At 32.1% G+C, this 144,179-nt stretch overlaps 8 protein-coding genes and 1 long non-coding RNA gene across 9 annotated transcripts; 6 read left to right on the top strand and 3 right to left on the bottom strand.

Moving 5' to 3' along the window:
- Window positions 1–9,870: 9,870 nt before the first annotated feature.
- LOC149479823 (carbonyl reductase [NADPH] 1-like) lies at window positions 9,871–10,873 on the top strand. Its single transcript, XM_089707477.1, has one exon. The coding sequence runs from the start codon at window positions 9,936–9,938 to the stop codon at window positions 10,818–10,820; it is 885 nt and encodes a 294-aa protein (XP_089563603.1). The 5' UTR covers window positions 9,871–9,935; the 3' UTR covers window positions 10,821–10,873.
- Window positions 10,874–11,608: 735 nt separating this feature from the next.
- LOC149479822 (carbonyl reductase [NADPH] 1-like) lies at window positions 11,609–12,696 on the top strand. The gene has a single exon (XM_089707475.1). The coding sequence runs from the start codon at window positions 11,616–11,618 to the stop codon at window positions 12,522–12,524; it is 909 nt and encodes a 302-aa protein (XP_089563601.1). The 5' UTR covers window positions 11,609–11,615; the 3' UTR covers window positions 12,525–12,696.
- A 2,076-nt stretch (window positions 12,697–14,772) lies between these two features.
- Window positions 14,773–15,773, top strand: LOC149479821 (carbonyl reductase [NADPH] 1-like). The gene has a single exon (XM_089707546.1). The coding sequence runs from the start codon at window positions 14,773–14,775 to the stop codon at window positions 15,670–15,672; it is 900 nt and encodes a 299-aa protein (XP_089563672.1). The 3' UTR covers window positions 15,673–15,773.
- A 9,831-nt stretch (window positions 15,774–25,604) lies between these two features.
- LOC149479820 (carbonyl reductase [NADPH] 1-like) lies at window positions 25,605–26,601 on the bottom strand. The gene has a single exon (XM_089707095.1). It carries the CDS (start codon window positions 26,588–26,590, stop codon window positions 25,712–25,714), a length of 879 nt encoding a protein of 292 aa, XP_089563221.1. The 5' UTR covers window positions 26,591–26,601; the 3' UTR covers window positions 25,605–25,711.
- A 13,499-nt stretch (window positions 26,602–40,100) lies between these two features.
- Window positions 40,101–47,232, bottom strand: LOC149479819 (solute carrier family 22 member 21-like). The gene is made up of 6 exons (XM_089707378.1): window positions 46,854–47,232; window positions 44,146–44,350; window positions 42,778–43,033; window positions 41,942–42,562; window positions 41,202–41,383; window positions 40,101–40,256 (listed from the first exon to the last, which is right to left on the bottom strand). The coding sequence occupies exons 1-6, from the start codon at window positions 47,012–47,014 to the stop codon at window positions 40,116–40,118; spliced, it is 1,566 nt and encodes a 521-aa protein (XP_089563504.1). The 5' UTR covers window positions 47,015–47,232; the 3' UTR covers window positions 40,101–40,115.
- Window positions 47,233–58,659: 11,427 nt separating this feature from the next.
- Window positions 58,660–65,413, bottom strand: LOC149479818 (organic cation transporter protein-like). Its single transcript, XM_089707369.1, has 6 exons — window positions 64,926–65,413; window positions 61,914–62,112; window positions 60,980–61,235; window positions 59,970–60,605; window positions 59,495–59,676; window positions 58,660–58,991 (listed from the first exon to the last, which is right to left on the bottom strand). Exons 1-6 carry the CDS (start codon window positions 65,087–65,089, stop codon window positions 58,830–58,832), a joined length of 1,599 nt encoding a protein of 532 aa, XP_089563495.1. The 5' UTR covers window positions 65,090–65,413; the 3' UTR covers window positions 58,660–58,829.
- Window positions 65,414–73,770: 8,357 nt separating this feature from the next.
- LOC149479817 (uncharacterized) lies at window positions 73,771–74,636 on the top strand. The gene is made up of 2 exons (XR_016317154.1): window positions 73,771–74,117; window positions 74,385–74,636. It is a non-coding gene; the product is annotated as an uncharacterized LOC149479817 (long non-coding RNA).
- Window positions 74,637–75,591: 955 nt separating this feature from the next.
- On the top strand, window positions 75,592–97,668 carry LOC149479816 (organic cation transporter protein-like). Its single transcript, XM_089707406.1, has 6 exons — window positions 75,592–75,984; window positions 87,799–88,000; window positions 93,391–93,646; window positions 93,729–94,379; window positions 96,428–96,609; window positions 97,052–97,668. The coding sequence occupies exons 1-6, from the start codon at window positions 75,830–75,832 to the stop codon at window positions 97,214–97,216; spliced, it is 1,611 nt and encodes a 536-aa protein (XP_089563532.1). The 5' UTR covers window positions 75,592–75,829; the 3' UTR covers window positions 97,217–97,668.
- Window positions 97,669–106,227: 8,559 nt separating this feature from the next.
- Window positions 106,228–143,896, top strand: LOC149479815 (organic cation transporter protein-like). The gene is made up of 7 exons (XM_089707407.1): window positions 106,228–106,412; window positions 121,116–121,284; window positions 123,847–124,063; window positions 124,963–125,218; window positions 125,545–126,162; window positions 141,587–141,765; window positions 142,176–143,896. Exons 2-7 carry the CDS (start codon window positions 121,124–121,126, stop codon window positions 142,350–142,352), a joined length of 1,608 nt encoding a protein of 535 aa, XP_089563533.1. The 5' UTR covers window positions 106,228–106,412; window positions 121,116–121,123; the 3' UTR covers window positions 142,353–143,896.
- Window positions 143,897–144,179: the final 283 nt, after the last annotated feature.

Raw genomic sequence — 144,179 nt, 5'->3', positions numbered from 1 at the left:
TCAGCCGTTCACCCGTCATGCCGTGAACAAGAGATATGGAATATTTTTTTTTTGGAAAAGAACAAAATAATATTGTCATTAAACCCGTAGACATATTATTATGGAGTTTAAAACGTCGTGCTTTCCTGCTATTCCCTAGTGAGATGGTCTTTTCATTCAGTCCCCTTACAGACGAGACAGAAATCTGAGGACAAGGAAAAAACAATTAATATTAATGAATGAATTACACCAGAAATTGTAGTACCCGAAAATGTAATATTTACCGATGCTTTGAATTTTGTACTATATAAACGATTTTTATTTAAGTTTTTCATCCGGTCTATCTCTATTTGTACCAAATTCCTATTAGATATAATATGTATGTATTCAAAATTTCATTTAGATTCGAAAAATTGCAAAAAGAATGAAGATGAGTGTGTCGAATGCGCGCGGAATCGCGAACACTCGCGCTAGCGCGTAGCACAACGTAGCACGTTGATTATCCAAAGGAGTATCTTTATCTCAAATAATATAAGATTATCTTCAGTTTAAGAGATTAACACAAATCAACAAACTTCAGCTCAGATATTTATATAGATGTGGATTAACATTTAAATAATCCAGCTTTCGCATTAATAGTGTAGATCTGAGATTCAAACACTAAATATTTTAAAGGATATACGGCGATGGCGCAGTTTCGTTGCGTATTCAGTTTTACGCCTCTAAGTGCACGTTCGTATCATATGTAAGGCAGGAAGATATTAAGGTGTGGGGTACAGTGGGTTCTATTTATTTATTTATCATATGATTGTTTGAAGACTCACTACTACCCGAAAAAGATTAAACTTTACAATCGTCTTAACCCGGATTGGAATCTGGTAGTGACCAATAGAGTATAGAAGAACACAGAAGAATCATTAATCGGCACATATTATTACTACACAAGAATTATATTTTGCCTCGAGATCAGTTCAGAAAAAAATATACTTTCCATGCAATGCTGTATTTTTTTTGTACCATAACTTATACCCAGCTCGTTATTTTTTGATTCATGCTTCATCAATCATTTTTTAATATTTACATAGATTATTGCTATTGTATTCGGGTATATTATTATAAATAATAAAAGCATAAGAGCATATAAAGCTCATTGCACCCCCATCCTTAGCAACGTGAGTGTGGTCGCGACTGGGCGTTAAGCACAATGTGCGGATTTAAAATTCCATTTCCGCGTACGTGATCGCGTCAGTTTCGATCCGGATCCGCGGATCCCGGGACCCTGTTTATATTATACACTAGCTGTGATCCGCGGTTTTACCCGCGTGGCTACACTCCTGTTGGTCGTAGCGTGATAATATAATATAGCCTATAGCCTTCCTCGATAAATGGCCTACCTAACACCGAAATAATTTTTCAAATCGGACTAGTACCTACTTCCTGAGATTAGCGCGTTCAAACAAAGAAACTCTTCAGGTTTATAATATTATAGTATAGATAGGTACTATGCGGGATCCTGCGAGGCGCCGCGTTATTTGGCATCATTTTAAGCGTTCATTCCATTATTTGGCGGAAAGAACACGTGATTGTAGAATGAAATAAATGGCGGGTTTAGGTATACTTGTGTTAAGAAAAGTGTGTCTTTTTTATGTATTTAGTCTTTTTATGTGTATGTATTCAGTATTTTAGGTTATGTAGCTATGTATTATATGTAAAAAACATTAATATTGCACGTTCTTAATGAGCGCATTGATCAGTAGAAACGATTTTCCAAACCGCTTTCCATTCGAAACTATAAATTAAATGTTAAAAACGAAATAGTAAGACAATAGGAGCGGTTCATTCCGGTCAATGCACATTTCCTTGCCCCAGCCGATATAATGAGTTGACCGCCGGCCAAACCGCCAAGATGCCTTCGCCTTTTAATGAATTTAACAAAATACTGCAAGAGATACTATAAGTATTTCTTACTATAAATTCAATTTTGTCGTACACAATGTTGAGAATAGATTTTTTGTTAAAATTCATTTTTTTAACTGTTCGCGTGTTTGTGTACCTATTTTAAAGACATACAATATGTAAATACTATGTAATATGTAGTTGTAGACATACATGTAACTATGTAATATGTAGTTCTTTTGCTTTACCAAATAATTCTTTTGTTCATGTTTTGTACTTGCTTCTGACCACACACACATATTACTCAATTAAAATTTTTTTATAAAAATAATATCTCCTCATCGCTTCTCCGAAGATACAAGGAAACATTTCCAAGCAATAAAAAAAACATTAGTTTAAAAACATCTTTTCGAACTAGACTAAAAAAATAATACAAATTATGAAAAAGATTACTAAGTATTGATTATTGGAAACCATCGTTATAGTTTTATATTTTGTTTAACTATCGCTACAGAGAATACAATTCATTATAAGTGCAGAGAAATGATAATTATTGTTTAATTAAAAGTTCAAGAACAGTTGTAATAAATTTATCAGGTTGCAAAGAAAGAAATAGCTTTTGTATCTTTTGTATAAAGATCTCTTCACTATAATGGAGCTAAGACTAATTAATTTTTAATATTTAACACAAGAAATAAAGTCTATCATAGTTTGTTATTTGTTATTGTTACTTTGTTGTTGTTATTTGTTATTATTTGTTATTGTTATGTTATTGTTACATACTAAGCATAAGGGTGCTTTTCCACCAATAATGTGCGAGGATGTGTAACGAAGAATATTGCGTTTGTTATTTATTTAGGTAAATAACCTAAAACTTATTATTTAAATTTTAACAACAATAATGTGTACATCGCCTTTTAATCCTTTAAAGAACACAATAAAAATACCCACGCTAGAACCCAGAGAAAAATGGTGGTAATAAGCAATTTTATTCCGTGCTCATCTTGAAAATCTTTCAACGTATAAAACAATGAATTCCCATTGTAATTCTGCGCAAGTTATAATTCCGCAGCATTAAAATATAATTTAATATTCCCGCGGTCGTTACAGTCACTTGGAAATTAGCATAGTTGAATGTTTGATTAGCCTTTCCCAGTAAAACACAGTTCTGACCTATTAAGTGTTCGTTAATTGCGAATTAATGCATACTACTAGTGTCATTTGCGCGCGAAATCTCATAAATTGCGCGAAGGGAGTTGCCATTTGCAAATGGCCGCTTCAGTTTCGGTTTTTCGCGGTTGATTAAAGTTGGGAGAAGTTTGGAGTTATTGTAATCTGAATGAAGATTAGGGTATTCTTCTATTCGTAACTATAACTTGTAGCTGTATATGCAGATAGATTTTGAATTTTCTACAATCAACTACGAATACATTTAGTGTACCTATATAAAAGGTAAATAATCCAGCCGAGAACTTAACCCCTCAAAACTCAAGAAGTTCTTAAACGTTGAATTATTTTTACCCTCCAAAGCCCCTCACAACCTCGCCATAAACTTTTACCGTACATAGCAATTGTTTCGAACGAGGTCTGAAACTGCTTTGATTTACAAATATTATATGGTACATGGCACCATAACATCATAACACGGCTGTGGCAAGGGGCCAAAGGTTGTCGACAGCTGGCGGACTCACATTTATTTATTATTAATAGAGACCACGCAATATTATATTCATGTACCTATGCAAATACTAGCCAAAGGTTTATAGCCCATGATTTTACATGTAATTAATAGTCCTACGCAATACGTTGAAAACGTGAATATCAATATGTGAATATTTAAGTAGAATGGTATGTAATTTGCTTTTGTACTAAGTATATATTGTATTATGAAACTGTAAGGTAAGGGATCGATTATTTACATTAGATATATTGAAACTATAAAGAGGTTAGAGGTGTATTAATAATATATTGGTAATATTAAAACGTTCGTAATTAATTTCAAAACTTTAGAAGGGTGTTAATTGGAAAAATGAAAGTGCTTGCTTTGTTTTTGTTCAGGCAATAGGTATGCATAAGAAATACAATTTAACTCGTCCTAATACTCAAATAACATAGTTAAAGAAATTCACATAAGCATAATTAAGTTATTAAAGTATAAGATTTTTTTAACTTCATACATAGGTAGGTATTTATTATTGAAGAAAAATTGGTTGTCTGTAAAGTCGGTTTACTGACGATAGTTGAACGTGACAACGTCCGATTGTGCTTCTTTGTCGCTGGTTCCGCGCTCTCGCTTGCACTTCAAGCCTTACATGGAACGCCTCAGAGCGAGGTAACACCGCATGAGTCATTTTTTTTCATGCGTGCAGCCGGCTCTATCGAATTATAAGATGTTGTCACGTCAAAAAGGCTTTAAACATCTTCTTATTTCTATCTAGATGTTACCACAGACTAGTAAATAATAACTAAGCTGTTACGAAGCATATTTATCATCATGTAATTTTTATATCTACCTACTTAACGATAATTATTACTGGGGACCATTTTTTCGCTATTTAGTCGCGAAATTGACGGGGGCTTGAGGACTTTATGTAAGGCGGTGTGCAGAATGATAGAATGCTATTTTAAATTAATCGAAGTTCAATATTTACTGAATAAATTCGTCCAATAAAAAGCTTAGTTTAAGGCGCATGATGTATAAAATACGTTACGTTCTGTATGATCTGTTACATGGCAGGAATATTGATTATTAAAGTTCTATGTAAATGAATTTAATTAATTTAATTGTATTTATTCGTTAACAAATACCCTTATAAATATGACATTTATTTTTGTACAAATTTAAAAAAAAAACTTGGTTTAAAGCAGTTTAATTCTGTTATCTATAATCTGATTTTCTCGATTTTAATGAATAACAAAGTACATCAACTTGAATATAAGACGTAAAAAACGGGTCTATGTGAAACCGCCCTAAAGGCTGTTTTAAACTTCAAATGCAGGATACCATAGCAACTCTTTTACACTATCACATAATTGACGAGGGGCAGAGAAAGCTTAATATTTGCTCTATAGTTCGGGTAGTTTTATAAATTTTTTACTTCTTTAAAAAATATTTTAAAGAACAGAAAAAAATTCTGTTTGTGTGCCTGTTACCTTAGCAATCGAATTTCTTTCTCTCTTTCAGTTTTAAGACGCATTCCTATATACTTTGTATACAGACTTTATTATTGCCTTTTGTGCTTTAAAACTCACAAGAAACACTTCATAATTTAGCTACTACTTAAGTACTTATAAAATAGAACCCTTCACTAAACTACAAGGAAAATAAGATTTTCTCTACCAAGAAATAGTTAATAAGTTTTAAATCATTAGCATTTCTCGGAAACTTATTACCGGGCAATTTCCTTCAAATTGAAATTAAATTAGTTGTCTTTATTTTGTTTTGTGTATTCTAGAGTTAAATAGTCTTAAGTCATCAGTTAATTGGTCAGGTCTAAGCTCTGGAGGGAAGCCAAAACGGCGCTCGTAATAGTAAAATAAATTATACATTTATTTATGGTTCTTGCTTCCGAAAAACTATTGCTAGCCAAATTAGTATTATTGTCAGCAAAGTGGTAATAAATTGAATGTTTACGCATGTTATAGCTAACATTATAACGATATAAAGTATAATTTATATATTTTATGTAATTTCATATTTAAGCTGTTAACGTATTTGTATTATCTGTTTATTTTTATTATAAGTCCAATGAAATAATTATGCTCTAATTATAAATATTATATTTAAACCTGTTTGACCAATAATCCTACCTTCAAACGCTTACAGGAATTAAAAAAAGACAATATAGGCACACAAGGCTTGTCAGACAAATACAAAATGCATCACCGTAGACACTAGGGAATGCAATCCCGATCCCGCGGGATCCCGATCTCGCGAGATCTCGTGTAATTTTTCGGGATCAATCCCGACGCATCATATGACGAGATCCCGTTCGAGATTGACGGGATTGGGCGGCAGTGGTCAGCGACGCAACACACAACCACTCGGGACGCCAAGGGATACCAAGCAAGTATCTTATAAGAAAAAAAATAAAAATATAATCACACGATTATATCGTAAAGAATATTGAGCCTATTACAGCATTAAGGAATATATGGAAGATAAAAACCCATGGAGGGTTGTCGCGTAAAAACCACAGGACAGTTCTTTGGCATATTATGATAATATACAGTTACATATTTTGTAAAATTAAATTGTAATACTGAAATGATTTAAAAGAGCAACTATGGAGTTTCTTGCCGGTTCTTCTCCATAGATACTGCTTTCCGAATCGGTTATCGGTGGTAAATGTTAAAAATATGTATTGACGTTTCAAAAGTGCTTCTCGAAGAAGTCTAATTGAATAAATAAATGTTTGAGTTTAAGTTTGAAAAGAACCAAAACAAGCAGATATTAATACGGCAGTAGGTACTAATCGAAGATGACTTGCCTCTTTCAATGATTGCAGAAGATTTGAATTTACGTGCTGCACAAACTAATAAATCGCTTTAAGAGGAATTAGAAGAAACTCTGCGAGCTTCTAAAAGTCCTTTTGCACGTATATCCACGTCCACGAGCTTAGACAAATTAGAATCTACCATTAAAAAAGAAATGGATTTGTTTGAGTGTGGAGGAACAAGGGGGCAATTTTTGCAGTTTTCATATAATTGCTTCGCCACGCTGTTACCAACCAGCGTTGAGTCGGAGAGGGCATTCTCAGCAGCGGGGTACATTGCAACGGACATTAGATGCCGTTTAGCAGATGAAACTATTAATACCCGTTGTTTTTTAAGGAGTCATTTTCAAAATCACTCTTTTTCCTAATTCCCTTGAAATAAGCTTATTGTTTTGATTACAAGTATCCTACTTTTAAGAAATAGCTCTGTATAATTTGGCGCATGCTGTGTTAACCTCTAATTATTTGTTACTTTATCACAAGAAATATATTATGTTATGTAATATTTATATTCAAGAATCATTGTAAACAAATGTTGGTTGACCAAATAAATAAAATAAAATAAAATTACCTAATTTACCTACGTTAATTTCCTTACAACCTGATTATTATTTAGTTGGTAAGATTAAAGAATAAAGGTTTTTATTTTCTTTCGAGTAGTAGGTATGTTATTTTAGTTAACCTCACTATCACAAACAAGCAGTTACTAGCTTTTTCAGTCATCTGAATTCAACATTTTTTAAATTAGACGGGATCCCGAAAATTCCGGGATCCCGCGGGATTGATATTTCTAATCCCGCGGGATCTCGAATTTGCAATCTCGAGTCGGGATTGCATTCCCTAGTAGACACATTATCTTACAAAATCACTCCATCATTTCATCAATAACAAAATAATCAATACTTAATCACCAGGAGATACGAGTACGAATGGACCAGCGTTTAATCTCAACACACGGCCGATTTTATCGCTGACAGCAATTATTAATAGCCAAGGCTTTGCCGGATTAACTCTGCTACATAGTGGCTTAAGACCCATCTCACCTATACAAGCCTTTTTAATTACTCGAGCAAGGATTTACAGCTAGATTACAAAACAAATTTATATCTACTTTCCCAACGAATTGTTAGAAGGCATTGCCGGAAGGCATCGCGTGATTCGAAATAGCAGCCAATGTTATATTTTAAGCCTTATTTTTTAATTGGTAGGATTTAATTTCGATTGCGGGCAGGATAGACGTTACGTTGTTCAATTTGCCCTTATCGCGATGTTTACAAACGTTACGAGATTATCAAACGCTTTGATGAATAATTGTTGCCTTGACGTCGCTTTCACATTTTGCTTTTTAATTGTTGGATATTAAATGCTAAGTGGCGATTGGTCAACTTTAAACGCATTTAATTATTATGAAAGGGGCGAAAATTTTAACGTGAAGTATTAATCTATCTGTTCGTTTTTTAGTTTTCTTCGTGGTTTAAAAAAAACCTGTCATGCTTTTCAATTTTCAATTATTTACTTATATGTGAAATATATTAAGAAGTCATTAATAAAAAACTTAAAGAGACGCCAGAAATATTCTTACAGTTGCAAATTTATAAGAACATAATTTGCTTGAAGTCCACAGAAGTACTAACTGAATCTCGTTGACCCACAACTAAAGGTCTTGTGAGTTAAAAATAGCATAAAATATTAACTTTGTCCTTCACCTGTATATTTTCTTAATGTATCCTTTGAAATTTATAAGGAATCTTTAGCTTTTATATCGACGTAGATTGTTTTCGTAATCCTTAGACAGGTCTTTATAATGTTAAATTATTTGATAGGAACTTCTAGTTATAAATCACTTCTTTTCTCGACTGTCAGACGTAATTTCCGATGGGCGACCTGGTTGGCCAAAGTAAAATAAAATAACCACCTACCTTACCGCGCGGTTTCACCCGTGAAAAACCCAGCATAGGTTGGTTTTGTAGAGTGGCTTTTCACAAATGGAAAGCTCATCATTTGTACTACTTATTAACAAAGTCACTGATAGCCTTTTTAAAATATATTGATATTTATATAATTTAACATATACCTACCTGCGATACCATTCTACACAATTGCACTATTTATCCATATAATGACGACGCGACGGTTTTAATGTAGGTACATAATATGATCCCTTTTCGGAAAATAAGCATCAATAAATTTTAAAATAGACTCATATAAAAAGAGATTATAGAAAATATTATATTATTCGTAACTCTGTCCTGACGTAAGATATGAAGTTAGCGCATTGCACAGATAATAAATATTAGAGATTATTTTTCCGACCCAAATATCGACCAATATTAGAATTGCACCATTCGACGTCACGTGGTACAACCTACATAGTATTATACTGATAATTTTTTGAAAATTTTCTCTGGTCGTTGACGTCAAACTGACAGGTTGAATTCAATTGTGAAATTATTGGCCGAGATTTGGGACGTAAAAATAATCCCCCGAATACCACACGAGCTTCAAAATTATTTAGACATTCAATGATAATAATTAACAAATAAATAAAGATATTTCTAGTATCTGAATACCACAATACTCAATTGCAAATCCAACAATAATGGAATACAAAAGAGCGTGTGCACCGAGCACACGCGTCAGAAGTGAAACTTCTTTAAGATACAAATGTACCAAAATCGTCGCCTTACTCCATGAAACAAAGAGGTTTCACTTCAAAAACTTTTAAAATGAAAATATAATTAATGTACCAGATAGAATAGATAGATAGAGATAGGAATAAAAGCGAAAACAAAATAAAGGTGCAGAAGATCATGTACTTAAATTAGATGTAACAAATGTAATCTGTATCCTCTGTCGGAAATTTTTAAATAAATAAACAAAGTCTCTCCTATAATACATACGACGTTACGGTTTAAACCTAAAAAAAAATAAAGCACTTAAAATCGGTCTCTACATTTTATTACTCTGTGTCCATTCAACACGCCCGATTAAACTTTGCTCCAGCTGATGCGATTTGTTATTTAAATAACCTTAGATGTAGATCTCAACATTTTATATTTTTAACCACCTGTGACAAAAATAGCGTGGATTTTAAACGATTCGTGTTAGAATGCGAGAATTAAATAAATATTGTGCCAGTGTTTTTAGTTTGAGAATTATGAAAAATTGTAGTCAGGTATTTTATATTTTCGTTCAATATTCCTCTAATAACAATCCGTAAAGTAGATGGTCTATGAGAGACTGAAAATTTAATGCAAATGAGAACTTGTGCCCCAATATATCAATGCAATGTCTTTACTTTTTAATCATTTTAGGAACCAGGCAGCTAAACCACAACAATTAATAATTACTTAAAATATCCTTCTGATTTACTTTACCATACCTAACAGACATGTTCAAAAAAATGTGCAGTTACATTTGTGTTGTATGTATAACATTTGATAACAGTAAAATAAATTACGTTAATAATATTGATTCACGAGCTCTGATATGCTTCTTATCATCTCCGGCTTACGAACATTACTATTTTATTGTCAATCTAATATTGAATGTGCTGCAGTTAACATGGCTGATAAAATTGCTATAATAACTGGGTCTAACAAAGGTGTAGGTTTCGGTACTGTTAAAGAATTGTGCAAAAGAGGTGTTGGTGTTGTTTACTTAACTTCAAGAGATGTGAATCGTGGGAAAGAAGCTATTGAACTTTTAGAAAAAGAAGACCTACATCCCAAATTTCACCAACTCGACGTAAGTAATGAAGATAGTGTTAAAACTTTTGCTGAATATATTAAGAAAGAGCATAATGGAGTAGATATTCTGATTAATAACGCTGGCCTCCTAGATCCTGATTTTTACAAAATTAACTATGAAGATGCAAAACGAGTTATTGATACCAATTACAATGGAGTTTTATTAATGCAAAAGTACTTCTTTCCAATTATGAAGGAGAATGGACGAGTCATAAATGTATCCAGCGCTTGGGGCCATATAACGAACATTAGAAATTCACATTGGATTCAACGCCTTACTAAAGAAAATGTAAGCCTAGAAGATATAGATGCATTTATTAACTGGTTTCTAGATTCTGTAAAGAATGGAACTGTGAAAGAAGAGGATTTCGTTTCTAAGACAGTTGTTGCATATAGAGTATCAAAAGTGGCACTGGCTGCTCTAACTAGAATTCAACAAAAAGAAGTTGGGAAGAATATTTCAATCAATACACTTCACCCTGGTTTTGTTCGTACGAATATGACCAAAGGAGCAGGTGATATGTCCGCAGAAGATGCTGGTATCATCCCTGCATATCTGGCTCTTGATATTGATCAGTCTGTTAAAGGCAAGTATATTTGGTTTGACAAAACTGAAAAGGACTGGACGGATACTAGTCTTAACTTAATAAAACCATTTCAACACTTCGAAAAGTGCATTGAAGATGCGGCCAAAAAATGATAATTTTAAGAATCTTCAATATTTTTGAGGTTTTAGACAATGCTTGTTGAAATACCAAATTAATAAGCTATAACATTTAATAGTTATGTTTATTTCGTAAAATTCGTTTTGTACTTCTATTTTTCTTAAAAATAAGTATTTTTTTTGGAACTATATTGTTTGTATTAAGTATTATTTATACACCAGTCAAGAAAGTATATGACATGATAATATGTGTTTTATTTGCCCTCTTTATTAGTTTCATAAATCCTACATTAAACTTCGCGTATTGAACTTTAATGTCAACAAGATGTAACAGGAAAATATCTAGAGAAATCGCTGTGCTAAAATTTCATAACATAAGTATTTTAGACAATATGAAACGTTATCGAGATTACCTTTTTTTATTGAGTGTGCATTGAAAAATACACAATTATGATGTAACGCAGTATAAACATTACGGATAAGATAGTACTGATAGTGCTCTGTTGAAATACAAAACCACTAAAATCAAATTTCTTAAAATTTAGTTCTTTCCAATAAGAATTTCAAGTAATAGAATATGATTTAAGATCATAAATATTAATGTTAATCTAGTTATCGAGATCCTCCATTGTTTTAGAGAACGTCAGTTAACATTTTATTTATTTAAGTCGTGGTCAATAGTCATATTTGCCTAATGAACAACTGCAATGATAACAGCTAAATATACAGTAAACATTGCGCATAGGGGATTTTGATATTATTCTTATCATCTGTTGATTATAAGAACATAACGTTTTAGGGCAATTTAAAATGGAAAGCCGTGCAGTAAACATGTCTGATAAAATTGCTGTAGTAACTGGCTCTAACAAAGGTGTCGGTTTCGGCATTGTCAAAGAATTATGCAAAAGAGGAGTTGGTGTTGTTTATTTAACATCGAGAGATATCAATCGGGGTAAGGAAGCTATAGAGATTTTAGAAAAAGAAAACCTGCATCCCAAATTTCATCAACTTGACGTAAGTAATGAAGACACTGTTAAAAGCTTTGCTGAATATATCAAGAAAGAACATAATGGACTAGATATTCTGATTAATAACGCGGGTTTAACTGCATCTGACTTTCATAAAACTACCTATGAAGACGCAAAAAGAGTTATAGATACAAATTATTGTGGAGTTCTATTAATGCAAAAATATTTCTTTCCAATTATGAACGAAAATGGACGAATTATAAATATATCTAGCGTCTGGGGCCATATAACGAATATAAAAAATACGTATTGGATTCAACAACTAACTAAAGAAAATGTAAGTGTTGATGACGTCAATGCGTTTGTAACATGGTTCCTGGATTCCGTAAAAAATGGCACAGTGAAAGAAGAGGATTTCGTTTGTCACACTCTTCTTGCATATAGAGTGTCAAAGGTAGCTGTGTGTGCTCTTACTAGGATACAACAAAAAGTAGTTGGGAAGAATATTTCTGTGAATTCAATGCATCCTGGTTTTGTGCGTACTAAAATGACTAAAGGAGCTGGGGATATGTCAATAGACGATGCTAGTATTATACCTGTATATTTAGCTCTTGATGCCGATCAGTCTGTGAAGGGTAAGTATATTTGGTTTGATGGAACTGAAGTGGACTGGGCAGATACTAACCTTGACATAATTTATCCGTTTGAAGTCTTCGAAAAGTATTATGTTGATGCAGCTAAAAATAATAATAATAATTTTCGGGATCATTAACGTTCCTCTTTTAGAATCTTGTCAATGAGTGAGTAAAATACCAAAACAATACGTATAATTATTAATTTTATGAGTTAAGTTTATAAAGTTATCGTAATTCAGTATTTAAAAGCCTGTTATAATTTACATTTCGCCTTTCGATAATGGTAGTAGGTAGAAGGAAACGAAAGTACCTGAAATAAGTAATTAGTATTAATATCTAATAAAAATAGTTGTACATGTTACATGTGTTTTATTTACCTATACATTTTTTTAATTTCATAAGCCTCATAAAATGGTAGCGACTGGATGGTGATATTTTTGTGGTGATATATTATAAAGAGTGATGTTGTAGTCTACAACTGCGTTAAAACATTCACACAACTCTAAAAAAAAAATTGGTTGTCTGTAAAGTCGGTTTACTGGCAATAGTTGAACGTGACAACGATTGTGCTTCTTTGTCGCTCATTCCGCGCTCTCGCTTGCACTTCAAGCCTTACATAGAACGCCTCAGAGCGAGGTAACGCCGCATGAGTCATGTTTTTTCGTGTGTGCAGCCGGCTCTATCGAATTATAAGACGTTGTCACGTCAAACTTCCTTTTAAATTAAATTAAATTAAATTAAATTTATTTATTTTTCTCATCACAAATGCACAATCAACACATACATTGTTAATCTATATATCTTAACACTAACAACCTTTCACTTGCGGGTAAAGTCAGAGGCAGCAGTTAGTAATTAATAATATCAAATTCATAAGGAAATAATATATAATGTTATATTTGAGAGTTATAAATATCTAATACATTAAAAATACGTACTTTTTAATGTTTTCTTTATGACATACCTACTTGTAACTCTTGGTATATATACCAGGTATATCAAAATAATTAAGCGTTGTTATCGAGATTACATGTTTTTGTGCAGTGTGCAATGTAATCATCATAATTATTGTAATAATTTTTAATTACACTGAAGATAAAGCGTACCTATCTCTACCAAAACATTGTAATTTTATTAAGAGTTCGTAAAAAATAATAACCAAAAATGTAATGCATTACTTCTTAAGGTTAGCATTAAGAAGGCAAATCAGTAATTATTCATAGGTAGAGAAAATATCAAGTATCATAAAGATGCTACTTTATTATGATACTTGATATTTTCTACATTAGCTATGGTTTGTTTGTATAGTTTGTCATATTGAAAAAATAAAAAGAATAAAGAAAGTTTATTACGATTAGAACTTTCACAATTAAATGCTGGTATAGAAATTCTTCCTTCTTGTGAAGAGGAACAAGAAGTTTTATATTCATATGAAAAGAAAAATCTCTACGAATTTGAAACCTACTTTGGGTATTTGGGAACATCGGTTATAAAAATATAATACAATTAACCGCTCATATGCTTGAGAAAAAAAAAATGACCCCTTACTTAGCTACGCGCAACCACAGTTGCAAAAACACGATCGAGAATCTTGTTTCGCGCAACTGTGGTTGCAAAGCGACTTTCTTATTTCAATTGATTATAAACTCTATTTCATACTCTCAGAGTCTAATTTTTACGTATTTAAACCAAAGACAACTAATTGATTCGTCTATTTCTACCCAGTACTACCAACCTTTCAAACAGAATTTTGGGAATATCTTAGTTTGTATCTTACGTGTCTTACAAGGAAGTGTTAAAATATGCCGTAATTGTTGTATTTTATTGATTTCTACTCGTGTTTACTTACCAGATTATTCTCTAACATGTGTTTTATTGTTATAAAGTAATATTTTAGTGACCGTTGTAATAAATATGTAATAAAGACGACTTTAAAAGTTAGTAGACTTTAGACGATTTCATAACTTTTTAAGGTATACGGTAATCATATATTGTAAAAATAACACAGTTTTGTATAGTATTATTACAATAGCAATCGATTACAGTCAATATATTTGAAGTACTCCTCTCGCGGAAGTCATAAATTAAGTTTTAATAGCGGTGCGTCGAATGCGCGGCGCACGTTCCAGAGCACTAGCAAAGTAGGCTACCTTTATTTTTTTTGCAAGCTATTTAGCGTATTTTATTTTTGCAACTGTGGTTGCGCAAAGCATATGAGCGGTTAAGAAAAACACACATTGATAAAAATTGCGTAAATAAACTTCGTTAATACGATTGTGATGTAAATGAGTGGATTTTGATACGCGTCTTATCATCTGTTGCTAATAAAAACTGCAACGTTTTGCGTCAATTAATTAATTATATATAGAAAGCCGCGCAGTTAACATGGCTGAGAAAATTGCTATAGTAACTGGTTCCAACAAAGGTATCGGCTTTGGAATTGTTAAAGAATTGTGCAAAAGAGGAGTTGGGGTTGTTTACTTAACATCAAGAGATGTGAACCGCGGCCAAGAGGCTGTGAAAGTTTTGGAAAAGGAAAATCTACATCCCAAATATCATCAACTGGACGTAAGTAATGAAGAAAGTGTGAAAGCATTCGCTGAATACATCAAGAAGGAGCATAATGGACTAGATATTCTGATTAACAACGCCGGCCTACTTGATCCTGACTATCTCAGACCAAACTATGAAGATGCAAAAAGAGTTATAGATACCAATTATTTTGGAGTTTTGTTAATGCAAAAGTATTTCTTTCCAATTATGAATGAAAACGGGCGAGTTATAAATGTGTCTAGTGACTGGGGCCATATAACGAACATACAAAATTCTTATTGGATACAACGACTTACTAATGAAAACATAAGCCTTGAAGACGTCAATGCCTTTGTCACATGGTTCCTGGATTCCATCAAGAATGGAACAGTAAAGGAAGAGGATTTCGTATCATACTCAGTTCTGGCATACAGAGTGTCGAAGGTTGCGCTATGTGCTCTAACTCGAGTCCAGCAAAAACAAGTAGGGAAAAATATATCAGTAAATTCCCTTTACCCAGGATTCGTTCGTACAAATATGACTAAAGGGGCTGGTGATATGACAGTAGATGAATCTGGTATTACTCCCGCATATTTAGCTCTCGATATTGATCAGTCAGTAAAAGGCAAGTACTTCTGGTTCGATAAAACTGAAGTTGACTGGGCAGACACTAGCCTTGACATACTTGACGCATTTGAAGACTTCGAAACACGCGTTGAGGATGCTGTGAAAAGCAGTGTTGAATATCAATAATGTCGATTTGAATTTTGACATGACTGGTTTGATACTAATTTAAGATGTTTGTTATTAAAAGCAGATTACAATCGGACCTCGATCGGACTTTTTCTCGAATGATAATACCTAAGTATCAAAAGTGAATGATTATTTATGTAAATAAAGAAATAAATCTCATAGGATGTGTATTTTATTATCATACGTGGTATATTATTTTCTAAACCATTAAATTTCATGTAAATACTTATGTCAAATAAGTCTAATATGCACCTAATTGTGAAGTATGTGAATATTTGCATCTCGTACTTGGAAAAACGTTTTAAGTGAAAAAAATCAAGATACTATATAGGTATTACATATAATCCAGCTTGTAGACTGAAACTAAAGTCATGTTTTGATACTATGCTGTATGTTATAAAAATAAATGTACTATTTATTCTGGATTCACAATTGAATCATAAAACAGATGGTGTCTTTTATCTTTTAGATTAAAATTATGTCTTATCTCACAGACACGAAATGTTTATGATCTTTGCGATAGAGATTAACAACACTGAAAAATATTATTGTTCCTAATTTTTTTACAACCTACGTTATATAGAGGATTTCTTAAGAAATGTATGACACATTGACGAAGAAAATCCTGACTCCACACTCCACAGGACGAAATTAAGAATGAAATTATTTTTAGACCGAGAAAAAGTCACACAGAAAAGTCTATTCAAAGCGGGCATTGCAACAAAATGTAAAAGCCGGTAGAACGGTCGAATTAATATAAGTTAAATCACATTTTTTCGCTGAATAAACGTTTCTACAGCACAATAAATGTTCAGAGGCAAACGAAATTGGCTGTCCTGTAAGCGGAATAGATCGGTGCACTTATAAAGGTACCAGCGAAGTCTTTTAGCTCTTATTCAAAGGGTATAGACGCTATTTTTGCGTGACACGACTTGAAATGGTCAAGTTTATTGTTGCAAATGCATAATGGTCTGTAACTAAGAGGGTAGTTTCCGACTGATTGTAGAAATGTAAGTTTGGAGTGTTTGCTCAAGATATATAGCTCGTTTTGGTTATATGTTGCATAAAATTCCTTATATTATGTATGATATAACTTGTAATAAAAGTTATTTATGAAAAATTGCACTATTTACACTTCTGTATATTATGAGAATTAATTTTTTTTGTGCATATTTTTCATTTAGAAATGTCATTGGTACGTAAATATCGTGTCCATTGAATTACAAAAGAGGATTTAAATATTCAATCATTTTCAAAAACCTATTTGAAAAGCGTGCCAATATACGATTATTTACACAAGGATTAAGCGCATCACACACGGTGAAGATACTATAATATTTTATGTTAAAATTCTCTAATATAAAATATTACAGTATCATAAGGTATCCGGTATCAGCGTTCTGGCCATCATTTTTCTTTTTGTCATTGCGTACTAAGACCCCTGCAGAACCGCCATCCTGTTACAAATGACCCGAAATTTTGTGTCAGTATCTCCCGGCCTATAGATGGCTTATCGCTTGGTATCTTAAGATATTGAAGGTAAAATATATATATGTATACTTCGTCGTGTGTATCATCATAGGATTTGTATGGCGAGCGATAATCGGAAATATGCTCTAAGATAATATATATTTTACATTATCTTCACCGTGTGTGATGCGCTTTAAGGTGGCTTTAAGCTAGAAACAAACAAATTCAAAATTACTGCTATATAATATTTGGGAACAAACAGTTAATTAAAAATGAATGAATTTCCCCGCGTTTTTTTTAATTCTTCATAACATCTTTATGACACCAAATATTTCAGGCGTATCCATAATTTAAACTAATGATTAATATTAGTTTTCATAACCACTTAACTAAACTACTATATTCTTCAATTTGTGAGAGATGGTTCAATGCGTTATAACTATCTTTTTTGTGCCATCTTTTTTTAAGTTCTGCCAAATTGTCAAATAGAAGTGTAGTATGTAAATGAATACATAATATGCACATACATTGTGAGCATCTGCGCAAAGAATACATTACGCAAATGCCGAGATTTTAGTTCGAGAATTGATGAAGTGTAGGGAACTATGAGATCTATGTGTAAGGAAGAACTACAAGCTACATATTATTACTCAAAGATAAATTGTATGTGTCTGTAATGAATATATTGAATGAAGAAAAACAGTAAATCAAACATACATTTATGTGTCTGGTTGTATCTAGTATAAAAAAATTTAATGAACTAAAATAAAACAGTTTTGAATTAAACACATGAAAGAAAGTTGTGATAAAATGTAGCTAAATGACATGTAGATTTCCTTATGTTTGTTTGTTTGATCTCAGGAACTACTGGTCCGATTTGAACAATTCTTTCGGTGTTAAATATTCCATTTATCGAGGAAGGCTGGCTATGTATAATATCATAACGCTAAGACCAATGGGAGCGGAGCAATGCGGGTAAAACCGCGGGGCACATCTAGTATTAAAAAGGGGGACATCTTTGAACAAAGACAAAAAAAATAGGAAAATTAATTAAATTTCTCTAACAAACTAAAATGACTGTACCGATTCACATACAATTTATAGCTCAGAACACGCTCTAACCTCAAGTGAAAACAACCTTCAAAAAACAGAAAACCGAATAAATAAAATAAACACAAATAGAACTCGCAAATATACTCCGACCTCACTCACAAACTCTCAACATCAATTAACATAATCAAAACTCATTCAACAAATGTAACGAAACTTAACGCAAGTTCCAAGTGCAAATAATTGTTGTCCGGACAGGAAGACATATTGAATCAATTTGTTTGCACAATTCTAACCCGGGACTGCGTATAAATCACACATCACTATGAAATATTGCCTACATAAACCAGTCTAAAATGACCCCTCAGTCCTATCATATGAACACAAAATAGAGGCAAATATCTATGGCCAATGTTTGAATAAAATTGTTCATAGTTCGTTTTATATGGAGTTTATTCAATTATATTTTATAGGCTGTAAAATATGTTGTGAATATGAAATTTTATTTTCTCCTTTAGGTGTGTATGTTACGGAAGCTTTGTCAGTAATAAATTACTTGTATTGGAAGTTAAAAGATATTTTTTATATCTATTTGACTAGTGATAAGCTGTTGTAATATAAACAAGTTTGATAAAAATAGAATAGTACGATGTAAGTAAACCATTTCATTACCATCTTCAAAACAAAAACGGAAAAACTTGTTGTAACAATTTCATTCTTAATTAAGTAGGTAAAAATGTGTTTTTTTTTTTTAATTTCATGGGTTCTACTCAAATCAAGTTAAAAAAAGTCACTTTACTTAGTAATAAAACGTATCTTTGCAAATAATTTCCGATTCTTGTCTCAACTAGCTATCTAGTTCTCATAACTTTGTAGGAGTACCCAGACATTATCACTTGTCAATTCTATCAATAGACAACAATTTCCATTAAACTATTGTATATTTATTTAAACCATTGATTGACGTAAAGATTCCTTGTCAAAATTCACGTTACCGATATGACGAAGGGCCCGGTATAAGCATCAAAGAATTTTCATTAGGCCAAAGTAGAATTCATTTCCTTTGAACCGATGAGTTTTAAGTTTTAGGGGATATTAAAGGAATTTTCATAATCAATCATCTTTACATTTATTTTATGTATAGATTACCAACTTTTTAATACCTTTTTGATTGTTTTATCGGTATTCATACTCGCCAGCCAATCTCGGTAACTTTTTAAATGGCAAGGTTTTGATAAAATCTACGTTTATGTTTGAATAGCCTTTAGAAATTTGCTGTGACCCTTCACAATGGATTGATTCATTGCTTTCTAAAAGGCGTTTTTTGAAACACTCAAATAAAAACTCAAATTCACAAAAGACAAACTTTTAATAACTCCTATTTTTGTAAGATTTGGTAAAAAATAACTAACAATTTAAATCGAAACCAGTAACAGTTTCAAGTAGTTGTAGCTCAGATCTTTTCGCTGTATCTGCTCAAATGGTAAGGCTGGTTGCAGAGCTTGACCGACCGTCAGTGCGTACCGTCGGTCCTGACGATACGCATCAACAATTGAATGACTATGACACTAATGCGCATGACAATACGCGTGCGTATGGTCGGTCTAGCTATGAACGGTTTTATGAATTTCCATACATATGACAAGCGCGACTGACGTACGCACTGATGGTCGGTCTAGCTCTGCAACCAGCCTAAGTAAAATAAATGTCCCTGCCCTGAGTCAATGCGACGTCATCAATGACAAGGTGCTTCCATTTCATAGAACTCTAGATTCATTTAACATCAGTCATGTCAATAGTTTAGATTCTAAACTATTGACTATCCTAATTTCACGTCTGTTTCACAAGACGATTTTCTGCAAACACTAGGTATAAACGGTAACATTATACTTAGCTTTTATACCCATCACAATTTTACATTATCCTATTTATTGAAAAGTTCACCAATCACAAAACAACACGACATTCACAATAAAAATCATAAACAACCAAACTACTACACGCAAATAAATTCAAAGCATACAACTGAGCACCGCAAACGTTTTGTCTCCGATAGCATCAAGTACTCTCGTCAAGGAACAAAAAAACAAAGCCAAATGAAACGAGGAACGGGATAAACAAAAAACAGAGGGGCCCTTATCGTAAGGCCCTTTCCCTCCAATGACTCCCTTTGAGCTGATTTCTTATTGAATTCAACTTTAAGAACGTTTACGGAGGAATTCTGAACGATATAAGGAAAATTTTATATCGAATAGAATGCGAAAATTATCTCATTGCGTATCAATATTTCTTTTATATTTATGTTTTATTAAATTGGTTTGGTGATGATGAATTATGTTTCAAAATAAAGTATTCATATTACACACAATTATATTCATTATTTTACTGTTTCCCCCGATGCAAAAAGAGGGGTGTTATTTTGTTATCAGTCGTGTTTTATAAAAAATGAAAAGCGTTAACAATTCATTTTACAGTCTTCATTTAATATTGTATCAGAATTCTTGAAAAATAGTTCTTATTTATAACTAAATATAAACGCTAGCCGTCCATCCATTTCAATTTTCCATTACCCATCGAATAAATCATGATAAAAGTTTATTTATTTCTCAAATATAAAATGGAAGACTCGTGTGTGCTTCTACCGCATAATTTAATATTTATGTCCATTTAAATGTTCTGAAATCAACATCTTTTGGCACTCACAGCTAGATGTTCACATATTTGGCCGCAAACTTCAACTATCGGGGCTCATTCTTGATCGTGATCAACAAAGTCGCCAACTTTAGGGTTGTCACAATGATATTTTAAAGGTTAACTAAAAAACTTGGTATATGTTTCAAATCCAAAGTAGGATTGTTATCATTGGACTGCTGTTTTATTGATAAATTAAACTAAATACCGTTTTACTTTGTATTTCCATAGTGCTTTCCCTTGTCACAATAGATTTCAATTTCATTACATAATATCTTTGACTGGAAAATCAAGTTACAGCCACGAAAATTTCCTAAGCAAGCAAGGCACAAAAATTATATAACACCTGATTGTACCCTTAAATTTTTAAAGTTAGTTTTTAAACCTTAAAGTTAAAACATATAAGTATCTACAACTCAGCTTAACATAACATTATACAGTTACACTATAAAGCTACTTTTAACAGGGTGACAGCCCTATCCAAGTCTAAAAAGTAAAGATAAATAAAATTTAACGAGCAGGAGGCGAGCCAGCAGCCCATGTAAACACGGAGACGGTAACTAGTATCGTGGGGGTGAATCTCTAAATGAAATTTATGCACTTGCATAATGGAATTTGTATTTATTTAAAATTGGCAAAGGTTCGTTAAAGGCTATGTATGAATAGAGTTAGTTAATTATCTACACGTATTTATTTGAGGAAAGATTTCATTGTCTGTATGTAAAAATAGTAATTCACAATTATATCGATTGAATTTATGAACATTATTACTTACTTACTATCTTACTTACTATATTATACTAATTGAATGACACCTATTTTTTCTTTGTAGATTTTACCCCGAAATTGACATTTCATGTACCTGTTAGATTCATATTATATTTACTAGAACGTAATTCCTCGTAATAAATCTCACGTTTGATAAGCGCCTTTAAATTCATATCTATATACTTAATATTATAAAGCTGTAGAGTTTGTTTGTTTGTTTGTTTGCATGCGCTAATCTCAGGAACTACTGGTCCGATTTGCGACTTTTGATGTTAGATAGCCCATTTATCGAGGAAGGCTATATAATATATATCATCACGCTACGACCAACAGGAGCGTAGCCACGCGGATGAAACCGCGGGGCGCAAGCCAGTTATTAATAAAACATTATACCCATTCTTAAATGAGATACATTTTAATAAAGATTCAACTGAAACAACAGAAAATAACAAACCTAAACTTATAAAGGAAACCCTGATCTATAAGCGGTCGGTGAATATAAAACTACAATATGAGATAGCAAAGTTAAAATTGTTGTATTATGCGAATCATGGCCCATAAAACACTTTGTTAAATGTGCGCGCGTTTTACAATTGAGTTAAATGACTGTATATTCAGAGTAACATTAAATTGCTTGTGAAAATTTTCCCGCTCATTTTAACCTTTTCTAGTCCGAGCGAGTATCTTATATGCTAGTGCAGTGTGTAGTAATTATGATAAATAATTAATGTTATTCCAATATCCAGGCATATTGTAGTCCAAGTACACTTTTTGTCAAGTTTATGTGCACTTTTTAGCACGATAGAGACACTGATCTTATAAATAAAAATAAATAATCGGTATTAATGTTTATTAACTGCATTTATTTTGAGGTATAATTTACAACGAGGCGCTTTTGGCAAAATTATTCTAATAATAAGTTAATTTTATTAATTATTTCGATTGTAATAATATTGTGTTGATAGAGTGGTAGAGTTTTCATTAATTGAATAATATATTTTAATTTAAATTAAATATAATATAATCTACCCATTTTTACACAGAACAAAAATTAAATAATACTTGTAATAACTAAAATGCTATCTCTATAACATATATCTCTATCTCTATATATAATAACTCATCGAACTTGATCCCGTATCTAAAAACACAATATTTAGGCCGTACATTTGAAACATTATTAAAATCGGTTCGCTGTATAAAAATGAGGCATTACCTCCGTTTTATTCATTCGTTTCGTTGGAAATTATTTTCGTGAATGTAAATTAAAATGTAGAAGATGGCACATTAATCAACGCTTTGTTGAAATACAAGTTGACGTGAAATAATGTTTTTTTGAAAAAGGTCTGTCTTGTAGTGTTGGGGGTAATGGCGGTTTTTATTTACAAACGACTTCAAAAAAGGAGCTTCTCTATTCGACTGTATTTCTTTTGGGATTTTTTACTGGATGAACCGATTTTGATGATTCTTTTTATATGAACGCTAGTTCCGGTTGGTCCCATTTTTTGTCCGGTTTTGATTATTTGTAGACGGTTGAGTTTTTCGTTTAAAAATAATTATAGTTTGGATTATTTCATTAGGTTGTTCTCAAATGTAAGCATGCAAGAAGCATACCAATATAATAAAAGTTTTATCATGTGCTCGATTAAGGTAAATGTTTTTTTTTAAGATTTTTGTTAAATGTTTTGGGATTTGGATACGATATAGCGATCTGTAATAAATATTTGAATAATCAATCTGATAAAATAAATTGAAGTTATTTGATTTTTTATAATTTTGACGTCATTTTAAATATATTAACCTCAGTACTTTCTTTCAGTTATTTTTAGGAGTAGTAGTAACATAAAAATACTTCTTAGGGCCGGTTTTTCAACGCTTGGATAAAACTTATTCGTCGAGTAATGTATAAAACTACCATTTTAAAAACGTATTCTAATTGCCCGTATTTGACAGTTTACGTGACATTTTAATATGATCGTGTAATACTTTATTGGATGGATAAGTTTTATCCAAGCATTGAAAAATCGGCCCTTAATATAGGTATATATTTACTCCAACTATCATATTTGCATAAGAGTACTTGCAAACAGGAACAGAGTATTTATCTAGTATTTACATAAGTATGTTATATAATTTGCGTCAGAGAGCTGCATTATTTGTGTTCAATAAAAGTGAAAAAATAGCGAAGAAATATATAGGTACTTACCTACATTTCATTTTACAAAAACATCTTATTATATCTAGCTAGTGACCCACCCCGGCTTCGTACGGCCAATGCGGATTGAACATATAAAACTTACTCTTGAACCACTCTATCTATTGAAAGTCGCATAAAAATCTGTTGCATAGTTTTAAAGAGCGAAGCATACATAGGGACAGAAAGACAGAGAGCAGGACTTCGCTTTAACTAAGTAATAAGTATGTAGAATTGTAGAGCTATTTACTTATGTTGTTTAAGTAAAAAAGACTGAAGCTTGGGAATGAAACAAAAATAAACACGACTTCAATTACACAAACTTACATCTGGTTTTAAATAAACAAAACAAGAAACGTTAATTATAAAATAGTGTGCGAAACCACAAGCCAAGTTTTAGCAAGTACGTCGGGAAATAGCAAAATCTTTACCTCAAAGTTTCAATCAAATACCCCTGTACGTATTTTGACCTACTTCCTTCGCTATATTCGTGAGTTGTAATAAAATTTGTGAGTCAAAGTTTGTACAAATGCAATGTAGTTGTTGGCTCTTAATACAATAGACTTTAATCGAATTTGCCTTCATCAAGAGTTATTTTTTGTAACGTTGACTCAAGAAGCTTTTGTTCCGAGTGAAATTTGATTATTTTGTGTTGGTGAAATTCACAAATGTTGTAAGGAATTTAAGGCAAATGTTGGCTGACAAACTCTTAACATTTTCGCAGTTTTTACCCTTACAGATTTAATTTCATAGAAGTGAGGTTGATGTGAAACGGTGAAACTATATGTTGTCACACACACAAGGATAAAACTTTTAGCCTATTTTAAACTCAATTAAATTTTGGCCATCTGGCCATAACTATGTGTGGCTAAATAAAACTTTAATTGGTATCCTATGACCTAGTGCAATGGAGATAATCTTAACGTTGTGGCCGATAAATAAAATGCCGCAGATACTAAAACAAACATTTAGAGTCATTATCTATTGTAGATAATAAAATCAAATGTTTGGATTAGATAGCAGTGCAAAAAAACATTGATATCGTTGCAACCGTTCCAGAGATACAGCGCTACAGATAAAAAAAATACACATAGCTTATCAATGCATTACTATCTTCATATAGAAGTTGTAATAAGGCACTAATGCCTATGAAATTATGATTTCATAGGCATTAGTGCCTTATTATACGATTCCAAATTGTTAAGTCAAAATATAGTACATAAGATACCTCGTACGAAAAAATAACTTCTAACTACAAATCCAATACAATTGTCGCTTCAAGCGCTTTTGAATTTTATACGTTCAAACCGAACTCAAGCGCTGAATCGACTGCAAAAATACCACAGTTGACATTCCAATTATTATCAAGTCTGGATACGATGTTATTCTTTTATTTTCAGTGGAAATGAGAGGAACTCAAGAAATAATTGGTTCGATACTGAATAGATATTGATCTGTTTCTTTTTTTTTTGTTAATGTTCTAGAGATTGCATTGTTAAGTGCAGCCGCTGGTAAAGTCATTTTATAGGTTTTTTACGGCTGCCACATTTTAGTTCGAAGGCAAAAATGGTTTTTCATAAGTAATCACTTGTTTATACATTTTTATATACTTTAAATGTTATTCGTTGTTAACTAGAGTAATAAATATTATAAACAACAAATAATGCCGTGAATTAATGTATATAAATACACGTTAGAAGAAATAAAAGACGTTTTAATTACTTATTTGTGTATTTTGTTAAGTAATAATAAAAAAATATGCTCATAAAATACGACACATATATTTCTTAGAAATACTGATACATTTCATATTAAGTTTTGCCTGAATAACATGAAATCTGAATCTATACATCCTCCAGCTAGGAATCATGCCGACATCCTCTTAAGAAATTCCTTAACAATGTCAGGATCAGCGTAATCAAACTTCAAATTAATATCTGTCCACTCCTTTTCTGTCTTATCGAACCAAATATATTTGCCTTTTATAGTATCATCTGCATCCAAAGCCAAATAAACTGGAGCTTCACTTGCCTCTTCAGGTGTTAACATACCGGTGTCCTTCGTCATTGATGTAACAACAAACCCTGGGTGTATGCTGTTGATGCAAATTCCTCTGCCTATATTCCTTTGTTGAATTCTCGTGTACGCACTCAGAGCTATCTTCGACACAACGTATGGATACAAGATTGTAATATTAAAGTCCTCAGCATTGAACGTACCATTTTTAACGCTATCCAGGAACCAATTAGTAAAACCTTTCACATCGTCCAGCGTCGCATCTTCGCTACTTAACTTTTTGATCCAGAATGAATTTTTTAGTTGAGATAAATGACCACAATCACTTGAAACGTTAATCACACGCGCATTATCATTTAACAGTGGAAACAAATACTCTTCTATAATGAGAATGCTGTTAAAATTGACATTGATCACGTTGTACGCATCCTCGTACTTTATGTTGAATTCGCTGATGACCGCTGCGTTGTTTATGAGTATATCTATGCCGTTATGGTTCTTTTTTATGTGATCAGCGAACGCTTGGACGCTTTTTTTATCTGTGACTTCGAGTTGATGGAATATCGGGTTGAACCCTTCATTTTTTAGGCTGTTTACCGCGTCCGTTCCTCGCTTCACATCTCGGGCGGTTAGGTAGACGGTTTTTACACCGCGTCTACATAATTCCTTGACTATCGCAAAACCAATCCCCTTGTTAGCACCAGTAACGATGGCCACTTTATCAAGCATGTCTACGGTTCAACGTCACGCGGAAGACTGAGTTCTATATTGTTCTTTTAGCTTTAATGTAGTTTTAATTTTATCTATTGATATGCAGATATTATCTGACATTCGTGCTTGACATTGAATAATTTTAGTAATTGCCTTGTGTTTGTTTTTATGTTGGTTTTTATCTTTATGAACGTGAAGTGTGTACTTTGATATAAAATTTACATGCATCAATAATGATATTTTATCTGACGGCGTTTGCATTTTTTCTAGATACTTAATACTAATTAAATAAATTGTATTGAACAAGACTAATTGGTGATGTTGATGCTTGATTAATAATTAACATAAACTTTTTTTTTTTTTTTTTTTGGGCGGTAGGCGTAAAAAAGTACACACGCAATTAATTTACTCCATGCTATTTAATTGGTATTTATTTTTAAAAGTATAATAAATAATGCTATAAACCACCTACGTACTTACCGGACCATTTTCCCATAAAATTAACACTCAAACTCATAGTATAAACCAACAATTCACTTTTTTTTTTTACTTTGTCATTCATAACCTCTCTGGACTTCACTTTTACAAACTGTACAATGACTGAAAACACAGATTTATTGTCAATTAAAGAATCCATGGCACAGATGTCGGAGATGTTTAACAAAAGAATGCTGGAATTCCAAGAGGATCTTAAAAAAACATCCACCACCACTTCTTTGGCCAGTCCCCCGACTAGGTTGGCATCCGATTTTACAGCTTTCCGCTCCTTCGTTATAACATCCCTGCAATGTCTACAGACTCAGGTTGATTGCCTTTATAAGTTATATGACAATCAGGAGATGAGAAGTAGGAGGAAGATTTTATTGCTGCATGGTGTTCCGGAGCACAAAGATGAAAATGTGACCTCTGAAACTTTGAATATATTGTCCACCCACTTAAAATTGCCTAATTTGTCAAGCAATGGAGTGAGTCGCTGTCATAGGTTGGGAAGCCCCAAGGAGAACAAACCACGACCAATTCTATGTAAACTCCGTAACTTGTCCGACAAGGAGCTCATCTGGTCATCCAAAATAAGTCTCAAGGGTACGGGAATCACTCTCTCGGAGTTTCTTACAAAAAGCAGACATGAGGTGTTTATGGCTGCTCGGGAACATTTTGGTGTCACTAAATGCTGGACAAGAAATGGCCACATATTTGTCATCGGATCCGGAGGTGTTCGTCATCGTGTGGAGAGTATCGCTGATTTTAAGCCTATATCTGCATCACAAGACAAACCCAATCCAGGTACCTCTGCTTCATCCCATATTTCCACCAAAGATAGTAAGATAGTCGTTCGCTCAAAAAGGCTTGTTAAAGGCACCAAATAATATAATATACATAGTTCAAATGATCATCCTTTTCAATTTTTCCGTTTCTTCAATTATGTATTATTAGTTATTACCGTTTGTATCAATTGTCTTTATATGTTAGTTCCACCATTATGTACTACTATATGTATAACTATATAACGTCTATCTACCTTCTGCTATATTAAATTATGTTTTACTACCTTCTTTTTAACTAACTGCGTTTACCTTTGTTTGTTTATAATTTGTATTCTGTTAAAAAGTTGTCAACTGTCAAGTGTCAATTATTGTCAATGTACATCTGTCAAATGTCAAATTCTTATTTTATGATAATGTTGCCATTTGTAAATTAGCACTTGGAATTGTCATTTACCTTTATGTTTCTTCTTTTTTTTTTATTACTTTTTGGCTTGTATACTTGTTTAATTTATAGATAAATTCCGGAGAGTACGAGGTGTAAAGTATAAACAAGTTTATTTTTATTTTTTAGCTGATATAAGTTATCTATTCTGTTATTTTTTATATTATTTTAATATTTTTACTATAAGTAGTATATTATTATTATTAATCTTTATATTTTTATAATGTTAAATATCAGTTCTGAACATTCCGAGTATCATGATTGCAGCCAATCAACGTCACCGGATTTTTTAAGCAGCGATGAGAATAGTTTTCATAGTGCTTCCTCTCCCCTCGCCCTTGCTCTCCCTACCCTGTTTAATAATCTTCAGAAAAATTTTAATGTCGTTCACATTAATGCACAGAGCATTCCGGCTCACTTTCCTGATATGCTTGCATCATTCGTATCCAATAATATCCATGCTATCCTGGTTTCCGAATCATGGCTCAAGCCTTCCCTTCCTTCAGCCAATTATTCCCTTCCTGGTTTCCATCTTATCCGAAATGATCGTATTGGCAGAGGTGGTGGTGGAGTAGCAATATATCTTCGGACTCATATCCCCTTCAAAATGATCCAATCTTCCTCCCAACCCCCTCCAAGCAATACTACCGAACATCTCCTTATAGAAGTCCAACTTCCTCATTCCAAAATTCTCCTCGGCGTCTTCTATAGTCCTTCTTTGACCAACAACTATTTCTCTTCCTTTGACCTTCTCCTTGATGACCTTACTCCTGAGTATAATCATCTTATTCTCATGGGCGACTTTAATACATGCTTACTTAAGAATGACCACCGAAGTAAGAAATTATACTCTCTCCTAAATTCACATAATCTCCATTTACTGCCGCTTAATCCTACACATTTTTCTCCTGGCTGCTCCCCTTCCCTTCTTGATCTCATCATTGTCTCCTCCCCCCTTTCCGTATCCAAACATGGTCAGTGCTCTGCTGATGAATTTTCCTATCACGACCTCATCTTCTTATCCTATAAACTCCGTCCTCCTAAGCTCAAACCTTCATCTATCCTGCTGCGTAATTTTGCCGGTATGGATCACGACCAACTTCGACTGGATGCTTCTGAGTGTGATTGGCAAACAGTTTTTGATGCAGATACAATGGATCTCAAAGTGAACTTATTCAACGATATTATGCTCGCACTGTATGATAAACATGCTCCTTTAAGACCTGTTAGGAAAAAGCACACACCTGCTCCCTGGCTGTCTCCAGAAATAAAATCCCTTCTTAGTAAAAAACATCGTGCTAAGACCAAACTGAAGATGGCCAAATCCACTGAGATGCAGGACAAATATAAAACTATACGTAATCGTTGCAACGTATTGTGTAGGGATGCACAAAGACGTCATATTCACAAGTCGGTCGAGAACGGCGACCCTGTTAAAATATGGAAATTTTTAAAATCTCTAGGAGTTGGTAAATCTTCCCATACTTTCCCTTCATGTAACATCAATCTGGATAATTTAAATTCTCACTTTGCTTCTTCATCTTCACTTAACGCCACTGTAAAAATAAACTCTACTCTTAATAATCTTTCTACCGCTTCTACTCCTGTTTTTCCTCCGTTTATTTTTAAACAAAGTTCTGTTGATGAAGTTAAGAGGGCTATCCTGTCCATATCGTCGAATGCCATCGGTACTGATCTTATCAGTCGTAATATGATCATTCCTATCCTAGATATCATTATTCCCGTCATTACCCATATCCTAAATTTTTCAATCATCTCCGGAACTTTTCCTAGCTCCTGGAAGGATGCTCACATCATTCCCCTCCCCAAAAAATCTAATCCATCAAACTTATCCGATTTCCGTCCTATTTCTATCCTACCATTTTTGTCCAAGGTACTCGAGCGCCTTATCCATTCCCAGCTTAGCACTTTCCTTAACATTAATAATATCCTTAGTCCTTATCAGTCTGGTTTCCGTCCTGGTCATAGTACGACCACTGCACTTGTTAAAGTTACAGATGACATTCGTTACGGTATGGATAGCAAGCAACTCACAGTTTTAGCACTTCTTGATTTTAGCAATGCCTTCAACATGGTAAATCATGATATTCTGCTGAGTTTGCTTCGTCTTATTAACTTTTCATCGACAGTTCTTAATTGGTTTTCAAGTTACCTGGGCGATCGGCGGCAGCGTGTTTTGATGGATGAAAAACATTCAACTTGGTGCGCAGTTGCCGCCGGTGTGCCTCAGGGTGGCGTCTTGTCACCTATTCTCTTTGCTATTTTTATAAATAATCTCACTTCTCAATTAACTTCTCCCTACCATATGTTTGCTGACGACTTACAAATTTATACCCATTCCACGCTCGATGAACTACCAAATGCTGTTCATTCTATTAACAATGAACTGGCTAAAATTGTCATTTGGTGCGATCAATTCGGCCTTAAGATCAACCCCGCAAAAAGCCAGGTTATTGTAGTTGGTAGTCCTTATCAAATATCTGAGGTTGACTGGGGTATATTGCCTGCTGTACATATTAACGGTGTTATAATACCTTTTAGTAAGCATGTTAAAAACTTAGGTATTCACTTAGATCAAACTTTATCTTGGTCCCACCAGATTCAAGAACTTGGTCGGAAATTTTACGCCGCGTCTAGTTCTCTACGACGTCTGCGTAACTTCTTACCCATACCGACAAAAATTATGCTAGCACAGTCCCTACTCCTTCCCATTATTGATTACGCTGATGCATGCTTTCCTGACTTAACAGTTGAGCAACTAGACAAACTTGAGCGACTTCAGAATTTCGGTATTCGGTTCGTATTTGGTCTCCGTAAATACGACCACGTCTCCTCTTTCCGCAAGAAACTCAAGTGGCTCCCAATTCGTCTTCGCCGGAATGTGCATTATTTGCTTCTCCTGTATCGTATTCTTTTTGACCCTAAGACCCCCTCCTATCTCAAAACGAAATTCAACTTCCTGCATTGTGAAAGCTATTCTCTTCGTTCGGTCGATAGGCTTGTTCTGTCTACTCCTTTTCGTCGCACACATTACTTTGGTAATTCCTTTACAGTCACTGCCATAAATCTATGGAATGAATTGCCGATAAACATCAGACAAGCCCAATCCCTAACTTGTTTTAAAAATCTCGTCCGAAATCATTATTTAAATCTGGCTTTTGACTCGGTATAGCATATTTAGATAATTATATGTATTATAATATGTATATTATTTCTCTAATGACTCCTTGTCCTTTGTCTTTTATTATTTTTTAGGTATATGTATTTATATGTATGTATGTTTATTATACATATATGTATGTATGTTTATTTATATGTATGTATGTGTTTGTTTTATAGTATTTAGTTTATTAAATTTATAATCTTTATTTAATAATATTTTTGTTATCTTTGTATAACATTACTATGTATTTATTTATCTTTGCGTATACTTTCTACCTACCTACCTCCTATTTCTAGTTTATAATTTATCCTTCTATCAGTTGGTTGCCTGGAAGAGATCACTCTTAAGTGATAAGGCCGCCTTCTGTGCTGTTTTTCTTTTAGAATAAGTTTTGTTTGTATTTTATGTATTTTGGCAGCACAATAAAGAGTATAAATAAATAAATAAATAAATAAATAATTGCATTTCCCATCAACTGTTTGTGTTTAAATTAACATGAATTGTAATTACATTTAATATAGAGCTGACAGGTACAGGTAATATAGGTTAAATAGATGTCTAGAAGCAATGACTTAATTAAGCTGTGTAACTCCAAGACGATTTAGGTAAAGTTGTGTATTTAGTGTCTATTAATTTTAAGATACCTACCTAACTATACCTGTTTTGCTTATTTCTAGCTTATTTATATTTATTTACAATTGAATTTTGCTGCGTCGTTCAACCTTTAACCTTTATATATTTTATAGGATTTAGATACATCATTCGTTTTATTTATATTCAATTTTATTTAATTCACCTAATGCACAAACTATGAACTATATTATGCATGCTAATGTCTGTCGTCTTGTTTTTGTATTAAACTATGTCGCATTGTAATTTGAACGTTACCGTGAATAAATTAAGGATCAAATCAGGAATTCAAAGCACAAATACTACCTGATCGGTCACTGAGGATGAGCAAAAAAGGAGCCATTTATTTGTTAAGTCTCAAGGTCTGTTTTGAACTTACTATGTTTAGAGTTAAAGTGAATTGCAAGGACTTCTTGTTTGTTTTAAACGAAATAAAAGTTATGAAATTATGAGTCATACAGGTTTTTTTTAACTCTATCAGAGAATGATATAATTGTAGGTTTATCCAGAAAGATAAAATAGGATATTATAGTCAATATGCAATCCAGATAATGATATCTGACATTATAGAATTATTTTTTGTATGTATGTTTAATACATCCTTCCTCACCAACTATTGTGTTTGCTTTCTCTACAATAAAAAAAAAACATGTTTTACTCATTTACTGTTTATTTATTATTTCTTATTTAATGATGTTTTGGAAACATTCATCAATAAGAGGGCACATAATTGATTTTTTAATGCTATTAATAAATAAATAAATATAAATATTTCCGAACAATTTTCACACACGGCACGATCGGACCCCATACTAAGCTTTCGCTTGTGTTATGGAAACCAGATGGCTAATAAACATACATTACTAATTATATAATTTTTAATACACCACTTATATAGATAATGAACACCCAGACACAGAGAAAACATCTATTTTCATCACACAAATGTTTGCCCCAAGTGGGAATCAAACCCACGACCTCTGACTTGGAAGGCAGGGCCACTACCAACCAAGCCAACCGGTCAGTCGGTACTACCTACGTACATACAATAATATGTATATTGTGATTGGTTCAAGTAAATAAGACTAACATTCCATGCTGAGTAGATATTTAGCGAAAGGTGGATAAACTCGCCTCCATTAAGCCTTCCATATGAGCCCTAGTCACGGAAGAACCGAATAAAATGATACAAACGACCCATTGAACCTACTACTATCACGGTATATTATGTTGATTTGAACCTCTTATTACTTAAAGGATTGGCAATCGTAAGTTATGTTAAACCTTGTATGGCTCTTATTAACAAAGGGAAATGAATGATAATGATAAAAATAGTATCTAGATGACTAGGCATCATGTTATAAATCTTTTTTTTTAATTCAGTGATCATGGTTACAATTCTGATGTTATACAATAATGAAGTCCAGCCGTAAGAACGGGTAGGAACCCGTTAAGGCATTTGGAATTTTAAAAAAATCCTTTTATTAAAATCTTCATTAATTATATAAATAATGAATTGCTTCATTTGTTCAAATGTAATTTTGGAATGACAACGTTCATATTGCTTTCTTTTGGTTTTGTTATTTTTTTTTTTCTTCAAAGTTTCTTCTGATAATTATAAGTTTTATCTTTAAAAAGTATCACTAATTTATTAAATATATAATATATACATTAAAGTACAATACAAACTCACCCAATAATTGAATTCATTCAAATTGCAATTTTAAGAAGATTTTCCGCAAAATCTCCAGAATGGTTTAAATAAGTGTTTCAAAATACTTTTTAAAAGTGAATAATTTTTCCTCCGTCGCTTCGCTTTTGCCATATCATGAAGAAACAATTTATCTCTCTCAAGACCGAATTAAATTTAGAAATTAGGAAAAAATTACAAGTCTTATTTTTTGTTATTAATCTACAGTAGGTAAATTGTAAACCTTTCTTTAGAAAAACTTGTAGTAAGTTTTTTTTGGATATTAAATTTAAACGTTTCTTCATCATCATTCTTGTCGTATAAGAACCACAGGCATCATAATTATGATATAAATATTATGTAAAATTTAAAGGTAAAATTGACTTTTTTAAAGCACTCATTTCTCTATTACTTTTTAATATTTTTAAGACGTAACCACCCAGCTAGCAAGTATGTGCATATGTTTACGTTGCAACTTGCAACATGTATTACATACACCCTGTTTTGTTTATAATTTACTAGCTTACCGCCCGCGGCTTCGCCCGCTTTGTCTAAAACCTAATAAATTATATACTAAAACCTTCCCCTTGAATCACTCGTTCTATTAAAAGAAACCGCATCAAAATCCGTTGCGTAGTTTTAAAGATTTAAGCATACATAGGGACATAGGGACATAGGGACATAGGGACAGAGAAAGCGACTTTGTTTTATACTATGTAGTGATGATGAAGAAGTACTTCTAAGTTTTCATTCAAAACAAAATCGCGTTAATAATTGATGGCGCACACGTAACATGTATCCAATTTAAACATAAATCAGTATAACATAAAAGACCAGCATGATTACATCAACTTTCATCCTTCGGGAGATCCCAAACTTACCTTATCGGGATCGCTGTGAACATTCGGTTTTACCCTCGGAGGAGGTTTTATAAGGCAAATCTGAATTTTATTCAGGGTCACTATGAGGATCAGTCAAAATTTGATACCTTTTGATCCTTAGTCTTGTAGGTACTTCCTATAGTAGCCCTTTTTATGGTAAATTTATCTTTTTGTTTTCAGCGAAAATTGTATAGGATTGTAGATCCAGGTATGATACTATCTGACAGGAAAAAGAATGCTAAAGAAAATCAAACCCACACTTTAATTATAATTGCCAAACTGGAGTCCTATTTTCTCACAATCCGAACAAAACCAAATAGCTTCACTAGTCAACACGTTATTTTGCATAATCCGACACATAATATTTGTTATTATTACGCTATTTAAGCATTTAATCCAACATTATGCTGATATGATACAGATGGTAATTTTCGTAATATACGAAAATATACGTAAATACTGGGATCATATGTAATTCATTATGGGAGTGCAGCGAAATTAAATGGATTTCGACTTATCCGTGTATATTATTAACGAGATATTAATATTTGGTTTGTAATAAATATTTAGTTCGTCGAAATTATTTTAATGCGAAATGGACTCGATATATTTTTATTTAAATACTGCAATTACTACTAAGTATATAATATTATTTAAATTTTATCAAGAGAAGATTGAATAAGAGTGTTTAAATCTCTTGTTGCATTCAGAGCTTTATTATTAGGCATTATAATCTATACCTACTTCTATTAATATAAAGCTAAAGAGTTTAGAGTTTGCTTGTTTGTTTGTTTCAACGCGCTAATCACAGGAACTACTGATCCGATTTGAAAAATTCTTTCGGTGTTAGATAGCCCATTTATCGAGGAAGGCTATAAGCTATATATCATCACACTAAGACCAATTATAGGAGAGGAGCAATGCGGGTAAAACCGCGAGGCACAGCTAGTTACTTAAAGTGTTCATAGTTTCACAAAGTTATGCCTTTGTTGATTAGTTTAATATGTATTAACTTAGTAGACTCCCGTGTGATAGGTAAGTTTTAAATGAGGTTAATTTCGTCATAGTATAAACAAAATATTATGATCGATATAGGATCAAGCGTCAAACGTAGATATTTAACAATTCGGTATTTATTCTACTATTTTGAAGTATAATTTCTATTTTCTCATTATACATTTCAAATATACCTACAATCCTACATGTTATAAGTGTATAAATTTGTTAATTTTAATTTAATTTGGGGGAAAAAAAATACTCCTTTTTACGGGACCCTCTACATTCTTCAATGTAATGACATGATTAAAACATTGATTAAGGACCGACAAATAGATGTAATAGGGTCTTTTTGGTTATTTCACGAGTAAAATTAGGCTTTTTTGAAAAGGGTTTACGAGTAATTGGTGAGCCAAATGAAAAGGTTGCCTTTAAAATCTCACAAATTCGCCAAAAGGCCCTTCTAATAACCCACGCGAAATCTCGGGAGCTTCTCTGAATTTTTCTAATAAAAACAAGAATGCGAATTCCGATGTTTTACGAAGATACTTTATTTTCTGAGAAAAAAATAACAAATACGCTTCCGTGCAACTACGCTATTTTATTGCTAAAGGCGCTCTTTTTCATTATTTCTTTTAACTTGAAGTAATGTTACAATTTGCTGGTATTTTAAGAAAGATAAAACAATTTGGCAAATCTTAAAACTTTTCACTTTTACAACCTACTATACCAGTTCATATTACCTATACCTATCCTTTTCGTTACAGCTTGCAGTGATGAAGAACAATATTTATCTGGATAAATTGGAGAAATATTCGTTTAGTTCATATGATTAAAAAATAAAATATAATATAAAAAGCACGTTACTTTTATAACGTAGAATCGTTATAAATAAATCTTCTCTCTAATAAGAATATATTCACTATTTTCTACACTGCAATTTAAACACTTCATTCATTAGCAACCATTTAGTGCGCTTCCAAGAAGTGTACCTACTTATTCAATAAATTATACATTTTGCAAATGCTATTAATGTGATGAGAGGCACAAGTTGTTTGTATACTTATTACGAGTTGACACCATCAAAACTAAATTTAATTAAAACACACACGTCCTTTTATTTATTTACGTTTTATATTTTAATCTTAATACTATTATAAAGGCGAAAGTTTGTAAGTATGGATGTATGGATGTTTGTTACTCTGTCACGTAAAAACTACTGAACCGAATGTCTGCTAAATGAAATTTAGCAGACATATAACACAAACTTGGATTAACACATAGGTTTTATCCCGGAAATCCCACGGGAACGGGAACTATGCGGGTTTTCCTTTGAAAACGCGTCGGAAATCTAGTAAATAGATATATTTTTCACTGTTTTTCTACCCAATTGTGTAACCAAACGTGTTGATATTCTCATTAAATTCAGCATAACGAAGACTGGCTTATTGCGGGAAAGCCTCGTAAGTCATCTAATTGCGTCTTTGATGTTTTCATTGATTTCTAAGTATTTTATTATTAAAGCTTCGATGTTGAAACGTATTTAAGCGCTGCGAAAGGCCTGTCTAAAGTCTTTGTGTTTTGCAGAAAATAACTTTGAAGATTAATCTCTTAATAATATGAACAATTAAAGTATATTTATTTATTTATTTATTTATTTATTTGGTAATCCAACAGCTTTACATTTAACAAGACCACTATTTTGCTGATTAACTGAACAAATAGCCAATAAGGATTACAACATAATATCATTCTCAAGAATAGACTATAAACTAGTAAGTAACAATAATATTTATAAATAAAAAACATAACATACTGAGTGTGTGTGTGTGTGAGAGTATGTGTGTGTGAGTGTGTGTGTATGTGTACGTGTGCGTGCGTGTAGGTGATATAATATGGTGTGACGTGTAATAATTTATATGTATATATAAAACTCAAAGGTGACTGATATAGTGATCTATCAACGCACAGCCCAAACCGCTGGACGTATCGGGCTGAAATTTGGCATGCAGGTAGATGTCATAACGTAGGCGTCTCCTAAGAAAGGATTTTAGAAAATTCATCCCCTAAAGGGGTAAAATAGGGGATAGAAGTTTGTATGAAACTTTTTATTCCTTTGATGTATTTGCATGAAATTTAGCACACATATAGAAGGTAACTTGGATAAACACACAGCATAGGTTTTATCCCGGAAATCCCACGGGAACGGGAACTATGCGGGTTTTTCTTTGAGAACGCGGGCGAAGCCGCGGGCGGAAAGCTAGTAATTTATATATGTAATTTTATGCAATTTTAATACTTACATCTAAAAAAATATTTTTAGGTTTTATTGTTAGTGTTATATTCAGTCCAGAGAGCATAGGTTACCTGCAAACCAGGTATATTATAAAAAAATATTAGGTGGTGTCCTTAATTATTAACTCGAAAATCATTAACTTTTTACTGATATCGCAACCACTGAACCAAGGAGCTTCCAGCTTAATAAATAAAAACAATAAAGGCTTTATTAAGTACTTATTAGTTTAAAGACATAAATACTTTCCTTGCCTTCGTGATATTGTTTCGTATTTTAACTCTTGCAGCAAAATATATACGTCTCTATCATGCAAGTCAGGTGGACTTTGTACCTAGCACTAGAAAGGACAATAAATATAATTATTATACGTATAATTGTTAAAATTAATAATCATGGAGGACAGACAACAAGTTCAGTTTCTACAGAAAATTATATACAAAGAAAAAGGCAATATAAAACGTTGTATTTATTACACTTATAAACTACGCTGAATTGTACCGAATTTGGCTGAAATTCGATTCTGATAGATTATGATCTGCATCTACGTAAAGGATACTCTGTCAGGACACAATACAAGCGAATCCACGAGATACATACCTTTATCTTATGTAACAGATTTTTTATTTAGGTATACACAATTAAAATTAAAAATAAATATCAATTAGTTACGTAAAATACAATATTTGCGCAACTTATGTTACAGGCGTTTAATTTTAATTTCGTTTAATGTCTGTTCATAAAATAACATTAAAAAGGGTATATTTAAATTCATTATTATAAGTATATTGAATTTTTTCCTACACACAGCTTCATAATAGCTACGTAAAATTGGAACTAAGTACATAAAACCATAATTCACAAGTCCTTCGAATTTGTCCGCTAAAAACACAAGCTAGGCAACCTCAAGCCAAATACTCGGTTCTACAAAGGGACCATGGCAACCCTACCAAATTGTAAAGTATCCGTGACAAACAACCCGCATCGAGTATTGTTTCTATTACGTTTCTCCAATTTTCCGAGCTTCGGCCAAAGGGACAAATATGGGTCGACTTTTCACTATTGTTAGCACGTATAAATGGACCGGATTTCGGTTTTAAAATATGTGAATTTCAATGTTGAGACGAGCTTTTGGGTGTAATTTTATATTTAAATTATTATAATGTTTTATCCATCTAGAATAGCTTAGAATTATTTTTAACAGTATGCGTCATTATTATAATATATACATGTTTCTACATCTAGGTTCTACATTACACAATATTTATAATTCAATATTTTACATCAATGAAGTCCTAAATCGTCCGACCCAAAATAATCAATAAAATTATTCGTCCAGGAATAATTAATTTTAGGAAAAACTAATACGTTTGCTCATAAAAAGAACTTAAGTCTTCCAAATTAAATTTATAACACATGAAATTCTTATCTTCCCCTGGGAATGAAGAAATCCTTACTTCATGACTCTTAAAGTTTGTTGCCTATAAAATGAATTATTTCTTATTTTGCTTATAAGAAGTCACTTTTCAAATTTATTTGAAAGTCTTTAACTTGAAGAACAAGAAAATGTAATAATTAGGTCAGTTTATGTTTCAATCCCCAGCAGATTCAATATCAAAATTCATCGTCAGAACACAAATAAAGCAAATCATTGTTAAATAAAGACGTATCATTCAATCTTATCATTTATTACGATAAACTACAATGTTACGATGTTAAGTACACAAGTAGATAGATACAGAGTGACAGATCAAAGAAGTCTTAGATAGGGCATTTATCTTATACGTAATGTATATCCTACATAATGTATTATCCTGCATCGAGTGTACTCAAGTCATAGGTACATAAATCTCAATGATATTAAAATTCATATAATTATCAAAGTGAACATAGTGGTCATTTAAACCTTATTATGGAGAAAGTATAGATTTGCGTATAATAAATGTTATTTTCATTTTTATATGATAGAAATGCCAAAAAGTGAGGAAAGTATATATTCGATAGATCTTGCTGAAACATAAATAACAAAATTTTTTAGAAAAACATCAGATATAGATCCTTTTTTAAGAGGAGTATGCCATTTCTCTAATGGCTTCAACAGTGAAGCAGGAATTTTAATCGTAGGTTGCAAAAAAACACAACGCAACTTCATTGACTTAATTTTATTTAGAGATCTTTTCAGCTTCCTTCGTATTATCTGGTAAAGTAAGGTTGTTTGTCTCCGGTGTTGCGAGGGACAATACACTGGCTGTCAGAGCTAGACTTCCGAAGAATATGGTTGGTAAATTCTCGTAGTACAGCGCCTGAAACAAATTGATTTGTTTAATTGTAATTTGGTCTCTTGTTTTATGGGAAACAATATAAACAGAAAGTAATAACAGGAAGGATTATTAATATGTAAGGTAGTAACAAAAAACATAAAATAAAACAGAGATTAAAGACGCTACAATATAACGACAAAGCAGTCGATTCAATGCAATTGTCATAACTAAAAATACTTATTATTATTAGACGAAGATGCACTATGTTTAAATAAATATGATTACTTGATTCCACCAGGTATCTAAAGAATGTTCCTAACATAAACTCTGAAGTGTGCTACAGAAAGATTTGTTCTAGATCGTCAAGTAAATAGCAAACTATTGAAAATACATTGAATTCAAGAACTAAGTCTTACAAAGAAGTACTCATAGTTACAAACTATGAGATGAAAACTTTTGCTCTGTTATTGGTTACTTTATCGCTTGAGAAATATAAATAATAACCCATCATGATGTGAATTATTACTAAAGTTTACAACAGGAAATAAGTTTAAAACCTGATTACGAAAAATTCGCGTTCAAAAGTACGAAATTATGCTCTCTAGAGAATACTGAATTTATCGTAACATGATGTAGAATATAACCATCCAGAAAAGCTTTCAGAATGAATAATTTTATCAGATTAGAATACTTAATTCAGAAACAATGGGGCAATATTTTAATCAAAATATAAAATCTGAGACCTTTTAGGTTCACCGTATAAAAGGTTATAATTACATCTTACACCACCATATATTTATTTTTTTCGTTAGTGCATAGAATTCTTACATAGATACCCATGGTATTTTGATGATTGTTACTCAATCACCTACGATCTACTGAATTGATTTTGATGAAACTCGACATATAAAAAAGGAACAAACAATATACTTTATACTACTACCACAGATTACTAAATAGTTACTTTATACTACTAAAAAAACTTACAAGTAATGGAGTTAATGGTGCCAAAGTGGAACCAATTCTACCCGTACTAGAACATAAAGCCAATAGAGATTGCCGCGCATTTGTAGGGAATGCTTCAGATACTGAGATGTACACTGTAGTGTATGCAACTGTTATTGAAAACTTCCCAGCGAGGTAGAAGATTAGCGGCCATATGGAATCCTCTGTGGATAAAAATAATAAAAATTAGGAACGTAAAATTTATAAGCATTCGAATGGTATTTAGATAATGTAACATTATAACTCCACTCTCTCTTCTTTCCAGTGATGTGATTAAATAAATAAATAAAAATCGTTTATTTAGTACCAATACATTGATCTAAATTTAAACTCGACGATCGCCTCAACTAGGTATAAACCTGTGCTAGAGGCGACCGACGCCTTCCACATAGGACATTGCCAGTATAGTAATATACAAAAAATGAATACATTATTAAATATTAAAAAGTACAAAAACATAAAGACGAAGAATGTTACGATTTATTGTCTAAGAAGAATCAGAGTCATGATGGAAAACGTATTAGCATTGTTTTAGCTGAGAGTCTGTTTGATTTGAAAGAATTTTAAATTTTAGTACCGTATGACTAGATTTACAACAAAACTTCCCTATTCTAGCTGGTTTAGTGCCTTAAATTTGGTTTGTTCATATAATTTTTGTTACACTAATACCAATTATTCCAAGCCCTGCAATGAAGAACATTAATTTAAGAAATAATACTCACGTTTCGGTAAGAAGCTCAAACCAATGCAGAAAACTGCGCTCAGCGTATACCATGTAAGCAACACCTTCTTCCTCCCAAACTTATTCAGAACCACACAACATAACGTATTCGCTGGTATTTCTATAAAAGCCACCAGCATAAAGTTCAAATACTTATTTCCAGCTAATGACACTGAATTTATAGACATACCATAATACCCAAAGGAACAAGATGTCCACAGATAGCAGTACAAAATCAATCTGAGTGACATCGTTTTTGATTTCACTACTTGAACAAAAACAGATGAGAACGATTCATATTTATTTTCTTCAGATTTAGGACTAGCTTTGAGAGAAGCTAGTAAATGTTCTGGTACTTTTGTATTATTCATCTTTTCAGCTTTCTTAACTATTGAAATTGCTTCTTCGTGTCGTCCTTTACTGAGTAACCATCTTGGACTTTCGTTGACGAAAAGAAGGTAAGATATGACGAAAAGTGAGGGTGTATAAACGAGTCGAAGCATGTGCCTCCAATCTTGTAACCACCAAGCAATCATGGGTAGGGTCATTGACCCACAAATGTAAGAGAAATTCATAATAGTGTTGCCAAATACACGTCCACTGGGTCGCACTAATTCCATGCCTAAAAGCAAAAAATTATTTTCTTCTCAATATTTCTTTCTTTATATGAGAGAAATTTTTGAAAGACAATTAAAAGTACCTAATTTATTGTTTAAATGTTATTTGTGAGTTTAAACAGTTTAACTAGGTCTAGTCTAACTTTTCTTGAAATGTTTAACTAGGATTTCGGGTGACCATTGTTAGCATAAATTCAAAATACTTCAGCAGCAAACTTACCAAAAACAAAAGAAGCGCTATACGCAGCAGCCGCAGAGGCAGTTTCAAGGAACGCCGCTATAACGAACATCACATAACCAGTAGAGAACGATCTCAATAAGCCAAACACTCCATACATAGATGTGGCTACGGATATGGCTTTCACTCGACCAAAATTGTCAGAGAAGATCCCAGTTAGGGGAAGCGCTATGAAGTATCCTGCGCTGTACGCTGAACCTACGAAAGTTCGCTTCCAATATTGGCATCCTAGATCAAACTGGAAAAAAACAATTTAGGTCAATTTATTGAACAAATATCACGTATAGTCATTTTTAAAAATATGTACAGTTCTATGAACCTAAAGATAAGATAATATGTTTTAGTTTTTTTCTGTTTCAGAAAGAGGTACAAATCATGATTCATTGCGTATGTTGTAATTAAAATATCTTAGAGTAAAGTAAATCAGTGGTGGCACGTTTTTGTAGAGGTTATACACTGTTAAATCTTGCATCAAGTTTTGCATGATACGCGAAAATTATCTACGGATAGGCCAGGGGCCGGTATAACGCGGGTCTACTGTATTGTCATCATCATCATCGGCCGGGACGGGCCCAGACGGGAATATATAATTAACAACATAAAAATAATAATTGTTGTAGAAATATAAGTGAACAGTAGAGGTTATTTTTGTTGTCTCATATAAAATGGTATCTTGAGTGCTTTAATATTCAATTCATAACGATAGCAAAATATTGTACTTAGGTTCTATTCATTACACAATACTAAAAATACGTCAATTACATGACTATAATCTATTCTATTTCCCTGTAAAATGGTTTATAATACGTGGGAGTGATGTTGAATAGAATGCTAAGGGATTAGCTGAAAATAAATATCAGTACTTAGAATTCTCAATATAATACACTCAATAGAACTTTATCAATACTAATTTCTATACAATAATGTTTAAGCCTCCATCATATTGTGTACTAGGACGGGGTAAATTCAGATGACTGCTGTGTATTAATATAAAACAATATGATTAATTATTGTTTTTAATATTTACTAGCCGCTCTTTCCGGCCTTGCCCGGGTTTATCGGATTAAAAATAAATAAAATATAGCATGATATGACACTTACAGACAACGAGGCTATCTATTGATAATAGATTTTTTTTAATCGGTTCAGAGGATCCGGAGATTATCTTTACAACAACTCAAAAGCACAAATCTTTTTTAACTTTTTATAATATTAGTACAGATTTATAATTAATAAGAATGTTATGATTTAATCTATATAGATTCAAATCCTGCTCGATTCTTATAATAAAACGATCATTTGTATTTTCGAATTTCCAAAATAAGCCCACATCCACAAATACATACTTACATCTTTAACAATTGAATCTTCATCACTATAAACATAAGCGTCACACTTAACTATAGACGAACGGTTAAAACTATTAATGTCACATTTACCATCTTCATCAACAAACTCGTAACTGTTACATTTGTCAAACTTATTGTTAACCTTTGGTATTGCATGATCCAGCCAAAGAGTGTCATTCAAACCTTCACATTGTGGTATTTTACATCTGAAATCGTAAAAATCATGTAAAATATGAGTACATAATCACCAATAATTGTTCAAATACTTGGCCACGTGTAAAACGTAACCTCAAGCGCACATAGTATCAAATATTTCAGACTCCCTTCCCTTCTTTTCCCCCAAATCATGGACCAATATATATCAAGAGGACTTACAATCGCCATAATAAACAACGTAATTCGTTTCTCAGTTCCCAATTTAGCCGATAGATGTCACTCGCAGTAGCATTTGGCATTTTTTATAATTGAATGGTTCTTGTCCTATCAGAGACGTTTACTAGAAGACGTAATTAAAATCGTTTAACAACTAGATGTCGCTACTAAACAAATCAATGTGCCAAATAGTATCTTGACGTAAAATATAATACGCAAAAAAATATTTTTATTTAAATCTTATTTTTATTTTGTAGCGATACCTCGTTCTGAATCGCGCAAGCTAAATGTTTTTGCTACAGAGCATATAATATACAACTTTCCGCCATCAATCATCGGGGCCTTAACGGCCGGCCGGTCGAGTAGACTGGTCCCTCCCTTTTTCGATTGAGGAAATCCACCTTCCTACCTCCACATTATTTGTTTTAGTTTTAAAGATTTAAAAAGCGTAAAATAATACTTTCTTCATTTTTGTATTTTGAGTAAACGAAACACTAATAACGGTTAGTTTGACCAGAGGCGGCTCGTGACAAAATTGTACGGGTGTTTAATTATTGAACTAAAACAAAGAAAATACAGTAGCGTAGTAAATTCATTACAAAAAAAAATTGGTTGTCTGTAAGTCGGTTTACTGACGATAGTTGAACGTGACAACGTCCGATTGTGCTTCTTTGTCGCTCGTTCCGCGCTCTCGCTTGCACTTCAAGCCTACACGGAACGCCTCAGAGCGAGGTAACGCCGCATGAGTCATGTTTTTTCGTGCGTGCAGCCGGCGCTATCGAATTATAAGACGTTGTCACGTCAAAAATGAGCACCACATTATGAATGTCTATTTAATCACTAAAAAATATAAAGTATATGCTATTTCTTATTTTGTTTATTTATTTTAAATAAATAAATATTTCAAAACGATTTCAATGATTATCTATTAATAATAATTAGAAAATCCCCGAATTTGGATTCGCGAGTGTATTCTTATTGTTTGTTTATAATATAGGAGTGGCAACGTCGCGCGCAATTGCTGCTGTCATGCGATGCGGCAACATCGCGTGAGAGCGGCGCTCCAAAAATGGCTATTTATAGTAAATCTTTTGTTTCGCGCAGGACTGTCGCAAAATTTCTCTTTCACTCTTATTGGATTCCGTATTTAGGCATTTGATATTCGTATTGGAGTTGAGGCATACGATAAATTTTAAATTAAAGATATATTAATTGTTAAATGAATGAGCACAAGTTTAATATAATTATTTATGGGAGTTCACTGCACCAGCGCTCCTTAGGATGAACCGCCTCTTTTTTCACTTCGTTCATCGCTGTTCGAGAGTTACTTCGTGACCACCATGGACCAATATGGCCACAGGTATGCCACAGAGCAAGTAATATAAGTATTACCGGCAGTTACTGAGCGCGAGCCCAGTATTACGATAATGTATATTGTACTACTTTGGCGCGAGTTCATTTGGAAGCCGTATTTAGAGCAATTTTAAATAATTCATTGTAAAAAAATACACATTTGTTTACTAAAATTTTATGGTAATATTCTTAAATATTATACACTAACTTATGCAGACACAAACAAAATAAAAAAAACACGCATTTTAAAACAAAAATCACGCAGAACTATTTCGAAAAACTTAATAAGTCATATTCATTTTTTCGTACTTCCGAAATCAATATTCCGGCTATAATCAGATTCTGGGGCATGAACGCTCTTAACTAAAAACTAAAATAACAATTCAAAAACACCCGAGTTTTTAAAACAACGCTCTCTAGATGTAATAATTAAAAATCGATAGTTTGCTGTTTCCTTAGTTCTAAAATTGGTCACTAGTGGCGCTTTTAAAACTGCAAATTAAATAATAAGCTCAAATCAGAGCGCCGCGCTAGTAATAGTCTGAAATTACGGGGTACGATCTCTAGGATGACGATTGTCAGTCCACTTGATTTAAATTGGTCCATGCCCCAAATACATTTTTAAAGATAGAAAAGCACGAACGTCATACAAATAAACATAATCAATGTATAATATTGTATTGAAAGTTAGTCCAATTTCATTATTTCTTAAAGGAAGGCTAAAAGTCAAATAGACAAATAAAGATAAATGTTTTAACTTCAGTACTAGGTATTAGAATAAGGAGCTCTATATTAATAATATCTTCATTTATCATAAACATGAAACATTGAATCTTAATGTTATTCATAATAAATTTTCGGTATTGACAAATTCATCTTGTTTATTATTTAAGATAAAATACCCAGAATCTGATAATTGCCATTGAGGTAAATTTTGATCTGAACACAGACGTGATTTCCACGTAATGCCAATAAGCCACTTACCTATAATTAATATCCATGGCCTCGAAATTAAACGAAGAAGTGTACATACCACTTAGAAAACATGGGAACAATATTAAGCAATAATTCAACACAGTAAACTTGCCGAAAGGGCCCAAACACTTCCAAATCTGGTCTAGTTTTGCACCAATTCCTTGAGACATTTTCACAGAATATACGATGGAAAATAACTTTTAACTACTATCTCATATAAATATACATTGTGTCTGAGCTGTAAATATATTAAATGTTTTATTTCATCTTTTATCTTAAATATCGCTTGATACACCTTATCTTGGTTGGTTTTATTCACAGAACGTATTATAAAGAGAGGTTAGAATGGCAATAATTCGCCGTTCGTATATGAACCGGTGTCACCAAATCCGCCCCACCTTTCACCTCCAATATATTTGTACTATAAATATGAAGCTTACGCACATAATTATTTGCAATTTCAAATCTAGCCAATCATAGCGCCGCGCGATCACGCGATTTAAAATGGAACGAATCATACGCATGCACGCATACCAATGTAAATTTTTATAGCTTATATTGTGTGAGTTTGAATAAAAATAAAATAAAATAACATTTATTTGCCAAAAACATGGTACAGAGAGGTGTGGAGAGATTCAACATGTTTCGCTTTGTAAAAAGCATACAAATATATGCGTAAGACAGATATTAAATCTAAATCCCAATACAATAAATTGAAATATCATTCTATTATACTATATCCTATTCGTTTTGAAACTTTTTTTAATCTACACATGCATATTAAATATAAGTACGAGCTAGTCCATTAAGACGATACACAAAAAAAAATCCACTGCTTGGTGGGCGGAGTCTAATAGCTCCCTATCGCGAACGCGGGTGTGCGCGAAGTCATTCTTGCAAACTCGCCGCGCTGCCGCTGGCCGACTCGGGACAAACATGTATGGAGTCGTCATACAGTTATAATATTGTTATACATATATTTAATTGTTGATTTATTGGTTTTATTTTCTTGCTTATAAACAAATAATCTTCTTTTTAACAACTACTTAGACATTATTAATAATTATTATTATTTCGTAATGTTTACTTTATTACAAAATAATACAGGTTATAAATAATCTTTAAAATAACAAAAAATATTGTGACTGAAAAAATGAAATGGTACTCAATAACGCGGACTACTGAATTGATTTAGATAGAATTTGATGCTGACGTAGATATTACATCATGCCCAGAAATGAAAGGTACTATTTCTGAAAGAAGTTATAAACCCTAATTCTTCTCAGTCAAAGTCAAGAGTGGAAGATATCACTAATACAGTAAAACTGATGCGAAACTTTGGATGTTAATTTGTATATTTTTTTATTAGTTGTTACTTAATCACGTCAAGACTACATTACCAATTTTGATAAAATATAGCTAATTGCCTGGATTTACACATAGGATACTTTTTATCCGAACTGAACACTTCTGTGGGATAAAACAGGATTCACGATATAACCTAATTCCACGCGGGCAAAGCCGCGGTCGGAATGATATTTTTTTAAATAAAAAAATTGTTTAAAAAAAAACACAAAATATATTGACGCATGTATTTATTTTTTGCACTCTATTATAATTGTAATTATTCATTACAAATAATCAAAATAAAATAGCCAGAACAAAGTTAGGCCCTGGTAGGGTAGGTAGGTACAGCAATGTGAGACGAACACTGGCTTATTTATACCAATAATTATATTTCATCGCTTCATTCTTCAGATATTATTTACTATGTAGTTCCCTTTTTCAATGCTAGCAACCACGCACGCCTTTAGATTTATTTTTTTTTTTTTTATATTGAGGGTATTACGACCTGACAAGTATTTGCTCGCTTTGAACGATATTCATTCCTTTTTCGTGCGCCGCAACATACGGACGTCTCAAATAAGTGCAAGTTTCGTCATGTTGAAGAGAACTTCGAAGGAGAAAATTGATTATAGTATGAAGATTAGGAAGTTAAAGAAACATAAAACCTATAATATCATCTTCGGAATCCGAAGACGACACAAGTAAGTACTTACTTTGGAGTTTTAAAGTGTCTTTATTTCGATCTGTAATACGACGAATGAAAGTTTCTTATAACTTACGAAATTGAAGCGTTGAAAAATATTCAAATATTTTTCGTTTATACCGGGAGGTTGTCCGAGATGGCATCACAAAGGCAATTTAATAGCTCATGATTTCTAGAAGTGAAATAATATGTATTTACATATTACTTTATGCCGGGAGGATGTCCGCGATGGCATCACAAAGGTTATGTAATTTTTTACTTTAGAGTACATACTTAAGTATTATTAATGTATTGAAATATATATTTATACCGGGAGGATGTTCGAGATAGCATCACAAAGGTAATTTAATAGTTCATGACTTCTAGAAGTGAAATAATATTTACATATTATTCAATTTATGCCGGGAGGATGTCCGCGATGGCATCACAAAGGTTATGTAATTTTTTACTTTAGAGTACATACTTAAGTATTATTAATGTATTGAAATACATATTTATACCGGGAGGATGTTCGAGATAGCATCACAAAGGTAATTTAATAGTTCATGACTTCTAGAAGTGAAATAATATTTACATATTATTCAATTTATGCCGGGAGGATGTCCGCGATGGCATCACAAAGGTTATGTAATTTTTTACTTTCGAGTACATACTTAAATATCATTAATGTATTGATATACATATTTATACCGGGAGGATGTTCGAGATAGCATCACGAAGGTTAAAATCGAAAATTTTTAATAGAATAAAAAATAAAAATAAAAGCCGGGAGGATATCCGCGATGATATCACAATGGTATTTTTATTGGAAAATTATAAATCTTTATTGGTACATATATAATTAGTAATTACTTGTTTAATAATTACCAGCTTACCAGGAGGCTATTCGAGATAATAGCACGATGGTTTGTTAGTTGAATATCAACTTATGTTAAAAAATAAAATAACCCTAAATCATAATTTTATAAGTACCCTCGATAACAAAATTTTTTGTTACCGGATCCAGATATCCTAGAAACGGTCCACCGACAAATTCTTTGCCGGGAATTATGTACATTACGACGGATTCAGCTGCGCTTCAAGCAAATGAACCAGTAACGGTTGATACCACGGCCCCTCAATCGGAGCCTGTCGACTTAGAACCTGATATCTTAGCAGCATTGGGCGAGGCTAATGATGTGATTCCAGAATATGGTGAAAAAATTCACGAAAGTCTCGCCAAAATATGGTTGCCGATCCTTAAGAAAGTTTTCTAAAAACTTATTAGATTCCCGAAAATTGCGTATTACTCCAGGCTCCTACGTAAATTTCGGAGATTCAGGCTGCTACCCCTGAATCCGGTAAATTCTGGGATAAGAAAATGGTTAATTTGCATTGGCAATAATTGGGGGCCGTTATAACAGGCGTTAATAATAATCCCCTATTTACGTAGTAAGAACAAGTTCTTAGTTCGTAGTAAGAAATATAAGATGGAGGCCAATAAGTTTATAAGTGTATATGTCGCATATTCTCGGACCTCCATCATCGACAAACGGAATCAAGAAAAAAGTTTATTAGGCCTTGTTTAGACAAAACTTTTTTGCAAGTTGTCGATCATTCTGAAAGGGATAATACATTGTTTGGAGACAATGTATCGGATAAAATAAAAGCTTCGAAGGTTATTACACCAAAACCTTATAGTTCACATGCTCATACAGCACACACATCTCGCAATAGTTTCCAGGAAAACTGGCAGACACCTTCTCGCTTTCAGTCAAACAGGGGGGGGGGGGGCGAGGAGGTTACAAGAGGGACATACAAAGACCAATCCCCTCTTCGTAGCCAAAGATGACCAGCTCGAGCTAAGATTGTGCACCAAAATAACAATAAAGATTTAGTTACGTTATTTTACGATTGTTGGCGTAAAATTACTAATAATACAACCGTTCTTAAATGGGTTAAAGACGGTGTGGATTTACCATTTTTTAATGAAGTTTTTCAAAATTCAGTGCGTACTTAATTTTGGTCGGGGCAATATAAAGCTGACATGCCTGTGGCAATAAATAACCTTATAGACTTGGGAGATATTCATGTTTGTAACCCAGTAAAGGGCAAATATATCCCAAATATATTTTTATCACATAAATCAAACGGCGGTAAAAAATTCATACTTAATCTTAATAAATTTATATTAAAAATGTCACTTTAAAAATCGAAACTTATTCCCGAAAATGTTTCATGGGCTACAATAGACCTTAAAGAAGCTTACCTTTTAATGCCAATTGAGCCGGTATTTCACAAATTTTTCATAAATAACAAAGGTAATAGCATAACTTAAAGAGTTTAAAGCTATGCCCTATGGTCTTTCTATTGCGCTAAGAGTGTTTACTAGGTATATTAATGAAGGAAGTTATAGCATTCTTAAGCCGAGGTTCTAAGTCTGTCATTTACCTCGACGATATTTTATGTACAGGTAAAAATTATACTGAATGCCTAAATAATTTAAAAGAGACAATAAAACTATTATCTTGTCTAGGCTTGGTAATCACTATTGAAAAAACTTCATTGGTTCCAAGTCAAAAATGTAAATTCCTTGGGGTTATATATGATTCATGTAACCTAACTTTCTTTGCCTGATGATAAACGTAATAACATTGCACATATTTTAATTAATAAATTTTCAAAATTACCTATTTGCACAATCCGAGAATTCGTGTCGTTAGTGTCTTTATTTTTAAATCAACATAACAATTAAATTGGTGGTCACAACATAATATATAAAACAAATTTTATGAAATCTCCAAAATTTACATTAGGTATTTTTTCAAATGTCTCAAGGACAGGTTGGGGTCTTTTTGCAATAGGTAATAAACGAGTGCATGGTTCATGGAAAGAATGTGAAAAAATCTATCTCATAAATTATTTAGAGCTGCATTTTTAAATTTATAAACATTCGCAAACACCTATTCTAATTGTGCAATATTATTACGAATTGATAACAAAACTGCAGTTAGTAACATAAATAAAATGGGTGGCATACAATTTCTCCACCTTAACAAACTAACAAAGTAACTGTGGCAATGATGCGAGCATCGAAACATATGGTGATTCGCGTCTTATAGGTATTAATAGTAAAAATAACGTCGACACTGACACAGCCAAGAAGAATAAATCCGGATATCGAATGGAGTTTATGCAATGAAACATATCAAAAAATTTGGAAGAGCATTAGGTACAATACTAAATGCAGAAAGTGTCGTGGCATCTCGACCCTGATGCGTCATGTGTCGACGCCTTCACCATAAATTAGAATAATATAAATTTTTACGCATTTCCCCATTTACTTTTATTTTGAGATGTTTACAAAAAATAGTTGAATCGATATCGAAGTCGATACGAAGCGTGTGGGATACAAGTTTCTCCGTGGTGGCCTTCGCAGCCATGGTTCCCTCTCGTCAGAGAGCTAATATCATCAAAAATTATATATTTGAAAACAGATAGGTACGAATCTAACGCATTCTCATCCCAGTCCAGCGCCCACTGCACTCACATCTAACGCTGGCTGCAGCGAGGCTCTCCGTGAAGCCCTCCTACGGAGATACATCCCATGGGAAGCTATCTAACTAATGTTGGCATCGCTTTCGAGTAACACTAAGAAGCAATATTATAACGTAACATATCAATTATGGTGGCAGTTTTGTCTAAATTGGAATATTTCCAATTTTGAGAGTACAGTAGCGGCTGTCATATCATTTATAACAGAAGAGTTTAACAAAGGGGTTTCGTATGGTACTTTAAACTCACACGTCTGCCTATCTTTAATATTAGGAAATAATATCGGGTCAGATGAATGCCTAAATACAATTATTCTTGGGACCCACAATTAGTTTTGAACCATATCTTAAGCTGGTTTCCTAATAGAAACGTAAAATTGGAACAATTGAATAAAAAATTAGTAATTTTATTAGCGCTGTGTACAGCACAGCGAGTGCAGACGTTATCTCTTATAAATATTAATAATATTTATTTCTCAGGCATCACTGCCTGCTAAATTTTTCATTACAGACCTCGTAAAAACTTCAGCTCCAGGTAGAGATCAACCTTTTCTTAAACTTCCATATTTCAAACAAAATATAAGTATTTGCCCCGCTACTGCACTGTCTGATTATATCTATGTCACAAAACATTTTAGGAAGGATGAGGAAAATAGATTATTACTTACTTTTACAAAACCGAATAAACCTGCCACAACTCCAACAATAAGTTGTTGGATCAAAAATGTGTTATCGAAAAGTAGTGTCAACATTTCAATATTTAATTCACATAGCACAAGACACGCTTCAACTTCTGCTGCCTCTGCTAGTGGTGTATAATATACGTAAAACTGCTGGTTGGACAAAACATTCCAAAACCTTTGCATAAACTTAATGTATTTAATGAGAACGAATTTGCATAATCGATTTTACAGAAATAGTATTTAATTATATTTTCGTTAATTTATAATACAAAATTAATAATATTGATGTTTACGTTTTATTCTAAACTTGCACCCAAAATGGTTCTTACAAAACTTTTATCTCTTAACATCTACATAGTAAATAATATCTGAAGAATGAAGCGATGAAATATAATATATGATCAAACGAACTTCAGAGTGAAGTTCGATCATTATTATATGAATCGCTTCATTCGAAGATATTAACACCCACCACACCCTAACCCAAAGTTTTGTAAGATTAGACTCTAAAAATAATGAATATCGTTCAAAGCGAGCAAATACTTGTCAGGTCGTAATACCCTCAATATAAAAAAAAAAAAATAAATCTAAAGGCGTGCGTGGTTGCTAGCATTGAAAAAGGGAACTACATAGTAAATAATATCTTCGAATGAAGCGATTCATATAATAATGATCGAACTTCACTCTGAAGTTCGTTTGATCATATATAATGTATTATAAACATTAAATTAAGTTTACTTTCTAACAACAAAAATACATAATATTAGCTAATGTGAAAACGAATCAACCAATCATCCCACAACAATGAAATGTGCACACAAATATTCATCCAAATCGGTTCATGTGATTAGGAGGAGTGACTGCAGCGCCATCTTCCGGGCCCAATTGTGTTTCCAGATTACCCAGGAACTCAATTTAATATACTTACACAAAATTTTTCGAAATGAAAACTCACATTACTATGTAAATATGAATATAAACCTGTTTTAGTACTAAGCAATTTCCCGCACAGGTGTAGTAAGTATAAATGAAATAAATATCAACATCAAATTCTTTATACAACATACTTATCTACCACCTACTAAGAAATGTAATTCTTGAAATTTTTTCGTATTTTTTTTAAATATAAACTACTCCAATGAGCTCCTGTTCCATATTACGTCCACCATACTTCCACTAAGTTCACCATGATTTTTTATTTCTTTGCACTTTTGTTGCTTTTTGCTAAAAATGGAATCATGCGATAAAACCAGTAGAGCGTTGATAACATACATTTTTGACTGAATAAAGGTACTTACTAAGGAGTGGGTTCACATTGTGAACAATCAGTGGGTTTATTTTCCTTCTGGATTCCGGATTTCTGAAAAGATTATCTATGCTATAAATGAAAAAATCTTACACATTCGTTATGTACTTAAAACAGGGGTACATATCAAACATCGTCTATAATACAATTATCATCAAATTTAAAATAAAACCAACTTACTTCATTAATTTGTTCCAATTGTAAGCATTCTTTTTCCTCCAACCTTTATGTTTCTTCTTCTTATTTTCTTTATTGTCCCCATTTGTCTCATTTTGTCTTATCGAGTTGTCACCCTTTTTTACGATTGCGCGAGCGACACAAGTTCCCCGTGTGACGGCCGTAGCGGGAATGACTCGTGCAGCGATCGGGGTAGGAAGGTACAGGGCGGCTCTCGCTATATTGGCTGGTCGCGCGCTAATTTCAAGTATTTCTTGTTTATTTCAAAACCATCGCATATTTCAAAATTCTAACTCGGTAGACGTATAGGTTGTATATTTTATAGTTAATATCCAAAAAGTCGTAACTTTACGTTTGTTATTTTGAAGATGCCAGAGATTAAAAAAAAATAACAATGAGAACTTTGTATTTTTTTTCTATCGAGAAAATATCATGGAATCATGTTTCTAAAACGGTGGACGTATTGTGTTACTATTGAACTTTCTTGTCAAGAATTTTCATCACGACAACTTTAATAATATAAAAATTACGAAGGTTTAAAAAGGGCCGTAAATGTTAGAAAAATTAATTCATCACCTTAAAATGTTACATTTTTTAGGCCAAATCTTAAGTTTTTTAGAGGACGCAATTTTATTTTTTGGATGTGTAGGGGAGGTTAGTGTGAAGCTAAAACCAAGTTTGTGGGGTCGCCACCCTTGTCCACGGCCGCCATCTTGAAAATAGTGGTTGAAATGGTTTTTACGATATATCACTTAAACTATTTATCTGATAAAACAATATTCTTAGCATTATTTGTTGCAAATTAAATTCTCTACAACTTTAGTCCAGTAACTTTTTGTCGTAGAACTATAAATAAAAAAGTTATAAGCGAAAATGTTCAGAAATTAGAGCTATTTATATTTTTAGATAATTTTTTTTTTATCATTTTAGGAAGAAATTATATCAGACCATTTTCGTAGATTGTTTTTCGAGGAACTTCAACGAACTTGCTGACTCGCAAGCGAAAGACGAGTACTTGATTAATATGACACGAGGTGGGCATAGCGATAATAATGTAAAGTTTAAGAAAATGTATTTACCGACTTGTAAAAAAGGAGTATATTGCGAAGTTTCAAATAATATTATTAGACCTTATAATATAACAGAAAATTTTAGAAAAATTGCTTTCGATAGTGTTCACAATTTAAGTCATCCCGGTATACGTACGACTCGGAAGATGGTCACTAAACAATTTTTTTGGCCTAGTATGAATATAGATATAGGGAAATGGACCAAAGCGTGTGTATCATGTCAAAGGTCGAAGATTTCGCGTCACGTTGTTTCGGATATAGGGAAATTCCCGGAAGTTTCGCGATTCGAGCATATCCATGTGGATTTAGTTGGTCCATTGCCGACATCTCCACAGGGATTTAGATATTTATTAAACAATTATAGATAGATGTACGCGTTGGCCTGAAGCATTTCCCGTTAAAGAAATTACTGCAGACGTCGTATTGTAATTCAATTTATCATACTTGTGTGTTATATACATTTTTTTAGAATGTAAGTTTATATTTGTTTACATGTAGCTATTGCGTCTTATACAATTTTTTGTTCACTATACAACGTTTTGAAGTATGTAATTTAATTTGTTTTTATTGTTTCATATTATTGTCAATCAATTCTTGTATGTTTCACATAAATATAATTAACATTATATTGTGCATATTTTACATTTTTGTGTAACTATTGCGAAAGAATAAAGTAATACGATAGTTTTGTTTTTACGCATTGAAGATGCCTATTTAGTATTTCCTGTTTTTGTAATAATTAGTACCTATTTACTAAGTAAGTTATATCGGATTACATAGGTATAAGAAAGACTATGAATTAATATGTGTTTTGCATTGTTATCTCATTTTGTATTTTGCGTTAATTGTTCTGTGTTTATGTCTTTCTATTAAATTTTTTTGGAGTGTATAATTATTTTTTGAAAAGGGGGGGGGAATAATGTAGGGACACACATATGCAATTCGCTGATCGAGCTTTTTGTATGTATATGTGTGCGTCCACATTGTTTCCCCGACGCTTTTTACATTTATTAGAATTATTAGAGTCAGTAACTCAGTAGTGCATAACGGCTAGCTTAAACAACACATGTATTGTAAAGAGCAATAAAGTAATATAAGATAAGGCTTTATCATTTAACAACCTTGGGGGCAGAAGCACTACTCAACAGATATGTATTATAGGATATTGTTTTTATCTTAAATCATAACTTCGAAAAAGTCTATCGATATCATCTTTTACTACGTCCAGCACTAGGACTAATACCGCGTTGCTACTCACTACATTACGCGTTCTAATTGACGTGTTGAAAATGACGAGCAAATGCAGCCCGCAATGTACATTTTGAAAGACTTATACTAAAATATCGTTGTTTTTTTACTTTCCGATGAAAAGAAATGCTTCCTTTGTTTAAGTTAAGCACTTGGCTTCTTGCACGGCAAGTAATTACCGCACATGAAGGTATTTTCTCATAATTTTGTCGCAGCGTTAGCAGTATTTCTCTCCGTTGCAGATAGCGAGTGACTAAACAGCGCGATCGCGTAGATGTGACTATGTGACTTATGTGAGCAGTGCTCATATCCTTGGCGCGTCTGCCCCGCCTACATCGCCTTTCTACCTCTTTATATGTTCTGTGGTTTTATTACTGTTTGCTTACTTTATGAGTTATAATCTGAAGAGCTGTGATATTTAATAGAATTATCTTTGTAAGGTTAAGGTAGTTGTTGGCCCACTACTGTATTCTTTGGCGTTACCGTTCATTTAATGGAAACATGAAATTAATTGCTCTATTGTTTTCGCTTCAAAAGATTACGTAGGACAAGTAAACAAGAAATATAATTACTCCTACTCATATCCAAAATAAAAAATTCTTAATTGCAGATATTTGACAATTTTAAATCTATTGTGAATTTTCTGTTCTTGTTTTTTACTGAATATATCCAAAGATTAGAAATTGTTAGTATCAGTTTTTTATTGTTATCAATTTATCACCTTATGACCAATCTTATGACAGTCATTTCATACAATTCATATTTCAAAATGTCGCATATAAAATCTGAAACTACAGAATCGATTTTGATCGGACTTATACCCACATCCAACCACCTGTAATTTGGTCTATTTACTTAAATGTATTGAAATACATTATTACTGTTCTGAAGAAATCGTTAACTCAATCCAAAACCCAAGATATGTTATGACGGAAAAATAGCAACCAAATTTAATTCAAGATCATGCATTATTATTATTATATATATTATAAACACTAGCGGTCCGCCCCGGCTTCGCCCGTGGTACATATTTCGCAATAAAAGGTAGCCTATGTTCTTTCTCAGGGTCTAAAGATTGTCTGTGCCAAATTTCATCAAAATCGGTCCAGTAGTTTATGAGCCTATTCATTACAATCAAACAAACAAACAAAGTTTTCCTCTTTATAATATTAGTGTAGATTACGCATTTTGCGCAGTTGGGTAACTATTTTTTATTTTACAACTGCATAGATCGCAAATCTACGACGGTTAAGGTTTCTTCTTTTAGGAACTAGGAACTTTTCCTTTTATGTATAAAAAATGGCTGATTATTTTGAACAATTGTAACATGTTCATGAAACATAAAATAAACATTCATTTAATATCAGTAGGTATTGCTATAAATACTATGTACATCCTAGAATTTATCCTTTTTTTTTTTTTTTATAGTGGAGAATGCATTTAGGCATACCCAGGGCACTCGGGGGAAGAGCCCTGGGTTATGTCGGACTCACCCTGCTGAGTGCAGGGTCCTACCGACTAAACTCCACTGTGTTCCTTGTGTCACCGTGCCGCTTTATTGACGGGGCCGCGGGTATTCGGTAGAACCGCGTCCGCAGACCCGTCAGCATCCTAGAATTTATCCTGCCTTGTACCTATATTTGTATCTTCGTTCAAAACAATATTTAAAAGTGAATTTTTTCTTTCATTACTTACATGGTGAAAACATCTGGGTGTCTGTAGGTTATTTAAAATTAAACACAATAAAGTATAAAATAATTGTATAATTTATTAAACATATTTATTAATTCTTAAAATAAATAAAAAACAAACATAACAGTATGACCATAGAAAAATGAGTATTAAGACACATTTTAACTTATATTTCCTCGTATACTAATAACACAAACAAAATAATACATTTTATAGTAATTTAAATTTAATCTTTGGCAGCTTGTTTTAATTTAGACATCTGTTTGGCTTCTTCTATATTATCAGGTAAAGTCACATTTATAGTCTCAGGTAAAGTCAGAGCTAAAGCACTAGCTAGTAGAGCCACGCTTCCGAAGAATATTGTTGGTAGATTGTGGTAGTATAATGCCTGAAATTAGATGGCATCTATTAAAATGGTATTAAATATCCAGGACTATCCCAGAGAAGATTTTGCAGGGACATTAAATCAATATTCGAACATGATGTATTATTATTTATTACAATTGTCTTTATCGGTCTAAATAAATAAAAGACTGATTAATTGATTAATTATTATCTAGAAAGGTAAAAAAATCTTTTTCAGTGATCCAAAAGTACCTTTTTAGATATTTGATAATTGTATTTGATAATTTTTAATACAAGAAAAAGAGGAAGTACCCAGCAAAACATTTAAACATTTTAAATCTAATATAATCTCAAAAATCAAAATCAAAATCAAAATCAAAAATATTTATTCAGTAACAAATATGTTTACAATTATACCAGTCATTGAGACATCCTTTTAAGCATTTAAATGCTTGTGTTAGAACATCTCGCTCTTCCTAGAGTGCATTACCATTTATTTTTACACGAATAACATTTAAATCTATATAATAATTTTCAAAATCTTACCAACAAAGGTGTCTGTGGTGCTAAAGTGGATCCAACTCGTCCTGTCGTCGCACAGAAAGCTAGTAGAGATTGTCTAGCGTTGGTTGGGAACACCTCAGAGACCGTCACATACACTGTACTATAGGCTATTGTTATGGAAAACTTGCCACCTAAATATAGAAGTAATGGCCAGATTGATGTTTCTGAAAAACCAAACGTAATTGGAAAATTACTTGAAATTTTGATAAATTCTATGAGAAAAATGCACACCATTTCAATTAGGTTCAGGGATTAAGTTAGGGTTATTTCTAGTCATCCGTGTAAAGCGTGATAAATAAAAATAGGAAAATTAGATGCAAAATGCATCAATCTGTTTTTACGAATTAAACTGTTAAAAAGTTAGATGTTTTTAAGGTCTACAAAATATAAAGTGTCATGGAATCAGAGATATTTAACAACTTTTACCTTATAACTTATGTCTTATTTTTATGCTCACCTTTAGGTATAAACGACAAGCTCATACAAAATATTGCGCTCAGCATATAAACGATGACCAGAACTTTCTTCCTCCCAAATCTGTCTAGCACAAGCAAGCAAATAGCATTTGCTGGTATCTCAACAAACACTACCAGAAGGAAATTCAAATATCTATTTCCAGCCAAAAAGACTGAATTAATTGATAACCCATAGTACGTAAATGAACAAGTTACCCAAAGGTAACAACATAACATCAATCTCGAAGCTATCGTCTTTGATCTTATAACTTCCTTTAGAACTGATATGAGAGTTTCTTTATCTTCGTTTTCTTTCTTTTTATTTTTCACGTCAGATTCTGACCTTAAAGAAGTTAAAAGATCTTCTGGTAGTTTGATATTATTCCATTTTTCTGCTTTGTTTATTACTGAGAGAGCATCTTCATACCTTCCTTTACAAAGAAGCCATCGAGGGTTTTCGTTGAGAAAAAATAAGTATGATATAACTAAAATTGCTGGTGTATAAATGCATCGTAGTAGATATCTCCAGTTTTGAAGATACCACGCGAGCAGTGATAGCGTCATTGTTCCACATATGTATGCGAAATTGATTAACGTATTACCAAAAACTCGTCCTTTTGGCTGTACTAGTTCCATCGCTAAAAAAAACAAACAAAATTTTAAACAGTCCTAATTTGGCCAAATAATTATTTCCGGAAAAATTCAAAATTATAAAAATACTTTTCTAAAGTTCAAATAGTTTTTCTTTTCGAAATTAATTTCAGAGACCTTTTTATATATGAAGAAACACATCTATTATTTTAATAGATTTACTATATATTTAAAACGATTAGTACTATATATTTTCCATTATTTTATATAGATGCTAAGTGGTCTTCATCGCACTTAGTCATTATTTCCTGTGTATGTATCAATATTATAATATCTATTGTTATTTTAAGAAGCTGATCGTTATATACTTAAACTATACCTTAGTGCCTTTAAATCACATCATTATTTTCAATATACTTACCAAAAACAAACGCAGCATTATAAGCCCCTGCGCCTAGGGCAGTCTCAAGAAACTCTGTAGCAATCAGCATAATGTAACTAGTAGAGAATGATCTTATAACTCCACATATACCACATAAAAAAGACGCTACAGCCATTGCTTTTATTCTTCCGAATTGATCGGATAATATCCCAGTAATAGGCAGAGAAATGAAAAAGCCTGCTCCATACATTGTACCTATTAAAGTCCTCTTCCAATTTTGGCAGCCAAGGTTGAACTGTAATAAATATTTACATGCTACTAATTTGGAATTTGAAATAGATATTAAGCTGTATAAGAAGATAATTATAAAATTAAAATATCAACTTTAAAAAGGTAGAATTTTTTACTATCCATAAATTTGGAAAAAAACCGGATAAAAACAATTAAAAAAGAAAGATAAAGTTATAAAAATACCTTGTATCAATGTGACACTTATAATAGTAATTTTGCATATAAATGGACCGATATTATATTTATTAGTTACTAAAGAAACTAGAGTAGGTAGGTCGCGGTATAGTGTTCATACTTCATGGTATATGTTTGCATTGTTCTGTATTATATACTTATTGTTTTTGGTAAAACAATGTTGATATATAAATATATTTATTTAATAACATATGTATGGACTTATACCGTTGCAATTTTTTAAAATTCTGTACTTTAAAACTCCACCAACACATAAAAAAAATAATTGTCTTTAGTCATTCCATATTTTTTATAAAATGTTGCTACCATTCAACAAAAATCATCAACCACATACTACATCGTGTTCAAACTCATTAACCACACACTTCCACAGATAATTAAATAGTTACTACACACTACCTTAAGATACTTCATTTCTACTTCCAACTACAAACATAGTTGATTACTCAAACGAACTACACTTAAACTACTTACACACTACACTTACATCCTTAACCACGGAGTCTTCATCGCTGTACACATAAGTATCACATCCTACTACGATAGTAGAAAACCCACTAACTTCACACTTATCTGTACCATTATACTGGAATCTCTTACACCTCTCGAATTTGTTGTTTTCTTTCGGAATAGCGTATTCGAGCCAAATAGCTTCGTTTGCACCTTCGCATTCCGGTATCTCGCATCTGCAAAGTCTCGGTTTGTAAAATCTTGTACTAATCAGATACTCGTTGCTTTTTATTGACTCAACATGAAAGGCGAAGGTCCTTTCACGGCTAAAGCACAAGACATTAAAATAAAATTTTGAATGAAAATAGTAAAAGAATCAGGATCAAACATGGCTCATTTCGTTACAAACATTTGCCTATAAATCGTTAAAATAGAGGATGAAAGTTTTGCCCGTGGTTTGACATCCGTTGGTGAAACTGCGGGACAGAACTAGTTGTATATAATATCATTGACAATTTGTTGATATAATATACTTTGCATAATATAGTACAAGATCCCAGGGCCGCCAGACCTCACCTATTTTCTGATGGATAAAATGTGGACGATTGGGTAGTGTAAGTATGTGCTACCATCGTACGCCTACCCGGTAGCTTGGACATTGGGCCAATTTCTAGATATCAGGTGATCGAGGTTCTTAAAAACAGTACATACTGCACGTATTTTGTCATGGCTGATTTTCACATATGTTTTAGAATATACAGTTAAAAATAAGACATCAGTACTCCCAGACACTTCCTGTGGGCTATTAGGTATGCTTAACCGACGCGGACGTCTTAAAGCCCACAAAATAATTAAAAAGTCATCGAGATAAGTAAAATTCGATCAACGTGAGTCCCTGTATAAGATAAGCAATCACTTAATTACTTATATTGTTATGCTATTCATTTTTAATAATTATAGTAAACCATTAGTAAACTAATGTTTTTAGTAGGTTGTTTCACTTTTGGGTAATAATATGAATTTGATGATATTTGGTTTTTATAAAGATTACATTAGATAAATAAAATATTTATAAGTAGTTAAATGAATATTATAGTATAAGTAATAAAGTGATTACTTATCTTTTACAGGGACTCATGTTGTTGAAATTTCACTTATCTCGATGATTTTTTAATTAGCTCTCAAGGCGTCTGTTATGCAAAATGGCCCACAAGAACTGTCTGGGAGTACCTACTGATATCTTATTTTAACGGTATATTCGAAAATATATGTGAAAATCAGGCATTATAAAATACGTGAAGTAGTGTTATAACATGAAGTCAGTTATACATTTACTTGTTGCAAGATTGTCGATAAATATGTCTTGTTTTTATTTTCTTATAAAAATAATAACATATTTTAGCTTTTGCTAATATATGTTATTATTTCATTCAATTACAACAAACAATTACACTCGCTATATAGCTATTTTTATTATTAGCATTCAACAACAAAATTCAATACAATTTTGTAGCGTTTATTCATAGTGATGATTTGTTTTAACCACAGTTTTAACCAACACACGTATGCGGGTTTACCCGCATTACTCCGCTACTGTTAGTCTTAACATCATGATATATTATAGTCTTCTTCGATAAATGAACTATCTAATACTGAAAGATTTTTCAAATCGAACCCGTAGTTCCAGAGATTAGCTCGTTCGACGAAACAAACAAACTCTTCAAACGGCCAAAATTAAATGTATTAACTAGAGAATATTATTAATATAGAGATAGAGATTATACATAGTATAATATAGACGAGCTTTAACTATTTGTACAATACAAAACAATTAGGTTGATATAAGTTAATTGGTCCATTCCATAGCGTGCATCGCTCTTAGTGGATAATTGCGGGGTAATAAAATATATACCATTATTAGTATGGTTTAGTAAAGTCTTGTACCGTATGCTCCGATTATAAGAATACTATAATTTAAATATGATATATCAATATGAATATGAACATGGATACTAGATAATATTATGAACTCTGTCTGCGTTTTTTGACTATTTGTTATTATTTGGATGACTTCGAAGTAAGTAGTTGAAGTCGCAATTTAAATATGTCTTATAGGTAGATGATTGAAATAGGAAATGAAAGTTCTTCTCGATTCGAACTATTAATTGTGACTTATAAAAAAAGTTTGTTGTTTTTGATTAAATTATAAATAGGTATGCTTGACATAAATCCTATGAGAAATAGGTAATATATTTTTAATAACATTACTACATACCTACGTTGCAATACTACATAGCTACCTTTTTTGATTATTGCGAAGTATTTTGATATTGGACACAAAACTACTGAAACGACTGTAATTTGATAAACAGTTTATATGACGAGATTCAAGTCAATTAGTTTATCATATACCTAACTATCTACATATTAAAATAGCTGTGACCCATAAAAAATAGCCTCTGTTCTTACTTCGGTCTTAAACTGTTTTCATTCAAAATATCATACAAATTTGAGAGTGTGATTCAGACGTAAAAGCGCCAGACTGACAATAATTTATTTAAAATATTTTTATATTCTTATTAATTTTTCTTTCATTGCTTTGCTAAGTGTTCGTTTAGGTTATAAAAATAAATGTAAATAAATCATATAAGACTTACTTACTTATATGATTTATTTACATTTATTTTTTACCTACTTACTTACGTTTTATTTATTTATTCAAGATAAATCGCTACAGATAAGAATATACACATGATAAAACATAAATATCTGCCACATTTACCGGTAAATAGGTTAAATGAAACATTATATTATGTATTCTAAATCCTGAACAAAACCAGTTTTAGATATAGGTATGAATCTACATGAGATCATTTTTAAGACAAAAATGAATCTTCAAATAATGCCTAGTTAACTAATTGAAAATTATTTATATCTTAAAATAATTATTATAATCAAAATATGTCCTATTATGCCTACAACCAAGACAATAATGTAGTTTTCTACTAGAACTAAAACTCATTCTACTTTATATATAAATTTAGCTCACCTGTAATTTATATCCATAGCTTCAAAATTATACACAGACCCGTACATTCCGTACAAATAACATGGAATAAGCAAAAGTGCATAATTCACAACCGTGTATTTACCAAATGGACCTAATTTCCTCCACACTTCGTCCAAAGCGGAACCCGCCGCTTCTTTCGACATATTTCACACTAATTCTTTGAAATAAATCACAAACTACCTAACAATAATATGAACGTTACTATAATAAACACTAACAAATCACTGTATTTGCCATTTTATTTTATAATAACTGCGATAAATAATTCAGTCGTAATTTCAATTATTTCAAACTATACGTGCTACGAAACCACTCGCATGCGTATTTACACACATAATGAATAAATTATGCACAAAATAGCAGTTATAAATAAACAACTGCAACAGATAAAAAAAGTTTGGTAGAACCGGCCCCACTTCCAAAATATCTTTGAAGATACGACCGAATACTGTGCTAATAAGCTATCGACTCGATACTAAATTTAATATTGAAAAACCACTGCATAAACAGGTCAAGAAAGATCAATAAATAAAAGAGATAATAATATTACCTAAAAATTTAACTGTATCTGCCGCGCAAACATAACTATAGTTGTATGTAATTGAGAATAGCGCCATCTAGTGACAAAACACTAAACTAGATGAGAACAATGAATTCGATATTGATTAAAATGATGATACATTGATTCGCATATAATGCGAAGGTATACCTACTGACATTCAGAAGAGAGCGCTGTTTCCAAAAAAATATAAGTATTATATTATTTGCATTAAGAAAACGCTGCGTTTTTCTTGATATTGCGAGTATTTTTTCAATTAACTCAACTTTATTCGATAAACCAATGATTGGTGTTTCTGAAAACTATAATAAACAAATTTTAATTATAAGTTTTACGTCACATAAATCGTAAGCTAGTCGAATTTCAAAATGGCGGTTCACACAAAATTGCGGGAAAGTTGGTGGAACGCTAACGAACGCCTTTGTTCACCTGCCGAAGTCTGGATGCTCCTATTATTTTAGGCTTTGCTGACCATTCGCTTTCGTTTCCGATGTGATTTGAAAAAGGGTAAAAATCTGCTGTTCTGTAATTCTACTTCGCTTCACGCTGTTCGTGTTAGATTTTGTATTTAAAGTATTATGAATTATAATTTATACCTCAGACAAGCGCATTAAGGATACCTAGGTACCTACACAATCTCTTATGTTATACCAAAATTATAACAGGGCTCACGCAGTTTGTTAATAAATAAAAGCATGTATCAATGAAAATCTGCGTGGTTGCGGAAAAGCCAAACTGTTCGTTTTTGTTGAAAGTTCTTATTTCCTAAATAATTGTTTGCAAACATTTTGTTTTCATACCTCCCTTGAAACGAACATGTTGGTAATTATTGTTTAAGCTAATGTAATTAGTTAATTACCACTCGATAATCTTTCAAAAAAATACGTTAATGAAGGTAAATAAATATATTTTTTGTAAGATTATTGAGTTTCTTATTAGATTGTTCTATTCATTTTAAAACTTATCTTACATTGTACCATATAGTTACCTATTTAAAAACTTTACTATTTCAACTTTCTCCTTCTATCATAAATTTTAATGTCTTCAGACCGAAGACAAAACCAATCATTCAAAAGCTAATTCTAATTCGTCCCTATTTTTTTGTTTCAATTATATCTATCGTACCTACTCTTACCAATTTTCACCGAAATTAAAAAGTAACGAACATTCAGCCTTTTCTTTTAATTTAAAACTTATATTAATAGTAAAAGCATAGGTATTACGCATAGGTACTCTTTTTGAACAGTCCCTCAAAAATAGCAGTTATTTCTTAGTAGCAGCTATTCGAAGTGAGCTCTCTTCTCTTCAGGAGTGATTTTTCAGTGTCATACAATCTGAGTGCTACTTTAGTAACTGTTTACTTTCCCGTATGTAGGGCTGTTTGTCATTGCCAGTAATGTTTATGACATAAAAGTGTAGTACTTCCTCATTCCGGTTATTGTTTTGTTCTTTGAAAGTGAGTTTGATTGTTATTTTCATACACATTGCAACTAAACTTGCAATCAGTAAAGTGCATGTATCTATAAATTATACCTACGTTTGTAAACAATTTTAAAAATTATAGCAGTTTCATATTAGGACTTGCGTCATAAGTGGTAGATAATAGATCAGATAACTATCCAGAAACAAACAGACAAAAAGACAGAGCAAGAAAATTTTCAATATTATTGTTTCTTCAGGAACTTTAGATATACATTCAATATAAACACATATAAAGTCGTTAACATTCCAAAAAGTTCAATTCAATTTATTCCATTCCTACTTCGTAGAATCTGCCAATCACAAAACAAATCTAGCGGGAAACAATTCTTCAAAAGCATCAATAATTTAACATCATAACCAGTAAAGTGTGAGATCTGTTCTAGTGCCGAGAATTTAGATTAAGTTTTAAAAATTCAATATCTGCGAAGCTTGCAACCGATTTTAGAAATGCAACCTCTTCGCATGACAACACTCGTCTTTGTTCAAAAACGTTTGATCAAATACTGGTAAATCAGGGCAAATCAATGTTTCTGTGTGTAGATAATACATTTTATTATATTAATAAGTAAACAAATGTATGTTATTATATTCAGAATGTTGATAGAGTCGGTTTATGTACCGATAAAAAGCAATTTACTCTTTTCCTGAAATATTTTATTAGGTAGTGTGTGTAAAATTTGAAGTTGGTTGATACAGAGGTTGATGTTTCTGGAACGGCAGCAAATGAAATTTATGAGATGAATTTAGTGCAAAGGAAGTTGCAAGTAGAAAGATAGGCATAATATAATAATATCTTCTTTTATTCAACATGTTCAGATTTTTTTCATAATATGCACTATCCCAATGCCACAATGTAGGAACTTAAAAAATATTATCATCACTCATGGACTAATACATCATGACAATTGACATGATGGTAAAATAAGCTTCAAAAACCTTGGGTAAAGTAAACCAACAGATAGACAAGGAACTTTAATAGATAGGTACTCTACAAAATAAAAAAAAAATTACATGCTGATGATTATATTATCAATTACATTATATCTATTTAGAACATCCTCTAATAATTGTTACCTAAAAAGTAATTAAATGCACAATGCAGAAGAACGAAACATGCTCAAGTTTCTACATCAACCTTACATCTCAAACAAAGTTATACAAAGATATTTTAACATTTTTTTGCCAAGAGACCTACATAACAAAAAGAAGTATTGTCGAACACTTATAAACTCATTGAATGTGCTGTTAACTCAAGAGTTAATCGATGTCTCAAGCCTTAAACATCACTTTCAAGCGATAGGATTTCCTAGCAGTTAAAACTTTGCAGCCCCAACTAAGAACTACTTTTATAATTGACACAACGAATAACGAAAGAGAAATAGGATATGAAATTAGCTAATAGACAAATGAATTGACGCACCAATCGCGTTCAAGAATCTTGCATCACTGTCTCAAATTAAAATTTAATTAAACGCAAAACAATTTAAAGCGTGTCAAACTCGTTAGAAAGGAATAGAAGACGAATCAACCACTTATTACAGGATTAAAAGATTATTCTAAGAAGACTTCTAAGAATCAGGTAAAATTCAATGTCCACCAATCACGTAATAGGTACTTGCATCAGGCTACCTTATAGATAGTAAAAATAAATAGCAAAAGGTATTTATTTGAAACACAATAAGATGGGTGTAAACTTGGCTACTCTCTACACTGCACTGACGCCAGACGCGCCAAATAAAAGAATTTTCATTTGGCACATGCGCACTCTGACAACTGATTCACAAATTTTGTATCTGTGACTGAAATAAATATAATATTTTCAAAGATTATTATCGAAGGTGTTTCCAATAGTTATTTTTGTTTATCTTTTATTAGGTATTTTCTAATTCTACGATAAGTATGTATTTAAGAAAGCTTCCTTCTTCCTTATTTTACCGGCATTAAAAAAAATCTATTATATTCCTAACCCATTACCTAAACCTAAACCATTGCCTATATCTACACCTTCTAAGTCATCTTTCTGAACATCCAATTTCGAAACTGAATCATAATTATCGAAAACCAAAAGTACGAGCGAGGAAAGTTCGTGACTCGCTCCAAAAACTTACTTAACTAAATGTACCAGAAACCTTTGAAGGTTTAATCGAAAATCAGGCTGTTCCTTGTTGTGATAACGACGAAATTTAAAATTTAAACGCTTACAAACGTTTACTGGGAAGTATTTAGTTGATAAGTTGTTTAGGATATTTCTTTTTTGCGAATGGAAGCTTTTTCATTTTTATATGCGGTTTTGAACTTTCTCGAAAACAAAGGATTTTATGAGTTTGGGAATCTTTGATTTAATATCCTTTCCTGGTACATAATTATTATTATATCACTGAACAAATTGTGCTGTTTCTTTATTATCAAAGTATGTAAAAAAATTGGAATTATTTTCATGCAAAAACTGATGAAATTATTTTTTTTAAAGAATATAGATAAATCATCTTAATTAGCAAAAAGACTTTTGCTGGTGCCTGCTACGCAAATAAAGCTGCGGCCTGGAAATATTTCCTTCAAATTAACCACTATTAATAAAAAATTTAATTCACCAGTCCTGCATAAGTAGTTAATTAATAACATCCTCAGATAATACAGCGTTCATAATAATAGGATATGCAGGGTGTTGGGACTATAATCCCTTTTAAGTTTTAAGGATCTCAACCCTATTAATCAAATAGAATAACATTATTCTAAAGAATTTTGTACGAAAAAGGAAATTAAGGATTGTTTAATGTACAAAAACTACTTGTCCGCTTTAGAAAGTTATTCCACGGTCTATAATTGGATTTCTTTATCCAAAATGCAATGGTCCATTTCGTTCACAAAGCAGGGAGACTATACTAAAACTACTAATATACTAATACATATAGTATTATATTATCTGTGATAATACTACCTATTAATATTATGATGAGGTAAATTTACAACTTTGTATGTTTTCAGGATGGTCTATCTTCGGAAATACTGATTCGATTATAAAAATTCCTTAACTAACAGAATACTACACTATTCAGGAGTGACAAGGGTTATTTTATTTGATCCTGAGTCCAGATCGACCAAGAATTACTATACAATATTTCACTAAGACGGACATTTAATATTATCCATACTAATATTATAAATGCGAAAGTAACTCTGTCTGTAGAAGAATTCGCAATAAAAGAACCTTTTATTGCGAAATATGTACCTACCACGGGCGAAGCCGGGGCGGACCTCTATTAATAAATATATCTCCTTTTGTATGCGTGTGAATACACAACCCAACCCAGCTTACTAAAGCCTCCGTGTACCTACTAAGAACATAAGCTTTGACACTATGATACCTTTGTTATTGTATATTATAATATTGGAACTTACCTTTACATTTTTTTAATTATGTAGGTACCATTTTCATAACTTTTTTGATGTAGTTAGTTAGTTCTAAACTCTATGATAATTATTTTTGTAAATTGTAACTTGGATATTATGTATTATTGAAGTGAAACTTCTTTATCAGGGTTGGAAAAAAATTTTGTGTAACATTTTTTCGTTACGCGCCATCTTTTTCTTATCCCTACCACGCGTGATTCGACGTATTTCTGTAAAGTTGCGTTTTTTTTTTTTTAAATAAGGTCATAAAGAAGTTTCACTTCTTACGTGTGTACACTAGTACACGCACACATTTTTTTTTTAACCCATTGACCACCGTAAGCCCCGATCGGGGCGCGACACAATAGATTTTCTATTGTGTCTGTGATTCCGAGGACTGATGGATTTAGAGTGAATGTAAAAATACCGAAAATTAAAACCTACAATTAAAATAAAAATCTTAGCAATATGAATAAATTCAGGCGTTTCTAAAAAATAAAGGCGCCTTAATTACACAATTTATAACTCGAACAGGTGGACTGTTTTAATAAACGTTAGTTAATTATTTATCCAGAATAATAAAATGTTGCAATTTATTAGCTAAACATTTTTCACGTCGCGAAATAAACACAAGCACAGCGCGGTAACTAGTCGCAACATTTTGAATTTTTCCCAAAAAAAAAACATACAAAATGTCCTATGAAAGGCCAATTAAATCCGTGATAGACATCATTATTTTTTATGCTTGTATTTTCAAAGCGGCAGACGCTTACAAATAAATGCTATCTCATTTTATGATCCGCTTGTTAGGTCCTCGTTATCGCAACCAATGTTTATTTTATTTTCGACAGCGTCAATATTACAGGTGGCATTTTATTGGAATACTTGAAAAACTATCCTGTTTGTTCGTGAGGACGTCATAAAGTGTGGTAGTGAGGGAAATTCAGGACGTGTTATTTCTTGAGTAATTTTTGTAGCCCTTATTACGGACTCCTTGTGGTATTATGAACATGAAATACGAAATAGAACATTTCTTATTTGTTTGTTCATTTCCTATAATATTTATTATAATAATGTCCTATAATATTTATTTATATTTATTTATTTTTTATAATATTATGATAGCTACAAAATATTTTAATTGTTGTTAGAATTAAAAAAATATATCGCATGACATGGTTAGGTACATACCCAACATCAGAAATTAATAGAAACAAAACATCGTATTTGGTAGATTTTTCAGTAGGATAACCGACCAACTTTGTTTAATAAAATTAAATGTAATAGGTATGTAGTTATTATTTATTAATCATTTTTTTATCCTTGATTCAGTAGGTATGACCCTTTTATATAACGTGAAAATATACGGTAGGTGGGAAAATCACCAGCCTTTATTTTCAAATAAGTTTCAAAACAGCTATTTAATAATAATTACTAGTCTCAAACATATTCAATTGTGCAGTATGAATCATGCATAAGAAGCTCAAGCAAACACCCGTATTGACAAACAGTTTCCATTTACAGATTAGTTATAATGTTTCGTGTAAATTTAGTTCTGCCACGTTCTCACTCGCAGTAAATTTGGCGATATATTCTAAATCTGCTTTGTTGTTATTTATGCAATCATTTTCGGAACGTGAATTATTATTTTTTTTTTACTATAAAAGGATGTAAATTGTGAGCAATAGTTAGTATTTATATTAGTACAAATAAATTGGACTAAAGCTTTAAGTTACAACTTCCACAAAATATATTATTCTAATGACAAGATGTAAAATTGTATCGCCTACTAAAAAACGCAGCGCAAAATCTGTGTACCACGTCAACTCGCATCGCAAAATACACAAGGAGAAATACAAACAATCTTAGATTCCTAAACTAATACAACAATCTCTTGCAGAATCAGAAGTACAATGAAACTGTAACATGGAACGGAGATAATCCACTTGGCAGCTCACAATGCGCTGATACCACCTGCCTTTATTCACTACAGTGTAGCATAGGATATAAACATCACAACTATCTAGATAAAGTAGATGTGCTAACATCAAATTTCTGCTGGGAAATTATCACTCAATGGAGGGTAACTTTGTTGAACAAATGTTTGCGTAGTTGCATTATCGAGCGGTGTAGTCGACGGGTAAAGTTGTAATTATAAAGAATATTATAATAATGGTAGTCCGGGATACATCGCCCATTTTTGCAAGTGATTACTATCAAGCTAATTTTTCGTGAGTAGCTTTATTTTGATGAGATGCCCAATAATTTCATGTACGAAACTCTCGATTGTGGTAGCTTACAGAGGTAACAAGGATAAAAATTTTTGATTTGACGGTTCTCAAATATTTATTACGCAATTTGTAGGACAATATGTCTGTTGAATTATATAAGTATTAAATAAGTGAAAATAAAAAAATCTGCTGGTTAGTAATCATTTATGATGACTTCGTTATCGATACACATTGGAAAGGGGGACTCTTTGATCAAACCATAGATTTTGTAGGACAAATATTTTTTCGAATAATTTAGATAATTATCTTGAGATTGAACAAAAAAAAACATTCAGTTAGTAATTAATATTTGAGAACCATCAAATCAAAATATTTTATCCTTGTTTCCTCTGGTAGCTACCACAATCGAGAGTTTTGTACATGAAATTATTGGGCATCTCATCAAAATAAAGCTACTCACGAAAAATTAGCTTGATAGTAATCACTTGCAAAAATGGGCGATGTATCCCATGGCCATTATTATATGGATTATTAATTCGAATATTCATATTATTGAATCTATTGGTATAGATTCATACATATAAAGCATTGAAATTGATTTAAACAAAAATGTTAGTTCTCGATGTGTATTTTATTAAGTATACAAAATATTAAAAAAAAATAATCGTGTTATTTTTTTACAGCACTCGCCATTTTATTTAATATATAACAAAATGGATTGGGCTAAATATATCCAATTCCTCAGTTGTACATAACATCCTTCTCAGAGAATGGTTAAGAGTTAAGACAGCTCCGGGAAATAACAATGAAAATGTTAATTTCTGAGCATTGTCCTGAGATGTTCTAAATTGAAAAATTACCCAATTACTTCATATATCCTAGGTCCTTAGGATTTTTACCATATCAGCTTAATTTTTTTAAAACGTAATTGATTAAAATTATTATGTTATGTAGAGCAATCTTCACGTTGGGTAGAGAGTCGTAATTCGCTCGTATATTTCTCGTGTTATCGAGCTTTATAAAAAGCTTCCTTGAGCCAAGCTACTAGATATTATTCTGTGCTTGAGCCTAAAATATTGAAATTAATAAGAAACAAAATTTAATTTTTCGTAAATCAGTTTTGTTTTGTTTCACAGATAATAAATACGACAATTCGTATCTCGGAGCAATTAACAAGCCTGGAGAAGTAACAATTAATTGAACAATAAAGCACTAGTTTGGCCTTTTTGGCTTATGGCAAAATGTCATGCGAAAAAAGAGGATAGATATATGTCAGTTCGACAGTTTGAAATGACATGTGCTCATTTCAATTTGTTTTAGTGACCAGTCTGGTCACTAACGCATGGTGATTTTAATTATTGTTTTTGAAGTGAAAAACGTGTTTTCTAGTTTCTTAAGTTATTTTCTAAAAAGATAATTTACTAAAGATTACATGGCTTGTGTTGTTCACGGCTGCAAAAGCCGTAGTACTGGGAAATCGGATGAAGATTGGAATTTGTCTTTTCACAGGTTAGTGTTTTGATCAATTTTTTTGTTAATTGTATTATAAATAAGTAAATTTACGTTATTTTCATAATCATCTATGTTTTATCTAACCGTAATCATTGAAATGAAATCATAATCAGCTTAGTTTTTAGAAAAAATGCAAAATATAACTTCCATAGTGTTGTGCAATTATCGATACTTGAGTAGGTACGAAGTACTTCATTGATAATGACTGCTTTAAGTTAGGAGAAAAAAAAAGTATTTAAGTATGGATTTTATTGTTATTTGCAGGTTTCTGGCTTGAGAAAAATTAAAAGATGTTTGGGTTAAAGCTATAGCACAGGGAAAATTGAAAGCCTTCAAAACTTTCTTGGCCTTGTTCACATCATTTCGAATCAGACGAATCAGACGGGAAGAAAAGTAAAGTGCTTTGCAGAGATGCTGTGCCACAAGTTTAAGGTGGCATCTATTTTAAATAATAAATATTGTAATTTGTTAATTAAGTATCGAAATAAAATGTTGTAAAAAAAATTTTTAAATTAATTTATTTGTTTTATTTGAAGCAATTTATTTTAAACTTTTACCAATTTTTCCTGTGGGAATGAATTACTTTCCCGCGGTAAATTGTAGCCTATATGTTATTCTGATGTTTAATCTGTAATATGTATAATTATTGTAAAGTTCCATAAAAACTCATTCAGTAGTAGTTTTTTCGTGAAACAATATCAAATGTCCATTCTTATATATATTTTTGCTTTTATAATATTAGTAGGATAGGATTATTGATTTGTAAAAAGATCAACCAGGTGGAAGTCAGATTCGCGCACGAAGGGTTCCGTATAATTCTATGAATGAATCTATGAAAACATGAAAAAATACGCACCTTTTTACGAAACCATAAAAAACAACCTAAACCGAAATACCTTATAATATTTTTTTATAAATACCACTACCATACAATGCAAGGCAGTCAATACGCATCGTAAATGAATAATTCCAAATTAAACGAATCTTAAAATTTGGAATTACCTATCCATAATTCAAAATTAAAAGAATCTTAAATTATCTTCAAGCAATTTTATAACTTAATTTTTTTATTTATCGATATTTTAGCATTCGATAAAGTAAAGGCAAGCACTACCTTTTTAGAACAAAAAGTGGCTACATGAGGATTTGAATGCCAAGCAGATAACAGTGTGTTGTCTCTTTCTATCGCATTAATTAGGGTATTGAATAAAAGAGAGCCACTATATAAGAAACGTTCAATTAATTGTTACTTCTCCAGGCTTGTTAATTGCTCCGAGATTCGTATTCAAACAATAGTTATTCAAATTCTTTCAAATTCATAACTCATTAAAAGTTCATGAACACGTGCAACGAAATGAATATCCATCTCTTTTACACGTACACATAACCGATTGTTTATCTCTGTCGCATAATGAATTAGCTGGAATAGACGCTATCGGACCGTTGTTTATTTTTCTTTTACAATCATACACACGCAGACCCCAGTGAAGAGAGTTCGTCAGTGATTAAATCGTAATTTTACGCAAATAACAAATTTATTTTGGAAAAAATTGCTGATTTGACATAAAATTTCGCGCATGCGTGCTGACGAAAATACATCAGCTGTCAACGTCGCGTCATTTTTATAAACACGTGTAGTTTCATTTGAGAAAGCTTTACAAGATGATTTTATAGTATTTATTTATTGTGTGTATGAATTTTGGGTTAAAATGGCTCGTGATGTGGGGTTGGATGGGATATTGGAGGAGATAGGGCCGTTTGGGAGGTACAATGTTATGAATTATGCGTTACTTCTGTTTCCAATATATTTGGCGGGAATGTATGGTTCAGTGTATGTGTTTGAAGCATCAGATATCGGATACAGGTAAGTGTCTTTTATTATGATAAACAAATAATTATGAATTATATAAAAACACGAAATTGTAACAGTATTTTTTACTTATTTTTATGATAATACATAATTAAATAATATTTATGTGAATATAGATATTATGTAGATATCGTTTAACACAATGATTATTACATATATTATTAATTCATATGTTTTGTTATGTCCATGTATTTTTATAGGTTATGTGTATAGACGAAAGCTTTCACGCATGCGCAAACACTTTATGAGAGCTTTTATGTTTACAGAATGGTTTAGGTATAGCCAAAAAATTACGTGCGTTAACATTCTTTGATTAAATTATATTTTAACATATTACTAACATATTATGTCTACACATTATAATATAGACGTCTTTTTCTACGATTGTATAATTTAAAAACGAAAATTTAAAGGTCAAGGTTGTTATTTTTCAATATTAAAGCAAGATCGTGCGATTTTAATAATTTTGACTAAACACTATATTAATATTGCTGTTACTTATCTTAATTGCAATTGTATTTTAAATAGATTTTACCTATAACCTTATTTTATCAGATTCATTTTTTTTTATTTCCTGGAAAGTGAAATTACATTTTTATTTTTAACCATAAAATTCAACCTTTTATATTTTACTAGCTTACCACCCGCGGCTTCGCCCGCTTTGTCTAAAACCTTTTAAATTATATACTAAAACCTTCCTCTTGAATCACTCTATCTATTAAAAAAACCGGCCAAGTGCGAGTCGGGCTCGCGCACAAAGGGTTCCGTAGCAGCAAATATAATAAATTACAGTTAAATCAACCTATCTCAAAAACTATAAGAGATACTTTGATCAAACCAAAAATCGTTGAAAGAGTTAATTAGCATGCATCACCTCTATTTTTTTTAGAATTTTATACCCCGTAGTTATAAAAATAGAGGGGGGGGGACATACTTTTTACGACTTTGAGAGCTGATATCTCAAAAACCGTTCACTTTAAGAAAAATGTTTTTTAGAAAACTTTATATCATTTTAAAAGACCTTTCCATTGATACCCCACACGGGTATGTACATCGAAAAAAAAAATTTCATCCCTCAGTTACATGTATGGGGGGCCCCACCCCCAATTCTTTTTTTTACTATTTAGTGTCATATTTTTGTAGCGGTTCATACAACACATATTCCCATCAAATTTCATCACTGTAGTACTTATAGTTTCCGAGTAAATCGGCTGTGACAGACGGACAGACGGACAGACGGACAGACGGACATGACGAAACTATAAGGGTTCCGTTTTTGCCATTTTGGCTACGGAACCCTAAAAAAACCGCATCAAAATCCGTTGTGAAGTTTTAATACATACAAAGGGACATAGGGAAATAGGGACAGAGAAAGCGACTTTGTTTTATACTATGTAGTGAAGTTTAAAGAGAGAAAGTATATAATTATTTACTTTATAGATACAAAATATAATTAATAATATATTATCTAAAAAAATTATTTAAAAAAAGTCTGATATTTATCCTACAATTTTTCTTGGGAATCCACGAAATCCGTTGATTACGATGAAGAATTCCAATATTCGATTATAAAGGAATGATTTCAAGGAATAAAAAAAAATGTTTTAATTTCATAATCTACACGTGTTCTGACTTCTGACTTCCAATAAAATTTACTCACAGTACCTATTTAAATAAGAATTTATTATACTTTGTAATTGGAATATATTCTCATACCTACTAGACAGATCTTAAAATAAAACAATTTATTAAAGTACCTACTACGTAATAAATTAACCTGTGCTATATTTTTTTTAGTAGCTTATTTATGAAACTGTTAATATTCGAATCTCTAGGTATTTAACACTATCATGCGAATTAAACTATTATGTAGTAGAGCTAATCTGCTGAAATACCTACTTACTTTACCAATCCATACTAATATTATAAATGCAAAAGTAACTCTGCCTGTCTGTCTGTTACTCAATCACGCCTAAGCTACTGAACCAATTTTCATGAAATTTGGTATGGAGATATTTTGATACCCGAGAAAGGATATAGGCTACTTTTTATCCCGGGAAAATGACGAAATCACGGAAATCCCACGGGAACGGGAACTATGCGGGTTTTTCTTTGACTGCGCGGGCGAAGCCGCGGGCGGAAACCTAGTAATATTATAGATTCAACTTGCGAGCGAATTGAGAGATATGGATAAGTATGATAATGCTCAAATATTGAAAATTCCTATGATATCGAAGCTACGGATATACCACTAAATTCTAATATATTTAATTAAAAGTAGAAGGCTCTAGGTTTATCATCACTATAACATAGTTAAATACGCTTTCGTCTGTGGGCGATCTTTTTGTATGCGACCTTTAAAAATACGCTCTACAAATTGATAGAATTCAATAGGTAGCTTTATCTGCACATAACGTGGATAATTACGTGTGAAGCCGGGGCGTCGTTACATATAACATAGATTACTAGGTGACCCAGCTCAACATTTCCCGGTGTTTTTGCCAGCGTTATAATTTTACAAAGGGAAATCTTGCACGCCAGTAAATCAAGTTGGATCGTAGGTGTAGACTTCATATTAACGTTAACACGACAAAGTGAATTACGGGAGCCAAAGCGTTTAGACGTGAATGTAAGTTGATGTGATAATTATTGCGGTGTAGGAATATACGTGGTAGGATATTGATGGTGTGGTTCTTCATACGGATTATTCTTATCTATCTTCTGATATGGGTTCAAACAGTATAGGATTTTTATTCTGTGAAGGAGAATGCCAACGAATGAATATCGAAAGCTTTTGTGACTATCTTCAAATTTTTCTATTTTACGATCTTACGATTGTAAATGATGATTTTCAAGGGTAAACCCTGCACTATTGCGTAAAAACAATAAGCAGAAATTGTATTGTTTTTTTTTTATTCTGTACCCAATAGTGAATCCATACTAATATTATAAATGCGAAAGTAACTCTGTCTGTCTGTCTGTTAGGTACTCAATCACGCCTAAACTACTGAACCAATTTTCATGAAATTTGGTATGGAGATATTTTGATACACGAGAAAGGACATAGGCTACTTTTTATCCCGGGAAAATGACGCAATCCCGGAAATCCCACGGGAACGTTAACTATGCTTTTTTTTGACTGCGCGGGCGAAGCCGCGGGCGGAAATCTAGTCCTTATAATAAAATGAAAATATAATCTTTGTTTAAATCTGTAGATGAATAATTAAGTACTGACGTAGTATGGTATTAAAGGTTATATTTTTTTTACACCTTCCAAAATAACACAACCAAAACTAGTTTGACGAAAACCAATATTAATGAAAATAAAAATAGCCTTCTCGGATTCTTTTCAAATAGGTTAAAATAGTGTCGTTGACCCCTCTTTAGGTAATTACTATTAAGTGGTACGATTGATAAGTAGGTGAAATTAAATCATTTGATACCTTGACCTTTGGCAATATATTCTTTAATTAGACTTCTGTTGCCAAGGGAGAAATTGTTTCTTGCAATTGAATCTTGTATGTATCTTACACAGTAGAATATATATAAAACTTATATTTTCCCTCTATCTTGATTTCAATCTAAAATCTTAAATTAATAAACTTCTGTCTATTTTAGTTTACATTAAGACCAAATGAATTAAATAATTATTATTTAGAGTATGCTTGTGAATATTGTATTACTAGATGTCCGCCCGCGGCTTCGCCCGCGTTTTCAAAGAAAAACTCGCATAGTTCCCGTTCCCGTGGGATTTCCGGGATAAAACCTATCCTATGTGTTATTCCCTCTATATGTGTGCTAAATTTCATTGTAATCGGTTCAGTAGTTTTTACGTGAAAGAGTAACAAACATCCATACAAACTTTCGCATTTATATAATATATAATAATATGTATTAATATTGATGTAGGTGTGTGTTATGCTCTCTAATCTACACTAAATGACAATTTGATTTTGATGTTTTTCTAATATTACGATTGTGGGAGAGCCGAGGCAAAACATGGATTAATACGATTAAAAAACCTCCATTCGTACAAGACAAGTTAAAATCCTTTCATTACGAGAGAAAATAATAATCATACTTAATACTACAATAGTCTTATTAGAGTACTACAATGTGTCGTAAATTATATTAGGACTAGATTTCCGCCCGCGGCTTCGCCCGCGTTTTCAAAGGAAAACCCGCATAGTTCCCGTTCCCGTGGGATTTCCGGGATAAAACCTATCCTATGTGTTAATCCAAGTTACCCTCTATATGTGTGCTAAATTTCATTGTAATCGGTTCAGTAGTTTTTACGTGAAAGAGTAACAAACATCCATACATCCATACATGCATACATCCATACATCCATACAAACTTTCGCCTTTATAATAGTATTAAGAAAGATGTAGATAATTTTCCCGCCATAATGCACTGTAATAATAATTGAACTCTAAACGTTTCCGTGACTAGCGGCTTATGTTATTTGAAATCTGATAAAGTAGAAACTTTTGTTTGTTTTTCAATAAAGGTTTACACACTAAGATATTTTGTGAAGGCATCTTGAAGACATACTATTATTACTACATATTATTTTTTTATCGTCGTCTTGCAGTTTATAAATATGTGATAAGCATCCTTTTCTTCATTATAAAAATGTAAATATGGAACTAATTGGATTCGATACATTTTTTTAATACAATAGCTATTGGCGACGCTACGGTAAATATAAAATTCTTCATCTGTAACTATAAAACGTATTTAATTAAAATCCTAAAATACACGCAATGTCTCACTTATTTTTTTTTTCAAACTAGATAATATGAATAGTTTAGATATGTCGTTCAATGGAGATATTCTTAAAATAAGCTTTTTAAAGATTCAGTGAAATTAGCACGGTCAGTAACCTAATGTTCTAAAAACCAGTTACTTACTACGGGATTCTAAATTTATATTCATAATTTGAGACGGTTTCTTGAAACATTGTTTTCTATTTAGTAAAGCTTTATTTAATGTGGAATATAATCTATACTAATATTATAAAGAGGAAAAGTTTGTAATTATGTAAGTATGTAAATGTATGTATGTATGGTTTTCACGCATAAACTACTGGACCGATTTCAAAAATTCTTTCACCATTAGAAAGCTGCATCTTCACTGAGCAACATAGGCTATATTGCATTTTCAAAAAAATTAGAGATCCTTACCAAAAATGCAATAATGTAACCCAAGGTGTAAAAAATTCCTTAATAAAAATGCTGTCATCGCGTGCGCTGTGGAATCTATTGAAGATAGAACAAAAAATGTTCTACGGTATTATAGAATGGATCAATATCTACAAGAAAGTCCGCGATACCATATGTCCATCTTCAGTAGTTATGTTACGACAACAACTTTTTTACGTTTTCAAAGTAAATAGAAGTGCCGACAGTAATCAAACCATGTTATCCATACACATATATTAATCCTTATCCCATTAAATGATGTTTTATTATAGACTGTTTCAATACCAGCAAAATACTTTTTAAATGAAAAGAATTGGATATTCCATTCAAAAGATATAACGAATTTTTAAAAGTGTCAATCTACAGAAAATAGTAGGTATACAATGAGCAGGCGTTGTGCGGGACGGGGTAAAGGTGATTTTCATGTGTTTAAAAATTAAACCTATAGTCCGACCTATAGTAGACTTTTCACTGTCACGATATCGCTATCTATGCGGGTGAAACCGCAGGGCATTGCTAGTATTATATAAGTAACTAGGCTTGTTGTATGAGTAGGCTTTTTAAAAAAAAAGCTCCTCCTCCCGAAGTCGTAGGTCGTATCTTCCCTCTAAAATAGTAGGTAGTAGGAATCATTATCATTAGATGTCTTATAATTTTCTTTAGTTTTAGCCTCTCCTTACAAATTCTTTTCATGTAGCTTTTCTAATAAATAAATATTTTTCAGGAGATAGCATAAGAATAAATTTAACCTCGTTTTGAGTTACTTCAGGAATTTATAATACCTATAGAAAGAATAGAGAATAGAGCTTCGAAATCCTCTAAATTTTTGAGTAGGATATAAATATACATAAACACATTACCATATAATATTATATGAAATACGATTCCATTGACACAATATTCGGCAATACAACACAATATGACAGCGACACCCCAAGAGGCATGCAAATGTATGTAAATATCTCTCCTCAATACCTCTGTATTGATCATTTGTTACGATTACCTTATGTTAGCCGACTTCGAGAAAGAGGGTTATGTTTTTCATGTGTGTATGTTTATGGCAAGGTCTAGAGAGTCATCAGTCAATGAATAGATCGTTTTGTGAGTTGTGTTTATAGTTTACTAGCTTTCAGCCCGCGGCTTCACCCGCTTTGTCTAAAACATAATAAATTACACATATACTAAAACCTCTTGAATCACTCTATCTATTTCAAAAAAACCGCATCAAAATCCGTTGCGTAGTTTTAAAGATATAAGCATACATAGGGACAGAGAAAGCGACTTTGTTTTATATTATGTAGTGATGATTGTAAGTGACAATATATTTTAAATATTTTTTGGCATTTGTGAAGATCGTAAACACGTTTTCTATAAAGATTAACTTTTAAAACCTCACAAAACAACGTATCAAAAATACATTCTAAATATCCCATAATGGGTCAATATAAATAAAAGTTTAAAAACGTTATGTCTGCTCGTTAGTCACGTACGAATGTGATAAACGCAATCAATGTAGGATTATCAGTACTAAGCGGTTTATTTGTTTCTCTAAATTGTTTAAATGTTGTGGTGTGTGAATGCACGATATTTTTAAGCTATTGCATAGCTTCTATCGCGGGCCTTGAGCGCGGGGACCGAATCCAGAAATTCCGTAACGAAAAAACCTCACGCTCCCCACTCCGACGGGCACGGAGGTGTGGCTTGAAGGCATAGCATGCAGTAGCTTTACCGCGGCAGTCCCCGAGTGCCACACGTCTTTTTAGGGTTCCGTAGCCAAAATGGCAAAAACGGAACCCTTATAGTTTCGTCATGTCCGTCTGTCCGTCTGTCCGTCTGTCCGTCTGTCACAGCCGATTTACTCGGAAACTATAAGTACTACAGTGATGAAATTTGATGGGAATATGTGTTGTATGAACCGCTACAAAAATATGACACTAAATAGTAAAAAAAAGAATTGGGGGTGGGGCCCCCCATACATGTAACTGAGGGATGAAATTTTTTTTTTCGATGTACATACCCGTGTGGGGTATCAATGGAAAGGTCTTTTAAAATGATATAAAGTTTTCTAAAAAACATTTTTCTTAAAGTGAACGGTTTTTGAGATATCAGCTCTCAAAGTCGTAAAAAGTATGTCCCCCCCCCTCTATTTTTATAACTACGGGGTATAAAATTCTAAAAAAAATAGAGGTGATGCATGCTAATTAACTCTTTCAACGATTTTTGGTTTGATCAAAGTATCTCTTATAGTTTTTGAGATAGGTTGATTTAACTGTAATTTATTATATTTGCTGCTACGGAACCCTTTGTGCGCGAGCCCGACTCGCACTTGGCCGGTTTTTTTTTTTATTTAACTTTGATGCTTATCAAATGTGATAGTGTTATGTGTATTTAGTAGTCAGTGAATAATTAGTTATTAAATGGCTGAACGGATTTCAATGAACTTTACGAAATAATAGAGCTCTTTTTGACTAAATCGCCTTATAAAATCCGTTATGACCTCCTTAACTTATCAAAGTATAATACTTACTTGCTTAAAATCAAGCACATAAATAACTAATTTTACTTAGAGTCTCATCCTTACACTTTGAATCCCAATACTTTCTCATAATAATTATACATCAACAACACAATATCGTGTGCTGGCCTGGCCTCCGATGCCACAATTGATATTTTTGCTAACAGTACAAATACTGTCCTAGACCTCTGTGGTACTTGGATGCATGTAGCCGCACGTAATATGTAACTCCGTTTTGTTTTTATTTTTGTTAACGTATTGTTACTAAATTCTATGTACGCTTTGGTATTATTACTGTTAGTACAAAGAATAATTCTGTTTCAATAAATAAATAAATACAGAAAATCTAACATTGAAACAATCGCGAAAAATAAACAGATTATCACAAATATACGGATACACCTCCACAAAAGGTCAAAAGCGAATATTTGTAAACAAAATATACGATTAATAATTACTGTATGCTTACACTTTGAAATCAACACGCCAGTTTCATGTTTTATGTAATTAATTAGGATCTATCCATGTTGTTATTAATTAATGAAATAATAGATAGTGTTCATCATTGAAATAAGTTATACCTAGTTATAGTTATCGATATTGAACCGTGATAAGGTTACGATATAGGAAAATAGTTAAATCAAAATAATATTAACAAAGTACCTACATACAATATTATCATTAGAATATTACGTAGACTATGTAGAGCCTCCTGGAAAATTGTCAAGTGCGGCAAAATTCAGAGTACCTAATGGACAAATTCATTTATCATATAAGAGATGTTAAAAATAAAATATATTTAAAAAAGTAAATCTTTTTAATTTAATATTTAAATTGAAAGAAAACTCATCAAACATTTTTACAGAGCCCAGGAACCGCGAAAAGCTTATATGCTACGAGCTACGACAGAAAAGCACAACAATGCACGCAAAATAAACGTGTTGTTTATTTGTCATAGAAAAAGCGCATTCCGAAGCACTCAGCTGTCGATTTCTAAAGGAACCTTTGGGGTTATTTTTCGAAAAAGTCCATTGTAATCCAAAACCGACAAACGTTACGTCACGACTCACGACTCACGGCCGTATAAATCCAATTCGAGCGGCAATTGTTACGTATAAATATACCTATACAAACATATCCTGTGTGTATCATAACTCGATAGAAGTGACAATGCCACGAATCCACGCCGAATATTGATATATGCCACAGTTGACATAAATCTTAGTTCTTACAAGGAACGTGGTTAGGGTACTCAAGTATTTTTTGTACCGAACGTATTGCACACATATCTTATACTAACTGTGCTCTACTGTTTCACCCACATTGCTCCGCTCCTGTTGGTCTTAGCGTTATGATATAATATAGCCTATAGCCTTCCTCGATGAATGGGCTATCTAACACCAAAATATTTTTTCAAATCGGACCGTTCCTGAGATTAGCGCATTCAAACAAACAAACAAACAAACTTCAGCTTTATAGTAATATTAAGTATAGATTATAGCAATAAAAAACTTGTAATACTATAGTATATATTGTGATAATAAAACGAGAAAAATTTAATTTAGGAAAGTTTTTATATACTTCATTTTCTGCACCATATTATATTTTAAGAAAAAACAATGAAAGAAGAGAGTACTTGAACCTAAAAACCGTTAAGTTTTATTACTGAAATTAATCACTTAAATTACTGTAATTAGTCACTTAATTGCTTTATATGTCGTGACTGAATTTACAATACAATTTGGACAAATTTTGCACAAACTTATTCAGCAAATACTTTCCTTTTTTCCTGGGAGCGAGCAAAACAGCTATCTAGCAAACAAAGATGTAACAGGCGTACATAATTCATTCATTCAGCGTACAAAGCAGCCGTCACTTGATATGAAACCAAGTATTACGCTATCACATACAACTGGTCGTGCACCGCACAATCAATCACGCCTGGAGACTGATATTAATTGTATTTGTTATTAAATTGATATCCACACGGGCTACCGTTTAGTTTATACTGTGGCAGTTTTATTAAGGGCCGATTTTTCAATGCTTGGATAAAATTTATCCGTCAAATAATGTATAAAACTACCACTTTAAAAACGTATTCTAATTGCCCGTATTTGACAGTTTACGTGACATTTTAATATTATCGTGTAATACTTTATTGGACGGATAAGTTTTATCCAAGCATTGAAAAATCGGCCCTAAGTGTTAGAACAAACAATCGAATTATGGATGATTTGTTAGCCAGAGAATAATTGGTAATGGACTCCATAGAATTAGATTTTTTTTAACCCTTTTGTAATGCAAAAGATAGACTTCATAATATTATAGACTAGCGTCCCGCCCCGGCTTCGCACGGGTGCAATGCTGATACTAAATACACTACAGAAAAACTGTGAACGTTGTATATAAAACATAGCGGCCCGCTCCGGCTTCGTACGGGTATAATAGCTGGGCGGCCGGCCGGTACCACCGCAAACGCTACGTCCCGCAATTTTTAAATCTGTAATATGTTCGAAAATATTCACTTAAATCATACGGTGTAAAGGGCCATATAGATCTATATTAAATGAACAATGTATTCAAGGTATTTAATTGATTAAGGATTAATGCTGTATTGGTTAAAATCGCATCGAAAATTCGCCATTATTTGTTGTAAAAAGTAAAAGACAAAAAAAAGTTATTGTGGGTTATCCATAAGAGATCTAGACATATACCATCGCGGACTTTTCTGTAGACCTTTTCAATGTGTATAATACTTAGTACATTATTTTGATAAAACTCGTAGGGTTTAGCCTGCGTTTGCAATATAAGCGGAAAAAATGTAATTTTTTAAGACATCACATTAGAAACCTCAAAAATAACAGAACTTTTCCACTATTTAATGGTTGTTATTATACATATAAACCTTCCTCTTGAATCACTCTATCTATTTAAAAAAACCGCATCAAAATCCGTTGCGTAGTTTCAAAGATTTAAGCGTACAAAGGGACATAGGGACATAGGGACAGGGAAAGCGACTTTGTTTTATACTATGTAGTGATGATGATGTTGTTGTCGTCAAGTAAAATCATTTCCTGTTAAAAATTAGTTCCGTCGGTACTCACCATGATCCTAATTCTATGGATGATACGAATATCTGCAGAATTCATATTTCACTGAAGAATGTTGCAATAGTGTATTTCACGGAAAATATTATTACATATAGTGTCGAAAGCTTTACGCATGTCATATTTTTTGAAGTGTATTTTGCTTTCTTTACTACTTTTGCTTACTAGTATCCTAAACCTAGGTATATTGCAAACTTTAACCAAACTTGACTGTAAGACGCATATCATTATCAATGATATCAATATTGTTATAACCGTTATATTATCTGTGAATCACAAGTAATCAATTTAAATTTGAATTTGAAGGAAGAAATCCTAACTACCTACATATAAAACAAAACATAACATAACCACAGTACAGAAACATAAGCAGTAGCAAAAATGAGTACCTGGATTAAGTACACAACGTACTGCCGCAGGGCATACCGCCTATTAATGCCCACATAATCAGAAACATTGGACCAAGTGTCATGTAGTTGGACATCACTCGGACAAGGATTGCGCCAGCAGGCATGTTGTACCTCTTTGTAGTAGATAGGTGTAGGGATTTTTCGCTCCGTGTATGTGGTAGTATGACAAAATTGTTTTGGTTTATTGTAGGTGAGTGGGAAAAGATTATTTTTTAGGTCGGAAACGTGTAAAATACATTTGTAAGGTAGATAAATACTTTATTGCACAAAAATCTACCATGCTGCTGAAATTTTCACGTTTTAAAATGAATAACAATGTATCTAATTGATTTACCATGCAAGTTAAATTCAACTTAGCAACAGTAATACAACTAGAGTTAAGTGCTTTTATATGATCAAAATTTTAACATCGTTAGGTATAGGTACTTCTACCATTTGGTTCCTCCTTCATTTACCTAGTTACTTAGTGCCAATTAAATCAGCCGTATAAATCAATCGCCCTTATAAAAAAAACATATATTATTCCTTTTCTCTATGAGGTAAAACAATAACTAATTAATAATTGTCCACAGATGCAACATAACCCAATGCGAAGGTCTAAACACATCATGGCTCGACTACGCGATACCCAAGGATAAGAATGGACCCTCTAGATGCAAGAAGTATGTACCAAGAGAGAACTCAAATGATACATGCAGTAAGGACTCGTTTGAAAACATTGAGATGGATTGTGAATCGATTGTGTATAATGATGAGGATTCCGCTGTTAGAGATGTAAGTTTGTTATGATATTATTTTATCATAGTATTAGACTGCTGTAATCGATCATCATAATATTATGTCCGGGCGATAGCCGATAAGTAGTTGGTAGATAAAGAAATGAGTAGTATTACAGTAATTTTGGTTTATTTTTTATTCAAAAACATAATACATCAATAATATTTTTTTGTATTTGTACAAAATAAGTAAATAACTTATTAAGTTTTAATTGTGTCAAGCAAGATAGTAGTTTAAAAATGAACAACTTTTTATGTGAATCAAAGTTTTCTCAAAAAAGCCTACAATATTTATAGAACTATTTTTTTAATTTATTTAAAGAACACTTCGCATTCTATTCCCATTTTATTTAACTAAACTTTTATAAACATTACCTACCAGTTACCACACAAATGTAAACATAATAATAAGGTAAACCAGACATTCTATTTTCATAACCCCTGAGACACACCTACCACGATGAGTACACGCGTAACAAATAAATAATATCACTTTACACACATGGCATTAACGTAGAATTGAATATCAAACAAGATTATCACAATCATTCAAGTCAAACTAAAGGATTAACTAGCTGTACCCGCGACTTCGCTCGAGTAGTCAAAGAAAATTATTAACAGTATATTGACACGTAAGTACGTCACATTTTCAATACAGCGTGACCAACAAAGTACCTACAATATATTGGAATTTGGAAATTTTAAAATAAATAAATTATAATATAACCGTTCCGTAGCGACGTGAAAGAAAGACAGACAAACATGCTTTCCTATTTATAATATTACTAACTCCTCACTCTTCTCTTCTCTATTAAAAGATCTTCTCGTTTTAAAGATCTAAACATAAAGACAGACGGACACATAGGAAGCGACTTGTTTTACTATGTAGTAAATATTATCAACATACGAGCATCACGCCATGTCAACAATGTTTTGATATCATATCAACATGCCGACACCACGTGGGGGACTTTGACACGAGGTATTTTTAGACGCCAATATATCTTTTTATAAATACGTGAAGCCACGTATATATTTGGCACACTTATGTATACTAATATTAAAAAACTGAAGAGTTTGTTTGTTTGGTCGAACGCGCTTATCTAAGGAACTACTGGTCCGATTAGAAAAATTCTTTCGGTATTAGATAGCCCTAACACCGAAAGAATTTTTCTAATCGGAAATTTATCGAGGAAGGCTATATATCTATAGGCTAAAGTATCATCACGCTAAGACCAACAGGAGCCGAGCAATGCGGGTGAAACCGTGGAGCGCAGCTAGTGGTTTATATACAGGGTGTCCCACTGTTGGTATACTAAGCTCAAAGGAGGTTATAGTTTTGCATACGCTGAGTACGTAAAAAATAATTAAAAAATTCCAGACGCATTTTTTTTTCAAATAGATGAATTCTTAAAACTCTATGTGTACACCCATAACAAGCGAGCCGCCCAACTTTGCCACCAGCACGTGAGCTATCGTTTAAGATTATGTTTTCATAGATAAAATGCTCATATTAGAGAAGCGGTATATGACGGCTACGCGAAGCTAGAGAAGAAAACATGGATTTTCAGGAAAAATTTAGCAAAAAATTTTGGACGTAATTTTTTTTTAAAGTATTTTTTACGTGATCAGTGTATGCAAAACTACAAGTTCCTTCGCGCTTAGTATACCAATAGTGGGACACCCTGTATAGAGAATTACAGATTGCTATTTTTAACAAGCATATATACATAAGTAAAAGCTTCATTTGTATGTTTGTATACGCGATATGTAGGCGCGGGTTCGAATCCCGCCTCGTGATCGATTTTGTTCTACTTTTTAAAAATATATATTTACCTATGAATAATTTAAATTTATAATATTTATAAAATATTGCATTTGAATGCCATAAAACCAAGATTAATAATTCAATAAGTAAGTATCTAATTGTGTGGTACCATGAACTGCAGAACAGGTCAAGATGCGACTGAAATAACAACAAATATAAATAAGGACATCCGTATAAATAAATTATAGTAAATAATTGCAAAGCAATAACATTATGTAAATATCAAAGTGACCAGTCGTAAAAATGTAGGTATCACTTTTTTAACTATCTAATTAGGGTTCCGTAGCCAAAATGGCAAAAACGGAACCCTTATAGTTTCGTCATGTCCGTCTGTCCGTCTGTCCGTCTGTCCGTCTGTCACAGCCGATTTACTCGGAAACTATAAGTACTACAGTGATGAAATTTGATGGGAATATGTGTTGTATGAACCGCTACAAAAATATGACACTAAATAGTAAAAAAAAGAATTGGGGGTGGGGCCCCCCATACATGTAACTGAGGGATGAAATTTTTTTTTTCGATGTACATACCCGTGTGGGGTATCAATGGAAAGGTCTTTTAAAATGATATAAAGTTTTCTAAAAAACATTTTTCTTAAAGTGAACGGTTTTTGAGATATCAGCTCTCAAAGTCGTAAAAAGTATGTCCCCCCCCCTCTATTTTTATAACTACGGGGTATAAAATTCTAAAAAAAATAGAGGTGATGCATGCTAATTAACTCTTTCAACGATTTTTGGTTTGATCAAAGTATCTCTTATAGTTTTTGAGATAGGTTGATTTAACTGTAATTTATTATATTTGCTGCTACGGAACCCTTTGTGCGCGAGCCCGACTCGCACTTGGCCGGTTTTTCATTAATCAATGTAGTTATAAACATGTATCTAATATCTAATATCTAATATCTAATAATAATATTATAAAGGCGAAAGTTTGTAAGGATGTATGGAATATGGATGTATGGATGTTTGTTACTCTTTCACGTAAAAACAACTGAACCGATTACAATGAAATTTAGCACACATATAGAGGGTAACTTGGATTAACACATAGGATAGGTTTTATCCCGGAAATCCCACGGGAACAGGAACTATGCGGGTTTTCCTTTGAAAACGCGGGCAAAGCCGCGGGCGGAAATCTAGTATTGTATATTTAATTTATGTAGTTTCTGTTTAAATACACATTTAACTGGTTCCGTATACATATAAAAATTTTATGTTATGTTCGTCAAAAAATCAATTTAACGATTTTGTACTATTTTTATACCATAGAAATAAAAAAGGTACATAATATTAAATTTCTAAAGATCATTCTAATAGCCATTTACAATTAAGTCCACTTGTAGAAATTCTAATTTCCGTTCCGTTATATTTGGATGTGAAATGTTAGAAGCAATTATTGTGCAGAATTCTAGCTTAACACACACTGTAACAATAGAATATTATAGGCAACGTCTCTAGTAACCAACAATTGTATAGACTAGTATATTATGTACAAACGTATAGGAAATTTAGGAATATTATTAATATTTTGTGAGATAAATAAATACAAGTAAATATGTAGAGCAGCAAAAGCTATAGATAAATTACGTAGAATCAAATATGTATAAGAAAAATAGTCGTAACTACAATAATTGTAGATCTATTGATCTAATAGAAAAGAATAAAATCTTTCATTACATACCAGTCGTCCGCGCGCAGCTTCGCCCGCTTTATAGAAAACTTAAAAATTTATTAACTGTACCTTCCTAAGGGCTAAGGTACCCCCTATTTATAAAAAAAACCTCATCCAAAATCTGTTACGTAGTTTTAAATTTTTTATAGTCCTTTCCACCTAAGATGATTTCTGTGACACATCGATTTTTGACACGTATAGAGATGTCGGTTACTGAAATCGTATCAGTTGTTTCCGATAATCGATAATATTCTATATGGAAATGAAATCGATTTGAATAAAGTACCAAAATTAGTTTTTTCGGCATTTCGCCAACAATTAACTAAGGAAACTTAGCAAACAACAGCAACAAAAAGTCAACAATAACAATTAGTAACAATAACAGAATACCACGTAAAGTATCAATATAAAAATGCAACTTGTATGCAAGGCTGACGCACTCGTACAGACGATTGACTCGATTGACAAACGATCACAAGATGGGCGCCGATTATATGATTTTCCAACTCTATGATTTTTCAACGATCCATTTCATGTACACGAATTGCGTAGGTATTATATTTTTGTGTTATTTTATTTTATTTTTCATTATATTAAACTAAACAATACTGTTTTTTATTTATAAGCTTACGATGTTTCATTTTTATATTTTTGGTAATAATGCCGCCATAAAATAAAAATATTATGCACTAAAATTATTTTGACTTTTTAAACATAAAATACGTAATTCGGAACACGATGAAGTGTCACAGGAATCATCCTAGGTGAAAAGGACTATAGGATACCTAGATACTGACAGACAGCGGCAGAGAGAGCGACTTTGCTATGTAGTAACAACGTCTGTTGTCTTAAAAATTAATGTACCAATCATATTTAGCAGTTACTACAATAACCTAGTAAAATTAACTTACTACGAACTACTACTACTATGAATACAGGATATACTATAAATAGTTTAAATGATATAATATAATATCAGTGATGCAATAATTTAGTATCGTGACCCGAAAATACGACCTCATAATGATCATTTTATCGACACGACTTATCATTAGAAGATACGACTACATTTTATTTGTTGTTAATGATCTCTTATCATTGTATTTGCTATTAAAGCTATGTTTTTCTAAATTCTAATGTAAAAATTTACCTTTTTAGTTTTTATTAATGAATTTAATATTGACAAAAATTTGGGTTCGAATAAAAGTGGAAAATAATAAAATTCCTGTAATTCCTGTAATTGTTTAAGGGCCGAAAAATTCCTGTAATTGTTTAAGGGCCGATTGTTCAATGCTTGGATAAAACTTATCCGTCCAATAAAGTATTACACGATAATATTAAAATGTCACGTAAACTGTCAAATACGGGCAATTAGAATACGTTTCTAAAATTGTAGTTTTATACGTTTTTCGACGAATAAGTTTGAAAAATCGGCCCTTAGCTGAGTAAACTAAATTTCTTACCAAATCCAACCTGAGTATTTAATTCCACGTTAATCTTCAATTACTCAAAACAACAAAGAGGTTATGGCACGTAATTAAAACTATAAAAGCCATCTAAATTAATAACCTTCAATTTGTTCCGGATGTGTGTTAAACAGAATTATATAGAGTGCATGATCAAGGCATGATCTCTAAGGGCTTACAAACTGAAATTAATGAAGATTTCCGGATTCGTTTATGTGTTGTGTTTGTTTGTAATTTAATGTTTTTTTTTTTTTCAATAAAAAGAATAGGTCACGGTCTTTTCAATACTTCAATACTTTTACTGAATTACTGGATAATAATTATTCTAAGGCATTTAGATTATTAAGATTTGAAATAATACGTATTTTATAAAAATCTTCACTATAGTATCAAAGAAGAAATACCCAATCTTTTCTTTTACAGTTTGACCTTGGATGCCAAAATTGGAAGAGGACTCTAATAGGCACGTTTCACAATTCAGGGCTGTTCATATCTCTGCCACTAACAGGCATCATATCAGACAAGTATGGTCGAAGGTTAGCATTATCTGTAGCTTCCCTCATGAACGGCATTTTCGGCTTTCTCAGATCTTTCTCCACTAGTTACACTATGATGGTCATTTTCGAGTTTCTCGAAGCAGCTCTGGGTGCCGGGGCTTACAGTACCGCGTTTGTTATTGGTAAGTTGGAGAAAGCCTGTAATCTATCTAATCTTTATTCCAATATGTGTGAGTTTATTTTAACATAATGTCGTTTTTACAGCGATGGAACTGGTTGGACCAAAAGGAAGAGTATTCGGCAATACCCTGATCAATGCAGTGTACGTGCTAGGTCTCATGACGCTAGCCAGCCTGTCATGGTACCTGCAAAGCTGGAGGACCCTCCTAAAAATAATATACATTCCTGCCATGACCGTGTTCTCGTATCTATGGCTTCTTAACGAGAGCGTGCGGTGGCTGATCAGCAAAGGAAGACATCAAGAAGCAACTGCAATATTAAAGAAAGCAGCAAAAATGAATAAAGTTGTCTTGTCCGATCAAGTTCTGACTCCCCTTTACGAATTGGACAAACTTTCCAGTGATCCGGATAATGAAAAGTCAAAAGAAGACTTAGTGGAAGAAGAAAAAGAATCAATGTTTATGCGAGTGATAAAATCGAGTATTATAAGGAAAAGAGTGGCTGTGTGTTCGTTTCTGTGGATTACATGTACGTTTGTGTATTACGGGTTGTCTATAAACTCAGTGTCGTTGGCTGGGAATAAATATGTGAACTTTATGCTAGTGGGTTTTGTGGAGATACCCGCGAATTTCGTGTGTTTGTTAGTGTTGGACAGATTCGGGAGGAAGAGGGTGCTAGTCATTACGTATGTGCTGAGCGCATGTTTATGCATCAGCCTGTCATTTTTGCCTAAAGGTAAGTGTAGTGTAACACTTAAGATATTTCAAGGTCTCTATATAACGCCTCAATAATGATAGTGTTAGGTTATTTGCTATCTGAAGCAGAATCGTAGCGTGCCTTGGCGGGGCCCCGTATAAAAATTTGTTTGGGGGCCCTTAGGAAGGGTAAAGATTTCTCACAAAAGCGCACCTTGGCGCGGGGGCCCCGTATAATAATTAATACGGCAGATACGGCGGTAGCTACGCCCCTGATCTGAAGATAAAAGCTGAAAGATTGCTCTACATGACTTTATTACTTCTAAACTCCGTAGTATTACTAAAAGTTATTTGGTACATAATAAATATCTAAGATAAGACGTATACAGTAAAATGTGCAAGACTAACTTCCCCGTAATAGTGATTAGCACACAAAAATGCAAACATAAATACATATTGCAAATTAAGTCAATTGAAGAACTACTACCTTCGCACGATCACTGACAAATCGTTAAAATAAATCTAAATTTAAGTTTTTCCTTCTATATAATTTTAATCTTATTGTAATATTAATGTATCAACTTATGTGTCCTTCATTATGTATAATACTTTTCTATGTTTATTCTTTCTTCTTTCCTTGTCTTACTCTACTCTTTAATTCTTGCTCACTGTATCTTTATCTACATCGAGTTGCTTGGAAGAAATCGCTCACGAGCGATAAAGCCGCTCTTTGTACATCTCTACTATAAGCTATCTTAACTATGTAACTTTATCACTGTGTATATGTACAATAAAGAGTATTTCATTCATTCATTCATTATTGCGCAAAATTGATATGTAAGAGCAAAGTAAGCTGACCATAAACTTTGCCTGTAAAAAAAATTATCATTCATTTTATATTTTTCTACGAAAACCCGTATGATACAAATTGGAAGAAAATAATTGAACCCTATGTAACCCTTGCTTTTAGAAATATCAAACAGGAAAGTAAGGTCAAAGATGGTAGATAGCTAAAATATTATATAAATGATGGTAAGATGGTTAGCCACACATCTATAAACTACACATAGTACATAATATATAGATGCTTGCTAAACATCCACGGCAGATTTCGCAGAAAATATTTTAAATCGAAGTCGAGGTTGCTTCATATTTATCGTGTCGCCATCAAAGTTGCGATGGCGCTCACTTGAGAACCGTTTCCCGGTTCATTCATTTATTCATGCAATGTTTGTTAAACGACCGTCTCAAGTTTACGCCAAGATATTATTATAGCAACAGTAAAGCTATATTATTGGTGACCTGTGCGTGAACTTTTGAAGAAACCAGTACGAAACAGTCTCAAACTATGGTTTCCTGTGAGAAATCTGCAGTAGTACCTATAATAAAATGTACGCTTATAAAAAGGAAAGATATAAATATGTTTTTAAAAGTAAAACCTTAAAGCAAGTTAACCAATTTTATTTAATGTTCATATTCTACATGACAAAATGCGTTTATTATTTTTTCTTAACTAATCTAATACTTGCTATTTTCATCTAGGTATCATGGTATATAAAGATAAAATATTCAAATATGTACCCATGATTTTTTGATGAACATCCATAATTTGTTAACATTCCAATTCAATCTGATACTGTGGGCTCGGGCGAAAAATTTGCAAAGAAAATCATAAATTATTTATGATAAGACCAGTGAAACTCCGCGGTCGAAACTTGGGAAAGTCAATTTAGCATAAACTGTCTTAAGGATCATCGCCTTTGTTTGCCTCAAATCGACCCTGAAAGAGATTTGAAAATGTATTTTGTTTTGTTTGTGCTTCTTTTTAAAATAACAAGGTACAATGTGAAATACATTTTTTATAAGAGCAGAGTTCAAAGTCTCATAATGTAGTCGGAATTCCTTAATTGTATACATTTGAAGTTAAATAAAACTTAACTAAATTTTATCAAGAATTGAAATAAGCCCGTAGTTTCAACCATTTTTAATAGAATTCACATATAAATAGTGGCATCAAAATTGAAAACATTCGATCAGCACTATTTTTATAACTACAGATACTAATAAAAACGTATATCCCCAATACAGGTCAGAAATGGTGGTCCCTAGTTCTATACCTTTCTGGAAAGTTCTCGATCACAGTAGCCTACAGTTCCGTGTACATCTACGTATCTGAAGTGTTCCCGACCAGTGTGAGGCAGTCTTTACTGGCTGTATGTTCCTCGCTTGGCAGAGTTGGGTCGACGCTGGCGCCTTTGACTCCGCTGCTTGTAAGTTATGATGTCCTGGTACAATTAGGACTATTAACAGCTTGGAATGAATTTACAAAAAGACCTAATTGAAAATCTTATTATTACACTCTAAAATCTCGTAAGTTTTGTGTGACCCAGTAATAATAAAGTAGAGACGCCTCAAATGCTATTTAGAATTTGTAGACGTCACAGGACTAAAAGAGCAAAGTTAGGTTGGTATAAATGTGTTTGTTAGAAGATTATCTTATCACGTCCGCATTGCACTCCTAAGGACCTCGGTTTGATTCCGGATGAGAACAATTATTTTGTTTACCCTCTTATTACCAGTAAATAAATCATATCCTGAATTTATTAATTGTTATATTAATTGTGCCAAATATTATAAAAATATTATTATTCAGATTATCTTTTCCTAGTTACAAATCCCTTGCCATTAAAATTAATTATGTTTATTTTACAGGCGCTATACTACGACAATCTGCCCGCCATATTCTTCGGCAGTTTAGCCTTAGTGGCCAGCGTGCTGGTCTTCTCACTACCAGAGACAATCAACCAGCCTCTCCCCGATACGATAGAAGACGCCGAAAGACTTTCTCAAAGAAAACACCAAAAAGAAAGTGCATAATACATTTATAACGAAATAAAATATAGTTAAAAAAACACGCTAAAACTGATGAAATTATTGAATTGCCGATCCTTGATAATGTAAAGTTTGAATTAAATCTGTTCGTTTAAAGTGGACAAAGTCTTAAGGAGTCGGTTACATACATACTAATAAAAGCGTGATAAAAGTGATTTTATATATATAAAACTAAAGTTTATTGTAGGTATTTGTCATTATTCTGTATTGTGAATTTTTATAAATATGCACTTTCCTATACAAGCACTAGTTCTAGTCTATGGATTGCTTCGTGTTTTCGCTTTCCGAAAAACTTTATTAAGTAACAAATTCCTATACAAATAAATCAGTTAATAGATATATTATTTTTGGTATGTTTTTATTACTCGTACATTTTGAATTACTTTTACAGTTAATTCCGCTCAAACTTATTGTTAAAACTGTTTGTAAATGTGTATTTTATTGAAGTGAAACTTCTTTATCGGGGTTGGAAAAAAAATTAGTGTAACATTTTTTTGTTACGCGTGACATTTTTCCGTTACGCGCCATCTTTGATTCGACGTTCTTTTGTAAAGTTGCATATAGTAAATTATTTTTTGAAAAATAAGGTCATAAAGAAGTTTGACTTCTTACGTGTGTCCACTAGTACACGCACACATTTTATTTTTATGGACGACCTACTTTATATGTACCTGCTATTGCAATAAATTTTTAATTGTGATTTCTTTTTCTTTACCCTTACCCTTTTTATAAAGTTAAACATTCATGAATACTAAAATGAAATAAAAGCTCAAGATGGCGGTTCGAATCCTGCCCCTGCGACGCTGAACGGTAGAGTTACCTACGATGAAATTACTAAGTTTGAATCCATACTTAATATTATAAATGCGAAAGTAACTCTGTCTGTCTGTCTGTTACTCAATCACGCCTAAACTACTGAACCAATTTGCATGAAATTTGGTATGGAGATATTTTGATACCCGAGAAAGGACATAGGCTACCTTTTATTGCGAAATATGTACCACGGGCGAAGCCGGGGCGGACCTCTAGTATTTGATAAAGTATGGTAACATAATTATGTTATTATTAGATACTTACTGTAATGAAAATTGGTATTGTGCGATAGCGCAAATACGTCAGATTTTCAGTCTTTATATTTTTTTTAATCCTACTAAAATTAGTATAGCAAACTAACATATCAACAAATTGTATTGTATCGAAAGGGCACATTCATTCGGGTTGGTGCATTGGAAAAGTCCGATATAATTTCTGTTTATCAAACTCTTTGCTCTGACCAAATAAAATTATGTTTTTATTATAAAAATTAATAATTTTTTTTTGTACCACAGATTAAATAATACATTTGAAGAAAATTTTGCAAACACCCATTTTCTAAAATTCTTAACGATTTTGGTCCATTTTCAATCCTTAAATTTGTGTCAAATGTCAATTTAACAATCAGTGAAACGTCCCTTCTTAATTGACAAGTACCAGTAAGTATATTCATCTTAATTAATCAATCAATAACAAATGAAGACATACATGTGCCCCTAATGTCCAGAAAACAAAATCCGAGCGAGGTCTTTAAGCCTGTTAACTTATTGAAAAGTAAAATCAATGTTTTAGAAGGAGCATGCTACATGAATAGCTAATTGTTTTATGCAGTCAACATAATATGTTAGAAAAAAAAAATTATTGAAGTGAAAAAGTAAGATTTAAATAAGATCAATTACCATTAATTAAATACCTTGTTGGTTAAGTTAAATCCACAACAAACAGTAACAGAAACAGTAACAAATACAAAAGAAAGCACCCACGCTTCCCCACTTCGAAAATTCAGAAAGCCACCAAAAAAATTCCATATTTTTTGTCTTAAAACTCAATTGTTGCTTGTATTTGTTTGATTGATTAGAGTGGAACGATATTTGAACAATACGGTGGAGTGCTATCTAAATTTTGTTTTCATATTTCTCACATGTCGAAGTTGCAATATTGAAATAAAAGCAAATACGAGGATTTGGAGGTACGTTTGACATGATTCATATGTTATTGTATCACATTCACGATTGTGTTTGTAGTTTTTGCAATGGATAAACAATATATTGTTACTCAGATATAACTGACTTTTAAAATGTGGTACTGGAAAAACCAAGGGAACTCATGGTTTATGTGTTAAATTAGATAGAAGAAAGTATGATACTTTTAAGCTTATTATATCGATACGAATAGGTAGGTAGGTAATAGGAAGGTAGGTCGAAAACATACTTCAATATTATGTACCTAACTATCTGCTTAGTGAACCTTTCATACCTACTTATTTAAAATAAATAAAATAAATAAAATAAATAAAAATAGCCTTTATTACTGATAACATCATTACATTACATTACATTATACATAGTTAATACATTACATTATACATACTCTCTTGTAATAAATAATTTTCAATATATTACAATGTCTTTCCTATTTATTTTAATACAATCGGTTTCATGCACATTTAGTAATTTCATTTTTATTTCAATTATGGTAAGATTACATGCACTTTTAATCATTAATAATAATATTTAATATTTAATTAAATAATATAAATATAATTTGATTCATTTTAATTTTCGACATCGGTAACTTTATTATCAGTTTGCCTTTTGGCATAGGCCTCCCCTAGGCTTTTCCATCTATCTCTATTTGTGGCTTCTCTTTGCCATGTTGTTCCAGCTACCTTCCTAATATCATCCTCCCATCTTGTTTTTTGCCTTCCTTTCTTTCTTTTCCCATCCCGAGGATACCATTCAGTAACATCTTTTGTCCATTTTCCCTTATTGTTCCTTATCATATGGCCTACCCAGTTCCATTTAAGCTTTTTCACTGTGTAAGTGACATCCATAACTTTTGTCTTGCTTCTTATATTCTTAAGTTTAACTTTGTCTCTTAGCTTGAGGTTTAGGATGCTCCTCTCCATTTTGTTTTGGCACACTCTGAGTGCTCCACTCTGTTTGCTAGTGAGGGCCCAGGTTTGTGCTCCATAGGTTAAACTTGGTAGTATGCAAGAGTTGAACACTGTAGTCTTATCTTTAAGGGGCATATGTGGATTCTTCATAACTTCCTTTAGAGACCAGAATCTTTTCCAAGCTTTATTTATTCTGATGTTAATTTCTTTTTGCATTTGATTTTCCGGTGCAATGATCTGTCCTAAATATGTATATTCATCGACATATTCTATTTGATTTGAGTCTAGCAGTATAGGTGTTTTTATGTTGTTTGTCATTAGTTTTGTTTTGTCTAGATTCATAGTCAGACCCACCTTTCTGCTCTCTCGGTCTAATTGCGTTAACATAGTTTTTAAGCCCTCTTGGTTTTCGCTAAGCAGAATCAGGTCGTCGGCGAACCTAAGGTGGTTGAGCTTTTTGCCATTTACATTTATCCCATACTCATCCCAGTTAATATTACGAAATATGTGTTCTAGTACAGATGAGAATAGTTTTGGTGAGAGGGGGTCACCTTGCCGTACTCCCTTTTTTATTTTAAAGGCCTCTCCTTTCCTTTCAGTCTGAATTTTTGCCGTTGATTCTTTGTATATGTTTCTTATTATCCTGATATATTTTTGTTGCACTCCTTGTGAGTGTAGAGCGTCCCAAATGTGTGAATGTTTCAAAGAATCGAATGCCTTACTGTAATCTACGAATGCCAAGTAGTATGTTTTTCTGTATTCATTGCTTTTTTGGATAATTTGTTTGACGACATGAATGTGATCCATTGTTGAGAAGTCGCTTCGGAATCCAGCCTGTTCTCTCGGCTGATTTTCGTCCAGTTTTGAGCTAATTCTGTTCAATATTACCTTTGCAAATATCTTATATAAATTGGAGATCAGGCTGATCGGTCTGTAGTTGTTTATTTCTGCCCTGTCGCCTTTCTTATGGAGCAATATGATGGTTGACGATGTCCATTGTTGCGGTATTGTTTCTTTAGTCAGAATATCGTTGTATATATTGGTAATATCACTTATTATGTAGTCTAGGCATTTCTTCAAAATTTCGTTTGCTATTCCGTCCTCTCCGGGGGCTTTGTAGTTTTTCTGGGACAGTATTGCGGTTCTTACTTCTGATTCTAATATTGGGAGGGTAGCTTCTTCGTCTTCTTCCTGTGGGTATTGAGTATTTGTGTAGTCTGGATCATCATATAATTTACTATAAAATGTTGTTGCTATTTCCATAATTTCGGGTCGCTTTGTTGCTTTCTTATTAGATGTCTTGCTTTTGATGGATGGGATCCAACAGGTATTCTCTCTCAGTTCTTTCAGAGCTTTCTTTATGCCTCCAGATTTTTCAATGTGGAATTGGATAGTTCTGTTTCTAATTTGTTTCCTATGAGTCCTAATTTTTTCATTTATTTGTTTACTTAGCTGGGTTATTTGTGTTCTATTTTGTTTCTTATTTCTTAATAAAGTTTTCCTGGTCTCAAGTAGATGTCTTGCTTCGTCTCCTATTTTATCTCTCTTGTTTTTTAGGGTATATAATTTTCTGGATATTTCTTTCAGCGCTTTTTCTATTATATTATATTTTTCTTGAATATTTTCGCTCTTGTTGTTATTCAGTAAATTTTCTTTCAATGTTGTCAACAAGTTTTCTGGGACGGTGAGAGGGATTTGACTTGGTGTAATTCCTTTCTTAGTGTACTGTCTCCTCTTTTTTATCTCATTCAGGTAAATGGCTCCTCTTACCATACGATGATTAGTGTTAAAGTTGAACTTATTAATTGTGGTTATATCCTTGAAGAATTTAGGTTTATTTGACAGTATGAAATCAATCTCATTTTTCACGTTCCCATCTGGAGAAATCCAGGTCCACTTTTTATTTTTGTTTTTCTTATATAAACTATTTAATATCCTAAGGTTATGTTCCTGTGCCAGGTGTACTAGTCTTTGTCCGTTATCATTTCTTTTTCCTGTGCTGAATTGGCCTAGTGTGTTATTTTCGTTTGCTAATCTTTTACCAATCTGGCCATTGAAATCTCCCATCAGTATGATTGCCTTGTGTGCACCTGCCAGAGTCTTGTCTAGGTCTTCATAGAAATTATCCTTTATATCTTTTGGTGCCAGCTCTGTCGGTGCATATACTTGAATTATTGACACAGTTGCATACCCAGGCAAGTTGATATTTAGTTGTGCAATTCGTTCTGATATTCCATTGAAGGACTGTATGTATTGACTGTAGCATTTTTTAATAAGGAAACCGACACCGTGTAGGCCTGGTGTGGTTCCTATATGGTATAATATGTAGTTTTCATGTTGTTCAATCTTTTCTCCCATTCTCCTCACTTCGCTGAGACCGATAATGTCCCACTTTATAAAACCTAAGGCATATTCCAGTTCTTGTAAAGATTCGTCTGTTCTTAGAGTCCTGGTGTTAAGCGTTGCTATGTAAATACTATTTCTCTTGTCTTTTATGACATTTATTTCTTTTCCGTTGTTTTCGTGTGTATTGTCTTGTTTCTGTATGTTGTGTTTTTTGGGAGGGGGCAATCCTAGGGGGTATTGGTCTCTTGCCCCACGGTGACCAGCCGGGTTGGGGCGATTTTCCTTTTCCAAATGTTCTGTGCTTGTGATTGTCGTTTTTGTCCGGTTACCGATGTCTCGAGATTCCTATGCTTTTGGTTTTGTTGTTTCAGTCAAAGAATGTGATCTAGACCTCATGTATGCGAATGGGTCAGTTCTTTGCAGTTTTGCAGGGGCTACTATATTTTTGTTTTTATCTCCTGACACTTGTTGATGTTGTTGTGAGGGTGATGGTGATGTCACCCTTTTCCTTTTTTCATTCTCTTTTGATTTTATTACAACTTTGTTGTTTTTGATGTACACATCATTTCCCTTTTCTTTTTCTCTGTGAAGTTCTTGTTGTAATTCTTTGCGTTTCTGCAAAGTTTCTTTAGAAAAATCCTCTGTAATGTATGTTGGTTGTGACATTTTCTTTTTATTTTTTAGAATCTCGATTTTTTTGTTGTATGTTGTGAGGGTAATTAATACAGGCCTTGTTTTTCCATTCGTTTGTCTTCCAATTCTGTGTAATTTGTTTATATCGTAATTATCAATTTTTATTCCCAAGTTTTCAAATAATCTTATAGAGTTGTTATATAATTCAGTATAATTTTTTTCTGTCTCTTTAAATCCATGAATTATAATGTTGTTCCTTCGGGTTGCATTTTCTAGAGAGTTTATTTTCTTATTAAGTACTTCGATTTCCAATTTTAGGATCTTATTTTCCTGAATTAATGGTTTGATTTTTTCGTCTATTGTCACCATAATTTTTTCTGTATTATCCTTTATCAGCGTAGCTTGTTTATCCATTTCTAGTTTCATCATATTGTAGAGTGTGGATATTGACATTTCTTCAGTCATCGTTATGCAGCCTTTTTATGTTGGCTGCCCTTCAGATATGTCACTCGTGAAAGTGGATGACAGGCCGTATAGTTTATATTTTGTTATGGTAACACTGCGTTCTTCCGTTAAGTTGGTACTATGTAAAGTTATCTGATATCTATGACTTGTTGGCATTTGTCAGTGACAAGTGACAATTCACTTGTTCGATAAGGTTATGCTTACTACCTGTTTCACTTAACTTGTAATAATCACAAAGTAATCGTTGTATTAATCACACAATGTATAGCTTATCTTGCCTGAAGTGTGTTCTTAATTAGTATATTCCACTTTTTGGTTGTTTTTCCTCTTTTGCACTGAGTTTGTAATTATTTCTTTCGGGAAGCACTGAACAACGTCCTCACTGTACGACAGCCGGAACCGGAAGCCAACTTATTTACAATTCTACAAATTTCCGAAAATGGTGTGAAATTAAGTTTTAGTTTCATAAAAAACTCTGTTTTATAACAATGTACTAAATTATATACTTAAGTACCAAAAGAACTGGATAAAAATAATCTCCTTTTTCTATCTAACTAGCTCTATCATGGTGACTCTATGGTGCGATTTTACCCTACTCATAACCCCTTATCTACTTATTTCATCATTTTCATTACCTAGTTTTTAAATGTTATAATAACAACTGAATGGAGCAGCATTGGTAGATCAGTGGTTACGGCCTTAAAAAATCAAAAGGTAGAAGATTCGATACTACTCGAACATATAAAAAATTAAAGTGATTCCAATTTTTTTGCATATAACCACAACACACACTATTCCATAAATATGGTTTCTGAATACCAGAAAATTCGACGACGTGTGATATCTAATAACTCACAATTGGCCATTACAGTGGATTACCTTCGAAGCCTATGTCCCTGCAGCGTCAACAAAAAATAGGCTAATCTACTTTCCGAATCGGTGGTAAATTTAAAGAATGTAATGACGATTCAAATGTGCTTCTGGAAGAAGTCTAATTGAATAAATAAATGTTTGAGTTTGAGTTTACTTATCATTTGGTTTCCTTGATACTTTACATTTATTTTTTGGATGGTGAATAAGTGAGAGACTATTTTGTTATTAGGTACAATCATTCAAACTCAAACATTTATTTATTCAATTTGACTTCTTCTAGAAGCACTTTTGAATCGTCATAAAATAGTTTCATTTACCACATTATCAGTTAATATAGGTATATTATAATATTATTTATTACAATTATTATTCATAAGTATTTCTTAAGTCTCGGCTTAAAAAGTTTGTAGATAACATCTAAATTTTTAACACATTTAAAGTAATAAATAAATTAAATAAGTGTTAAAGTGACATTTTAACAAACTAAGTTATGTGCCTAAAAACTCACATTGAATTCCAAAAATGTAGTATAAATTTACATAATTTAGCAGTCCTAATAGGGTTAGACCGAGTAAATACCTAAGTTAAACTCAGCTTACAAATAGCATATATTCAACATTACTCATTTATGTAGGCGCTTGTTTATCTTTAAGTACTGTTGCGAGTTATTTAAAATTAATTAACTTTGACACATAATAAGTCATCATCCATACTAATATTATAAATGCGAAAGTAACTCTGTCTGTCTGTCTGTTACTCAATCACGCCTTAACTACAGAACCAATTTGCATGAAATTTGGTATAGAGATATTTTGATACCCGAGAAAGGACATAGGATAGGTTTTATCCCGGAAGCCGCGGGCGGATAGCTAGATATAAAGAAATATGAAAAAAACGTGTACTCTCTCGTCAAAACTCTACAAAAAATAATTTGAGATAGGTATTTTACTTGTTTTTATTTTATAAGACACTTTCTGCATGTCCTATCACATATTTATAACCAGTATTATTATTTCAACTAATTTATGACTCATCATCATCATCATCTCATTGTCAGCCTAAACACTTGTCCACTGCTGGACATAGGCCTCAGTCATGGCACGCCACTGAGCCCGGTCGTTCGCTCGTTGTCGCCAGTTTTGACCAGCAACCCTGATTAATAATTATGACTCGATCGATTTTAATTGGGTAACTAAAGCAGAAGTTTAAACCGAGGTAGAGCCTTAAAATAATATAATATTTAAAAATAACATTCCTTCACATAATAAAAAAATAACTTCACGTACATAGGTAATTCATCATGAGTAAATTGTCAACACTACATCAGATCAGTAAAGTAGCTGTTTCATCCAATCATTGTCACAAAACGCCCATAAAACTAACAACTGAAAATACCCTAACAAAACAACTGAATGCTTTATCCGTACACAAAAGCTAATCGCTATGGGATATTACAACTCCCGGTCCCGATAACAATAGGTTATTGTTTAATCACAAACATTTTAAAATAAACCCCCACATCGCATCTCGATGCATTCAGCCATATGGTGCATTCCATCCATAATTATGTCAATGTTTGCAACATGACTACAATTATTCAAACATAATCCATTGCGGCGTGACTAGCTACATTACTAACATGGCTTCTAACATAACCAGCAATGTATAGCAGTAAGACGTTAGTATCGTTTGTGTGATGTGTCTGCGTACGCGCGTCGCGCCATAAAAATGACGTCGAGTTCGTAGTGACTCGCTTTCGACCAATCAGTGGTGGATACCCCTCGCGTAAAGATACATGTGCGTCGTCCGTGCCGGTTATAAATTAACAAAAAATCCCTTTTAAAATCAATTCTGTATCAATAAAGTGCATACGCGTGTTTTTTTTAGGTTACAATATTGTGTTTTTTCATCTATAATTAGCTAGAAGTATTACAGGTGAGTACTTAGTTTCTAAATTAGATCCCATGTTGGATAAAAGTACTGTTTAAGTTATCAAATACGGTATATTGGATACGTTAAGGTAATTTAGGGCAGTGTTTTGGATGACAGAGCATACGCGTTTTGCAAATTGGATTAAATAGGTTAACAAGGAAAAACTGAAAGGTGAATATGCAATTCGTATCTGTTGCATGCTGCATCCTCATGGCCAATTTCTATCATATTCTGTTGTAAAGAATTCTCGTGTTTATCACGTAGTAATTTTTATAACAGGTACGTAATATAATTTGCTTCATAAACAATATTTTTTCATAGTTTTCACCTTTTCACGTACACACTTAGATAATTAAACTTTAAAAAGTGCAAGTAACTTAATTTTCAATTGAAACCTACATTTTGTAGAGTCGCATAAGACTACAAATTAGAATTTAGGTATTAAAAACAAGATGCATCTTGCCTACGAAAATATTTAAAAAAAGGTTTTGAAATTAATAAGTATAAATATAATTAAAATATAGTTCAAGCTATATTTCAAAATATGTAATATAGAAAAAACGTAAAAATAGAGAGGTAGAGCTATTTTATTTTTAAAATCAATTTTTGTAGATAATTGATTGAAGTAAAAATAACGTAATTTTTTAAATCTTATTAATTGCAGTTAGAAAATAGAATTGTTAAATCTCAAAGATGTTAATTTATTTAAAAATATTTTCTCGTAAAGTATAATACAAAAAGTTTTTGCCTTTAAATATTATTTTCATGCATATTCAACTGCATTGCTAATTAATTATACCTACCATAAAATTTGTATTCATGATAAATTCTCACTATCGAAGCGAGTTTTTCAGTATTCAATATTTCAAATAATTTATTACTTACTAGCTTTTACCCGCGGCTTCGCCTGCTTTGTCTAAAACCTAATAAATTTTAAGCCTTCCTCTTGAATCACTCTATCTATATAAAAAAACATCAAAATCTGTTATGTCATTTTAAAGATCTAAGCATACAGACACACACACGGCGGAAATCGATTTGTTTTATATAGGTAGGTATAGAGGTACTATATGGGTACCTACTACCTATTTAGTGATAGTAAAGTAACTATTTTGGATTGATATTATGAAGACAAAAGCAACTGTTTGTATACGTTTTCAGTATTCACGATTTATTCGCTAGATGATTTTTGATAAACTTTGATACTTAGATGGGTGAGCATGTAGAGATATGTGTAGAGCTCATAGGTAATTTTGGTCGCGATAAAATATTTGTATGAGACGAAAGATATTTTCCATCCATCTTGATGTTTTTTTATATTTCTTGCTAAGCTGAAAATAAATTAAGAAAAAAAAATGGTTGTTAGAGTGCTCCATAAAACCGTACCATTTGATCCTTAAAACAATTTTCCCAGAGCCATTATATTATTTTTTTGTGCGATAGACGATTACAACATAGGTACCTACATTAATTTAATAAATGTAATGCGTCTGATGAGTAGATAACAAATCATAAAACATATTGAAAATTTGAAATTATGTACGCGCTTTCCTATCTACAATAAAAAAAAATAAAAAAATGTACTGCGTCCAAAATCCAAATTTTTTTAACATGACGTGTACCTACATAAAATCTTGATAATAAAGTTATAATAATTATTTTTCCAGACTTAGGTATATTGCATTAGTTTTTGGATTCGAAGAACAAATAAATGTAAAAATTTCTGGAACGTTTTTCGATATAAAGTTGCAAATTAAGAGTACATTATGAAACTGAAAGTGCTGAGAGAACTCTGGACTCTATCCCGAAGGAAATAAGTTAGATTATTATTTATTGCATATTCAATGAATGCACAGCGAACAACATATTGATTGTCTTAATATGATTTATCTGGTCCAGTCAATTGAAGTAAAGTAAAGATGATAGATGAAGTAATTATTTACTTTTCAAAAATCATCCTCCTTCTGGCAAATTCGGATAAAAAATTGATTAAAAATGTAGAAATCGCGCTGCATAATATGTTTTACATCTGATTCTAACCTTGCGACTCCATAAATGCATTGGATGACACTACACCCTGAGTCATATTTCTCAGTATATTTCTGTACTGTTTAATTAAATTAATTATTATAATTAAATTGCATTTAAATTTTAGCCTGTTTTTATCAATACTGAGCCCATAATGCAATATTTAGACGTTCCTGGCTTTATATTCATTGTTTTTAAAAATTTTATTGAAAAATATTCGGTTATCTTAAGATTTCACGTATTCGAATAATAATTGACTGTCAAGTATACATTAAAAGCCAGGTAATTACTATGTTATAAGAATTATGTTACACCAAATGAGGTAAATAAAAGCAACTGAGTTAAAATACTCTATATAACTAGAGCTTTTTATTAATTTGGACCACGGAACAGATTTATCTATTCCGTGATTTGGACTTTATCTCTATGTATTTGGTATTCGTTGAAAATCGTTTAATATTTGGGCTCTAATGTTTTTCAAACATAAAATTTTCTGAAATTTCTACTTATAACATCATCTATTTACTAGTTTTACGGGATATTTCTTGAGATAGTTTAGAAATTTATAAAATCAGCTCATAAATAGTCAGACAGGTAAACAATTTTCAATTAATTATCATAGGCGCCGTAATTATTTTAAAATGCATTTAAAAAAGTTGTTATTATTCTGAATCAGGCATTTGATTTGTATATTCGATGTTAATCCTTGGTAAAGTTATTTATTGGCTTAGTTAATACATAATTAATACTACGTAGAAATGAATTAATATCGTCTGTGCTAATATTATGAAGCTGAAGAGTTTGTTTCTTTGAGCGCGCTAATCTCAGGAACTACTGGTCCGATTTCAAAAATTATTTAGGTGTTATATAGCCCATTTATCGAGGAAGGCTATAGGCTATATATCAACACGCTAAGAGCAATATGAGCGGAGCAATACGTGTAAAACCGCTAGTCAAGTATAAAGCATTTCGACTGCCTCCTTGATACAGTAGTTGACGCGTGAACGTAAAACCCCACTCAGTTCAATTCCCGGTGGAGACGAGGAATAATTTCTCGGTCAGGCAGGACACAGAAGGCTGATAACCTACTTGTCCCTGAAGAAAATCGATCAGTGAAACAGATGTGTACCCAATGCATCTGCCCCTTACCCCTTCTAGGGGACACCGGACTTCACTTATTGCACGCCTCATAAGCGAAGCGTTGAGGTGGGTACTACTGTCACTTCGCGCAAAACATCTGATTTTTCAAACTTAAAATGTCTTTATGTATCATACATTGCACTTGTAAGATAATACATACACACACATATTAAGAAAAAACACTATTTTTAACGTTCATGATATTTTTGATGTCATTTTTGTTATTTAAACTAGTTAAAAAACAGTTTAAAAAAGTTCTGTCTTGGACGTCCGTGTGTCTGTATGTGCGGATCCTTTTTCTTGTTAACACGATAGCGACCGAAATACTTTACTAATCGAGTCTTTTTTTTTCTCTTACGCTTGAGTATGCTCAGGAATAGAACCCTTTCATTTTTCAGGGTCTGATTCGATGTGGTTTAATTGTTATTAAATAAACAAAAATAATAATTAATAAATATTTATTAAAAAAAAATGATGAGGCGTGCACTTTTGGATTTTCCAAATTATTTATAATTTCTGTGATAATACTTAACCTTAACAATACGTTTACTATGAGGCCAAAGGATACTAGGAACATTACGCTGTAGAAACGGAAGTCTTAAACTATACGGAACTAAAATAAGGTTAATACTTAATACTTAGGTACTTTAGTTATCTTGGGTTAAGGTTTTTGTATGTATTAATTATTGGTATTATACATAAGATTATGTATGAATGTAGGATCGGAGCTAAATGAAAAACACTTTGAACTTCTTGAGATTTATTTTCAGACCACAATCTTAATTTTTAGAAAATTCTTTAACAGAGAAACAGCCGTCTTCACCCACGATCCCAATGAAAGAGAAAGATCATTCCTCATTCGCTCTCTGCTTCACATTCACTCATAGTCTTTCGTTCTTCCATTCTAATCATCGTTCAGAAACTAATCTTATACACGTTCAGAAACATAAATTAACCATTCTTCTCATCTTATCATCCCACATGAATAGAAGAAAATGTCCCAAGTTCAATACATACATATTATGTAACCATAAAAGCAGAGTCTATAATAGCAAAGAAAAAAATATAAAAAAAATCTGCCTGTTTCATAAATGGAAATACATAATATCAAAAATTTAATTTTGAAACGGTCTTTTTTTGTAAATATTTACGTTTAGTACAAAGTTGATGAACCTTTGTTGTCGACAAATTAATTTTTTTCATTTACTGGCCATCTCTTTTATTTCACTTTATAATAAGCATATTGAAAGTTAAAAATGTGCTTATTATAAATTCTCGAAGAAGAAACATGCATTTCAATTTTCACTGTTTATTTTATTTACAAGTCGTTGATCCTCTTTCTGACCCTTGCTGTGATCCTTCTACTTTCTTTCTTTTGTTAGCTTACTAACCCTCACCTTTGGAGTATCTAATCTGTGCCTTTGGACCACCAAGGACCTCTCAGCTCCCAGTTTTACGCTTATTCGTTTATCATTACTTACCTATATGTATGATGAAAAACCAAAGTTCTTATTTTAATCTCAAGATTAAATAAAACTATGACAACCCCTAAATTAAACAGATATTTTAACCAATAACAATTTTTAATGAATAATTGTTTATTATTATTTTGTTATTATCAATATTTTTTAACTTTGCCATTGTCTTCCCGATCTTAATACTTCCCTTTATTAAAATACATATTCAAAAATAAGACTCAGTAAAACAAAAGACGTGCAGCATTACCCAGTAGTTATTTCTATCGTATCGTTGCAATCGCATCGTCATCTGGCGAACGGTTCTTGAACTCTCCCAAAATAACATTTGTGAGAAAAAAATATCGTTTGTCATTCGACAATAGTTTCTATACAATGAGTCGCATCCATTGTTGCAAGGTTTCATCAACAATTTTGACTTCCGTCCTTTATGACGTGAAATTCGTGCGGATTGGAGCGTTTGGATATGACTCGGTCCTGACTTCACGCCCTTGGGATGTGTATTTTCAGATTGCAACATGCCTTTGTTATTATTATTCATTTTTATAAGAATTTGTTTAATCCAATTGTTAGGAATACATTAATGATTATTTTGTTAGGTAATATTATGTAAGTATGTTCTTTTGTTGTTTTGAGTTCGCTCGATATTAATTACATTGGCGGCTTGGTAATCCTGCTGTAGGTAAAAAAGAAATCAGAAAAATTTTGCTAAGCTGTTTATCATATTTTATAACGTGTAGACATTTAAATAAAATCGATAATATAAAAAATAACAGTATTATAATGATAAATAGAATATATTAGAAGGCACATAAAATTCACAAATATAGAAACAATGCGTTTATCTTTTTCTAAACAACACCACCGCAATTATTTTTAATCCATTACGATTATGGGTAAGCCCCGATAATTATGATAAATGAGCGAAGACGGTATTAAAGCTATATCTCACGGATGGGTCAAGGATAGTACACAATAATATTTCATTTTGCACTAACTTTGCTCCTGCGGCTTCTCTCATGGACGTTACTTGACAGCCTCTCCCTATTACACCAATAAAACTGTATTTTTTAATAAAAAAGAGGAATATGATCAAGATCTTTCTGCTAGAATTAATCAAAATCGCTACAACCATTTTGGTGTAAAAACACATCAAACATATACAACTGATTTACAATACAATGCGCTACAAAATAGTTTGGTTGCAAAACGTATGCTTACACTATTGATTAAAAATACAAGTTATTATACAGAAGAGCACCCATATACATTAAACATACTACATACAAATTCCTATGCAGAACCAATTCATTACATTAAATGAATACCACGCTTACATAAACGCATCAGTCAATAAGGCCCTTCGTACACGAGGCATTAGCAGCTAGCACAGATAATAATATCCCTATCGATTTTAGCCTTTTCGGAGGAGTTTAACTTCAAACCAGTCACAAGAATTTTATACATTAACTCCACTCCTGCTGGTCTTAGCGTGATAATATGTTGACCCGACCTGTTAGTAATATTCATGTAAAATTTGAAGTAAATCCATGCCGTAGGTACTTTTTGAGTTTATCCCGGACATACAAACAAACAGACTACAGCAAACAACAGATTCTTAAACTATATTTTTTGCTTCGATATCAATTGTAGATTCAGGGATTCTTTAAAAAAATATTCAATGTACATTTTTGGCTTTCCTACGATTTTATTATATGTATAGATACTATCATTGTGTACGAAGGGGCTTAGACCACGCAACGACATCGTGTCCACGTTATGCATACCGTTATTTTGATAGTAAAATCCGCGACCTCAATATGCAAAAACACGGGAAAATTAGCACAATTCTTTGTATTGACAATAGAGTTATGATTTATTTACAAGGATGAATTGTTTTAAATAGACAGGCATTCTTAGTTATAATTCCCTGAGGGTTGCTTTTAATGATAAACCTTTTAAAAACCTTTGTTTTAATATCATGTTGCAAGTAAATACAGATTAATGAAAAGAAGTGAATTATGCATTTTTATTAATCGAGAAAAATTAGAGCCACTTTCACCATTTGCTGATAATTTGTCAGATAACGTAATTGATTCTTTTTGAGTTAGATACATTTTCACACATTATTTTTGTCATATTATTAGATAACGGGGAGAAAAATTAAATAGAGCATATTACCAGAAAGCTGTAAAAAAAGCTTATTATTACAAATATGCTGACCCATTTATCTATAACTTAGTAGTAATAAACAAATATTTATTAATTTAGTTTGAAATGAGTTGAACCAGTTTCATTATGACAGTCAAAAATAAAGCGCCTTTGTTCTTAATATGATTGGACAAGTCGTTAAAAATAACGATATTAATTAATATTTCACAAATTTTATATCAAGCAATGATTTAATCTCGACCTAATTCTGAAACAGAAGGTGTAATACACAAATAATTTAAAATAACAATTGCAGAAAATAAAATTTAATTTATGAATGAAAGTCTCATACGTCACAAATGACAATAATTTAAACCTTTACATTTTTATCTTTAATCTATTGTATATAAAACTCAAAGGTGACTGATATAGTGATCTATCAACCCACAGCCCAAACCACTGGACTTATCGGGCTGAAATTTGGCATGCAGGTAGATGTTAGGACGTAGGCATCCGCTAAGAAAGGATTTCCCGAAATTCTTGCGGAAACGGGGAAAAACGGGGATGCACGTACAAAGTCGTGGGCGGAAGCTAGATTATGAACGTTAAGGTCAAATTAAAACAAAAAAGGTCAAAGTACAAAAACACAAAAAACACTTATATTTTAGTCTTCGACTATTTAATTAAGAGCCTAGCCTATCTATTAAACTACTTAATAATAATATTTCCTTCTTAAGCCTTTGTAGAAATAAAGGGCTTTTAAACTCGTTGCATTAAGAGAAGACCACCTTGACTTCGTTTAAAGAAAAATTAAACATATAGGTATCTACCTATTATGTTCATATTATACATAATACAATTCATCACATGCAACAGCTTCATGGTTTTAACTTTTAATGGAAAATTTATATTCTGGCGAATTTTGAATCAATCCTATACGAAAATATTTAGTTGAAATTAGTAAATTTTAAACTAAGTACCAATGCACCTACGTATAAAATCTTTTATGCATTAAAGCTATTAACAATGTTTAAACAAAAGACTGTGTTTTGTTTGTTTAAATTTAACTAAATAATATTTCAAAAAAGCTTGCTAAATATGTAATTTTAATGCCAAGATATTTTGAGAGAACTTCAATGAAATCGATACAGTATTTTTGGACTGAGGAATCACTAAACATACGAATATATTATCGTAATAAATTACAACTAAAACGGCATTTTTAATACAATACATTATTGTATTTCAAGTATCATATAACGTATCAATAAATTATGAGAGATGAAAATGAAATTAAATTTGAAAGATTTATGATCAAACAATGAACAGACAGACCAAGAAATTGTTATGAGTTATAAAATGTAATTTAATATATTGATAAGCTACAAAGTTGCTCTTGTTTTATCTAAGCTTTAGTTTTAAATACTTTTCTCATATAAAATGTTTAAAAGCTATGACTATATTTATAAATTCGGTTTTTTTTGCGAATTTAAAGCCTTTGATTTAATTCTAAAAATAATTTGGAAAATCCAAAAGTGCACACCTCATAATTTTTTTTTAATAAATATTTATTAATTATTATTTTTGTTTATTTAATAACAATTAAACCACATCGAATCAGACCCTGAAAAATGAAAGGGTTCTATTCCTGAGCATACTCAAGCGTAAGAGAAAAAAAAAGACTCGATTAGTAAAGTATTTCGGTCGCTATCGTGTTAACAAGAAAAAGGATCCGCACATACAGACACACGGACGTCCAAGACAGAACTTTTTTAAACTGTTTTTTAACTAGTTTAAATAACAAAAATGACATCAAAAATATCATGAACGTTAAAAATAGTGTTTTTTCTTAATATGTGTGTGTATGTATTATCTTACAAGTGCAATGTATGATACATAAAGACATTTTAAGTTTGAAAAATCAGATGTTTTGCGCGAAGTGACAGTAGTACCCACCTCAACGCTTCGCTTATGAGGCGTGCAATATTTCCGAAACCTCGACTTTTTGTTGTTTCAAAGAGTTTCCATATTTTAACTAAAGTGCACCAAAATCGGTTCAGTCGTTTTTACTTTTGCGAGAAGACCTTCACCAGCTAAGCACTTTTAGCCCGGTTTACAAAATTACTACTACCTAGTACCTACGTAAGTTTTACATTGGCTTGGCACCGACATCAAACCTATTTAGTAAATAGCACATCTAAATAATACAGTACCTAATTAATAATATCAAATCTTTTTTATTTTTTACTTTTCCGTTTTTGAAGTCGGTTTTTTTAACGTACCTAGTTATTTTTTATTATTTCTGCGTCTGTTTCATAGGAAATTTCCATTGTTTGTGTCTGTTGATCGTAGATCAGTTTAATTCTATAGAGAAGTGAAGTCATAAAATATAGTTTCCTAGTGTGAGATTCGAATCCTTGACCTGATAGATAAGGATCAACTGCGACAATCGATTCAATATGGTGCTAGCTTGTTGCACGTCCGCTTTTATCCGACTTTGAATAAAGGAGGAAAAAGTTCTTAATTCGTCATTTTTTATGTAGGGTTCCGATTGTTCGAAAATAGCATGGACTATATTTTGGCAATCTTAAATGATCAGAAAATGTATTTATTTGGTTTTAATAATTTACCGCATAAACTAATCCGCAAAACCGCATCAAAATCCATTGCGTAGTTTTAAAGATTTAAGCATATAAAAGGGACATAGAGACAACGAAAGCGACTTTGTTTTATACTAGGTATGTCGTGATGTAAGTCTAAATTATTTCTATCGTTACCATTACTATTTACACATCAATTCAGTTTGTACTCTTCATAAATATTGTGATTTCCCATAGACAACAAGAAACAATGATAAAATTCATATTTATGACCATAAACGTCACAATGGCGCATGTTTTCACTTTTACGCAAATGGTTATAGAAAATCATAAACGAGACGAAAACTATTGTTCTTTGAACTATTATAAAAGATATATATTATGGTGAAGCGTGACTGTTGTGAATAATTTATATTATACTAACTTAACGGGCGGATTCGTTTAGGTTATTGCGTCTATTTCGACAATTTCATCTGTCTATATGTTAAAAGTTAAAACCCATCAAAAATTATTCAACCAAGATTTAATAGAAACTGAGATACTTTAGTATTTATTTTAATAGTATGGTTTTATTGCAGCAATTTTCTGTAAACACCTAAATCGTTATACCCGAAATAATGACAACAATATAGCAATTATTTTGAATATAGACATTACCTTCAGCATTTATTTATTTACAAACATATTATTAAGGCTTATACATGCGCTAATAACCTTGACCATACTTGACGGATCTCAAACCTCTCCCGCTGCACCTTCTTTTTTCCTCGCATTTTGTATTTAAAAAGATACCAATCAGTGAAACAAAAAATCCTCGTCAGGGACTGTTGTGTAACTGATAATTTATTAAACATAAAATTTTCAGAGCTCTAAGTCAGCAGGTTACGAAGTTTATAGAGTACTAGCGGTCCGCCCCGGCTTCGCCCGTGGTACATATTTACGTTTTCTCTACATAAAAACCATCCTCGTACTTCAAGGCATATAATAAAAAAAGAATTATCGAAATCGGTTTAGCCGTTCTCGAGTTATGCGCTTACCAACACATTTTGCGATTCATTTTTATATATAAGATTTGCGGAAAAATCGATGACCACGGCACATTTTTTTTCTAGAAATCTATTAACTTTGGAAAAAATTCCTCGCGAGCAATTAAAGATCAAAGACCATCCTATTTTATATATTTTTTTCGGTATTGTGCTTTATGTTGTACCAGACTTTATAGAGGTTGAACATAGTCGAAATTGCCGGGTAACGCCTTAACTAACATTATCACGTTATTTTCCACATTCCATTGTTTAAGCATAAAATACAGCTGTCGATTACAACTTACAATTTAAGTACAAATTTTGCCTAGAGCAAAAATGTTCGAGAAGTTCATAGAACCCTTGAGAATAGATTATTATTGATAACAATAGTAAATAAATTAATTTATGCAAATTAGGTTCTGTTTTCTCAAAATATATTTTAATATTAATTAAATTACAAATATATTTATTATTCTTTGAATCGGTATTGAGCAAGATAGCCGATCAAATATATTATATTTTCTATAATCTGAATACTACAGCAAAAGCAAGTGTAGTCAATTATTTTCTTTTAATTAAGCTCTTAATTAACTTCAGAATTGTATAAAAACGTTAATAAATTTTGACTAGTTGATTACATATAACTAGCTTCAGTCCTCTTTTATAAAAAAAACATTCCAATTCCGTCTATTAAATCGATCTATTGGATGTAAAAAAGCAAACATTGTTTTTCCAAAATACCTCTATCACTTAAACTAAAAAACCGTCATAGTATACAACATATCTGCCAACCAAACAACAAGCAAAACCAAATTTCATAAAAATCGGTCAAGACATTTCGGCTCATTCGCTATGGTTAAAAACGTGCATTTGACATAAATAAATGTGTCCTGTGGTCCTATACTTTCATATTATAAAGACGTCATAGCAACCTCTAAAACAATTACCAAACGCGATCAAACTAACCAATCACGATCGAAGGCTCTATGTTAACTATTCAAGCAGGGGCGTAGCTACCGGGGCCCCTAAAATAAGGCCCCACGTTTCTTAATAGTAAGTACCTAATTACCAAAAAAGCTAGCTTTAAAAACTAATACCGACAATCGACATTTAAAAAAAGTTGGATAAATATTTATGACTAGCTGTGCCGCACGGATTTCACCGCATTGCTCCGCTCCTATTGGACTTAGCGTGATAATATATAGCCAATAGCCTTCCTAGATAAATGGACTATCTAACAGTGAAAACATTTTTCAAATCTAACCCGTGGTTCCTAAAATTCAAGCCAACACAGTCTTCAGTTTTATATTAGATTAATAAACTTGTGGGCTCCAATTTCAAGACAGGGCCCCATAACTACGCTACGCTACGGTACTGTATTCAACAACCCATATTATGCAACGTCACAACGTAGCATGGATGTGAATAATGGTTGAAAGCAATCGAAAGAATTGAGAATCATATTAACGCATGTGAAAACAATTTTTCAATCACGATTGTGTTAAAGAAGATATACTTTGTGAAATGGGACATGATTTCTTATCATTAGTTATTTTCGTTTGAAAAAAATACCACTGGATTTTATCAATTTACTACCTTTCCGCCCGCGTCTTCGCCCGCTGTGTCTAAAACGTAATAAATTAAATACTAATAAAAATGTTGTGTGGTTTTATGAAACCACGGTAAAAGTGAAACTGTTCGAACGGTTCCGAACTTGTTCCAAACACTGCTTTGTGTAGCGCATGTCGTGTGACGGTCGGGTCGCGATACACGCGACATGCGCTACACAGACCAAAAAGTTTGAGACGATGTAATAAAAGTTTCACTTTAAAACCTTCCTCTTGAATCACTCTATCTATTAAAAAAACCGCATCAAAATCCGTTGCGTAGTTTTAAAGATATAAGCTTATAATTATAGGGCCATAGTGACAGAGAAAGAGACTTCGTTTTACTATGGAGTGATTAGCGCTTATCTTGTTGTTAAGGAAGCATCTTCATAATTATCGACTTTAAATAAAAATCGATTGAATAATACATTGAACAAGTTGTAGCTTATTATGCAACAGGGTTATTTAGATAACGAATTATTTGATCAGTTTGAATGACAATGACCTCGACTTTTAAAATTATACACATTACAATATTAAATGGGGTTCTGAATTAATTACAGGGGTTTCTGAAAATCAGTGCTGCCAGTTGACTCAAAAGTCACTGCAGCTTTATACTGAGAAGCCCCTTTTGATAACAGACGTTGCCGCACAGTACTTGTTTTTTATTTTTAGGTTGTAAGTTTTTAATTGTGTAATTATTTTGCGTTAGTTTTAAGTTTTTTTACCATGTTTTCTTATTACTTTTTTCTGTTTCTGTGTGGCTTGTACATCTTTTTCTTTTTTCGTTTGTTATCAATAAATGTTTTATTTATTTATTTTATTTATTTTAAATGTATTCTACATTTATCATCTGTTTTCTTCAGTTTAAATGTGAACAATTATCTTGTACGAAATTGTGTTACACGCATGTTTTTTTATAGATTAAAATAATTCCCATATATAATATTCAAATAACAATATTTAAAACTGCTCATACCACCAATTAGGCACATTTCAGACGGTCCAATAATCGCAAAAACGCAACTAAAACGAATTAAATTCTATTAACCCTGCAGCTAATCCCAAACGGGTCAAGTGGTGAATTAACCCACTGATCAAAGCTAGCATTTTGCGACGAGTCTAATTGAAGTACAACCGAACTTGTGTAGAACAGAAGTACGACAGAATGTACTAGAAATAAGGGCATGTTATAAGTAACGACTTTTGAATTAAAACAATACATTTCAAAATATTATATATATGTTTAGCAGGGCACATATTTGGATACAATAAAATTATCTTAATATATTCATTTTACAAAAAGTTCATGTAGACTCTATGACTCATTTTGCCCTACTCTGCCATAAAATAAAACCATTTTACTTAATTTAAGTTGATCATAGTTAAGTTTGAAAAGTATACTATATAACATTATATTATATTATATTATAAATCGTTATTTCAATGCTTAGACAAAAGTTCCTTTAATCTAAAAATTATTATTTTAACTCTACAACAAGCACACAGTCCGCTATTTAGAGTACCTACTTGAATAATCGACCTGATTCCTTTATTTTGATGTTTCAACTTACTTCATTCAGATTTAGACGTTCTCAATACAATACAAGAGACTTAGAAAATATTATAGTCGTTCGCCTGTAACGAGCCTAAGCCCGTCCCACGCGGCGCTCACGGCTACAGAATAATGATTCATACAAGTTTAATCGCACAGTGCACTGCATCAAACATCGCCATAAAAGAAAATGGCCGTTTGTGACTTTACTTCAAGTTTCGTCAACCCTTAGGCGATTAACACACGGCACCGCGCACCGCGGCGGTTGGCAGTGAATCCTTACGAGGAACGGACCGTTCGACCGCGCGGTCGGGCGGTGTATGTGTGTTTGGTATCAACGGATTTAATAGAAACCAATGCAACTTGAGAACCGCTGACGCGGCACCGTGTGTTAATCGCCTTAACGCGATTTCGTTTTGTCATTATTTATGTATGTTTACGTAGATTGCAGGGCACATTGTTTTTACTTACATATCTTTTCTTAGAAGATAAAATATAAGTATTTAAATTGTTAATCTAGGTGAAGTGGGAATAAGTATGTCAAAAATTAAAATATACCTATTCTAATTCTCTTAGTTTAAAGTTAGACAAAAAATACATCCAACCGAAAGATAAAGTCATGATAGTAGAGTAGACGTATATTCATACTAATATTATAAATGCGAAAGTAACTCTGTCTGTCTGTCTGTTACTCAATCACGCCTAAACTACTGAACCAATTTGCATGAAATTTGGTATAGAGATACATATTTTGATACCCGAGAAAGGACATAGGCTACCTTTTATTGCGAAATATGTACCACGGGCGAAGCCGGGGCGGACCTCTAGTTTTAAATTAATTAAATGATAGAGCTGCTTGAAATATTACTTTTAATTGGTGAATTTGATTCATACTGCATAGTGCAGACACTGCATGTTTGGGAAATTGCAAATTCTGTTCAAAACATCGCACTTGCTCTAAATTCTAAACCACTTCTGATTCCATCACCAAACACCGACCGTAAACTTTTAAATCGAATCAATCCTTTTAAAACACAAAACTGTTAAACGTTTCACGTTCCGAGTTAAATGCGTTTTAAAATCACTTAAAACCTATCGAAGTTAAAGCATTCATTCCATTCGCAGGCGACAAGATGGCGGACAAGAAAGAAATCAATTTGGACGCGGTGCTCGAAAGCTTGGGCCCGTATGGACGTTACAACCTATTGAATTTCGTCCTTTTACTATTCCCCGTGCTTTTGAGCAGCTTCTACGAGTGCGGTTTCATTTTTGAAGCGCAGCAGCAGATTTATCGGTAAGTTTTTTTGGAGTGAAATCTTTGGAACGCAGAAAAAGAAGTTTCAAATGTGATTGCGTTCTCTAATAACCTTCTAGGATATACTTTGTAAAAGAAGAGTCTCAAATGTAAATGCGTTTTCTAATATCCCCCTTCTAGATGTGTATAATACGCTCTTTGAAAAATAATTAGATATTTCTTCAAACGTGGCTGAAAGACTTCAAAATACTACTAATACATTCGGATTAATCTGTATTTTAAATATTTATCGTATTCATTTTATTTCTTAAGTACTTATTTATTTATTTAACAGATGTTTTTAAACAATAATATTAGATGCATTCCGTGATGAGATATTTAAATGTATTCTTACGTTGAATATTTTTTCTCGGGCAATAAATAAAATATTCTAACATGACCTTAGTTGATTATTCTTAGCTTTTTATTTTTCCATTTATTATGTGCTATTTCAAAATAAGTAGTATCGTTTAAGATAAAATCGTAATTTTGCGGTAAAATTTTTAATATTTCCGTACGTTTATATATTTAGAATCATACGTGTCTGTCTGAGTAGATAAGCAGTTTATAATTTACTAGCTGCGCTCCGCGGTTTCACCCGCGAGGCTCCACTTCTGTTGGTCTTAGCGTGATGAAATAATAGTCTATAAGCCTTCCTCGATAAATGGGCTATCCAACACCGAAATAATTTTTCAAATCGGACCAGTAGTTGTTGAGATTAGCGCGTTCAAACAAACATAACTCTTCAGCTTTATAATATTAAAGTATAGATTTGAACGGCATGAGAATCCAAAACTTTCAGTGCTTCTGAGTTCTGATGTATCCATACAAATTACAACAAATAAATTAAACTAACGGTATAATTAACGTAAACTTACATAATACCATCTGCATCGTTCAGAAATCGAAATTCCAACACATTCTGACGACTCTCTGCACCTGCGTTCCACTGCACGTATCGCGATGAAACATACATTCGACAAATCTGTATAATAATTAACGAGAAAATAAATGTATATTATGTGTCATTTATATACTTGAAGAAAAGACTTAAAGACTTCAAAATACAGTCAAATTGAGAGCCTAATTTTTTCAAATCAGTTGAAAAGAAAGTCTTGTCTGTTTTACCACCTAAAACTCAAAAATAGCTGAACGGCTTTTAATGATTTTTGGTTTGTATTAAGTATTTGAGCTTTTTATAATTTGCAAATCTTACAAACCCAGGTGGAGCCGGGGCGAACAACTAGTTTTTTATAGACACAGATAGATATAGATAACTCTTTAACGATCATCTTCAAAAAATTCTTATCCACTCCAATTATCTTATAGACATTAGTAAATCTTCTCATTGTATAGATTAGTCATGTCGTTAAAGTATGATAAAAATTAATGGCACAGATAATATAATTTAGGTTGGCTGATAAGCGTGTCTTAGAGCAATGATAATAATAGTCAGTGAACGTAGATTAGATATGGACTTATTTATTTTAAATTTTATTGTTTTCGTTTATTTAAATCATAAAGAATTTAAAAATAGGTCGTGACTAATATTGCTTGTTTAGTCTGTGATAATGTCTGTGGTGAACTGTTTTGTTTCAAATATTTTGTATCATTCGTATTTTGCTATATTATTATAAAACCGTAAGATATGAATGGTAAGTGATGATATATAAAAAATAAAGTATTTTCATATTGCACGCCTCATAAGCGAAGCGTTGAGGTGGGTACTACTGTCACTTCGCGCAAAACATCTGATTTTTCAAACTTAAAATGTCTTTATGTATCATACATTGCACTTGTAAGATAATACATACACACACATATTAAGAAAAAACACTATTTCTAACGTTCATGATATTTTTGATGTCATTTTTGTTATTTAAACTAGTTAAAAAACAGTTTAAAAAAGTTCTGTCTTGGACGTCCGTGTGTCTGTATGTGCGGATCCTTTTTCTTGTTAACACGATAGCGACCGAAATACTTTACTAATCGAGTCTTTTTTTTTCTCTTACGCTTGAGTATGCTCAGGAATAGAACCCTTTCATTTTTCAGGGTCTGATTCGATGTGGTTTAATTGTTATTAAATAAACAAAAATAATAATTAATAAGTATTTATTAAAAAAAATTATGAGGCGTGCACTTTTGGATTTTCCAAATTATTTAAAAACTTAAGGCAAAAGAATGTAAAGATAAATATTTCAGTTGTTACTGGTTAAAAACAACGCGGTAAAAATAACATCGCACATCATGCACTTTTCTATTATAACGTCATTATTTCAATACTAGTACACTACGGAGGATATGAATTTGACTGGATTAAATATCAAATTAAATTGTTTAATTTAGGTACTAATAACCTCGTGTGAACAAGCTATAATAAACAATTACATCCATTTAATTGTTAAACGAAATCTCATCTTGCTTTTGAATAAGGTCGTCTTGATACGACGACCAACACTAATTTTATTCCTTATTTTAAGAAAATCCTAAGTACCTAGTAAAATGATTATAACTATTCGTCCAAAAATTATAAATTAATACTAACTACAAGATAATTTTTAGATGCGAAGTCGATGGCTGTGAAAAAACATACAACGATACATCCTGGCTGAAATACGCTATACCCACCGACTCAGAAAGGGATGTACCAGCCAGCTGCTTACGATACGCCCCCAAAAACAACAACACAGTCGAACAATGTCTTCCTGAAGAATTCTCCAATGTTACTATACCTTGTGACAGTTATGTGTATGAACTCAATGGATCTTTGGTTAAGGAGGTAAGAATAATGAGTATTATAAATACAGTCGAAAAATTAAGAAAACTTATCGGTAAAACAGATGCATACCTAATGCATTTGACAAAACCCCCCGTATACACGGGAATTCACAATAATAAATGGGAAAGTTACTCTAACTCTCTCTACATTAAGAAAAGATACAGAATATTGTCAAAACTAAAGTGAAGCAATTGAAATAGAGCATGAAAATTTAAGTGCACGTCATCGTAATTACAGGCGGAAACTTAGTATAAATAAAACAAACTATAGTGCTTAAAACAGTGTATGAGATGCTTTATTGTAAAATGATTCGTTCTGTTTTCCATTGGTAGAATGTTGAGACTTGTATACTAAGTGTTTAGTAAACATTCAACCGTCTTTTGTAAAAACATTTTGTTTTATCATGGAGGTAGGAGGAGGATTTTCAAAATTACTATACCAGAATTGTAATTTTCCACATATTGTGATAACTAGCAAATTTAATTTGTGACATCGTTGAGTAAACGATTGTTTGATAATTAATGATATTCAGGACACATGAAAATTATGACTAAAGTAATAAAATTATTAAGAAATAAGAATATAAACATCTAGAACCTAATCAAAAGGATTCAATACAGATAACTTTTCCTGTCTCTTTTTACAACAAAATCAGTTTGTACATAAAAAATTTGATTGGCCATCGTTAAATATATAAATACAAAAGCCTCAGGAAATGGACCCTATTCACAATGGGCAGCGTTGGGCGAGTAGAGGCAATCATGGTAGTGTAGATGGGCCTAAATTGTAGATTTTTATTCATACGCCGGCAAAGATCGACGACCATTTGTTGGGCCAACGCTCTCGATTGTAAATTTCCCATTGTAATCTATCCATCATAATAACCTTTTCCCTTTCAGTTCGACCTGGGTTGCCAAGAATGGAAGCGAGCCCTGGTTGGTACAGTCCACAACAGCGGCATGTTCGTTGCCATGTTGTTTACCGGCATTCTATCAGACAAATTTGGGAGGAAGACCGCTGTGGGTATGGCGGCGACGGCCAGCTGCATCTTTGGCATTATACGCGCGTTTGCACCGAATTATAATATGTATTTGTCAATGCATTTCTTTGAAGCGGCACTGGGGGGTGGATTGTACCCGTCGGCTTATGTTTTGGGTACGTTTTCTATTATTGGTTAAATAGGTATTCGTTTAAATTGCAAAAACTAAAAACCATTCTAGTCACTTTGTTGCAATTGTAATTTAAATGCAAATGTTCTTAATATTAGGTTTTTATAACGTTTTTGTTTAATCTAAATTTGAAAATAAAATGTAAAAAATATACTTACGTACATAGGATAACGTCAGTGCAATAGTTTATTATTTTAACAGCGTTATTACATAAACGAAGATTAATGTAATTGCACGACTCATGATGCGAAGCATCAGAGAGTGCTTTACAATCGAAAAATTTTTTTTCAATCTCATATGTTTTTTTCACAGCGGTCGAGCTTGTGGGGCTAAAACAGCGAGTGTTCATCTCCGCTATGTGTAACATGGCCTTCGTGGTAGGGCTCGTGATACTCGACCTCCTAGCCTGGGTTATTAACAACTGGAGAACATACATCCTTATACTATACAGTCCTGCAATCATAGTGGGCTTGTACGTCTGGCTAATGAACGAAAGCGCCCGCTGGTTGCTCAGCAAAGGCAGAAAAGAAGATGCCATCAAAACTCTAAAACGCGCGGCGAAAATCAACAACATGGACCCCGCGAAACTCGATCTCGACGCGTTGAGCGATCCCCTACTCCGAACAGAAGTACTGACAGACAATAAGTCACAGTTCTCGAAAGCAATACGATCGAGTATCATATGGAAACGTTTGATAATTTGCTCCTTCTTATGGCTCACTTGCTCCCTCGTTTACTACGGGTTGTCGATCAATTCTATTTCTTTAAGTGGTAACAAGTACGTGAGTTTTATGCTGGTGGTTATTGTAGAGATACCAGCGTATATAGTAGTGGTGATAGTGTTGGATAAATACGGGAGGAAGAAGACGATGATAGTGAACTATGCGACATGTGCTGTGACGAGCTTGATGTTCGCGTTCTTGCCTAAGGGTAAGTGATAATAGCATTTGTTTGCTAATATTATTTTGTAAAACTATTTTAATTTAATTTGATCAAATAATTGAAACCTACAATTTGAAAAAATAAGCAATGTTGATGGTGTTGTTGCACGAAAGCACCTCCTTATCGGCAGAATGACAGACCCATATTTTATAAGCATACATTAAAACCTAAGCTTCTTTTTGTCCAACCTCATGAGTAGAGTCAAGCGCTGAAACAAGTTTACTATAAAATAATAAGAAATTAGTTTAAAATGAAAATCGATAGCAATTTGTTACATGTTGTAATTTATTGATTAGACAGAAAATAGTGATATTTTGAAAATGGTAATAAAGCTACTATCATGAAAATAAGTGACTGTAACAATTATTACCGTTGATTGTCTGGCTTCTAATCTTATACCTATAATATTCATAGCTATTATAAGGTCCTCTGTTTCGCCTGCCGACAAAACCATCAACAATTTTTATCCCGTACTTTTTTAAGGGAATCGATTAAAAAAAAGTTAGTCAATTATTCTTGACCCGGAATCGTCAACTATTTTCATTCCAAATTTCATGCATGTCGGTCTATTATTTTACCGTAAAAGCGTAACAAACAGTCACTTTTATAGGTAATATTAGTATAGATTGATGGCGCACTTACTAAGATTAAAATTAGTCTACCCTATGTCACTATAAGATATAACAAATGGTCGCACGAAGCTTGTTACTTCAAGTACTTTGTAACTTTGTAAAATATATGTTGTAACTTAAGTTATGGCTCGTACTTCGACCGCCTCCTAGAGTTAAACGCGTCAATATTTTAACTAAAAAGTCCTGGGTTTGATGCTCAAAGGAAACTATGAAAATGTATTAAAAAATTTTTTTGGATTAAATCCTAATACGTAATTAGATTGAAATGTTTCCTAAATGTTCCTAATATTTCTAAATTTCAGGGGTTTAAGGGGAAAGAAAGTGCTTTCAAATTCAATATAGAGACTTACGAATGTTATATTAATACTTATTATTAAAATAATAACGAGTCATTAATAAATTCGATTTGAAATTTCCAATATTTTATACATATATTGCTGAATCTAAAACATGTATGAGACTACTTTTTGAACAGTTTTAAAATACTAGAATTACTCGTCGTAATATATGAAAAGAAGGATAACCAGGATATCAAAGCGACACACAGAAAGTTATATTTAACTGTGCCACAAAGCAGTTAAATATAAACTAATCAGGGCGGAACAAAAATACCAATTACTGAACCTAGCCAAACTAATGCATTGACACCTGGACTAGGATTATTTGAATGTAACATTTTCTTGGCACGTATTTAATTGTTTTAGAATAATAGACAAGTTAATTTATTAACTTATATACTTAATAATATTACAATTTATTAACATACCTTATAATGAGTAAAATAGTGTTCAGTTTTCAAACGGCTGTGTGTTTTCAAATACATTATTTTGTTTCAAATTGTAGCATTGTAAAAACAAAATTAGTAGATACTTGTAAAATTTTACTTTTCGATTAAAATTATTGTGGTGACGGGTTTTTTTCTTAATTACCTTTAGAATAAATAGCTTATTTATGTAAAAAGAATGTATACGTAAATAAGCTATTTAATGTTAGAATGGTTATCTTGCACAATGTTTTGTTGATAACTCGTATATCCCGTGGCTTCACTCGTGTCTATCTACATAATATTATACCTCAAACAGATCGATCAACTGTTTTTGTTTGAAATAAACATCCTCGATTTTTTACAATATTAGTATGACTTTAACGTCCAAATATTAATTACTTTTAAATTAGTACAAAAACTAACCAAATACAATGTCTGCGTTGACGTCATGACAAAATATCTGATATAGAATGAATGACGTCTGAAACTTTTATCTTTCCAAATTAACATCGAAGTTAGAAAAAAATTTCAAATCCATACTAATATTATACTTAATAAATAAATGCGAAAGTAACTCTGTCTGTCTGTCTGTTACTCAATCACGCCTAAACTACTGAACCAATTTGCATGTAATTTGGTATGGAGATATGTATTTTGATACCCGAGAAAGGACATAGGCTACCTTTTATTGCGAAATATGTACCACGGGCGAAGCCGGGGCGGACCTCTAGTACGATATAAACCAAAAAGTATGTACATTGTACATATAGTATATTACGTCAATTACTTAATTGATAGTTCATTTACAGAAAAAAATACAATTAATTTCAAATTTATTTTTTCTAATAAAATAATATGAACAAAAATTAATTATTTAGTTAGTTCGAAATTATATAAATTATACTTACTTTAAATTGATTGAAAATTGGAGGTAAAATACGTAATAACACGTAATATGCAAACAGCAAGTACATTTAATATTACATAAACTATTTATCTATAACTAATACAATTTAACTTTACTGGCAAAGACGTATAAATGAGCGTTATAATTCATTAAAATTATCTATTTCTTATTAAGGGCTTGGTCTAGTAGTGCAAACAAATGCATCCTGTCATCCTATATGTAAATAATACAAATGTACTAAGGGAAAGTTGCTCCACTTAATTTTAAAAAATTAAATCATTCGTATAATTTAATATTCGTAACAAGTACCAAAAATGACAATTTGAAACAATTTTCGTGAAAATTACACCGGGTGATTTTTTTTATCAGTACACAAGATTTGCGAATACTTTCTATTGATATCTTCAACTTCATGTTTAAATAACTGATCAACTTTTACAAAGAAATTTGGACGAAATATAAAAAAAAATAAGCTTTCCATACAAAATGCATAACTCTATACATTTTTTTCGACCTAAGTTTCTTAGTGAAAGTTGTTCAGTTTAACTAATAAAACGGATAAACAAATTTTGTATAAGTATAATAAAAAAAATGTAATGTTTGTGTTAAAAAATTATAAAATAGAAAAATACAGAAATGAAAACAAAAGATATTTATTTCTGACTAGCTTCCGCCCGCGACTCCGTCCGCGCGGATGTCAGTCTTCGCGTCTTCTACAGATTTATTATATTATGTATAATATATAGATTTATATTTATAAACCTAATAAATCTTTTGCTAGCATTCTGATGCTTTATCGGTTGCACTGGATATATCTCTTTTTTTTCAATCGCTTGAATGATATAGGATGGGTCCTTGATGGCATCGAATGCTGAAGTTTCGAATCAATCAATTCTGACAGTAGGCAATTTATGTAAAATCTTGATAATGGTCCATCATTTTATTTTGCCTAAACGTTACATACTTTTTTATATATTCTATTTTTAACGAATGATTCACTCCAGTCCAAACAGCAAATAAGCAGACTTCTGCTTCTGCAACGTTTAGTTGTCCCTGAATTTGAAAAAAATAGTCATGATTCTTATCTATGACAAAAGTGTTATTTTTTGCATTGTATTTCAAATATTAATTTTTTTTTAACCGCATCTTCCGCATTCATGTCTTTTGCCGGAATTAGACATTTAACTTCTACTAGTCCCATTTTCCCTTTTTGATATGGGAGTGTATAAAGTAAATTTTTTAGATATTTCTCGTTATACTTTTAAAAAGTTATTATTGTCATTTTGCTCATTAGGTAAAGTAATTTCGATATCAGTTTTAAGTTTTTTGATACCTGCAATAATAACGTCATAATCGCCTGCACATACTTATCGATTACACCCTGTATACAATCCACCATCCACATTCATAATGTTTTCCTGTCCTCCTCTCCTTTACGCTGTTCACCGATACATTTTAAATGAGTAAATCTGCTACCACTGAAGGATGTTTCATTGTGATCAGCAAATTTTCACCACTGTTGTCGATTATTTGTTTTTCATTTTTAATCAGCAATTGGGAATCATCAGTTTTGTTTTTTGCAGATTGGTGATGTACCCTAACAATGCGTCGAAAAGGGAAAGCATCAACGAATTATCGTTTTCGTCCTCTTTTTTTATTCTTCGCGTCTCTGTTACTTCTGTTTGTTTAGTTCTCAACAGCCACTGAATTTTCTATGTTATTGTGATCTTCCATTACATCTGAGTTTTGATGATGTGATGATAATCCATTCGTTTTAATATTGGTACTTAGAGTTGGTAGACTAAACTAGAAATGGCGGACTAAATTTGTCAGCGCGTCGGTAAGATCAGAATATAAAACCAACATCCTGTATTTAAGTTACAAAATTAATAATCAAACAACATGCCGCTACGTTGAAAATGACTAGAAGAAAAAATTAAAACACCTCGGATCAATTTTGGAGTAAACAAATCATTTTCCCCGTATGGGGATTTCCCCGGATGAACTTGGGAAGTTCAAGTTCTCAATACAAGTTTATATTATATTTCGTATTTCTCAAACGAAAAATAAACATTTTTGGAACTTCAAAAAAATTATATTATAAGAAAATTTATGAGCTTACTTTAGTTTTAAAGAAATATACATCCCTTTACTGACACCCCGTAAAATAAAGAAATTGTTGCCAATCACCTTTGCAATCTATTTGGTTTCATTAACTTTATGTTCGAAGATAAATTTTTTTCTAGTAGTTACACGCGTATTTTTTTCGTTTATTTTCCATATCGAAATCAAATGTTTAAAAATACGAATATTTGCACAAAACTAAGATAAAAATAATCAATTAACAAAAATATTAAATTTAATGAAGTAGAGCAACTTTCACTTCGGTATGAAGGAAAATCGAGCGTAGAGCACACGTCAGAACGCTCCGGCCCAAGGAGCGCGACTAAAGAAATTCGCTAGGATTTTTCCTAATTATTTTAAATATATTTTAATATTTAAAGAATTATCAAAATTCAGAAAAAAAAATTTTTAAAGGATTAATACTCATTGGTCTTCAACCAACTCGAATAAATTAATGGAAAAAATAACTTTTAGCAGTATTTATCAATAGATTTTGTAAGGCAAAAAATGGGAAATTTAATGAATTTATAACGTTCTAATTAAGAAAATCATAAGTTTTTCGGCAATTGTATTCAGCAGTTTTTAATAACGACTATATAAGGATAATAATGTGCTGATCAGATTGTGTAAATTGTAATCGGTTGCAACGTAGTGAGTGCACAAACTTAGCTCGAAATGTCTTTGGCGGAAAGAGACTTATTTTGAAGGCCTGATTAAGGTAACATAAAGTAACTTTATAAATGTGAAAAAATTCACGCGCATTGCGTATATAACACTAATTGATAAACAAGAAAAAAAAATTCAGTTTATCATTTCATTAGCCGGGAAAAAATTGTCAAATAACTTGTTGAAAACGCAATTTTGCTAGACTGCAGCCTTAAGGTTGATGTTCCGACCGTCCCTCCATACATTTTTGATTACCTCTAAACACTTAACACAGACACTATTTCTTTAAAACTAATCATTTTATCACTTCTCTATAATGAAATGTGTGCGCGTTCGACCTTTTTAATCAATAATTTACAATATTTACTTAGAAAAACAACAGTAAAATACCGGAAAAATTTGACACTTCTACAGTAGTGTGCGTGACTTTTGCCAAGCGAAACACGACATAAAGCACGACATCTAGCGCATAGACTATATACTTATTACAGATCTAGCGCGTCAATGTCTAAACGAAAGGCGATGTTTAGACATTGACGCGCTAGATGTCGTGCATTCGCGTTCGTTATCTTATGCATAATGAGCATAATTCTAATAAATCAAAGTTCTGTGTAAAAATTGAGTAATTTCATTTCCAATCGTTCAAAGAAAATAACAATAAAATAAAATAAAACTAATGACCTTAGAAACTATGTTTTTTTTTATTTATTACTCATTATTGTTCGTCCGTCGTAGGTCTGTAAACTGTATTGTACACTGAAGGTAAATGGTACTGTAGGTACTTTAGTTCGGCGTCGTCGCTCGTCGGCTTGATATAAAATTACATTCTTGATTTCATTGACACGCGCTATGATTTGCGCGCGGAATTTCTTGTGTTGTGAATTTATTTTTGTATGCTATGCATTTTAATTGATTCAAATTGCAATGTTTCTCTAGTATGCATTTGAGACTATATTGTAAATTGTAATAATTGATCGTGGGTATAGTAATTAATTATTCTAATAACGCAATTAGTAATATATGTATTTTCGGTGGGATTCAAAACAAAAAATTGGCCCGTGATTTTTATGAAATTTCACCACATTGCAAATCACATCAATCATAGTTCATACACATGTATCTATGACGAAAGTGATTAGTATTGTGGCTAACATTGACTCATCAGTTCATCACTGAAACCAGTGATAAATCAGTACCTATATCATATTGTGTTTGAATATTTTTAAACAATGATATAAGTATACAATTATTATAAATCGGTAAACTATCAAAGTAATCACAAACTTGCAAACATTGCATTGTTAAAATGTCCAGTAGTTTATGAGCCTATTCATTACAATCAAACAAACAAACAAAGTTTTCCTCTTTATAATATTAGTGTAGACAAACACTATGAATACGATCACGAATGCAAATTCGGGGATTTTCTAATTATTGCTAAATAATAATTGAATTCATTTTGAAATACTCTATAATTTTTAGACATTTATAATGTGGTGCTCATTTTTTTTGTACTGCTAACGCTATTGTAGGTTCCTATTTTCGTTGTTTTATTTCAAGTGAACACGGCCATACAATTTTGTCACGAGCCGCCTATGATTGTAGGTACTTTTGTTAGGCTCCTTCGTCGTCCGCGTCGGCTCGAAAGTTCTTGATTTCATTGTCACGCGCTATGATTTGCGCGCGGATTTTCTTGTGTTGTGAATTTATTTTTGTATTATTATTATTTTTTATTTATTTTTTTATTTTATTGATTCAAATAAAATATTTCACTAGTATGCATTTGAGACTATATTGTATTATGTATAATTTATCGTAGGTATAGTTATTCTTATAACGCAGTTATATTTTCGGTGGGACAATTTGACCCGTGATTTTTCTGAAATATCACCACGTTGCAAATCACATCAATCATACACACGTATGACGAAAGTATAGTGGCTATAATTGACTCATCAGTTCATCACTGAAACCAGTGATAAATCAGTACATATATCATATTTTATTGTGTTTGAATATTTTTTAAACAACGATATATACAATATTATTATAAATCGGTAAACTACCAAAGTACTTCCGAATTTTCAGACAGACAAACAAGTAGTTTGAACACGCAGTTTTCTTATACTAGTAGCAAAAATCAAAACCATAATATTATGTTTCCCTACTATATTTTACTAAAAGTCGAGTGCGTCGAAATCGTAAATAATAATATGTTTTTCACCTTCCTGGTTATTTTCCCATAGTAAATAGTGTTTTAGGTTTGTTGTTGTAGGTAGGAATAATAATAATTATTCTTACATGTTGGTTATGAAATGTATATTGAAATAATTTACTTTCAAATCATTAGTGATATAAGTTTTGAGTGAAAATGCTTGGATCAGCATAATATTATATGGTACTTCAAATACATGTTTTGATAAAAAAAACAATAGTGTAATAAAATAAAACTGCGTTTTATTGTAATCAATGTTGACAATTTTAAATTCCAAAATTATTGATCAATAAAATTGTTTACACCAACAAATATAACTTTTATTTTTATAACAATCGTTCATAATATAAACCGTAGCAGGTGGCGTTTTGAAGTTCTGTCTACTCATACAGAAAAATGGAAAACTTGTTTTTTTTGTAAACAATTTATTACTCATGTTGTTTGGCAACTCGAAGCGTGGTCGTCCGTCGTAGGTACTTTTGTTCGGCGTCGCGTCGTCGTCCGCGTCGGCTTGATATAAAACATTCTTGATTGCATTGACACGCGCTATGATTTGCGCGCGGAATTTCTTGTGTTGTGAATTTATTTTTGTATGCTATGCATTTTAATTGAATCAAATTGCAATATTTCTCTAGTATGCATTTGAGACTATATTGTAATAATTGATCGTGGGTAGGTATAGTAATTAATTATTCTAATAACGCAATTATATTTTCGGTGGGATTCAAAACAAAAAATTGGCCCGTGATTTTTATGAAATTTCACCACATTGCAAATTATATATTATACAATTACAATTACAATTATTATAAATCGGTAAACTATCAAAGTAATTACAAACTTGCAAAATATGCTTTTCCGAATTTTCAGACAGACACACAATTTTATTAGTTTGTTTTAGCAAAGTAGGTACCTATACCTATACGCTTACGTCGCGCGTCGCGTCGTCGAAAACGGTGCGCCCAGAAACAAACATACCTAATTCAGTTACAATCCTTTTTTTGTTCCGTAATTTATTGTATTTATTCTAATACGATTTTTTTTATTCGTCGGCCAGTTCTACTAGGTATAAAAAGATAAAATTGAAATATAATTATTGTAGCGACAGCCATATTATGTTACTATGTTTTCGTAAATATGTTTTTCACCTTCCTGGTTATTTTCACATAATCTTATCTTATATATAAAAATGAATCGCAAAATGTGTTGGTAAGCGCATAACTCGAGAACGGCTGAACCGATTTCGATCATTCTTTTTTTATTATATTCCTTGAAGTACGAGGATGGTTTTTATGTAGAGAAAACGTAAATATTATGTACCACGGGCGAAGCCGGGGCGGACCGCTAGTATATATATATAAATGAATCGCAAAATGTGTTGGTAAGCGCATAACTCGAGAACGGCTGAACCGATTTCGATAATTCTTTTTTTATTATATTCCTTGAAGTACGAGGATGGTTCTTATGTAGAGAAAACGTAAACATGTACCACGGGCGAAGCCGGGGCGGACCGCTAGTCTTATATATAAAAATGAATCGCAAAATGTGTTGGTAAGCGCATAACTCGATAACGGCTGAACCGATTTCGATAATTCTTTTTTTATTATATCCCTTGAAGTACGAGGATGGTTCTTATAGCTAGAGAGCTAGTTAGTTTAGTTTTAGTGCAGTGGCAGTGTAAATGTTGTTGTTGAGGTTATGTAAATTTAACACTTTAGTTAACTACGAAGATATAAAGAAATGAGGATAGGACACAATAACTATTGGTTGAGGTATTTATAAACTCATAATATACTTTTAAAAAAATCACGTTTTAATAAATTTCTAGAATTAAATTAGAACAGCTGATTCAAAATAGCCTAAAAAATCTAATAATAATAATTACGCTTCACAGCAAGAAGAAATGTACCATATGTACCCGCACAAAGTCGATATTGTGTTGCCTACCGTTCGACTCAATGGCTAGGGTTGTAACTACCTTTAATAATTATTACCAAACTAATAAACCGAGTGATGCGAAATAACCATAATTCTTTTAGAGTTTGATAAAATGATCAGGCAGGTATTTTCTTTAATCCTCTGAATTCTCGGTTACTAAATTGTATCGTTGAAATTATTCTTAATCGCGTAAATTTAATAAATAATCATATGGAAAACACTTTTCATTTGTTTTTTTACTTTCACGCCCAACTACTATACAATAATTACGTTGTTTCGGTATTTTGACGAGAAAACGCAGGAAACATCCGTTGTATCATTTTAGATAGATTGTATATTTTGTATCTGTAGAATTGAAATCAAAGCTATGTATATGTTGTCTCCATTCTTTTCTTATCGGATTGTTGATCCCAATGCGAATGCGTCACTTAAATTTTATAAAAGACAATTAAGAACATCAAAAATAAAGTGATACGTAAATATTTCACAGTGCAATATATTATGTAATTAATAATAATTATATATTTATGAAAAAATAATTACATCAGATTTAATAATAGCAATTGTTTTGAATGTACATAATATGAATAAATGATTACATCATAATAGTAATAATCACAATTGTTTTATTTCCCATTTGTTGCAACCCTAGCATATTTTCATGTAGCAGCAGAAGTACCTACACTGGCGGCGCGGCGGCATCGTGCGACATCAAAGGCATTGCCTTACTAGGTAAGTTTATAATGACTCATTTCTTTTATTATATAATTTACGTTTTACTTTTACAGAATCCGATTCAATGGATTATGAAGACGAGTCACACAACGCCATACGATAGTGATGATGAATGAACATTTCAATAAATGCATGCGTGTTTTTTTATGTTGTTTTGTAATTGTTAATTGTTTCTTAAATAAAGAAATAAACTAAATATTTAAATGATGATTTGTTATTTGCAATACAACTTTATATTTGAGATTCTTTACAAATGTATATTTAGTTTTGTATCATCAAATTTATAAATTTTATTCCATAGTTTTCAAAATTAAATGTAAATGACCATAAAAACATTAATAAAGTAAATCATTGATGTAAGGTCAGGGAACGTAATACATATATACATCTGACCATGTAGAAGCTAAGTCTTGTTGACTGCTGAAGTCTGTAAAGTTTTGTTGTCTGCTGAAGTCTGTACGCAATGAAAATGTCTGCCGTTTCGAAAATAAGTTTTAAGACCCTAATAAATAACATATATGAATGGCAGATCTGGTCAAATACTTTCAAAATTGTATTTTTTTCAGCACTTTCATAAGTGTCTGCCAGAATGTTATCCGCGTGATAATGGTCTGCCATTGTTATTTTCCGATAGTAATAATAATCTATTTTCAAATATCAAAATGGCAGACGTGGTCAAATGGTTTCAAAGTTCGCCAAAAATTTGCACCTGTCTTACCTAAGCGCGCGCCCCGTCCACCACTCTGGGCTTAGTGACTCCTCATCTCATGTATAGTAGGTATAGGGGAATCAACACACAAAAATCCAGGTCTGGTCAAATACATACAGGTAGCTTTGCGCTAGCTCTCTAGCTATTACTTCTTATGGAGAGAAAACGTAAACATGTACCACGGGCGAAGCCGGGGCGGACCGCTAGTAAATAATAAAATAATAAATAGTGTATTAGATTTGTTATTGTATCTTGTATACCTACGAATAATTATTCTTACGTCTTGTTGGGAAATGTTCAAATACCTACCTATTGAAATAATTTACTGTTACAAATCATTAGTGTTATTAGTTTTGAGTGAATAGGCATGGATCAGAAATTCAGAATATAATATGCTACTAACTACTCAAATACATACATGTTTACACAACAAACACCACTGACCTCTATAACTATAAGTTATAGAGGTCAGTGACCGTCAGTGACAAACACTATGGATACCTACGCTCGCGAATGCAAATTCGGTGATTTACTAATTATTGATACCTAGTCATTGAATTCGCTTTGAAATAGCCTGTACTTTGTAATTTTTAGTGTTATAGACATTTATAAAATGTGGTGCTCATTTTTTTGTAATAAATCATCCCGAACGCTATTGTATTTTCGTTGTTTTATTTCAAGTGAACACCTATACAATTTTGTCACGAGCCGCCTCTGGCCTCTGGGTGAAATAAACAAGTCAAATGATTTTTGTTCTAATTGTATTTTGGTAGTAGTTTGTTTAGAATTTACATTACCATTGTTTAATTTTTATTTTGTATTTGCAGTAAAATAAAAAGATGAAAAACTTCATTAGGTATATTGTACGACACCTCACTCTGAATCGCGCTAGCGAAATTTTTTCGTTACAGAGCACATATACAACTTTCGGACAATCTTCATTGAGGCCGGCCGGCAAATCGAGTATGTCGAGAAACTTCACTTATTCGATGGAGGTATTCTACCTTCCTTCCTCCACAGTTGTGGGACCCCGACGTGCATTGAACACGCAGCTTTCTGATACTAGTAGCTAAAATCAAAACCACAGATATGTCTGTGATCAAAACCATAATAATATTTTTACCTATTATTTTACTAAAAGTCGAGTGCATCGAAATCGTAAATATATTTTTCACCTTCCTGGTTTTTTTTCCATAGTAAATAGTGTTTTTGATTTGTTGTTGTATGAATAATTATTCTTACTTGTTGGTTATGAAATGTATTTTGAAATAATTTACTTTTACAAATCATTAGTGATATTAGTTTTGAGTGAAAATGCTTGGATCAGCATGATATCATATTTGCTACTTCAAATACATGTTTTGATAAAAAAAAAACAATAGTGTAATGTAGGTAATAAAATAAAACTGCGTTTTATTGTAGGTAATCAATTTTGACATTATTTATTTCCCAAAATTACAATAAAATAGTTTACGCCAACAAATATAACTTTTATTTTTATAACAATCCTACTTCCTACTAATGCGAAAGTTCATACATGTTTCAAAAGAAAAACTTTTACTTTTACTATTATTTCAATTTATCCGGTTTAATTAAGACTTAATATTGATACATATGATCATTATAAATACAAATAGGAATTAACAATATAACGAATACGTGGCACAACTAAAATTTTACCGATACCACCCGTGGTCATTCTCCTTTGTGGGTCATTTGTAACAGGATGGCGGTTCTACAGCGAAAAAAGAAAAATGATGGTCAGAACGCTGATACCGGATACCTTAAGATACTGTAATATAAAATATTACTAGATTAGATAAAATATTATAGGTAGTATCTTCACCGTGTGTGACGCGCTTTACATTCACGCCATCTAGAGTTAAATCTTTATCATTTTTGTATACGTCTGTGTGTGTAAACGACCCTGTATGCAATGACAGATGTTAAAACGCATAATTTTACCGAATTGGGTGGATTTTAAGGCAATGATATAACATATTTCAATAAAATATAATATTCAGTAACCGCCATGACTATTCCTAGGTTTGATGACTATTCCAATTACGCAAAAACTCAAATAAACTAGAAATGTAGAATTCAGCGCCATCTAGCGGGATATTGGCTGGGAACAGATCGTTGCAATCACCTTAAGTATAAGACTTTACAAAAATCAATCGGTATCGATAACAAAAACAGATAGAATATTAATATATTCGCCAAACAATCATATAATATTAAATGAAATATGTAATCCGTATTTTATTATCCAAATATAGATTAAGATTATATTATAATCTATACGTGAAAGTTTGTAGGTTAGTATGTTCATCCCTTTTTCATAAATTCACTTATAAATTTGATTTTTGATAATGGAGGATAGTCAGAAACCATCATATAAGAGGTTCATAATTTACTAACTGGTAGCGTTTAGCTACTATTATGTATTCTGTGTAACTGGATTAAATTACGTTGCTTACTAGCTCTGCCCGTGGCTTCACTCGCGGACAAAAACTTTCATTCCCTTATTCAACCCATTAGGGATTGATTAGTGTTTTAAAATCTATGTCTATGCTATGGTGTAGCCAAGCGTTACATATACACTTTCACAATTTTAATATAAGTATCGATATACACAAGTAAACCCACAGACTGAACATATATCTCAGTATATGAATATGCGTGGGATTCTCTTGTTCGTAATGACCTAGATAACGTTGTGAAATACGAATACACGTGTATTAATTGATTGCGAAGCACATTTCATTAATTACTATTTTATCACAACATTTGAGAACACCGACGTGATCTCTGATTTACGTTGAAATTATTCCTTGTGAAGCATTTTTTCGAATACGAAGCGAAAGATAGAAATCAGTAAAGACGCAACATTTTTTAGAATTTAACAAAATGTTTCGTTTTACTCACTCTCATCAGGTTAAAACACGGAATAAGTTAAAAAAATGCGCTTTATCCTACTACTTTTTTTATTTTTTTTTTACAATACTGCAAATATCTTGATGTTTTGTTAAATATATGTATTAAGATTTATTGGCAACTTTTAAATGTAGATATTGTCAACAAAATTATAAAAAAAAATTATCACGCGTACGACACGCTCATTCCATATCTTACGTAGTATATTTAACGTAAATAACCAATCGATATATTATGAGTAATTAAATAAATGATAAGAATTAATACTACCCAGTGATTAACTATCAAGTCTATTAAGGTAGGCCATGATTAATGGTCAAATAATACAACTTGCATATAATGTAATATAATACATAATATAAAAGACCTTGTAACGCATATTGAATGTCAAGTATAGTTATTTTTATCCTCGTAATATTATACATACCTATATAACAAAATATCTCTACGAAAGAGTTTTCTTTTTAATTTGTTCATTCAAACATGGCATGTACATGGCATACAAGGTAATTATATGATAAACTAGCTTTCCGCCCGCGGCTTCGCCTAAAACTATCGTCGCTTTGTCTAAAACATAATAAATTATATGTTAAAATCTTCCTCTTGAATCACTCTATCTATTAAAAAAACCGCATCAAAATCCATTCCGTAGATTTAACGATTTAAGCATAGGACATAGGGACAGAGAAAGCGACTTTGTTTTATATGTACTATGTAGTGAAGAATTAAACAGGTAATTTACTAAGCAATTATTAAGTTTATAAAAATATAAAATTTCCTGTATTTAAACTATTTCTATAATTAATTATAATTTAATTTTATAAATTGAAAAACAGCATTACAATAAAAATATATTAAGTAAAATTACGCGCGTATCCAATAAAATATTTTAACGATTTAACATGGTTTTTCCATCACTCGCCGACGCTACATTCTACCAAAAGTTGTGGTCACGATTTCATGCATTTCATTATTTAAATTTAAAATAACTAGCCGCTTCCCCCGACTTTACTTGGACCAAAAAATGTAGCCTTTGTTGCTCGGCGAAGCTGTAGCTTTCTAGTACCTAGTAGAAGAAAAATATATACGGAAAATCGGTATCATTGAGTCCCTAGTACCTGGTACAATCATTTTTGAGGAAATCGTATCAGACAAGCATCGAATATTTTCTCTACAATATTAGCATTAAAGCTGTAATGTACTACAATTACGTGATACATTATAAGTGTTATTTTAAATTTTGATACGTGTTTTATTATCATACTAAGACATTTTTGTTATAATATATGTACTAGGAAATTAAGAGAAACTTTCCACGAAGAAAATGTGTTTAGACTTTACTTCTAAAGCCGGCTACTCACCTACCTGCAGCAGGGGCAATATTGGAATGCATCCTTAATTGGCTCCTTAATTGTGATGTGTATAGGTGGGCAGATAGATTTTAAAAATTAAACATGATCTAAGTATTGAGACAACGTATGTGTTGTAAAGCGACTTTGTCCTATATAGTGAAGCCAATCGATCAACTTATATCACTAAGGGCCGATTTTTCAATCCTCGGTTAAAACTTATTCGTCGAATAATGTATAAAACTATCATTTTAAAAAACGTATTCTGACATTTTAATATTATCGTGTACTTTATTGGGCGGATAAGTTTTATTCAAGCATTGAAAAATCGACCCTTAAACTAAAACATCTACTAAAGCCATTTTTCTTCCATAGCATTCCCTAATCCCTTTACTAAGCCCTTCCAAAGTTTACAACGATCACAATTGTTTCAGGTAACTGGTGGTCCATTGTCCTGTACCTAATAGGCAAGTGGAGTGTCACGCTAACATACAGTTCAGTGTATATCTACGTGTCTGAAGTCTTCCCGACCAACATGCGACAGATGCTCTTGAGTGTTTGCTCCACCTCTGGCAGGATCGGGTCGCTTATTGCACCTCTAACGCCGCTATTGGTAAGTGATTTGTATTGGTAGTGGTATTATGTTGAAGTAGTATAAAATATATAGTACATTATTTTAGCCAAAGACTACGCCTAAATTGCTTTGCCCATAAAAATACATACATCAAAATAAGAAAAGTTATAGAATGTAGAAGTAGTTTAATATGTCCTTGTCACAGCAAAAGACCGTTGTGAGACTATTACCATGGTTTATTTTTCTAGCTGGGCAATTCAAAACCCGCAGCCTTATTTATCAAAATTATTAGCACATTGCATTTAATCAAAATTCAAAACCTTATCTTTAAAAAATCATCGCGACAACATATTACATCCGACTATATAATATATGTAAACTAATTTAGATTTTCGAGTAACTTCCTAATTTTATCAGAGTTAGTTCCTAATTCTAATCTTCAATTTCAGTCCCTCTACCACAAATCAATGCCGACCGTCATATTCGGAGGCATGTGCATCATATGCAGCATGCTCGTGCTACTCCTACCAGAAACACGGAACATGCGTCTCCCGGACACCATTGAGGAAGCAGAGGAACTATCCAAAATGAGAAACAGAACTGACCAAACTCTTGATATGAAATAGTTTAATTTGAGGACCAAAAGGAGTAGTTGTATAAAAAGTATGTCAACTATGTGATTCGAAGTAGAATAGGATTCAACCGGCGCCATGTTGTGTTGTGACGTCATAGCTGTTAATTCAATCGAATTAATAGTAACTATATTTTCAATTGATTTTTGGTGCAGTGACGTTCCTATTCTTATTTGGATCGCATTATATTTGTGATTATTTATGTTATTGGAGTGAAGTGTTGTGTAAGTTGTAACAGAATATTCGTGATACGTTTTCGAAGTGATATCTACTTAATTTATTGTAAAAAGACAGTCCTGTGAATGAAATGGATGTAAAGTTGACATACTTTTTTATTTTGCATTTAGGAAATGATTTAAAACGTGCTTTATTTCTTACAGTCTCAATGTATTTTACAAATTACATTAGAAATGAACAATATGAAATAAATCACGTTTTAAAACTACATAAAATATATATATTGTGTATCTACGCTGAGCAAAACAAATGTTTTGAATTGTATTCGTTCACATTGAATGGAATGTTTGACCTTAGATCACAAGTATTTTTAACAGGGTTCATATATCTATCGGACTTAAAGTAAATTCTGATGCCTACTTATGAAAATAACTTAATATTTTCTGTATTTCTGTACATTTAGAATACAAATAAGCGATATAAAGACTTGTTTTAACATCTTAATTATTTGATATTATGAAACTTAAATATGTATAAAACTTAAATCGATTGGGTATCATCATATCATACCATACCTAGACAATTAAATATTAATATTGAATTAATATTTTTTAGAGCGACCAAACGTAGTTGATCTTTTAACAGCTGTTGTAAGAATTGAGTTTAAAAGATCAGCTTTAAGCGCTACTTATCTTACTGTATTATCAGATATTCCTTAACCTTTTCTTAATTTCTAAAATAAATAAGTAAATAATAAGATTCAAAAGACTTAATACAAACCTTCCATCGTCGATTTTGACTTGTGAATTATTTAATGTGATTTTAGATCTAGGAACTAATTTCAATTTTTAATTGGATTAATATACAAAGACGTTGTTTATATTACCTATATGTATAAAAATAATCTCTTTTGGAAGCACTTCTAACGGCATATTATCAAATTTTATCAACTTAAATTAACCAGGTGATTTTTTAATAGTACAGAAACTAACGCAGACCTGTTTTATATGTATAGGTATGTACTATTTCAGGTTTTATTGTCTATATATAAAAGAAATTCTTGTTAGTTAACCTCGTTTAGGACCAAAAAAAAACGTTAAAAATAAAAAAAATCCCGGTCGGAGCCGGGGCGAGCAGCTAGTAACTTATTAAGAAGAATATTTATTCAGTGTCATAATTAGACCCTAGTCCTAGTGTTATTGAATCAATTCGACACGCAATCGTAAAATGAAAAATATTCCACAACCGTTCTAAATACATATATATTTATTACTACTGTTATCTTTCAATTGAATTCTATAATAATGACGAGATCATTGAATTTTGAATAGTTATTTAATGTTCACTTGTTTAATTTATGAGTTTCTACGGTGCATTTCATTCTTTCGCATTCTTTCGTTGTTCTTATTGAGATTAATACGAGTTCTCGTTTGCACTAAAAGATCACGAAAGAATGCTCTTGTTCTAGCTCTAGCTCTATGTTCATTTGGTCTAAATGAACCGTTAGACATATTAACAACTTTTTAAGTTAAGTCAAGATACTGATAATTCTTCTTCATATAGTGAGAACTTTATAACTTTACAGTGTTTCTTTTTTCACGGAACATATTTCAGAACCATATCTATAGATATTAGGAAGCAACA

The sequence above is a fragment of the Colias philodice genome, chromosome 19 (assembly GCF_061535455.1).
Source record: "Colias philodice isolate Cphi_HAF_F1 chromosome 19, ilColPhil1 Martin Lab GWU primary, whole genome shotgun sequence".
Taxonomy (NCBI): domain Eukaryota; kingdom Metazoa; phylum Arthropoda; class Insecta; order Lepidoptera; family Pieridae; genus Colias; species Colias philodice.
This window is presented reverse-complemented; position numbering and strand designations above follow the sequence as displayed.

Coding starts and splice junctions, on each gene's coding strand:
- LOC149479823 (XM_089707477.1), top strand. CDS start 9,936: ATGGCTGATAAAATTGCTATAATAACTGGGTCTAACAAAGGTGTAGGT.
- LOC149479822 (XM_089707475.1), top strand. CDS start 11,616: ATGTCTGATAAAATTGCTGTAGTAACTGGCTCTAACAAAGGTGTCGGT.
- LOC149479821 (XM_089707546.1), top strand. CDS start 14,773: ATGGCTGAGAAAATTGCTATAGTAACTGGTTCCAACAAAGGTATCGGC.
- LOC149479820 (XM_089707095.1), bottom strand. CDS start 26,590: ATGCTTGATAAAGTGGCCATCGTTACTGGTGCTAACAAGGGGATTGGT.
- LOC149479819 (XM_089707378.1), bottom strand. CDS start 47,014: ATGTCTCAAGGAATTGGTGCAAAACTAGACCAGATTTGGAAGTGTTTG. Junction 44,351..46,853: donor GCCATGGATATTAATTATAG/GTAAGTGGCTTA, acceptor TTACGATTTCAG/ATGTAAAATACCACAATGTG. Junction 41,384..41,941: donor TTTGAGCTTCTTACCGAAAC/GTGAGTATTATT, acceptor TTTTATCCACAG/AGGATTCCATATGGCCGCTA.
- LOC149479818 (XM_089707369.1), bottom strand. CDS start 65,089: ATGTCGAAAGAAGCGGCGGGTTCCGCTTTGGACGAAGTGTGGAGGAAA. Junction 62,113..64,925: donor GCTATGGATATAAATTACAG/GTGAGCTAAATT, acceptor GAGACTTTGCAG/ATGCGAGATACCGGAATGCG. Junction 58,992..59,494: donor CACCACAGACACCTTTGTTG/GTAAGATTTTGA, acceptor ATCTAATTTCAG/GCATTATACTACCACAATCT.
- LOC149479816 (XM_089707406.1), top strand. CDS start 75,830: ATGGCTCGTGATGTGGGGTTGGATGGGATATTGGAGGAGATAGGGCCG. Junction 88,001..93,390: donor AGGATTCCGCTGTTAGAGAT/GTAAGTTTGTTA, acceptor TTTCTTTTACAG/TTTGACCTTGGATGCCAAAA. Junction 96,610..97,051: donor CGCCTTTGACTCCGCTGCTT/GTAAGTTATGAT, acceptor TTTATTTTACAG/GCGCTATACTACGACAATCT.
- LOC149479815 (XM_089707407.1), top strand. CDS start 121,124: ATGGCGGACAAGAAAGAAATCAATTTGGACGCGGTGCTCGAAAGCTTG. Junction 121,285..123,846: donor GCGCAGCAGCAGATTTATCG/GTAAGTTTTTTT, acceptor GATAATTTTTAG/ATGCGAAGTCGATGGCTGTG. Junction 125,219..125,544: donor CCCGTCGGCTTATGTTTTGG/GTACGTTTTCTA, acceptor TTTTTTTCACAG/CGGTCGAGCTTGTGGGGCTA.